The 144,179-nt window shown below is 47.9% G+C and overlaps 1 protein-coding gene across 1 annotated transcript; it reads right to left on the bottom strand.

The window, feature by feature from the left end:
• Window positions 1–60,397: 60,397 nt before the first annotated feature.
• MYL3 (myosin light chain 3) lies at window positions 60,398–118,599 on the bottom strand. Its single transcript, XM_060247937.1, has 6 exons — window positions 118,367–118,599; window positions 89,093–89,120; window positions 68,578–68,727; window positions 63,449–63,622; window positions 62,365–62,442; window positions 60,398–60,442 (listed from the first exon to the last, which is right to left on the bottom strand). Exons 1-6 carry the CDS (start codon window positions 118,496–118,498, stop codon window positions 60,414–60,416), a joined length of 591 nt encoding a protein of 196 aa, XP_060103920.1. The 5' UTR covers window positions 118,499–118,599; the 3' UTR covers window positions 60,398–60,413.
• Window positions 118,600–144,179: the final 25,580 nt, after the last annotated feature.

Raw genomic sequence — 144,179 nt, 5'->3', positions numbered from 1 at the left:
TGAAACAATAGTTCTTTCATTCAAGGTACAAAATCAATCACACATTCACACAGGTCTAAGAAATATAGAGAGATCGATAGGGGAACATAAAAGGATGGACATACAGGGTAATACTACCTCTCGCAGACTCCAGGGAAGGCTCCGATGGCGACGAATGAGGAAATGGGGGAAAGGTCCCAAAACTGATCAGGAATCGGGGGTGTAACTACACAGCGGGAATGGGGGTTACTGAGTAGAAGGCACACCTGTGGGTAGCTAGTCCACAGGTTATATAGAGTCACCTTAGTCCTGAGGGGATGGGAGGTGACTGGGAGTGGTAATGGGAGGTTCTGCTGATGACCAAGAAGGCTGGACATCGGCTGGACCAATGGCGAGTCCATGGCGACACCTGATTGGGTGTATGCTTCAACCAATGAACATCACCTTCATCCTGGGCATCCTGGAAACTTCCAAGTTGCGACAGGGCCTGGGGCGGCTCCAATGATATCAGTATGTAGATAGTTGGGTGATTGGGATGAGATGGGATTAACTGGGAATGTGACAATAGAGAATCAGATATGGACCTAGGTATCCCGGTGTAGACAAAAGGGCTAGGATGTATCAGGAGAGATCCTTCCTCTTTCTCATCACCTCCTGGGCGAAGCCTGTTGTTCAGGATATATCTTGGCAATCAGGATTAATAGCGGAGCCATTAATCCATTTATAAACTAGTTAGGTTGCTTGCGGGCTAGGAATGACTCAAGGTGTGTACGTGAGGTTCCCACTTAGAAGGAATGAAACCCCACCAGGCAGGAAGATGGCTACATGTGGTGTAAGCGAAACACAGTGGTTTCCATGCTTAGCGCTTCAACACCGTTCGCCTGGACAGCTCCGTTGCGGCGTAGCCTCCTCCTCGCCATGGCGGATTCCACGCGGTAGCGGGGAAATGTTTGTGTGCGGCTGCAGACACTCTGTGCCCGTCTCAAGCACTTGTATACTTATTAATAGGTACACGGGAGTCTTACACAGTCCCTGGATAGCTTGGCTCGCATTCACTGGCCAGGCGGATGCAAGCTTACTTCTCCAGGCGCCCTGGCAACCATGTTTGTGACAGAGGGGTCATTTTCTCACAAAATCTCCATAGGGAATAATAGAGTTCCCAGCAGACATTTCCCTCCCCTCCCCCCGCTTTCTGAGGACCCTGAAGCGGGGGGAGGGCCTCCAAACCGGGGGATCCCCTGCCCCCACCTGGAGATTGGCAACCCTATCATCAAGGAATCCCTCAGCCTTCATTTTGCAAGTCCTGAGCAAAGCTGTGAATGAGAGGACAGGATGCTTGGGAGAACATGAATTCATAGGGCACGGGGTGTCCAAACTTGCTTAATGTGAGAGCCACATAGAATAAATGTCAGATGTTTGAGAGAAGGGAGGGAGGGAAGGAGGAAGGAAGGAAGGGCATCCCATCTCTCTGCTCAAACTGAACGGAAGGAAGGAAGGAAGAACATAAGAACATAAGAGAAGCCATGTTGGATCAGGCCAACGGCCCATCCAGTCCAACACTCTGTGTCACATAAGAACATAAGAGAAGCCATGTTGGATCAGGCCAATGGCCCATCCAGTCCAACACTCTGTGTCACATAAGAACATAAGAGAAGCCATGTTGGATCAGGCCAATGGCCCATCCAGTCCAACACTCTGTGTCACACAGTGGCAAAAAATTTTATATATACACACACACTGTGGCTAATAGCCACTGATGGACCTGTGCTCCATATTTTTATCTAAACCCCTCTTGAAGGTGGCTATGCTTGTGGCCGCCACCACCTCCTGTGGCAGTGAATTCCACATGTTAATCACCCTTTGGGTGAAGAAGTACTTCCTTTTATCCGTTTTAACTCAACTGCTCAGCAATTTCATCGAATGCCCACGAGTTATTGTATTGTGAGAAAGGGAGAAAAGGACATCTTTCTCTACTTTCTCCATCCCATGCATAATCTTGTCAACCTCTATCATGTCACCCCGCAGTCGACGTTTCTCCAAGCTAAAGAGTCCCAAGCGTTTCAACCTTTCTTCATAGGGGAAGTGCTCCAGCCCAGTGCTCCAGGAAGGAAGGAAGGAAGGAAGGAAGGAAAGAAGGAAGGAAAGAAGGAAGGAAGGGATGGGGGTGGGGGGAGGAATGGAAAAGAAAGCAACTTTAACTTTAAATGCATTCTCCAAGCCGGCGGCTGGCTTTACTTGGATAAGTGATTTAAAGAGAGTTGCCTTCTCCAAGCTTCGAGAGCCGCACAATATTTGCGAAAGAGCCACATGTGGTTCCTGAGCCACAGCGTGACCACTCCTGCCACACGGTCACCATAGGTTAGAAGCAATTTAGCGGCACTCAAGACACACAACTCAAAGTGCAGCAGCATTGCTATACCATAAGCAACACAAGAGAGTAAATCTCCACCCCATCCCACTAGACTCCTCTCTGTCCTCAGAGTCTCCACCCCATCCCACTAGACTCCACCTCAACCTCAGAGTCTCCACCCCTGGATTGAGACCCTTCACATTTTGCCAACCCCTCTGTCGCCTTATGAGCCCCGTGACACAGAGCGTTAAAGCCGCAGTACTGCTGCAGTCCTAAGCCCTGCTCACGACCTGAGTTCTATCTCAGCGAAAGTTGGTTCAGGTAGCCGGCCCAAGGTTGACTCAGCCTTCCATCCTTCTGAGGTCCTTCAAATGAGTACCCAGCTTGCTGGGGGGAAAGGGTAGATGACTGGGAAAGGCAATGGCAAACCAACCCATAAAAAGTCTGCCGTGAAAACATTGTGAAAGCTACGTCACCCCAGAGTTGGAAGTGACTGATGCTTGCACAGGGGACCTTTCCTTTCTTGTTGCCTTACCTTGTTGTCTATCTCTGTTCCTGCCCAGGATTGCCTGTTTGTCATGGAATGAAGAATTCGCAATCTACTTAGGCGCCCATTTCTATAATCCAAAAAACTTACCGCAGGTGTCTTTTGTCTTTCTGTCTCCAGGCATTTCTTTGCAGGTTGCTGCCTCTTTGTTCTCTCGCTTGCCTGAATGAAAGGATATTGCTTTTCAAATAACAATGCGGGATCCAAAGCGAGAGAGAGAAAAAAAAAGACAGAGACTTGCTTCTGGAGGGCTACCGCTTTCATCTGTTTAATTTGAAACTCAGTTTTCAAACACTTCTAGGAGAGAAGTCTATGAGTCCACCTCCTTTTTTGCCAATTGGGGGTCTCCTTCATCTCCTGCTTGTTTCCTATTTTTCTTCCATGTGGCTCCTTAAAAGGAACCCAGTGTGTGATGTTCTTTATCTGAAGTTTGCACATACCAAAGGGACAAAGAAAAGTCATTAGGATTCTACTCGGCCCCTTGTCTAATCCCGCTCATGCAGGCTAGCCTGAAACACGGACTCCGTTTGAGCTCCAAGCAGAGGCCAGGGACTTGTATTTTTTTTTAATTCCTCATTACCCTGTCCAAATATCCTCTGCAAATTAGCTCTTCAGATGGGGAACTAATAAGCAGCAAATCTGCAAGGGATTGATTGTGAATGAAGAGAAACAGTGGCCGGATGCCCAATTGTGAATTTTCCTAACTGCAATGAAGAAGTTTTACGACCAAAAAAAAAAAAAAGTTAAGCTCTTGCACTGCCAGATCTCAAGGTCTGATCTGAAGACAGGGTTTTGGCCTCCTCCTTGCACTCCTTGCACTACCCACAGGAAAACTAAGAAAGGGGGGGTATTGTCTTCATGGTTTGAGAGCCTTGGTGCTAGATCCTGAGAAACCAGACACAGTCAAGCTCCGCTCCTTGGCATACAAGTTTCATCTTCATGTATCCTATTCTCTGAGAATCCACCCCATCCTGCTAGGCACCACCTTTGACCTCAAGGTCTCCACCCCCATCCCACTAGACTCCACCCCGACCTCAGAGTCTCCACCCCATCCCACTAGACTCCACCCCGACCTCAGAGTCTCCACCCCATCCCACTAGACTCCACCCCGACCTCAGAGTCTCCACCCCATCCCACTAGACTCCACCCTGACCTCAGAGTCTCCACCCCATCCCACTAGACTCCACCCTGACCTCAGAGTCTCCACCCCATCACACTAGACTCCACCCCGACTTCAGAGTCTCCACCCCATCTCACTAGACTCCACCTCAACCTCAGAGTTTCCACCCCATTACACTAGACTCCGCCCTGAATTCAGAGTCTCCACCCCATCCCACTAGACTCCACCGCGACCTCAGAGTCTCCACCCCATCCCACTAGACCCCTCTCTGTCCTCAGAGTCTCCACCCCATCCCACTAGACTCCACCTCAACCTCAGAGTCCACCCCATCACACTAGACTCCACCCCGACCTCAGAGTCTCCACCCCATCCCGCTAGACTCCACCCTGACCTCAGAGTCTCCACCCCATCCCACTAGACTCCGCCCTGACCTCAGAGTCTCCACCCCATCCCATTAGACTCCACCTCAACCTCAGAGTTTCCACCCCATCACACTAGACTCCGCCCTGACCTCAGAGTCTCCACCCCATCCCACTAGACTCCACCTCAACCTCAGAGTTTCCACCCCATCACACTAGACTCCGCCCTGACCTCAGAGTCTCCACCCCATCCCACTAGACTCCACCCCGACCTCAGAGTCTCCACCCCATCCCACTAGATCCCTCTCTGTCCTCAGAGTCTCCACCCCATCCCACTAGACTCCACCTCAACCTCAGAGTCCACCCCATCCCACTAGACTCCACCCTGACCTCAGAGTCTCCACCCCATCCCACTAGACTCCACCCTGACCTCACAGTCTCCACCCCATCCCACTAGACTCCACCCCGACCTCAGAGTCTCCACCCCATCCCACTAGACTCCACCACATTCTGGTAGAGTCCATCCTAACCTCTGAGACCCAGTTTGGTGTAGTGGTGGACTCTAATCTGGAGAACCAGGTTTGATTTCCTACTCCTTCTCCACATGCAGCCAGCTGGTGTGACCTTGGGTCAGTCACAGTTCTCTCAGAGCTGTTCCCTCAAGATCAGTCCTCTCAGATCTCTCTCAGCTCCACCTACTTCACAGGGTGCCTGCTGTGAGGCGATAGATCCGGAGGAGTTAGCCGTGTTAGTCTGCTGCTGCAAAATAGCAGAGTCCAGTGGGACCTTTAAGACGAACAGATCTGATTGTAGCATAAGCTTTTGAGAAACACAGCTCTCTTTGTCAGATGCATGGAGGTTATGCATCGGAAAAACAGAGCTGTGCTACAATAAAATGTGTTAGTCTTAAAGGTGCCACTGAACTCTTTACCATGTTGTGAGGAGATGACATGAAGGAGATTGTAAGCCACTCTGAGTGAAGGGTGGTGTCTAAATCCAACCACCACCACCACCACCTCCTCCTCTAAGGCTCCACCCCATCCCAGTGGACACCACTCCTGACTTCAGAGGCTCCACCTCATCTCACTAGACATCACCCCTGACTTCAGAAGCTCCACCTCATCTCACCAGTCACCACCCCTGACTTCAGTGGCTCCACCTCATCTCACCAGACACCACCCCTGACTTCAGAGGCTCCACCTCATCTCACCAGACACCACCCCTGACTTCAGAGGCTCCACCTCATCTCACCAGACACCACCCCTGACTTCACCAGACACCACCCCTGACTTCAGAGGCTCCACCTCATCTCAACAGACACCACCCCTGACTTCAGAGGCTCCACCTCATCTCACCAGACACCACCCCTGACTTCAGAGGCTCCACCTCATCTCACCAGACACCACCCCTGACTTCAGAGGCTCCATCTCATCTCACTAGACACCACCCCTGACTTCAGAGGCTCCACCTCATCTCACCAGAAACCACCCCTGACTTCAAAGACTCCACCTCATCTTACCAGACACCACCCCTGACTTCAAAGGCTCCACCTCATCTCACTAGGCTCTAACTTGACCTCTGAGGCTCTGAGGAATGGTGGGGTAGGATGACCAGATCTAGGTGGTGAAGCACCTAGAGATTTGGAGACAGAACCTGGGAGGATAGTGACCTCAGTGGGATACAATCCCATAAAGCTCTCCCTCCAAAGCATGCATTTTCTCCAAGGAGGCTGACTTCCGTCGTGTGGAAATCAGTCGCAATTCCAGGAGGTCCCCAGGTCCCACCTGGAGGCTGGCATCCCTGCCGAACCAGCGTGGAAGCAATTCACATGGGTTTGGCAGCAGGGAGAGAGCCGTCTGTCATTTTAATGCGCTGCTGCATAGCAGTCAAGACAGGCGAGCGCTTCAGGAACAGATGGCTTCTGAAGCGATGTGCATACACACTATCTCTCCTTTTTTTTTCCTTTGCAAAAATTAGTTACTGGATTTTAAGGCTCCCCCCGCCCTTCTTGTCCTCCCCTTCCCCTGTTCTTCGGAAGACGCTTTTAAAAAAAATCTGAACTGAAGTGTGCTACAAACACGGCACCAGCAACCTTAACCTTTTGTCGAGTGGATCCTCTCCTGTGTTCGTTCCACTCAGCATCCACTCCAGCGCTGAGAGCAGCTGACGCATCAAGCAGGAGTAAAAAAAAACAACAACAACTAGGAAGCTCTGGCTAAAATCTCACCTCTGCCGCTCTCAGGATTCTCTCAGCCCAGCTCTCACATAAAACGGCCTTATCGGAAGAAGAAGAAGAAGAAGAAGAAGAAGAAGAAGAAGAAGAAGAAGAAGAAGAAGAAGAAGAAGAAGAAGAAATTGGATTTATATCCCGCCCTCCACTCCGAAGAGTCTCAGAGCGGCTCACAATCTCCTTTCCCTTCCTCCCCCACAACAGACACCCTGTGAGGTAGATGAAGATATTGGATTTATATCCCGCCCTCCACTCCCAAGCGTCTCAGAGCAGCTCACAATCTCCTTTCCCTTCCTCCCCCTCCACAACAGACACCCTGTGAGGTAGATGAAGATATTGGATTCATATCCCGCCCTCCGAAGAGACTCAAAGGGGCTAACAATCTCCTTTCCCTTTCTCCCCCACAACAGACACCCTGTGAGGTGGGTGGGGCTGGAGAGGGCTCTCACAGCAGCTGCCCTTTCAAGGACAACCTCTGCCAGAGCTATGGCTGACCCAAGGCCATGCTAGCAGGTGCAAGTGGAGGAGTGGGGAATCAAACCCAGTTCTCCCAGATAAGAGTCCGCACACTTAACCACTACACCAAACCGGCTCTCCAGGAAGAGAGAGAGAAGAAGAAGAGAAGAGATTGGATTTATACCCCGCCCTTCGCTACCCAAAGTAGCCTCAGAGCGGCTTACAAATCTCCTTTCCCTTCCCCTCCCTACAACAGACACCCTGTGAAGTAGGTGGGTCTGAGAGAGCTCTGACAGAAATTGCCCTTGAGCAGAACAGCCTTGAGAGAACTTGCGGCTGACCCAAGCTCACATCAGCAGGCATAGGTGATGGAGTGGGGAATCAAACCCAGTCCTCCCAGATAAAAGTCTGCACACTTAACCACTACACCACCCCTGGTACATCAAAGTCAGTCTTGCATCCTCAGACTTACAGCAGTTCTTTAAAGGTCCCAGGCCTTTAAAGATAAAGGTCATCAGTCTTTCACATCATCTACTTCCAGATTTTTTTTAAAACTGGAGATGCCAGGGATTGAACCTGGGACCTTCTGGATACCAAACATGCTCTACCGCTGTGCCACAGCCCCTCCAAAAATATTTAGCATTGCACAATAAATTGACCTTACACTCAATCAGACCCTTGGTCCTTCAAGGCCAATAATGTCTACTCTGACTGGTAGCATCTCTCCAGGTTCTCAAGCAGAGGAAGTCTTTCCCATCACCTCCTACCTGGTCCTTTTAACTGGAGATGTTGGGATTGAACCTGGGACCTTCTGCATGGCAAGCAGAGGTTCTTCCCCTGAGCCATGGCTCCTCCTCCTGGCTCTCCAGGGTCTCAGGCTGAGGTCTTTCCCATCACCTCCTGCCTGGTCCTTTTCACTAGAGATAGCAGGGATTGAACCTGGGACCTTCTGCATGCCAAGCAGAGGTTTGCCCCTGAGCCATGGCTCCTCCTCCTGGCTCTCCAGGGTCTCAGGCTGAGGTCTTTCCCATCACCTCCTGCCTGGTCCTTTTCACTGGAGATAGCAGGGCTTGAACCTGGGACCTTCTGCATGCCAAGCAGAGGTTCTTCCCCTGAGCCATGGCTCCTCCTCCTGGCTCTCCAGGGTCTCAGGCTGAGGTCTTCCCCATCACCTCCTGCCTGGTCCTTTTCACTGGAGATAGCAGGGCTTGAACCTGGGACCTTCTGCATGCCAAGCAGAGGTTTTTCCCCTGAGCCATGGCTCCTCCTCCTGGCTCTCCAGGGTCTCAGGCTGAGGTCTTTCCCATCACCTCCTGCCTGGTCCTTTTCACTGGAGATAGCAGGGCTTGAACCTGGGACCTTCTGCATGCCAAGCAGAGGTTCTTCCCCTGAGCCATGGCTCCTCCTCCCGGCTCTCCAGGGTCTCAGGCCGAGGTCTTCCCCATCACCTCCTGCCTGGTCCTTTTCACTGGAGATAGCAGGGATTGAACCTGGGACCTTCTGCATGCCAAGCAGAGGTTCTTCCCCTGAGCCATGGCTCCTCCTCCTGGCTCTCCAAGGTCTCAGGGTGAGGTCTTTCCCATCACCTCCTGCCTGGTCCTTTTCACTGGAGATAGCAGGGCTTGAACCTGGGACCTTCTGCATGCCAAGCAGAGGTTCTTCCCCTGAGCCATGGCTCCTCCTCCTGGCTCTCCAAGGTCTCAGGGTGAGGTCTTCCCTGCCTGGTTTTTTTTTAAACTGGAGATGCTGGGGATTGAACCTGGGTCCTTCTGCACGCCAAGCAGAAACTGTTCCACTGAGCCATGGCTCCCTTCCCTCTTAGCCTCATTGGAGAGAAAACGGCTGGATTCCATGGGTCTGTTTCTCTCTAGGACTGCCAACTCTGGGTTGGGAAATTTCTGAATATTTAGAAGTGGACTCTGGAAAGGTAGGGATTGGCGAGTGGGGAGACCTCATAGGTGTAATGAGTCTCCAAATCTGCCATTTCCTTCAGGGGAACTGAGATCGGTTGTAATTCTGAATGATCTCCCAGCTCCACCTGGAGGCTGAAATCCCTTACCTTCCCCTTCTTCTAGAACAGGGGTAGGGAACGTTGGCTCTCCAGATGTTTTTTTGCCTACAACTCCCATCAGCCCCAGCCATTGGCCGTGCTGACTGGGGCTGATGGGAGTTGTAGGCAAAAAAAAAAATCTGGAGAGCCAACGTTCCCTACCCCTGAACTAGAAGAACAACCTCTTTTGTTCGGGGAAGGCATCTTGCCTTGGATGCAGTTGCCAGCTTTAGTGGAATTTGGTAGAAATTTGGTAGTCATTTGGTAGAATTTGGTAGTCATTTGGTAGAAAATAGGTGGGGGAGCTCATCCAGGGATTGTTATGCAGCTGCACCTACTCTTCAATGGTCAAGGAGGTGGAACTCTCAGAAAGGTTCAGGAGCTGTGGTCCTGTGAGCTCCCACTGAATCCGAGGCCTGAGTGGAATGGATCCTGACCAATTATTATGGTTGCCAACTCTGAGTTGGGAAATCCCTGGAGATTTTGGGAGTAGAGTCTGTGGAAGGAGGGGCTTGGGGAGGCAGGACCTCAGTGGGGTACAATCCCATCGAGTCCGCTTTCCAAAGCTTTAAACTCGTTTGTTTTGAGGGCTGGATCTGACATAAATGAAACCTTGTTGGGCCGAGCCATGTTGGGCCGGGCCGTGTACGTACCTACGGTATTTAAGATTAGGTAACTTTATAAAAGACACAGACAAACGCAATTAAAGATTTTTTTAAATGTAATAAATGTTGGAAATGCCGAGAAGTTGAAGGATCGTTGTTCCATATATGGTGGCAATGCAAAGAAGCCAGGAAATATTGGGCTCAAGTTAATATTTGGGTTCAAAAAATCTTGAAAATACAAGTTAAGCATGTGCCAGAATTGTATCTTCTGAATATCTGTAGGCAAAATTTGCCTACGACCAAACTGAAAGTGTTACTGTATATAGTTACCATTGCTAGAACTTTGTATGCCAAGTATTGGAAAAATGATAGAATCCCGAACAGAGACGAATTCATTAATAAGCTGTTGGAAGTCGCTGAATCTGATCTAATGTCCACAAGATTAAGAGAGGGTAATGTGCAAAAATGTCAGGAGGAATGGGACCCCATTTATAAATGGGTCAAAAGTAGAGGCTTCGACATGGAGTAGCTAGAATTTTTTTTTTCCTTTCAAATCCTCTCCATCCCCCAGTGTGTATGATTGGGATGTAGTGGTAGACGTTAGACATAGATGTGTTTTTGACTGTATGGCGCGCCCAAGCGTCTAAGGTGTTTGGAATGTATCTTTTTCGTATGATTAATGTTGATTGTATTTGTTCGTTCTTTATTCTTTCTTTTCTTTGTATGTCCATCTTTTCTTAATAAAAATTTCATAAAAAAAATAATAATAAAGATTTTTTTTTTAAACTTAAAATAAAATATGCTGAAAACATCAGCACTCGTTGGTCGTAAAGATGCTTTCTTTGTGTTTCTCCCACGGGATCCAGGGAACTGGGCCAAGGAAGCTCTGGCTCTTTCCTTCCTTCCCCAGGGGACCAGGAGGGAGAGGAGCCTCAGCCAATAGGAGGAAGAGAGGCTTGGTTCAGTAGCTCTGCTGTGCAATTGAGAGAGCCTGGCAAAGCAAGCTCTCCCTTCCCCCTTCCTCCCCAAGGGAGGAGCCTCAGCCAATGGAGCAAATAGAGGCTTTGCTCTGCAACTCCTGTGCGATTGAGCAAGCCTGGCAAAGCAAGCTGTGATGCAGAAGGAAGCAAGATATAGGAAGAAGGAAGCAGGCGACAGACAGTTGTTTGGGAGCCTGATAGGAGCCCTCTGGGGGCCTGACTTGGCCCCCGGGCTGCAAGTTTAACACCCCTGCTTTAAAGGCACAGGGTGGCTGTTGGGGCAGGGCTTTCTCTCCACCGGCCAGCTGATTGGCCGCTGGGAACTGGGATCCCGCTGGGATCTGGGGACTGGCAAGCCTAATCTGGGGGCTGTGGCTTCCTTGGCTGAGCCAATCCATTTTATCTTGTGTCTTCCTATTCCCCGTTGCCTTCGACCTTCCCTCGTATGATTGTCTTTTCCAGGAACTCCTCATAATGTATGAGAGCCTCCGTTGAGTTATTTCAGCTTCTAGGAAGAGATCAGGCTCGATTAGTTCTAGAACCCACTGATGTGTCTTTTTGGCAGTCCCCAGTATCTGTAAAACTCCCCACCCAGCACCACGGTTCAAACAAATCAACTTTCTTCCTGTGAGCTTTCTTCCCTGTCCAACTTTCACACCCGCAAACAGTAATGGGAAAGAACTGCAGTATGAATTAGCTAGATCTTGGTCGCCAGCAACACATCCTTAAAGAATCTTTTCTAGCTCCTTTACAGCTGTCTTGCCAAGGTTTCTTCTGATTTTTTGGGGTGCAGTCCCCCTTTTGGTTGATGATGCAGCCAAGGAAGTGAAAAAACAGGAACAATTTGGGTGTCTTTTCATTGTCAATCATAATGTAGTAATGTTGGGTCTGGTCTAGGATGGCTGGACTGGTCAAGCAGCTGTCTTTATCTTCTCTTAGCAGAGTGCCCCTTCTGAGCTTCAGTACAACAGCATGGCCTAGTCTAATGGTTACCACACTCTCTCACAAACTCCACAGAGAGCCTTTGCTTTAAGTTAAGAAACCAATAATGCTGGATTCCTTTAAAGAAAACATAACATATTAGTATTGAGGAGATAAAGAGTGGCTAAACTATTCTAACTAACTGGATGGCTTTGGATTATAGAAGGCCATCTGCTCAGTTCAGAGCAGGAGGAGACAGCACGCTGCTCCTCCTGATGCATGCAGGGAAGAAAAAGGAAGAAGACAACAAACAGGAAGAAGGAAGTTCCCTGAGATTACATTCTATTGGTTAGAGAGGGTGAGTGAAAGCAGAACAAGAAGGATACTGATATTGTCCAATCTATCTAGCTTGCTCTATGGTGTTTGTAGTCTTGGAGGACTGAACAAGGAACATCACCAGTCTGTTCTTCTAACAGCATAATTCTGCAGTAGTCATTACTTTTGTCTTCATGATGTTCTGCCGTAATCACGCTTTGACGCTTTCTGCTTTAATCTTAGGCAGCCGTCCTACGAGGTCTTTGCTATCTATTTTCTGCCAGTCTGTGCATCTCTAATTGTTAATGTTCCTTTCACCGATTTTCACTCCGCCTTTAAAATCTAATCTAGCTTTCCTTATGATATATTCTGCATTAGGGTTGCCAAGTCCAATTCAAGAAATAGCTGGGGACTTTGGGGGTGGAGCCAGGAGACTTTGGGGGTGGAGCCAGGAGTAAGAGTGTGGCAAGCATAATTGAACTCCACAAGGAGTTCTGGCTATCACATTTAAAGGGACCGCACACCTTTTAAATCCTTCCATAGGAAATAATGAAGGATAGGGGCACCTTCTTTGGGGGCTCATAGAATTGGACCCCCTGGTCCAATCTTTTTGAAACTTGGGGGTATTTAGGGGAGAGACACTGGATGCTATATCAAAAATTTGGTGCCTCTACCTCAAAAAACGGTCCCCCCAGAGTCCCAGATACCCTCGGATCAATTCTCCATTATTTTCTATGGGAATAAGTCTCCATAGAGAATAATAGAGTTCCCAGCAGACATTTCCCTCCCCTCCCCGCTTTCTGATGAGCCTGAAGCGGGGGGAGGGCCTCCAAACCGGGGGATCCCCTGCCCCCACCTGGGGATTGGCAACCCTATTCTGCATATAGAATGATGTCCACAATCACCATAGATATTTATGGGAGACCAGATTTTTTTAAAAAATGCGCTGAAATACAAAAGTTTGACAAGTGGATGGCTATATCGAATAAACGGAGGGAAGTTTGCCTCCCTCCTTGGCCAAATGAACCCAGAGAGGGGCGGGAGAGAAGAAAGCAAGAATTTGTATTTGGTTTTTTTGCTTGGCAAATTAACAGAACATCATTTTAGGCAAGAGTCTATGTAAACACCAAGGCAAAGCAAACAATTTCCTTCATAAAAATATAGTTTAATTAAAGGAGATTGAGCAACAGTACGTAGACAGTTTTTTCTTTATAAAAGAAAAAAAAAGCTCGAAAATTCCATCGCTAGGTCAGGAGGAATGAGGGAAAGTCAGAAATAGCCAGAGAGCTGCGTATTGGTCCCAGCAGTCAAAAGTGAAGGACACTTTGCACTGAATGCCTTACCAGTTTGATGTAGTGGATAAGTGCGCGGACTCTTATCTGGGAGAACCGGGTTTGATTCCCCACTCCTCCACTTGCAGCTGCTGGAATGGCCTTGGGTCAGCCATAGCTCTGGCAGAGAGTTGTCCTTGAAAGGGCAGCTGCTGTGAGAGCCCTCTCAGCCCCACCCACCTCACAGGGTGTCTGTTGTGGGGGAGGAAGGGAAAGGAGATTGTGAGCCGCTCTGATACTCTTTGGAGTGGAGGGCGGGATATAAATCCAATATCTTCATCTACCTCACAGGGTGTCTGTTGTGGGGGGAGGAAGGTACAATGCCACTGAGTCCATCCTTCCAAGTAGCCGTTTTCTCCGGAGATATGTAACTTTTGAACACTCCATGAGAGTTTTAACTAACACATATATTGAAAAACAAAATATGAGCCGCAGTACTTTTTCACATAGTAATTTAGAAATATTTTACAGTCCATTTTAAAAAGACTTTTTTTAAAAAATGTTTTATTTTATTTCATTCGATTTATATCCCGCCCTACCCCACCGAAGCGGGCTCAGGGCATATGCAATGTCCTTTGTTTGTTTGTAGGACTTCCTGAAGTTCAATAATTCCCAGCCGGGCGTGACTGCAATTCCCAAACAGATGTAGACCCAACTGCGCCACTGCTTTCATCCACTTTCAGTACTATCGTTTCCTCCCAGACTGCTAGAGTATCCCCATGCAAAACCATAGAGTCTCCTGTGAATTCCTAGGGTGTCAACCACACAATGTGCCCAGCATAATACGTCACTTCCAGGTGATGTCATCACGCCGTCCCACTCTGGCAGTTGCAACGGACTTGTCAACTCTAACTGATCCAGTATAAGAAATACATGTCCTTTTGTTTTACCTTGCAGCAACACCAATTGACAGGCAACTTTTATTACCTTTTATGGCTATCCAGTGTAATTTGTAATACTTTGTCATGTGATCCTAGCTTAAGAACATAAGAGAAGCCCTGTTGGATCAGGCCAGTGGCCCATCCAGTCCAACACTCTGTGTCACATAAGAGAAGCCATGTTGGATCAGGCCAATGGCCCATCCAGTCCAACACTCTGTGTCACATAAGAGCATAAGAGAAGCCATGTTGGATCAGGCCAATGGCCCATCCAGTCCAACACTCTGTGTCACATAAGAGCATAAGAGAAGCCATGCTGGATCAGGCCAGTGGCCCATCCAGTCCAACACTCTGTGTCACATAAGAACATAAGAGAAGCCATGTTGGATCAGGCCAGTGGCCCATCCAGTCCAACTCTCTGTGTCACATAAGAACATAAGAGAAGCCCTGTTGGATCAGGCCAATGGCCCATCCAGTCCAACACTCTGTGTCACACAGTGGCCATACACACACACACACACACACACACACTGTGGCTAATAGCCACTGATGGACCTCTGCTCCATATTTTTATCTAACCCTCTCTTCAAGCTGGCTATGCTTGTAGCTGCTACCACCTCTTGTGGCAGTGAATTCCACATGTTAATCACCCTTTGGGTGAAGAAGGACTTCCTTTTATCTGTTCTTTTTTTTTTCAATTTTAAATAAATTTATTAATATTAATATTACAATAACAATCCAACACATACAACTATTACAATATCTATAACTTTAGCCATCCCATTATGATTACAATATTATGTAGAGAGACTTAATAGAATACAAAGTCTATATATTTTTCTGGCAGTTGACAGGAAACATTTTGTTCTTGTACAAACTTAAAGAAATACCATTTTTCCACAAACGTGTTATTGTCTTTTCCGCTTTCTAAACTTTTATCCGTTCTAACCCGACTGCTCAGCAATTTCATCGAATGCCCATGAGTTCTTGTATTGTGAGAAAAGGAGAAAAGGACTTCTTCCTCTACTTTCTCCATCCCATGCATAATCTTGCAAACCTCTATCATGTCCCCTCGCAGTCCACGTTTCTCCAAGCTAAAGAGTCCCAAGCGTTTCAACCTTTCTTCATAGGGAAAGTGTTCCAAACCTTTAATCATTCTAGATGCCCTTTTCTGCACTTTTTGTATCAGTTTGCCCTCGAAACCCACCGAAGGCATGTATTTCAGACCGCTGTACCTTATCCCCTCATCTGAAGAAGTGTGCTTTTAGCACATCAAAGCTTACGTTCTGAATAAAACTAGGTTGGCCTTAAAGGGGCTACTTTGACTCCTGCTTTGTTCTACTGCTTCAGACCAACACGGCTGCATACTTGGATTGACCCAGTACAAGGCAGCCGTATGTGTGTATCCAGCCTGTGTTTCCTTGAATGCCTTGGAGAGCTTCATTTTAGGCAAGCTGTCTTAATTTGGCCATAGAATTGTGTTAGTCTTGACGCTTCTCCTGGACTCTTGCTCTTTTCTACTGCTACGGACCGATCAACACAGCTACCCATCTTAATTTGGCCGCGTTGCTCTTACCGTGTGAAAACAGGGAAAATGGACTTGCCCCCCCCCCAAAACCCACCCAGAACTGCTCTGCCATTAACGCTTTTCAGATTGATTTGCAACCTGTTCCACCCATTGGACCCAACTCCTGCTCTTGGGAGGGCCTCTTCCGATCCTTACCAGGCTCAGAGCTGCTGCCCTTGCTCCGATGTCCTTGAACGCCTCCTTCCCCCACCTGTTATGCATTAAAAAAGAGAGACGTGGCCTTTGCAGGGCAGACGTGAGAAAGTCGGAAAACTTTTGCTCTCAAATGAACTTCCCGCCTCATTAGGTTTTATGAGGGGGCGGTGTCCTTGGTATGGAAGGAAAAGACGGGCTGTCCGGTGGATGGATCCCCAGCTGGTGCCCCCCATCATAAGCCCAGAGGAAGGCTTTCTGTGGCCAGACAGCACTACTGTTGAAAACAACTGTTCTTTTTAATTGATTTGGGTTGGGTCAATGGGGGGGGGGGAATGAAAGAGCTACTCAGTAACCAAGGAGAGGAAAACATAAAAGACGTGGTTAGGGCCAAGGATATCATTAACGTAGCAAAGAAACGATCTTCTACAAACCTTTTCCACAAAACTCCCAGTTTGGTTTTAACTAAGCATTAAAAACAGCAGGGGTCTTTTTTTTTTGTAGAAAAATAGGTGGTGGAGCTCATCCAGGGGTTGTTATGCAGCTTCACCTACTCTTCAATGGACAAGGAGGTGGAGCTCTCAGAAGGAGGAGGTGGAACTCTCAGAAAGGTTCAGGAGCTGTACTCCTGTGAGCTCCCACTGAATCCGAGGCCTGAAAAACAGTATCACTCTGTTGTGTGGCCATGCTAAAAGTCATGGAGGCGCAGTTTTGAAAAGGAGCTGCGGCTAGGGACAGAGCATCTGCCCGGTGTGCAGAAAGTCCCAGGTTCAATTCCCGGCATCTCCAGTTAAAAGGATTATGTGAAAGTTGTGATGTGAAAGACCTAAGACCTCGGAGAGCGGCTTATATTGACTTTGATGAAACAAGGGGTCTGATTCAGTCTAAGGCAGATCCCTGTGTTACGAAGATGGAAGAAATTGGCACCATTTGTGTACAGCCGAAGACATGGTTAAATGCAAAACTTCCAAACTTGTGAGACTTATTTGTGCTTCAGAATTGTCAGATGCAGATTCCCGGGTTGGGAAATTCCTGGAGATTTGGGGCTGGAGCCTGGGTGGGGCAGGGAATGGGGATAGACTTCAGTGAGGACCAAGTCCTATGAGCAGAGGTGGAAGGAGCTGGGTATGTTCAGCCTGGAGAGGAGACATCTATCATCGCCATCTTCAAGTTCTTGAAGGGCTGTCATATGGAGGATGGTGTGGAATTGTTTTCTGTTGCCCCAGGAGGTCAGATCAGAACCAACGGGTTGAACTTAAATCAAACATTAGGAAGAGCTTCCTGACATAACAGGCTTCCTCAGGAGGTGGCGGTCTCTCCTTCCTTGGAGGTTTTTAAACAGAGGCTAGATGGCCATCTGACAGCAATGCTGATTCTGTGAATTAGGCAAATCATGAAAAGGAGGGCAGGAAGGGTTGCGTCAGTGCTTAGTTCTCATAGCCCTTTCTTACATGCCCAGGTAAATGCTGATGGACACTTTGGGATAAGTCAGAATTTTTTTTCCAGGCCAGTTTGGCAAGGGATCATGGAGGTTTTTGCCATCTTCTGGGCATGAAGCAGGGGTTACTAGCAGACAACCAGTTTGGTGTAGTGGTTAAGTGTGCAGACTCTTATCTGGGAGAACCAGGTTTGATTCCCCACTCCTGCACTTGCACCTGCTGGAATGGCCTTGGGTCAGCTATAGTGGTTAAGTGCCTGGACTCTTATCTGGGAGAACCAGGTTTGATTCCCCACCCCTCCACTTGCAGCTGCTGGAATGGCCTTGGGTCAGCCATAGTGGTTAAGTGCGTGGACTCCTATCTGGGAGAACAGGGTTTGATTCCCCACTCCTCCTCTTGCAGCTGCTGGAATGGCCTTGGGTCAGCCATAGTGGTTAAGTGAGCGGACTCTTATCTGGGAGAACCAGGTGTGATTCCCCACTCCTCCCCTTGCAGCTTCTGGAATGGACTTGGGTCAGCCATAGTGGTTAAGTGAGCGGACTCTTATCTGGGAGAACCAGGTTTGATTCCCCACTCCTCCACTTGCAGCTGCTGGAATGGCCTTGGGTCAGCCATAGCTCTCACATAGTTGTTCTTGAAATGGCAGCTTCTGGGAGAGCTCTACCTACCTCATAGGGTGCCTGTTGTGGGGGGCAGGGGGAGAAGATAAAGGAGATTGAAAACCACTCTGAGACTCTGATTCAGAGAGAAGGGCAGGTATAAATCTATGGTTGTCTTGTTCTTCTTCACTGGGGATAAATGTGTGTGTGGGGAAAGGTATTTGCAAAGTTCCCGCATTGTGCAGGAAGTTGGACTAGATGACCCTGGAGATCCCTTCCATCTCCATGATTCTATGAGGTATAATGCTCTACAGCCTGACCTTCAAAGCTGCCCTTTCCTTCAGGGGAACTGATTCCCATAATCTGGTGATCAGAGGTAACTCTGGAAGACCACGTTCTGGCCCCTCCTGAAGGTTGGGAAGCCTGCTCTTTATAATGAAGCCACCCCAGGTGGTCATGGTGGAAAATGCTTTCAGGTTCTCACTGACTTCCGATGTCCCCATAGGGTTTTCAAGGCGAGAGACATCCAGAGGTGGTCTGCCATTACCTTAGGGTTGCCAAGAACAATTCAAGAAATATCTGGGGACTTTGGGGGTGGAGCCAGGAGACATTGGGGCGGAGCCAGGAACAAGGGTGTGACAAGCATAATTGAACTCCAAGGGAGTTCATCACATTTAAAGGGACAGCACACCTTTTTAAATGCCTTCCTTCCATAGGAAATAATGAAGGATAGGGGCTCATAGAATTGGACCCCTGGTCCAATCGTTTTGAAACTTGGGGGGTACTTTAGGGAGAGGCACTAGATACTATACTGAAAATTTGGTGCCTCTACCTCAAAAAACAGCTCCCCCAGAGCCCCCAAAACCTCCAGATCAATTCCCCATTATACCCTATGAGAATCGATCTCCGCACAGGGAATGATGAAGTGCCCAGCAGACGTTTCCCCCCCCCCCACCCCCGTTTCTGGCGACTCTGAAGCGAGGGATTGGCCTCTCCACTCATGAGTTGCTGCCAACTTCTTCACAGCAACACAGACACCCCATCCCAAGAGGAAGCCTTTCAATCGGAGACTGAAGATTCCGGAGGTGCAAAGGCACATGGTCCTCTGAGGGCGGAGCTTCCCCCTGCGGCCAGCTGACTGGGGGCGGGAAGGAGTCTGGGAAAGCGGAAGAACCCCCGCTGGGACCTGAGGACTGGCAAGCCTACATTACCTGCCTCTGCGTAGTGACCTTAGCGTAGTGATTCCTGTCTGTTGTTCTTTAAGATCAAGGCTTTTTTTTGTAGCAGGAACTAGGCCACAGTGCCCTGATGTAGCCAATCCTTCAGGAGCTCACAGGGCTCTTCGTACAGGGCCTACTGTAAGCTCTTGGAGGATTGGCTGCATCAGGGAGGCGTAGCCTAATATGCAAAGGAATTTCTGCTACCAAAGAACTCCTGTTTAGGATGCAGATTGAAAGCCAGATTTGCAAACTCATCCTTTTTTATCCGTTTTAACCTGGATAAGAACATAAGAGAAGCCATGTTGGATCAGGCCAATGGCCCATCCAGTCCAACACTCTGTGTCACACAGTGGCAAAATTTTTTATACATACACATACACTGTGGCTAATAGCCACTGATGGACCTCTGCTCCATATTTTTATCTAAACTCCTCTTGAAGGTGGCTATGCTTGTGGCCACCACCACCTCCTGTGGCAGTGAATTCCACATGTTAATCACCCGTTGGGTGAAGAAGTACTTCCTTTTATCCAAGTCTGACTCTAAATCTCCTATTTTCTCTCCTATTTTCTCACAGCCTGCTGTCCTTGACCTGGGTTGCGTTTGGGGGCAATTTTCTTGGTTTCGTTTCAGTTTCTTCATTTGGACTTCTGGATGGTTTCTCAACTGTCCTCCTGATATATCTTTCTAAAATTTGTTTGGTGGAGAGATTTGGGTGTTTGTTAAAGCAAGGAAGTCAGGTCAGCCACAGAGAACAGGGCAATGTCCTTGAAGTCAAAGCAACAACCTTGAAGCCCCAGCTAATGCGCCAGAATTCCATTTCCCAGGATTCTGGGGTTTGATTTTAAAGCTACAGTAAACAAAGACTACAACATACTCAAGCAGAACTTTACATGCAGCTGAACAAAGCAGGAGTCGAGCGCACCTTTAAGACCAACAAACTTATATTCAGAATGTAAGCTTTCATGCGCATGCACACTTCTTCAGATGAGTCTCAGAGCGGCTCACAATCTCCTTTCCCTTCCTCCCCCCACAACAGACACCCTGTGAGGTAGATGAAGATATTGGATTGATATCCCGCCCTCCACTCCGAAGAGTCTCAGAGTGGCTCACAATCTCCTTTACCTTCCTCCCCCACAACAGACACCCTGTGAGGTAGATGAAGATATTGGATTTATATCCCGTCCTCCACTCCGAAGAGTCTCAGAGCGGCTCACAATCTCCTTTCCCTTCCTCCCCCACAACAGACACCCTGTGAGGTAGATGAAGATATTGGATTTATATCCCGTCCTCCACTCCGAAGAGTCTCAGAGCGGCTCACAATCTCCTTTCCCTTCCTCCCCCACAACAGACACCCTGTGAGGTAGATGAAAATATTGGATTTATATCCTGCCCTCCACTCCGAAGAGTCTCAGAGCGGCTCACAATCTCCTTTGCCTTCCTCCCCCACAACAGACACCCTGTGAGGTGGGTGGAGCTGGAGAGGGCTCTCACAGCAGCTGCCCTTTCAAGGACAACCTCTGCCAGAGCTATGGCTGACCCAAGGCCATGCTAGCAGGTGCAAGTAGAGGAGTGGAGAATAAAACCCGGTTCTCCCAGATAAGAGTCTGCACACTTAACCATTACATCAAACTGGAAAGGGAAATGAGGTATAAATTTCAAAACTGTATATCAAAAAGGTGCATCGCAATCATTACTGACAGCTGTAATGAGCCATATTTTTCTGCCATTAAAAAACCCCTTACGGCGTCTCTTCAATTCTGTTTTTGAAGGAGGAAAACTAAAATCTCAGGCTGCAGACTACATTTGCTTTGCTGCTGATCGTTTTTAGAAAACAGCTTTGAAATATTTCCGCCCCTCTGATGCTTTCGGTGGGCACTGCACTGTTTGCGACAGACAAGTTGCCTTGCCAAAACTGGGGACTGAACATGACATGCGTTGACATGTGCTGAGTTGGAGTGCCTGACACAGAGAATGCCCCGCGATATTCGTGAAGAGAACAGAAGGAGAAATCACCCATGGGAGAGCGACCCAAGAGCATTCTAGTTGTGTGGCTGCTGCTCAGGTCATGGAAGTGGGATATGCAAATAGTGGCCAGCCAGTTCCTCCAGAGGGCCAACAACAAGGCAGAGAGGCCAAGGCCTTCCCCTGAGAAGAACGTCAGAAGAGCCCTGCTGGATCACACCATTGAAGGTCCATCTACTCCAGCATTTTGTCTCACACAGTGGCCAGTCAGTTCCTCTGGAGGGCCAACAACAAGGCAGAGAGGCCAAAGCCTGCCTTGACGGGGAGGGCAGGATATAAATAAAAATTTATTATTATTATTATTATTATTAAAGCCTTCCCTTGATAAGAACAGCAGAAGAACCTGCTGAGGGTCCATCTAGTCCAGCCTCCTGTCTCACACAGGGGCCAACCAGTTCCTCTGGACGGCCAACAACAAGGTACAGAGGCTGAGGACTTCCCCTGAGAAGAACATAAGATAAGCCCTGCTGGATCGGACCAGTGATGGTCCATCTAGCCCATCATCCTGTCTCACCCAGTGGCCAACCAGTTCCTCTGGAGGGCCAAGAACAGGGTACAGAGGCTGAGAACTTCTCCTGAGAAGAATATCAGAAGAGCCCTGCTGGATCAGACCAGTGAGGGTCCATCTAATCCAGCATCCCATCCCACATCGTGGTTAACCAGTTCCTATGGAGGGCCAACAACAGGGCACAGAGGCCAAGGCCTTCTCCTGAGAAGAACATCAGAAGAGCCCTGCTGGATCAGGCCAGTGAGGGTCCATCTACTCCAGCATCCTGTCTCACACAGTGGCCAACCAGTTTCTCTGGAGATCCAGCAACAGTCCTGAGAAGCTGAGACCTTCCTTTGATAAGAGCATCAGAAGAGCCCTGCTATATCAGACCAGAGGTCCATCTAGCCTAGCATCCTGGCTCACACAGCAGCCAACCAGTTCCTCTGGAAAGCCAACAACAGGGCAGAGGCTAAGGCCATGTTGCCTCCTGGCTCCAGGCTTCAGAGTCTTCGTGCCTCTGAATGCAGAGGTTTCCTTCAGTCACTATGACTAGTAGGTGTTGATAGGCTATCCTCCAAGAATTTATCTAATTCCCCTTTAACGCTCTCTGTGTCCATGGCCACCACAACACCCTCTGGCTGCAAATTCCACATTTTAATGATTTGTTTTGTTTTTGTTTTTTTGTCTGACCTGTCCTGAACTATTTTGTGAAGTCTGGAGATCAGCAGGAATGCCAGGAGATCTCCAGGCCCCACCTGGAGGCTGGCAGCGCTGTGACTTACAGCCTTTCCCAGAATGTTCCAGGCAGAATCTTCCAGTTTGCAAACAGTTCTGGGATTGCATTCCAAAGCCCTTTTGAGAAGCAATGCCGTCCCCGCCACAATGGCCCCAGTAATTAGACTCAAATATGTGTTTAGTTAAGGAAATGTCTAGGGAACACAGCAGTAAAGTTAATTGCTTGCAAAGGTTTTAATGGTGATCCCGTTGCATTAGATTTTCAGCCGTTGCTGATTTTGGCAGCTTCGTCCACATTGCGTTGAATTCATGCCATCGTCTGCCTCCTGGTCCTTAAAGCTGCTGTGGATGAGTATGACTTTTTAAAAAGTGTGCCTTGGTCTATTTTTAGATTCAAATGCTTGATATCAATAATGTTAGGAAATAAAGCAAGAGCTGCTTCATTCCAAATATTTAAAATGCACGAATTTGCTTAATTGTGACAAAGTGCTAGAGTTTCCAGTTCCTGAAGATTTGGGAGCATAGCCGGGAGAAGTCAGAATTTGGGGAAGAGGAGTTCAGCTGGGATGTAGGGCCATAGAATCCACCCTCTAGAAAAGCCATTTTCGTCTTCAAAAGTTTTATTAGTTTCGGGAGGGGGGAAAAGGATAGGAAGTAAGAGAGATAAAAAGCACAATACATTCTGACCTTATTTTGCATAGAAATACCTTCAAAGAATACAAGGTTAATTCTACAATATTTTCTTTACATAAATTGTCCCATATTATTTTGTCTAAACTGTACATAATCCATTTTAAAATTGTATAATATAAGTCTTTTGTTTTAATCTAATAATTCTGACAATTCCAGTAAAGGTAATAGTATAAAATACAGGAAGATAGAGAAAAAAATCAGATCACACCAAAGAATCTTAAGAGTCTTGAATGTCCAACCAGGCATAAAATTTCATCCCATGTTTTCTTGCTTCTTCTTTAGATTTCCCAGCCATCAGCTGGGACAGAAAGTCCAGCTCTGCTGTCTCTAGAACTTTTCCCACCACGTCCATTTTTGTGGGAATTTCCTGAGATTTCCATCTCTGCACCAAATGGATCCAAGCTGCTGTGTTAAAGTATGCCAACAAACATCTCATCTCCTTAGAATAGCCCTCAGGAAATACGTTCAATAAAAGTAGTTCTGGTTTGAAATGAATCTGAGTCTTCATAATCTTCTGTAACATTTCATGCACCATTTTCTTAAGGTTCTCAACTGTTAGGTGGTGGCTGGAGTGACTGCCAACCTTTTTGGCACCAGGGCCCAGCCCCTGTGCCAGCCCGCCCACCGTTGCCCCAGAGCCGGCAGGGCGGGGGCACCAAATTTGGCCTCCCCCCTGCCTTGCCACCCATGGTGCCTCCTCCCCCCTCTGTTTTCACAATGTTAAGGCCCAGGAAGGGGGGGTGAAGTGCCTCCCCAGCTCTTTAAAGGTATTCCCCACCAATCAGCTGATGTTGCTGGGTCCACTGATGGTGTTGCTGGGATCTCTAAGAGAGCAAAGTTGGCATCTTGGTTTGTTGCAGGACTTGGTATTAGAGTCCACGTTACTGTTAAGCTTGCTGGGGGGGAAGTGTAAAAGACTGGGGAAGGCTTATTTATCACTGGATCCCAATCACAGTACTGCAGTACTGTGATCTGAACTCTCTGCTCACGACCTGAGTTCTATCCCAGCGAAAGCTGGTTCAGGTAGCCGGCCCAAGGTTGACTCAGCCTTCCATCCTTCCGAGGTGGATAAAATGAGTCCCCAGCTTGCTGGGGGGAAAGTGTAGATGACTGGGGAAGGCAATGGCAAACCACCCCGTAAAAAGTCTGCCATGAAAACGTTGTGAAAACAACGTCACTCCAGAGTCGGAAACGACTGGTGCTTGCACAGGGGACCTTTCTTTCCCCTTCCTACTGTTAAGTTTTTAATTACAGGTGGGAAGTTGTTTGAGGTTAATAGGCTGTCTGCAAGCAAGAAAAGGACATGTCATGAGCCTGGGTTTAGTGAGGCCTGTAGGCTCCACAGAAGCCTGTCTGGGAGTCGCTGCAGAAATTTATTTATTATTATTATTTATTACATTTGATTTATATCCCACCCTCTCCGCAAGCGGACTCAGGGCGGCTCACAGTATCTAGACAATTAAACAAATAAAATATATAAAACCATAATTTACATTTTCAGTTTAAAAACGTATTACAATTCGAGATTATTAAAACCATTATATAGTGCTGAATACATTATAGCGGCATTAGAATTCCAAGCCGTGAACACCGGCTTACATCTCTCAGGATTCTCTCTGTCCCTCTGATTGGGTGGCAAGCTTTTGGAGGGAAACTAGCCCAGAGAGGGGTGGGACCTGGGAGGAGAGCATAAAAAGGGCCAAGCACAGACAGGGCGTGTCCTTTCCTGGAGAAACTGCAGGCGGAGAGGTTCTCTGTCTGAGATAGGGTTGCCAAGTCCAATTCAAGAAATATCTGGGGACTTTGGGGGTGGAGCCAGGAGACATTAGGGGTGGAGCCAAGATCAAGGCTGTGACAAGCATAATTGAACTCCAAAGGGAGTTCTGGCCATCATATTTAAAGGGACCTCACACCTTTTCAATTCCTTCCTTCCATAGGAAATAATGAAGGATAGGGGCACCTTCTTTTGGGGCTCATAGAATTGGACCCCCTGGTCCAATCTTTTTGAAACCTGGGGGGGAATTGTGGGGAGAGGCACTAGATGCTATACTGAAAATTTGGTGCCTCTACCCCCAAAAACAGCCCTCCCAGAGCCCCAGATACCCATGGGTCAATTCTCCATGATTTTCTATGGGAATAAATCTCCATACGGAAAAATAGAGTTCCCAGCAGACATTTCCCTCCCCTCCCCCCCACTTTCTGATGACCCTGAAGCGCGGGGGGATGACCTCCAAACCAGGGGATCCCCTGCCTCCACCTGGGGATTGGCAACCCTAGCCTGAGAGGTTGCAGACCGAGAAAGACTGCTCTCTGATTTGATTTATTAGATTTCTATCACACCCTCCCCACCTAAGAAGCCTCAGGGCAGCTCACCAGAATAAAATCACAATAAATATTAATTATGCATTTTAAAATAGTACAATATTCAATAATATAGCAGTTAAAAACAGTTTGGTACTAAGATTATTAATTCCCTATGGCGTTCACTGGAGTAGAAACAGGCAGTAGGAAAAGATCCCTCACCCAAGAGAGGTGGTGAGTTTGCTATTAGAGCACGGACTGTCTAGCTCAGGGGTGTCCAACATGCAGCCCAAGGGCTGAATCAGGCCCCTGGAGGGCTCCTATCAGCCCCCACCCCCCCAAGCAACTGGCTCTTGTCTACTTCCTTCTCCCTCTCTCTTGCTTCCGTCTGCATCTCAGCTTAATTTGCCAGGCTCGTTCAATCGCACAGGAGCTACAGAGCAAAACCTCGATTTTCTCCATTGGTTGAGGCTCCTCCGCTTCCTGTTCCCCTGGGAAGGGAGGGAAAGAGCCAGAGCTTCCTTTGTCCAGTTCCCCGGATCCCGTGGGAGAGACACAAAGAAAACACTTTGAAGACCAACAAGTGCTAATATTTGAAGCATGTTTTATTTTAAGTTTTTTTTTTTAAATCGTTAATCGTGTTTGCCTGTGTCCTTTAAAAAGTTCATATCTCTGCTACCTAATCTCAAATAGGTACACACATGGCCCGGCCCAACACTACCCGGGCCGACAAGATCTCATTTATGTCAGATCCGGCCCTCATAAATAAGTTTATGGATCTCAGCTTTTACCAGGAAAGTGGAGGGCATTCAAGCCTCATTCTTTAGACAAATTCTTGGTTTGCCAAAATGTGTGTCCTACTTTGCTCTCTGCTCTGAAGTGGGTCAGTCTTTGGTGGAGACAAAAGCCTGGATTTCCGTGTTTAAATTCTGGCTCAAAATTCACTTTAGAACAGATCCCAACAGCCTTCTTGATTATATGAAAAGAGACCCATATATTTCATCCTGGACAGCAGTGCTTCTGTCTAAACTCAATCAATTGGGGTTAGAGGTAGATGATTTTTCTACCTCTGATGAGTCATACATCTTCAGATGTATTAAACTGAGACTGTGGGAATCGGAGGAAATGAAATTATGGCCAACTGACCCTTATATTTGCTCTCCAGCTTCCTTAGGTCTTTATGCTTTTGTGGCAAAATGCCCAATTATCTATCAGATAACTGGGCATTTTGCCACAAAAAATACCTAACCAGATAAAAAATACCAGATAATTACCACAAAATACCAGATAATTGCCACAAAAAATACCTAACCAGATAAAAAATACCAGATAATTACCTAACCACTCCAAGTCATCGCAGGGCATTTATGTTGGCTAGACTAAACGCATTTCCCTCCAAAGCTTTACAAGGGAGATATCAGCGAGTCCCTTTAGCCGACAGACTTTGCTCCTGTGGAGCGAATACCCCTGACTCAATCCAGCATATATTGCTTGATTGTTCTTTTTACCATAACCTCCGCAAAGATTTATTTAGCAAGCTTTCTTTTTCTCCAGATTTGTCTATTCTGCCACCCTGTTATTATTTATTGAGTGATACCGAGGGGGTGGTTAGTGAGGCTGTGGCAAAATTTCTGGCTGACATCCTTAAATTTAATTCTGACCATGTCTGAATGGCATCTGTAAGCTCGGTTTTGTTTTGATTTTCTCTCCAATGTTTAAATGTTTATATTCTGTGTATTTTTATCGGACTCTATTATGCCATTAAAGGTTTGGTATGGTATGGTCATAAGTTTATGGCACTTAATTTTACTGTTTTAGAACTTTAATAGAATTTTAATTAAACTGTTATGTATATATGGACCGGTTATGTATATATGGACCTGTGCTGTTAGCCGCCCTGAGCCTGCCTTGGCGGGGAGGGCGGGATATAAATAAAATTGATGATGATGATGAGGAGGAGGAGGAGGAAGAAGTTTGACACCTCTGGTCTAGCTAAACACATCCGGCCTTTTGTTTATTTGCACCAACCTTTGCTGTTTCATAGCGGCCCCGTGACGCAGAGTGGTAAAGCAGCAGTACTGTGGTCTGAACTCTCAGCTCATGACCTGAGTTCGATTCCAGCGGAAGCTGGGTTCAGGTAGCTGGCCCGAGGTGACTCAGCCTTCCATCCTTTCGAGGATGGTCAAATGAATCCCCAGCTTGCCGGGGGGAAAGCGTAGAGGACTGGGGAAGACAATGGCAAACCACCCTGTAAAAAGTCTGCCGTGAAAACGTTGTGAAAGCGACGTCACCCCAGAGTCAGAACTGACTGGTGCTTGCGCAGGGGATCTTTCCTTTCCTTACTGTTTGATATTCACTATAGCACTAAATCTTTATCGCCCACATATTGTCTTAGAGCACTAATAATGAACTTCTTTTGGTTGTTATACTGCCTGGGTTCTCACGTCTCCTTGATCGCAGTTAAGAGGTATTTATTAATAAGGAAGGCAAAGATGGTTGAGCACCCATGCAGACCCTTACCGGAGTGGTGGCAGCCAGTAGAAGGCCCTCCTAGGCCCCTGCTGTGTGACAGGACATCTCCACAGTGCCTGTGTGAAGAAAACGCACAATCCAGCATGAGTTGTAGGTCATTAATAATATGTTGAAATTAGGGCTGCCAGATCCAGCTCAAGAAATATCTGGGGAGTTTGGGTGTGGAGCCAGGAGACTTTGGGGGTGAAGCCAGGAGACTTTGGGTGTGGAGCCAGGAGACTTTGGGGGTGAAGCCAGAAACAAGAGTGTGACAAGCATGACTGAACCTGAAAGGGAGTTCTGGCAATCACACTGAAACGGACTGCACACCTTTTAAATGTTTTCCCTCCATTTGGAAATAATTAGGGGAGGGACGGTGGCTCAGTGGTAGAGCATCTGCTTGGTAAGCAGGAGGTCCCAGGTTCGATCTCCGGCATCTCCAACTAAAAAGGGTCCAGGCAAGTAGGCGTGAAAAACCTCAGCTTGAGACCCTGGAGAGCCGCTGCCTGTCTGAGTAGACAAGACTGACTTTAAAGAGAGACGGTGGCTCAGTGGTAGAGCATCTGCTTGGTAAGCAGAAGGTCCCAGGTTCAATCCCCGGCATCTCCAACTCAAAAGGGTCCAGGCAAGTAGGTGTGAAAAACCTCAGCTTGAGGCTCTGGAGAGCTGCTGCCAGTCTGAGTAGACAAGACTGACTTTGATGGACCGAGGGTTTGATTCAGTAGAAGGCAGCTTCATATGTTCATATGTTCAATGAAGGACAGGGGCCCCTTCTTTTGGGTCTCGTAGAATTGGACCCCCAAAGTGAAGTTTGCAAACTGGAAAAAAAAAACCCCAGCAACAAACTTCCACAAATTTTGACCCACTACATGGTGGCCTGTGGTGATTCCTCACAAGAAACAGCTGAGCAGCCAGGAACTCCTTGCTGCTCAGCTGTTTGGTTCAAATGGCCCTTCTTTCTGCTCCCTGCAAAAAGCCGCCGGGACTCCCAGCAGCTCTTGCTACTGTACCTGGTACGCATGATCCAACCAAAGCAACAGTGGGAAGTGGAGACTCAGAATCCCTCACAAAAATAGAAAGGAAAGGAAAAAGAAAGAAACGTGGAGTATTTATTTAGGATATTTTTAGATTACTTTTCCAGCCAAAGGTCTTCCAGGGAACGTGCACTCCTCCTTCCCTGCAAGCTTCCTTAGATCAGTAAGTAGTCTGGATGCCAACCCAGGGTTGGGAAATTCTTGGAGATTTTCAGGGTGGATCCTGGGAATGGCAGGGACCTCAGGGCATATAAAATCATACGAGTCCACCTTACAAAGCAGCTAGGGTTGCCAAGTCCAACTCTGGAAATATCTGGAGACTTTGGGGGTGGAGCCAGGAGACTTTGGGTGTGGAGCTGGGAGCAAGGGTGTTACAAGCACAATTGAGCTCCAAAAGGGGTTCTGGCAATCACATTTAAAGGGACCGCACTCCTTTTAAACGCCTTCCCTCCATTCGGAAATAATGGAGGATAGGAGCACCTTCTTTTGGGGCTCATAGAATTGGACCCCCTGGTTCAATCTTTTTGAAACTTGGGGAGGGGTTTGAAAAGAGGCACCGCATACTCTGCTGAAAATTTGGTGCCTCTACCTTAAAAACAGGCCCCTCAGTGCCCCAGATACCCACAGATCAATCTTCCATTATACTCTATGGGAATCGGTCTCCAGAGGGAATAATGAAGTGCCCAGCAGACATTTTCTTCCCCCCCTCCACTTTCTGATGATGCTGAAGTGGGGGGAGGGCCTTCAAAGCAGGGGATCCCCTGCCCAAAACTGGGGATTGGCAACCCTAAAAGCATCCATTTCCCCCAGAAAAGCTGATCTCGGCAGTCTGAAGATGAGCTGGAATTCCTGGAGCTTTTCAGGCCCCACCTGGAGATTGGCAACGCTAAATGGACATCAAGAACTCTGGCACATAAGTACGTCCTAAGGTTGCCAGGTCCCCCCTGGTCACTGGCAGAGGGGTGATGGGAGGTAAGGTTGTCAGATCCAGTCTGAGAAACTCCTGGAGATTTGGGAAGGAAGGAAGAAGAAGAAGATATTGGATTTATATCCCGCCCTCCACTCCGAAGAGTCTCTGAGCGGCTCACAATCTCCTTTACCTTCCTCCCCCACAACAGACACCCTGTGAGCTAGATGAAGATATTGGATTTATATCCCACCCTCCACTCCAAAGAGTCTTAGAGCGGCTCACAATCTCCTTTCCCTTCCTCCCCCACAACAGACACCCTGTGAGGTGGGTGGGGCTGGAGAGAGCACTCCCAGAAGCTGCACTTTCAAGGACAACCTCTGCCAGAGCTATGGCTGACCCAAGGCCATTCCAGCAGGTGCAAGTGGAGAAGTGGAGAATCAAACCCGGTTCTTCCAGATAAGAGTCTGCCCACTTAACCACTACACCAAACTGGCTCTTCCTTCCAAACTGGAAGGAAGGAAGGAAGGAAGGAAGGAAGGAAGGAAGGAAGGAAGGAAGGAAGGAAGGAAGGAAGGAAGGAAGGAAGCAATTTTTAACTTAAATGCATTCTCCAAGCTGCTGGCTTGGCTTTGGATCACTGATTTAAAGAGAGAAATGCCTTCTCCAAGCCAGCCAATGGGGTCGTGGTGGCTCCAAGAGCCACACAATTTTTGTGAAAGAGCCACATGTGGTTCCCAAGTCACAGTTTGGCCACCCCTGGCATATACTGTCCTAGCAGTAGCCGGAGAACTGGTTGTACATCAAAACAATCTGATGTAGTGGCACACCATTTCTTCAAAACCAACCGTAGCCTTTTCATGATCCACATGGTCAAAAGATTGGTGGCAGTCAATGCAACACAAGCTGATTTTCTTCTGAAATTTTCTCATACGGTCTAGTAGCCAAAGTAAATCTCAAGTCCCTCTTTTCTGAACGCAGCTTGAATATCTGGCATTTCTAGGGTTGCCAAGTCCAATTCAAGAAGCCAGGAGACATTAGGGGAGGAGCCAAGATCAAGGCTGTGACAAGCATCATTGAACTTCAAAGGGAGTTCTGGCCGTCACATTTAAAGGGACGGCACACCTTTTCAATGCCTTCCTTCCATAGGAAATAATGAAGGATAGGGGCACCTTCTTTTGGGGCTCATAGAACTGGACCCTCTAGTCCAATCTTTTTGAAACTCAGGGGGTATTTTGGGGAGAGGCACTAGATGCTATACTGAAAATACGGTGCCTCTATCCCGAACAACAGCCCCCCCAGAGCCCCAGATACCCACGGATCAATTCTCTATGATTTTCTATGGGAATAAATCTCCACAGGGAATAACAGAGTTCCCAGCAGACATTTCCCTCCCCTCCCCCCCACTTTCTCATGACCCTGAAGCGGGGGGAGGGCCTCCAAACCGGGAGATCCCCTGCCCCCACCTGGAGATTGGCAACCCTAGGCATTTCTCATTCCATTTATAGTAACAATCTCTGTTGTAAGGCATCCCTCAAAACAGCCGTTTTCTCTAGGGGAACTGATCTCTGGAGATCCGCTGTAATTCTGGGGATCCCCTGGTCCCACCTGGAGGCTGGCATCCTTAGCTGTTCCCTCTTAATTCTGGAAGGCCTGCCCTTCAGATACCCCTGGCAGACAACCCCTCTCCTGCTCCCCATCTGGACCCATTAAACCAAACTGGCTGAGTCAGCAAGTGTTTGTGGCCTATTGGAACGCCCTCTTCTGTTTTTTTTTTTTTTTTTAAAGACAGGATGTTTGGTTTCCAGTCCAATATTAAATTCTCCAGCCTCTCGCACCTCTGAATGGTTTCTTGCTCAGGGCAAAAAATGAAATTACCCCTTCAATAAATTATTATAGACCCGGAGAATAATTTTAGAATGCCTGGCTTTTGAAAGGTCCGTTGTTTTTGGTCGGGAGCCAAGCGCGTCTGGAAAAAGCAGCCGCGGCTACACGTTCGGAGAGCTGCTGCAGAGAGCAAGGAGGGAAAGGGGACCAAAAAGCCATTCGGACTGGAAGATGGGGGTGAGGAATATCGAAGTCGATTGGTGTAGTTTCTCTCTGGCCCCCATTCCGAGGGCCCAGGGCCATGACACTAAAAAAGGACAAAACGTTTAGGTGGAAATAGTAACCTTCCTGTGCAAACATCAGTTCTCCAACATGCAGTCACACTCCGCTGTGACCAAGAGATAGCATCCAATATGTAATGCTTTTTTTGTAGCAGGAACTCCTTTGCATATTAGGCCACACACCCCTGATGTAGCCATTCCTCCAAGAGCTTACAGTAGGCCCTGTAAGAAGAGCCCTGCCAGGTCCTGGAGGATTGGCTGAATCAGGGAGGTGTGGCCCAATATGCAAAGGATTTCCCGCTGAGTTCTACAGGCGTTCCATACACCCCTGATGTAGCCGATCCTCCTGGAGCTTACAGGAGGCCCTGTAAGAAGAGCCCTGTAAGCTCTTGGAGGATTGGCTGCATCAGGGAGGTGTGGCCTAATATGCAAAGGATTTCCCGCTGAGTTCCACAGGAGTTCCATACACCCCTGATGTAGCCAATCCTCCTGGAGCTTACAGTAGGCCCTGTAAGAAGGATTGGCTACATCAGGGAGGCGTGGCCTAATATGCAAAGGATTTCCCGCTGAGTTCCACAGGAGTTCCACACACCCCTGATGTAGCCGATCCTCCTGGAGTTTACATTAGGACCTGTAAGAGCTCTGTAAGGATTGGCTACATGAGGAAGGTGTAGCCTAATATGCAAAGGAGTTTCTGCTACAGAAAAAGCCTTGAATATGGGGATCTGTTAGGGTTGCTAACCTCCAAGTGTCATCACACTGGGGATGCTCTGGTTTGCGGGCAAAACTCTATGGTTTGAAGGTGAATTTACCGTAGAGTTTCGCCCCCAAACCAGAGCATCACCCCTAGCATTGCACTGATGTCACTTCTGGGTGATATCAACATGTTGTGCAATGTTGCACGACATCCCTGCCCACCCCTAGAATGCCCCTCAAATCCCCACACTGGAACAAGGAGGGGTCCGGCAACCCTATCTGGAATTCAGACATTTCAGGCTCTACCCCACAAATCTCCAGGATTTCCCAGCCCAGAGATAGCAACCCGGCAATCTGTACATAGGAGGACTTTCCCACTTTTATTTCCTCTATGGTCTAGTTTTTCCACCAAGACTCAAAGTGGATTGCATTTATGTATTTATTCAGTAGGCTTATATTCCGCCGAAGGGAGTTCTGGCCATCACAGTTAAAGGGACAGCACACTTTTTAAAATGTCTTCCTTCCATAGGAAATAATGAAGGATAGGGACACCTTCTTTTGAGGCTCATAGAATTAGACTCCTGGTCCAATCTTTTTGAAACTTGGGGGGTATTTTGGGGAGCGGCACTAGATGCTATACTGAAAATTTGGTGCCTCTACCTCAAAAAACAGCTCCCCCAGAGCCCCCAAAACCTCCAGATCAATTCCCCATTATACCCTATGAGAATCGATCTCCACATAGGGAATAATGAAGTGCTCAGCAGACATTTCCCTCTCCCCACTTTCTAGCGACTCTGAAGTGAGGGATTGGCCTCTGTACTCATGAGTTGCTGCCAACTTCTTCCAAGTAACACAGACACCCCATCCCAAGAGGAAGCCTTTCAATCGGAGACTGAAGCCTCCGGAGGTGGAAAGGCACATGGTCCTCTGGGGACGGGGCTTCCCCCCCGCCGGCCAGCTGACTGGGGGCGGGAAGGAGCCTGGGAAAGCGGAAGAACCCCCGCTGGAATCTGGGGATTGGCAAGCCTGGGGGGTGGGGTGGAATCAGAGGAAGAGGGAGAAAACTCCAGGATCCCTGCACCACCATCCTAGCACAGCGCATTACTCAGTTTTCTACTTGTGTGTGAGAAAAAAAAAAACCTCTACGCAAATCTTTCTCTTCTCCATCTGCATTCCAGTCCTTGCAAGAAGCGGCTGACAGATGCACGGTCGACCATCTCCCCGCGGGGATCTCTTCCCTGAGGAAGCACAGTTGTTAATCATACTGCAGGAACAGAGGACCATATGGCAAAGAAACTCTTGGGAACCCAATGTTTCCAGTGTTTACAGATAGCTAGAGGCAAACAGGCTTTTCGGTGGGTGGGCAAACACAGAGAAGCTATTCTGTACTTCTTTGACTGATGAGAACGGTTGCCAGGTCCAATTCAAGAAATATCTGGGGATTTTGAGGGTGGAGCCAGGAGACTTTGGGGTGGAGCCATGAGACATTGGGGGTGGAGCCATGAGCAAGGTTGTGACAAGCACAATTGAACTCCAAAGGGCCATCACCATGTTTAAAGGGACAACACACCTTTTAAATGCCTTCCCTCCATTGAGAGCCAGTTTGGTGTAGTGGTTAAGTGCATGGACCCTTATCTGGGAGAACCGGGTTTGATTCCCCACTCCTCCACTTGCAGCTGCTGGAATGGTCTTGGGTCAGCCATAGCTCTCGCAGAGTTGTCCTTGAAAGGGCAGCTGCTATGAGAGCCCTCTCAGCCCCACCCACCTCACAGGGTGTCTGTCGTGGGGGAGGAAGGGATTGTGATCTGCTCTGAGATTTGGAGTGGAGGGCGGAATACAAATCCAATATCATCATCATCATCATTAGAAATCATGAAGGATGGGGCACCTTTTGGGTCTCCCAGATAAGAGTCCGCGCACTTATCCGCTACACCAAACTGGTTTTCTATTAGACCTATGGCTGACCCAAGGCCATCTCAGCAGGTGCAGGTGGAGGACTGGGGAATCAAACCTGGTTCTCCCAGATAAGAGTCTGCACACTTAACCACTACACCAATCTGACTCTCTATTAGAGCTCGGGCTGACCCAAGGCCATTCCAGCAGGTACGAGTGGGGAATCAAACCCGGTTCTCCCAGATAAGAGTCCGTGCACTTAACCACTGCACCAAACTGGCTCTAGAGATTGTTATTTGGAATAGTACTAGAATATTTGGAATAAAACTATTTGGAATAAAAATATTTGGCATAAAATTAGAGATTGGTATTTGGAATAATATTATGTAAAACAGATTTCTAGTAGGAGTTTTGTTTCTTAACTGCTGTTTCAGCTTTAAGAATTTGTGAACGATATCATGTGTACTTTTCTTTATCAAAAGGGTTTTTTGTTAATATTCCACAGTTTCTTGATTGTTCTTACCACCCGGAGGTTAGCAGCCCTGGTCCCATCACACAATACTTTCGCACTAAGCTACCAAAATGATTCTCCTGACATAACCCCCAAATTTCCATTGGAAACAAAGGGCTTGGTGTAGTGAGATCCAGTTTGGTGAGAGCTGGTTTGGTGTAGTAGTGAAGTGTGCGAACTCTTATCTGGGAGAACCGGGTTTGATTCCCCACTCCTCCACTTGCAGCAGCTGGAATGGCCTTGGGTCAGCCAGAGCTCTCTTATCTGGGAGAACCGGGTTTGATTCCCCACTCCTCCACTTGCAGCAGCTGGAATGGCCTTGGGTCAGCCGTAGCTCTAATAGAGAGCCAGTTGGGTGTAGTGGTTAAGTGTGCAGACTCTTATCTGGGAGAAACAGGTTTGATTCCTCACTCCTCCACTTGCAGCTGCTGGAATGGCCTAGGGTCAGCCATAGCTCTAATAGAGAGCCAGTTTGGTGTAGTGGTTAAGTGCGTAGACTCTTATCTGGGAGAACCGGGTTTGATTCCCCACTCCTCCACTTGCAGCTGCTGGAATGGCCTTGGGTCAGCCATAGCTCTCGCAGAGTTGTCCTTGAAAGGGCAGCTTCTAGGAGAGCTCTCTCAGCCCTGCCTACCTAACAGGATGTTTGTTGCGGGGGAGCAAGGTAAAAGAGATTGTAAACCATGCTGAGGCTCTGAGATTCAGAGTGAAGGATGGGATATAAATCCTGCTCCTCCTCCTTCTTCTTCCCGAAGGCTGAATAGCACGAAAGTAACCCTGAAGCCTAATTTTGTAGCAAGTACCAAACATTGTGTGGGAAGTGTTTAGTTCCACTTGACTTTGCCTTGACCTGAGAAATTACCTGTCAGACTCTACAGTTAAGCTCCACTTCCCACATACTTCAGGTGACCTTCAGACAAAGGGATATATTCTACCACGCAAACAAAGACCAGACCCAAATCTATAGCCTTTAAATATGCCAACCATACCCTGAAATTCCTGATCTCCTATAATCTTTGGCTTTATTGTCATTCAAGAGCTTATGTAGGAGGAAGGTGATTCTCTGATTCTAAGTAGCAGTTTGGAGAAGGAAAAGCCAAGGCTGTTTGGTGTAGTGGTTAAGTGTGCGGACTCTTATCTGGGAGAACCGGGTTTGATTCCCCACTCCCCCACTTGCACCTGCTAGCATGGCCTTGGGTCCGCCATAGCTCTGGCAGAGGTTGTCCTTGAAAGGGCAGCTGCTGTGAGAGCCCTCTCCAGCCCCACCCACCTCACAGGGTGTCTGTTGTGAGGGAGGAAGGGAAAGGAGATTGTGAGCCGCTCTGAGACTCTTCGGAGTGAAGGGTGAGATATAAATCCAATATCTTCATCTACCCCACAGGGTGTCTGTTGTGGGGGAGGAAGGTAGAAGAGATTGTGAGCCGCTCTGAGACTCTTCGGAATGGAGGGCGGGATATAAATCCAGTATCTTCATCTACCTCACAGGGTGTCTGTTGTGAGGGAGGAAGGGAAAGGAGATTGTGAGCCGCTCTGAGACTCTTCGGAGTGGAGGGTGAGATATAAATCCAATATCTTCATCTACCTCACAGGGTGTCTGTTGTGGGGGAGGAAGGTAGAGGAGATTGTGAGCCGCTCTGAGACTCTTCGGAGTGGAGGGCAGGATATAAATCCAGTATCTTCATCTACCTCACAGGGTGTCTGTTGTGGGGGAGGAAGGTAGAGGAGATTGTGAGCCGCTCTGAGACTCTTCGGAGTGGAGGGCGGGATATAAATCCAATATCTTCATCTACCTCACAGGGTGTCTGTTGTGGGGGAGGAAGGTAGAGGAGATTGTGAGCCGCTCTGAGACTCTTCGGAGTGGAGGGCGGGATATAAATCCAATATCTTCATCTACCTCACAGGGTGTCTGTTGTGGGGGAGGAAGGTAGAGGAGATTGTGAGCCGCTCTGAGACTCTTCGGAGTGGAGGGTGAGATATAAATCCAATATCTTCATCTACCTCACAGGGTGTCTGTTGTGGGGGAGGAAGGTAGAGGAGATTGTGAGCCGCTCTGAGACTCTTCGGAGTGGAGGGCGGGATATAAATCCAATATCTTCATCTTCTTAATAAATATTGAGATAATCACTCAACTTCTTCTAACGGCGTGTCTTGCCTTGGGAATAATTGGACAGACGGCACTCTCTCAGCAACATGGGAACGTGAAATGGGGATAATGGGTCATGCCGGACTGCTTCGGGGGCGCCATGGCCCCCCAAATACTGGAACGAGGTCGTCCAATGAAGACGATGGATAGTAGATTCGTGATGGACAAAAGTTCTTTACACAGCGAGTGATTAAAAGGTGGAATTCACTGTTAGAAGATGAATTGATGGCCACAGTGGACCTTGAAAGAGGATTCTACAGATTCATGACGGAGGGGACTATCAGTGGCTACTAGGCATGAGGGAAGCTCCATATTCAATGAGAGGCAAACACTGAATCCCAGTGCCAGGAGGCAACATCAGGGGAAGGCCTCAGCCTCCCTGCCCTGTTGTTGGCCCTGCCAGAGGAAATGGCTGGCCACTGTGTGAGGCAGAAGGCTGGACTAGATGGACCCTCACTGGTCTGATCCAGCAGGGCCCTTCTGATGTTCTTCTCAGGGGAAGGCCTCGGTCTCTCAGTTCTGTTGGCCCTCCAGAGGAACTGGATGGCCACTGTGTGAGGCAGGAGGCTGGACTAGATGGACCCTCACTGGTCTGATCCAGCAGGGCTCTTCTGATGCTCTTCTCAGGGGAAGGCCTCGGCTTCTCTGCCCTGTTGCTGGCCCTCCAGAGGAACTGGATGGCCACTGTGTGAGGCAGGAGGCTGGACTAGATGGACTCTCACTGGTCTGATCCAGCAGGGCTCTCCTGATGTTCTTCTCAGGGGAAGGCCTCAGCCTCTCTGCCCTGTTGTTGGCTGCCCAGAGGACCTGGCTGGCCACTGTGTGTGGCAGGATGCTGAACTAGATGAACCACTGGTATGATCCAACCTTCCGCTGTTGTTCTTATGACTGTCACTGTGTCCTTGGTCAACGGCCTGAGACATCACTAAATAAGACACAACTTTATCTCATCATGAGTTTGGGCTATGGTGTATTTGTCTTGTGTAAGAGTGTGAAGGAGTTCTCTCAAAAGGAGTAGAACTGGCATGGGAAGTGTGGAGTCATTTATGATACGCGGCGTTTATACCGAGGTCTTTTTACAGCACAAGGTATTCATAGAAGCAATAAAAATGGGAAAGTGAGGTTTTCTAAAACCAACCCTTGCTGATGGGCTAAAGACTGCATGGCTCCAACCCAGCTGAGATGAACTGCTTTAGCTCAGCAGCAGATAATCCATTTTGAAACCTTCACACAGCGAAGTTATGCCTCTGCGATTTAGGGGTAAGTTCCCACTGAGCCCTGTTACTTTAGAAAGGAAATTGGTGTCCTTTATTGTTAAGGAACTCAATATGGAACAGGAAAGACAAAGTGAGAGTTTCTTCCAGCTATTCGTCTAAGCCAGGATGGAGAAAAAGAGAGAGAGACACAGAGAGAGAGAGAGACAGAGGGACAAACAGACAGGCACAAAGAGAGAGAGAAACAGACAGAGACAGACAGAGACAGAATAGGTACAGCTTCTACCATGGAAGCTGTGTTTGCTAATCTACAGGTGGGGACTGGAACTCTCCTGGAATGAAGATAGATCTCCAGACGACATAAATCATTTATTTAAGACATTTATTCCGCTTCTTCTTGAGAAACCGGCTGCTTTGGAAGGAGGACTGCTTAGTATCATATCTTTCCCCAAGCTCCACCCCCAAATCTCCAATGATTTCCCAACTTTGAGTTGGCGACCTTTGCTGACAGCCCCCACCCACCTATGATACAAACTAGGTTTCCTTTGCCCTCCTTCGTATCATTTAGGCCAGTCGGGGGTTGCCAGGCCCCTACCAATGTCATCAAGATGTGCACCAACAGGGCCAGAACTCCAGAAGCTCTCCCACTGTTGCCACCAAACACCAATAATAGAAAGCATCACTGGCCCAAACAGAGTGTTTCATCTGTGCCTTGTGGCTAATGGCCAGTGATGGACCTCTGCTCTTAAGAACATAAGAGAAGCCATGTTGGATCAGGCCAGTGGCCCATCCAGTCCAGCACTCTGCATCACACAGTGGCCAAAACCCAGGTGCCATCAGGAGGTCCATCAGTGGGGCCAGAACGCCAGAAGCCTTCCTACTGTTGCTTCCCAAGCATCAAGAATACAAAGCATCACTGTCCTCACACATCAGAACATAAGAGAAGCCATGTTGGATCAGGCCAACAACCCATCAAGTCCAACCCTCTGTGTCTCATAGTGACCAAAACCCAGGAGATCCACCGATAGGGCCAGAACTCCAGAAGCCCTCCCACTGTTGCCCCCCCCCCCCCGCCCCAAGCACCAAGAAGACAGAGCATTAGTCCATACCTTGTGACTAATAGCTATTGATGGACCTCTGCTTCATATGTTCATCCAATCCCCTCTTTAGGCCCTTGGCCTATGCTTGTAGCTGCCACCACCTCCTGTGGCAGTGAATTCCATGAGTTAATCAATCTTTGGGCGAAGAAGGACTTCCTTTTTCTGTTCTAAGCCTACTGCTTCTTAATATCATTGAGTGCCTACTAGTTCTCATATCGTGAGAAAAGGAGGGGGAAAAGTATGTCTTTCTCTACCTTCACTACCCCATACATAATTTTGTAAACCTTTATCATGTCACTCCTCAATCATCACTTCTCCAAGCTAAAGAGCTCTGACTCCTTTAACCCTTCTTCATAGTGAAGGTGTTCCATCCGCTTAATCGGTTTAGTTGCCCTTTTCTGCAACTTTTCCAGTGCTACAATATATATATATATTTAAGGTGTGGTGACCAGAAGTGTACACAGTTTTCCAAATGATACTATGGATTTATTCAGAGGCATCACGGTACTGACAATGTTCCCTCTAAGTTGCAGCGTCTTGTGAGGAAAAATAATACCGGCATTAAAGTTGGGAGCTGCTGGCATTAAAGTTGGGAGCGACTGCATAAATGATTGTGCTCTGGGGTCATCTTTCCTGAGCTAAAACAAAAACCTGTGAGCTGGAGGCTAAAAATGGACATATGAAGCTGCCTTATACAGAATCAGGCCCTTGGTCCATCAAAGTCAGTATTGTCTACTCAGCCTGGCAGCGGCTCTCCAGGGTCACAAGCTGAGGTTTTTCACACCTAGAAGAAGAAGAAGATATTGGATTTATATCCCGCCCTCCACTCCGAAGAGTCTCAGAGCGGCTCACAATCTCCTTTACCTCCCCCCCCCCCCACAACAGACACCCTGTGAGGTGGATGATGATATTGAATTTATATCCCACCCTCCACTCTGAAGGGTCTCAGAGCGGCTCACAATCTCCTTTCCCTTCCTCCCCCACAACAGACACCCTGTGAGGTGGGTGGGGCTGGAGAGGGCTCTCACAGCAGCTGCCCTTTCAAGGACAACTTCTGCCAGGGCTATGGCTAACCCAAGGCCATTCCAGCAGGTGCAAGTGGAGGAGTGGAGAAAAAAACCCGGTTCTCCCAGATAAGAGTCCGCACACTTAACCACTACACCAAACTGGCTCTCTATTTGCCTGGACCCTTTTTTGGAGATGCCAGGGATTGAACTTGGGACCTTCTGCTTCCCAAGCAGATGCTCTACCACTGAGCCACCCTCCCTCCCCAAAATCTTGTCAGGAGTGGGATGGTTTGTGAGCTAGCTCATATTAACTCAGAGGGAACACTGGATACTGGCTGATTTATTTTCAGACCCCTTTCGAAATAATGCCCAGCATAACATTTGCCCTTTTATTTATTGCAGTCACACATTGAGTTGGCATCTTCAGTCAGTTATCTACCAAGACTCCAAAGTCTCTCCTGGTCAACTACCGCCAGTTCGGGCCCCATCAATGTATATTTATAGATAGGATTTTTGGCTCTAATGTGCATTACTTTGCACTTGCCCACACTAGGGTTGCCAAGTCCAATTTAAGAAATATCTGGGGACTTTGGGGGTGGAGCCAGGAGACTTTGGGGGTTGAGCCAGGAGACATTAGGGGTGGAGCCAGGAGACATTAGGGGTGGAGCCAAGATCAAGGCTGTGACAAGCATCATTGAACTCTGAAGGGAGTTCTGGCCATCACATTTAAAGGGACAGCACACCTTTTCAATGGCTTCCTTCCATAGGAAATAATGAAGGATGGGGGCACCTTCTTTTGGGGCTCATAAAATTGGACCCCCTGGTCCAATCGTTTTGAAACTTGGGAGATATTTTGGGGAGAGGCACTAGATGCTGTACTGAAAATTTGGTGCCTCTACCTCAAAAAACAGCCCCCCAGAGCCCCAGATACCCGTGGATCAATTCTCCATTATTTTCTATGGGAATAAATCTCCATAGGGAATAACAGAGTTCCCAGCAGACATTTCCCTCCCTTCCCCCCCGCTTTCTGATGACCCTGAAGCGGGGGGAGGGCCCCCAAACCAGGGGATCCCCTGCCCCCACCTGGGGATTGGCAACCCTAGCCCACACTGAACCTCATTTGCCACATGGACGCCCACTCACCCAGCCTCAACAGATCCCTTCAGAGCGCCTCACAATCCTCTCTGCTTCTCACCACCCTGAACAACTTTGTGACATCTGCCAACACGGTAGCTTTGCTGCTTACTCCCAACTCCGAATCAGTAATGAGCTCGTTAAAAACAGTGGCCCTCACCCCTGTATTACCCCACTGCTGGTCACCTTCTACTGTGAAAACAACCCCCTTCTACTCACACTCCGTTTCCTGTTCATTAACCATTTCTGAATCCCTAAGAGGGCTTGTCCCATGACCACTGAGTTGACATAGGAGCCTTTTATGAGGAACTTTTATCAAAAGCTTTCTGGAAGCCTAGATAAACAACATCCACCAAGTCACCCTTGTCCGCATGTTTGTTCACCCCTCGAAAGAACTTCCAGTGTTCCAGTCCATAGAAGGCTATTCCTCCCCTCTGGGGCCTCTTGGAGAAGCCAGAAGACAAGTCAGGAAGCTGTTCCAAAGGAGCAGATGGGACCCTTCAACGCTATGACGCTTGCCCCATAAACTTTTCCTAAACTGCTTGCATAATCTCTGGGCTCAAGTTTTCTCCCGCCACCTCCTTTCCAGCAAAGGGACACAGCTGGACTAGGAATGCTCTCGCTTGAAGAGAGCAAGCATGGTAAATTGTTAGGAGTGTCAAACTAAATCTGGGATACCCAAGTTCGAATCCTTGCTCTGCCATGAAAGTTTACTGGGGGACCCCAAAGTGGCAAATAGGATTTACAATAGAGGTTGACAAGATAATGCCTGGGATGGAGAAAGTAGAGAAAGAGGTACTTTTCTCCCTTTCTCACAATACAAGAACTCGTGGGCATTCGATGAAATTGCTGAGTAGTCAGGTTAGAACGGATAAAAGGAAGTCCTTCTTCACCCAAAGGGTGATTAACATGTCGAATTCACTGCTACAGGAGGTGGCGGCGGCCACAAGCATAGCCACCTTCAAGAGGGGGTTATATAAAAATATGGAGCAGAGGTCCATCAGTGGCTATTAGCCACAGTGTGTGTGTGTGTGTGTGTGTGTGTGTGTGTGTATTTGGCCGCTGTGTGACACAGAGTGTTGGACTGGATGGGCCATTGGCCTGATCTAACATGGCTTCTCTTATGTTCTTATGCTCCATGGGTGTATAAGAAAGGGCCATGAGAACTAGGCACTAATGCAACACTTCCTGCCCTCCTTCCCACAATCTGCCTTATTCACAGGATCCACATTGCTGTCAGAGGGCCATCTAGCCTCTGTTTCAAAACCTCCAAGGAAGGAGAGCCCACCACCTCCCAAGGAAGCCTGTGGGAATGTAGAATCCTAGAGTTGGAAGGGACCTCCAGGGTCATCTAGTCCAACTCCCTGCACAAAGCAGGAAATTCACAAACACCTCCCCCTAAATTCACAGGATCCACATTGCTGTCAGAGGGCCATCTAGCCTCTGTTTCAAAACCTCCAAGGAAGGAGAGCCCACCACCTCCCGAGGAAGTCTGTTCCACTGAGGAACCGCTCTGACTGTCAGGAAGTTCTTCCTAATGTTGAGCCAGAAATTCTTTTAATTTCAACCCATTGGTTCTGGTCCTACCTTCTGGGGCTGCAGAAAACAACCCTGTACCATCCTCTATATGACGCCTGTTCGTCTTTAAAAAAAAAAAAAAATTATTACAGACACACAATAATATAGTGAAGATACTTGTGCTGTGGTGGCATCTCTTGCTGAAGCGACTTTTACAACCTCTGCACAACTAAGTAGGTCTCTAGTGCTGGGCAAAAGCCCCACCTAGCCTCACCAACTTTCTAAAAATGCTGGGTGGGTGTAGGCACTCCTATTATAAAGGTAAAAGTAGTCCCCTGTGCAAACACTGAGTCATTACTGACCCATGGGGTGACGTCACATCAGGACGTTTTCTTGGCAGACTTTTTATGGGGTGGCTTGCCACTGCTTTCCCCAGTCATCTAAACTTTCCCCCCAGCAAGCTGGGTACTCATTTGACCAACTTCGGAAAGATGGAAGGCTGAGTCAACCTCGAGCCAGTGCCCTGAACCCAGCTTCCGTTGGGATCGAACTCAGGTCACGAGCAGAGCTTACACTGCAGTACTGTAGCTTTCTGCTCTGCACCATGGGACTCCTTACCCCTATTATAGCCCCTTTTAAAAAACCAGAGCCCTGTTGATTAGGTGGAAATTTTTGCCTAAAGTCTATATCAGGGATGGCCAAACTTGCCTGACAGAAGAGCTACATACAATAAATGTCAGATGTTTGAGAGCCACAAGACAGGAATGTCAGATGTTTGAGAGAAGGAAGGAAGGAAGGGAAATAGATTAGGGAAGAGAGAAGTGGAAAGAAAGCAACTTTATTTTTTTTTAAATGCTAAAGAGTGCAGATAACATATTTTTTTGTATAGTAGTTGTACCTACAGTATGCTTATTTAATGAAATTGCTCGTACTGATGTAAGAGCTGGAGTAACAGTTGAAAAGGCAGATAGCATAATTGTTTTGTAACTTGGTAGATTTGGTAACATGGTAGATTTGTTTCTAATGTGCTGCTTTGGAGAAACGGTTTAGACTGTGATAGACAAACTATTACGTTGCATCTTATGTAATTTGTTAAGGATAAAGATACGATTTTTATGTGCTTGTTTTAATAAGGATTTTGTTAATCCAGCAATCTAATTTGTGCCTATAATAGGGTTAAGTCAAATTAGACAAAATTGGTGTTGAGATAGTTTTAAATTTTTTTTTTAACTTGCTATACTTATTTGTGTTTAAGAAGAATTGTATTCATATTGTTATTACTAGTTTATTAAAAATGTTTTTTGGTAATGAAAGGAAGGTAAAATATATGGAGATTTTTATACTTGCAGGTAGAATGATTTGAGTATTTTATTGGGAGGAAGAATTATAATTGATATATTTGTACTGCTTTCTGTTTCTGTTTTCCCCATTCTGTCAATGCCCCTTTCCCCCTTTTTTATGCATTCTCTGCATTGCTTTTCTCTTTTGTAGTTTAAATCAATAAAAAATTATATAAGTCAAAAAGAAAGAAAGAAAGAAAGAAGAAAGAAAGAAAGAAAGAAAGAAAGAAAGAAAGAAAGAAAGAAAGAAAGAAAGAAAGAAAGAAAGAAAGAAAGAAAGAAACTTTAAATGTATTTTCCAAGCCCATATCTGACTTGGAGAAGTCCTTTAAACAGATATGTGCCTTATCCAAGTCAGCTAATGGGGTGATGGGGGCTTTGAGAGCCACACAATAGGTGTGAGAGAGCCACATCTGGCTCTGGAGCCGCAGTTTGGTCACCCCTGGTCTTTACACATGTGGCCCCAGCAAGCCACATAGTGTGGATCTGCCTGCAGAATTCCCTATCCAGCTCAGTACAGCCTTCAAGAAGCTAGCCGAAGAAAGGAATATGCCAGTCCAGCAATCTGGATCACAGGTTCCCATTCAGAACATATGGAGCTTTCAGATTCCACCCATCTCCAATCAATGAAGTTCATTGGTATTTGGATTGCCAGATAAGAAAAAAATTCCTTCCCAACAGTTTCTCCAGAGTTGCCAGGTAGCTGAACCTGACAGACACCCCCTGCCCATCCGGAGGCCAGAAGGGCCCTGCGGGATCTCTCTACTTTCCGCAGCGCCTGTAAGACCGAACTGTTTCGACAGGCCTTTGAGATCTAACTGGGAGAGAGCTGCCGCCCGACATCATTAGAGAGCACTATATGATCACCGCTTATATTATATTGTAGAGATAGGAAATGTTTTAAATAATTTTAAATTGAAATTTTTATTGGTTTTAATCTGTAAAAATGAATGTGGTTAGCCGCCCTGAGTCCGCTTGCGGAGAGGGCAAGGTAGAAATTTAAAGTAATAAATAAATAAATCAACCAGGGGGATAGAACCTGGGAATACCGTGGGCATTGAACTTGGGACCTTTGGCACATTACAGGCTCATGGCCGCTCAACCATAATCCTTTCAGGTTCTTGAGCCGATCCACTTTTGCGAACACACACAGATTTGCCAACGACGGGGGCCTAACAGAGAGACAGGCATTCACCCGATTGAGAAAAGAATCCGTTTAATGAGAACTTAATGCAATAAATACAGCTTGGATTCATCATACACATCTGGGCAAAGACTACGACACACTTCAGACTGAACTGTTGGTTCTTCTAGATACCCTTCTACCTTGCTAGACTAGGAAAAAATGCACAGGGGAGTCGCATCTAAGTTCCTCCTGAAACAAGACAGTGCAAAGGGGTGTCCCTGCTGAACGCAGCTTCTTTTACTCCTTTCCCTCTCAGTTCTAGTTTGGAACAACTCCCCTCTCCCCCAGAGGAAGGATTGCAAACCTCCAGGATGGAGATCTTCCAGTGTTACAACCAGAAGTCATTTTGTTAAAAAAAAAAGGTGCCAGAGCTCATTAGCACAACTCAGACTTTCAGCTGAGGCAGTAGACGTCACTTGTTACCGACCTCCCCCCTTCATTCCATCCCAGCGCTATAAGATCTGCTGGACTTGGACAATAGGCCACGTCTGTGAGGCAGAACCCGCCATTTTAGTCTCTATTGTCACTCTGTAGTTTTAGAAGATATTGGATTTATATCCTGCCCTCCACTCTGAAGAGTCTCAGAACGGCTCACAATCTCCTTTACCTCCCCCCCACCCAACAACAGACACCCTGTGAGGTGGGTGGGGCTGGAGAGGGCTCTCCCACCAGCTGCCCTTTCAAGGACAACCTCTGCCAGAGCTATGGCTGACCCAAGGCCATGCCAGCAGCTGCAAGTGGAGGAGTGGGGAATCAAACCCGGCTCTCCCAGATATGAGTCCACACACTTAACCACTACACCAAACTGGCTCTTTTAGATTTTATCTATTTTAAATTGGTCTTTTATTGTTTTTACTGTCGATTGTTTTAATGATGTAACTTGCCCTGGGCCTGTCCTACGGGAAGAGTGGGCTAAAAATTGAATAAAATAAAATAATAAATACATTTGTGTAACTTATTTGTATACGCCAGGGGTGGCCAACAGTAGATCTCCAGACGACTTTTGCCTACAACTCCCATCAGCCACAGCCATTGGCCACGCTGGCTGGGGCTGATGGGTGTTGATGGAAAAAAAACATCTGGTGAGCTACCATTGGCAACCCCTATCCTATTCTACCTGCTTAGGGCTCCCTTGCTGTGATACTATCTCATTATCCCTATCTCATTATCATTATCTCATTATCCCTTGCTGTGATACTATCTCATTATCGCTATCCTATTATTGTATTCTTGGGCCATAGCTGTATCAATCTGTAGAATGTGCCTAACTGAAATTGCAACGCAAACTGCATATCAGGGGTGGCCAACGGTAGCTCTCCAGATGTTCTTTGCCTACAACTCCCACCAGCCCCAGCCATTGGCCATGCTGGCTGGGGCTGATTGGAGTTGTAGGCAAAAAAACATCTGGAGAGCTACCGTTGGCCACCCCGGCACACCCCTGATATCACCTGAAGGTGTACTAAACTCTATCAGCTCAGCATCTGCTTTGCATAGCTCATTTTACTTTAAAATGCTTCTTGAATTATAATTGTCACAATAAAACTTGACGCCCGTCGTTCTTTTTAAATCACTTTCTCCCGTGTGGCACAATGAGGATTTCGATCTGTCCGCTTGATATGTTTTGGTTATTTCCCCATTTTTTTGGGGGGGGGGGTAGGGAAAATATTAGAAAGTTTGTCAAATCTTAGAGTTCCACAAAATTCTCGCTGGGGGGAGGGGGAGGGTTGAACAATGGAGCACAATAAAATGTAGAGGTTCTGGAGTTTGCTCCTGGGAGCTCCTGCCCAAAATGAGGCCTGGTTGTAACTGATCTTCACTTCCCCTGAAATGATCACTTCCCACTTGGGCAGGTGGATTATGTGGCATTATACCACACTGAAGACTCTCCCCTCTTCGAACCCCACTCTCCTCAGGCTGCCCCTTTGGCAAATTAAGCAGGGATACAGAGTGTTTAGCCTACAGTCCCTGGAAATTCTGAAGCCAGCAAATCCCAAAGTGAGATTCAGCTCCAAACCTAAACTCTTTAGACGTTGCCTCTTTGGAAAAAAAGACCTAGATTCTGAGAGTCCAGAAAAAATAAAACCCATTCTAGCATAGCTTCATGAGCAGAACATTAATATTTTTGTCTCTTGAGTACATGTCCAGCTATTAGACATGGTTAATAGTAAGAGTAGACTACTACAATGTTACTAATAGTAGTGATCTACTACTACGACATTACTAATAATAGTAACTATCAGGATTTCAGTTTGCATGCAGACAGGGTTCTCTAGAGAATGCTGACGTCACAATATGCAGCTCAGAGGGCGAGGCTGGCAAGGAGGAAGAGGGTGAGGGCTCCCAAACGAATGAGGGTGGAATGGAGTCCGATGCGCAGATGTCAGATGAGGTTTGGATGGTTCGCAAGAGGCTGTTTGAGGCAGCAGGAGGAGCGCAGCAGAAGGCACAGGGATCCGGATGCAAGACGGAGAGAAGCAAGGAGGAATCCCCGTTCCAGAATGAGAGCGAGAGAAAACCGCAAAGCATTCGTAGGACTTTCGAGTATCCATCCTGGATCGATTCTGCCGTCGTCGAAAGCCAAGCCTTTTGCCCAGCTCCATCCTGTCGTGGCACGGCACCTCCTAAAAACATGATTGAAGCGTTAGAAACAAGCACAGGTGAACAAACCAACTGGGTGGGAGGGGGACGCAGCTGGTCATGGTCAGCAGGCTGCCTGAAAAAACATTTTGCTAGGTTTCCACTGAGATGACTTCCTACTGAGAACCTGTTATTTTTAAGCAAAATATATGGAATAGCTTTGGAGTGTTGTATCTGTGAACCGCAAGGTGTGTATTTCATGGTGTTCCTGCCTGGCTCATTGGAGCCTGTAGGACCGAGCTTGGGGTCCCGGGGACAATGGCTAGGAGGATTCAAATCCCTGCTGCCCTGCTCCAATTACGGCCCCCCTGCTGGTTTGAATGGTCCAATGGCGTGCTTGTGTGGCAACCCTGTTGTGTATATAGCTGGCCCAGTTCTGCAGTCTTCGCGTGCAGCCCTATGCTATGCTATACAGAAATAAAGAGCCTGATCACTACCACCTCTCCTCTTATTTGTATTGAATAAGCAATGCAGGGGTGGCCAACGGTAGCTCTCCAGAGGTTTTTTTTGCCTACAACTCCCATCAGCCCCAGCCATTGGCCATGCTGGCTGGGGCTGGTGGGAGTTGAACGCAAAAAACATCTGGAGAGCTACCGTTGGCCACCCTGCACTATATTATAGGACCCGACTGATCTCAGAGATAGTGTTGCACACCTCCAGGTGCGGCACGGAGATCTCCTGCTATTTCAACTGAGCTCCGGATGATAGAAGGCAGTTCAACTGGAGGAAATGGCTGCTTTAGAGGGTGGAGTCTAGGGCACTCTACCCTGAGCAGGCCCCTCCCCTCCCAAAGCTCCGCCCTCCCCAAGCCTCCAGCTGTATCTTCACCCAGAGCTGGCCAACCTAGCTAGGGAACGAGGAAGAAGAAGACTGTAGATTTATACCCTGCCCTGCTCTCTGAATCAGGGACTCAGAGCGGCTTACAATCGCCTATATCTTCTCCCCCCACAACAGACACCCTGTGAGGTGGGTGGGGCTGAGAGAGCTCTGACAGAAGCTGCCCTTTCAAGGACAACTCCTGCAATCGCTATGGCTAACCCAAGGCCATTCCAGCAGCTGGAAGTAGAGGAGCGGGGAATCAAACCTGGTTCTCCCGGATAAGAGTCCACACACTTACCCACTACACCAAACTGGAACACAACCCCTTTTGTTGTTGTTTTTTTGTATTCATCTGTTTATTGCATGCCATTCCACCTTCCCCCCTCCCCCTGTGGGTGTTCCTGCATTTCCCCCTGTCTTTTGTGCTATATTTACACCATTCATATGGCCAGAATATTATATGTTTTAAAAAAAAGTAACATCAACACATGTGGATCTAATGGGAAAATTCAACATGGGAACAGAACATAATGCAAACATTAAAACAAAACATATGGTCTTGATTCCCCGAAGGGAGAAATAAAATGTATCTAAACAGAAACGGAGTCCTAAATCGAACCAACAGCGATGAGAATTCTGAAATTCTCCAAAGAGAATCCACAGGATTCTCCAAAAAGAGAATCCACAGGAACGATCGTGTCTCTCTACAACTAGCTGCAGCAAAATGCATGATTAATTTTTATGCCAATAAAGGCCAACTCGACTCGACTCATTATTAATTATGCCAATTTGCTGTGTCCCTCAAATCATAGAATTTGATGTTGCTTGGATCAGGTTGCCAACGTCCAGGTGTTGAGGAAGAAAAAAGGGCAAAGCCACTGCGTATAGATGTCCAAAACAATCTTGAGAAAACTCACAACACTCATTACACTCACAATGTAACACTAAGCAAAAGCAAGCAAAGCAAATTTTATTTTTATATCCCGCCCTCCCCCGCCAGAAGGCGGGCTCAGGGCGGCTCACAGACATGACAAGCATGATTTGGTTAAAATAGACAGCAATAGTTTAAATAATACAATTACATGAATTAATAAAGTTTAAAAATATAAAAATAAGAGAATAGGAGATTAAAAGATATAAAAATATAAAGTAGGTAGAAATAGGTGCTATATTTCTGTCGGTCATAGTTTACATATTATCATACATCAGTTCCAATTTCACTAATATACTTTACAACACTCCAAAATCCATAGTGGACTCCAGTTAGCAGTGCTGGAACAGAAGATGTTCTACAAAAGATACTGATGATTGCATCACTTTCCTGAACCCTACCAGTTGGACCTTTGACTTGGTCTGCCCATACAGCGCTGCACTGTTTCTGAGCTTGCTTGTGATTTATATTGCATTTTTGTAAAGTATATTAGCATTGTATTGTGAGTGTAACTATTGTGAACATATGAACATATGAAGCTGCCTTCTACTGAATCAGACCCTCGGTCCATCAAAGTCAGTCTTGTCTTCTCAGACTGGCAGTGGCTCTCCAGGGTCTCAAGCTGAGGTTTTTTATGCCTACTTGCCTGGACCCTTTTTAGTTGGAGATGCCGGGGATTGAACCTGGGACCTTCTGCTTACCAAGCAGATGCTTTACCACTGAGCTACCATCCCTCCCTTAAAGTTGCCTTCATTCCTTGTGAACATATGAAGCTGCCTTCTACTGAATCAGACCCTCGGTCCATCAAAGTCAGTCTTGTCTACTCAGACTGGCAGCGGCTCTCCAGAGTCTCAAGCTGAGGTTTTTCACACCTACTTGCCTGGACCCTTTTTAGCTGGAGATGCTGGGGACTGAACCTGGGACCTTCCGCTTACCAAGCAGATGCTCTACCACTGAGCCACAGTCCCTCCACAATTATGATTTTTCTCAAGATTGTTTTGGACATTTGGCTTTGCCCTTTTTTCTTCCCTACCCCTGTGTATCTCACTTTTGATCTCCCCGGATTACAACTGATCTCCAGGCAACGGAGATCAGTTCCCTTGGAGAAAATGGCCGTGTTGGAAGGTGGGGCCCCTCCCCTCTCCAAACCCTGCCCACCTCAGGCTCCACCCCAAAAATCTCCAGGTAATTCCCAACTTGGAGCTGGCAACTCTACGCCCAGCAATGTCATTTGAACCGCACTGAAAACCAATTTAGGCATGGGACTAATAGTGGGAAGAATGCTTGTACTGATGGGGAAAGTTATATAACCAGACGGGGGCCAAGATTCACAGAGGGACCAGTCTGGGAAGGATGCTTGTACTGATGGGGAAAGTTATATATCCCCATGCAAAAGATGGGGCTTTTCCTCAACAGTCCAGCATCTGCTTTGGTTGTAGGAAGCACCAGGTTCAGTCTTGGGGATCTGCCATTCAAGGTTTGCAAGTAGCCCTTCTGTGCCTGAAATGCTGGACTCTCAAAGGGTGAGGCCATAGCTCAGGCGTGGAGCCCCTGTTTTGCTTTCTTATGAGAAGTCGGGTAAGAATGGATAAAAGGAAGTCCTTCTTCACCCAAAGGGTGATTAATACGTGGAATTCGCTGCCACAGGAGCTGGGGGCGGCTACAAGCACAGACACCTTCAAGAGGGGATTGGCTCAACTTATGGAGCAGAGGCCCATCAGCGGCTATTAGCCGCAGCGAATTGATGGAGCTCTCTGTCTGGGGCAAGTGATGCTCTGTATTCTTGGTGCTTGGGGGGCAACAGTGGGAGGGCTTCTAGTGTCCTGGTCCCACTGATGGATCTTCTGATGGCACCTGGGGTTTTTTGGCCACTGTGTGAGGCAGAGTGTTGGACTGGATGGGCCATTGGCCTGATCCAACATGGCTTCTTTTATGTTCTTATCTTCTTATGGACCTCCTGATGGCACCTGGTGTTTTTTGGCCACCATGTGACACAGAATGTTGGACTGGATGGGCCATTGGCCTGATCCAACATGGCTTCTCTTATGTTCTTATGTCTGGGTCAGTGATGCTCTGTATTCTTGGTGCTTGGGAGGGGCACAGTGGGAGGGCTTCCAATGTCCTGGCCACACTGGTGGACCTCCTGATGGCACCTCGTTTTTTTTGGTCAGTGTGTGACCCAGAGTGTTGGACTGGATGGGCCTTTGACCAGATCTAACATGGCTTCTCTGATGTTCTTATGTCTGGGGCAGTGATGCTCTGTATTCTAGGTGCTTGTGAGGGGCACCAGTGTGAGGACTTCTAGGTTCCTGGCCCCACTGATGGACCTCCTGATGGCACCTGGGTTTTTGGGCCACTGTATGACACAGAGTATTGGACTGGATGGGCCATTGGCTTGATCCAAGAAGGCTTCTTTTCTATTCTTATGTATGGGGCAGTGATGCTCTGTATTCTTGGTGCTTGCGGTGGGGCACAGAAGAAGAAGAAGAAGATGAAGAAGAAGAAGAAGAAGATATTGGATTTATATCCCGCCCTCCACTCCGAAGAGTCTCAGAGCGGCTCACAATCTCCTTTACCTTCCTCCCCCACAACAGACACCCTGTGAGGTGGGTGGGGCTGGAGAGGGCTCTCCCAGCAGCTGCCCTTTCAAGGACAACCTCTGCCAGAGCTATGGCTGACCCAAGGCCATATCAGCAGGTGTGAGTGGAGGAGTGGGGAATCAAACCCGGTTCTCCCAGATAAGAGTCCGCACACTTAACCACTACACCAAACTGGCCTCTCTTATGTTCTTATGTGACACAGAGTGTTGGACTGGATGGGCCATTGGCCTGATCCAACATGGCCTCTCTTATGTTCTTATGTCTGGGGCAGTGATGCTCTATATTCTTGGTGCTTGGGAGGGGGGAACAGTGGGAGGGCTTCTAGTGTCCTGGCCCCACTGATGGACCTTCTGATGGCACCTGTGTTTTTTGGCCACTGTGTGACACAGTGTTGGACTGGATGGACCATTGGCCATTGGCCTGATCCAACATGGCTTCTCTTATGTCCTTATGTCTGGGGCAGTGATGCTCTGTATTCTTGGTGCTTGGGAGGGGGGAACAGTGGGAGGGCTTCTAGTGTCCTGGCCCCACTAGTAGACCTCCTGATGGCACCTGGATTTTTGGTCATGGTGTGACAGAGTGTAGAACTGGATGGATCGCTGGCCTGATCCATCATGGTTGCTCCTATGTTCTTATGTTCAATATATTTTTGAAGTGACTCAGGTTCAAATGTCCATAGACGTTTATACAATCCAAACTTGAAAGGCAGAAAGTACTGGTAGAAGGAAGTGCTTGTAATCCTCACATCTCCACTCTTCTTAAGGGTAAAGAACAATATAGGAGGATGGAATGGGAAGAATGGAAACGTGAGCACTACCAGCACTTTCTACTACCAGCACTTTCTAACCAACTGGGAATTGGAACGGAAGCCCTATCTCAGTGTGTTTTAGTCTTTTAAAAAATGGACAGTTGGTGGCCTTTTTGTTTTTTCCTAAATTTGTTGGTACGTTCCTGAACTCCTGTCACTTCTCCAAAACCTTCCGGACATGCTCTGAATGAATACACTATCATGAAGAGCCTAATAAATCATTTCAGCTGGAAACAGAATGGCAGGAGATGAGACCAGGGTCAATGCCTGCAGTTTGTATCTTCTCCAAATCGCTGGGGGCCAAGAGTCACAGAGGACCCAGTCTGAGAAGGATGCTTGTACTGATGGGGAAAGTTATATAACCAGAACAGCATGTGAACAAGAGGAACATTTGACCCTGTAAGAAGGGTCAAGCTATACACTATGCAGAGAATGTGGCAAATCATTCATATTATTAGGATCTTGGGACTTCTGGGAGGAGAGCCAAGAAAGGAAGCTGTGTGCATGGGCTAAGAATGAATGCACAACCACCAAAACATAGGGCTGGCAGGGACCCCAAAGGTCCTCTATTCCAACCTCTTGCGCAATGAAAATTTGGGCTATATTAACAGAAGTATAGTATCCAGATCACGTGAAGTGATGGTATTACTTTACTCTGCTCTGGTAAGACCTCACCTGGAGTATTGTGTTCAGTTTGGGGCACCACATTTTAAGAGGGATATAGACAAGCTGAAACGGGTCCAGAGGAGGGTGACGAAGATGGTGAGGGGTCCGGAGACCAAGTCCTATGAGGAAAGGTTGAAGGAGCTGGGCATGTATAGCCTGGAGAGGAGGCAGCTGAGAGGTGATAGGATCACCATCTTCAAGTCCTTGAAGGGCCGTCATATTGAGGATGGTGCAGAATTGTTTTCTGGGGCCCCAAAGGTCAGACCAGAACCAACGGGTTGAGATTAAAAGAGTTTCCAACTAAACATTAGGAAGAACTTCCTGACAGTGGTTCCTCAGGAGGTGGCAGGCTCTCCTTCCTTGGAGGCTTTTAAACGGAGGCTAGATGGTCATCTGACAGCAATGCTGATCATGCGAATTTAGGGGGAGGTATTTGTGAATTTCCTGCATTGCGGAGGGGGTTGAACTAGATGACCATGTAGGTCCCTTCCAACTCTATGATTCTAATGAAGGAAATCCACAGCTTTGTCCCCCCATACATACAGTGACTCCTGTTCTGTACCCAGAATTGTCCCAAAATTGGGTTCAGAAGAGATGGAGAGGGGTACACCTCGAATTCGAGGAGGCAAGGGTCCTTAGCTCAGCTGAAGAGGCTGTGGCTTGCATGCAGAAGGTGCTGGTGGGTTCAGACCTTAGCATCTCCGGAGCAAAAGATCTCAAAAAGGAGGACTGGGGAAAACATCTGCCTTTAAAGACTCTGAGAACTGCTGCTAATCAGAGTGCCTAATAAAAGTGCTCTCTAGGGCTAAGGGGAAATTGGTGCAGTTCTAGTAACTTGGTGCAGTTCTAGTATCTAGTAATGGCCCCTTTCACATTACTGTTCGAAACTAGACATTATCCATTGTTGGCCCAGTTTTGGGTAAAGTGATACAGGGCTGGAGGCTTCACACAGCAAATTTCATTCTGAGCCCTCTCTGAAGCAAACTGGCCATTTCAAATATAAGAGCATCAGAATGGAAGAGAAGCCATGTTGGATCAGGCCAATGGCCCATCCAGTCCAACACTCTGTGTCACACAGTGGCCCAAAACCAAGAGCCATTAGGAGGTCCATAAGAACATAAGAAAAGCCATGTTGGATCAGGCCAATGGCCCATCCAGTCCAACACTCTGTGTAACACAGTGGCCAAAAAAGCCCAGGTGCCATCAGGAGGTCCATCATTGGGTCAGGCACTAGAAGCCCTCCCACTGTTCCCCCCTCCCAAGCACCAAGAATACAGAGCATCACTGCCCCAGACATAAGGACATAAGAGAAGCCATGTTGGATCAGGCCAATGGCCAATGGTCCATCCAGTCCAACACTGTGTCACACAGTGGCCAAAAAACACAGGTGCCATCAGAAGGTCCATCAGTGGGGCCAGGACACTAGAAGCCCTCCCACTGTTCCCCCCTCCCAAGCACCAAGAATATAGAGCATCACTGCCCCAGACATAAGAACATAAGAGAGGCCATGTTGGATCAGGCCAATGGCCCATCCAGTCCAACACTCTGTGTCACATAAGAACATAAGAGAGGCCATGTTGGATCAGACCAATGGCCCATCCAGTCCAACACTCTGTGTCACATAAGAACATAAGAGAAGCCATGTTGGATCAGGCCAATGGCCCATCCAGTCCAACACTCTGTGTCACATAAGAACATAAGAGAAGCCATGTTGGATCAGGCCAATGGACCATCCAGTCCAACACTCTGTGTCACACAGTGGCCAAAAAAACCAGGTGCCATCAGGAGGTCCATCAGTGGGGCCAGGACACCAGAAGCCTTCCCACTGTTACCCTCCGAAGCACCAGGAATACAGAGCATCACTGCCCCAATCAGAGTTCCAACAATACAGACCCAGACAGTACAATACTGCCCTGGACAGAGAGTTCCAACAGTGTCGCCCTGAGAGCCAGTTTTGTGTAGTGGTTAAGTGCGCGGACTCTTATCTGGGAGAACCCACTCCTTCTCTTGCAGCTGTTGGAATGGCCTTGGGTTAGCCATAGCTCTGGCAATGGTTGTCCTTGAAAGGGCAGCTTCTGTTAGAGTCCTCTCAGCCCCACCCCTTTTCCATTGTGTGATCTTCCTCGAAGATTCTTTTGAATGTCTTCTTGGAGCTTGGGAGGCCAGAGAGGGTGGGCTTCTGGAGTTCTAGCCTTACCGATGAACCTTCTAAAGGCACCTAGGTTTTGGCCACTGTGTGACACAGAGGGTTGGACTGGACGGACCATTGACCGGATACAACATGTCTTCTCTTAATTTCTTACATTCTCTTAATTTTTTTTTTTAAAATAAGTCCTAAAAAACGCTGTAGCTGCACACCCGTTGTCAGAAGAGAAGCCACAAGATGATCCAAAGAGGTGGCGACTTGCTACGAGGAAAAGAAAGCTGGAGTGGAAAGACGGCCTTTGTGTGGACAGCATTAGATCTTGTGGGACAAAAGTCTCAGCGGGTTGGAATTATCTCCTGCTCTCTGGGGCTTTGGCAGACAGCTAAAACAATAAAAACAAACCCTTCTCTCCGGACAGCCTGTTGCCACAGCTCTGATCATTTCGAATCTAGGCAAATAAACAAGATCAGGATGCGAGAGAAGATAAAATGAATCGGAGGAGAGAAAAACAGGAACTAGTACGACAGAGTTCAAACTGTTTTTCTTCATTTATCTAAGACTGACCACCCCCCCACCTTGCTCACAAGATGGATGGATTGCTTGGTCCTTAGGTCAAGTTTTTCCCAAGAGCTCAAAAGATATACATTCAGCTTCATCATTCAACATCGACTGGCCGCAGTCTTGTTTTTTTAAACCCTCTCAATGGGAGAAATATGAAGCTTATCTGGGTCGTAGTAGCAAAGCGTGAGTTGAGATGGCGAAGCTGGGGTTTTGCTCAACAGACCTAAGTTTCCGAACGTCGGGGTGGTCAGAATGCTCGGGGCTAGAAGGATGATGATGAAGAAGAAGATATTGGATTTATATCCCACCCTCCACTCCAAAGAGTCTCAGAGCAGCTCACAATCTCCTTTACCTTCCTCCCCCACAACAGACACCCTGTGAGGTAGATGAAGATATTGGATTAATACCCCGCCCTCCACTCCGAAGAGTCTCAGAGCAGCTCACAATCTCCTTTATCTTCCTCCTTCGCAACAGACATCCTGTGAGATAGATGAAGTCCTCCGAAGTCTGCTCAAATTTGTGTTAGCTACATCAGTAACGTTGTCCAACCATCTCATCTTTTGCCCTCTGTCTTTCCCAGCATCAGGGTTTTCTCCAGGGAGTGCTCCCTTCTCATTGGGTGGCCAAAGTATTGGAGCTTCAGCTTCAGCATCTGACCTTCCAGGGAACAGTCAGGGTTGATTTCCCTTCGGACTGACTGATTTGTTCTTCTTGCAGTCCAAGGGACTCTAGTTGTTCAGTTGCACAGTTGAGTCCGACTCTTTGTGACCCCATGGACCAAGTCACGCCAGGCCCTCCTGTCTTCCACCATCCTCCGAAGTCTGCTCAAATTTGTGTTAGTTGCATCAGTAATGCTGTCCAGCCATCTCATCTTTTGCCCTCCCCTTCTTCTTTGGCCTTCTGTCTTTCCCAGCATCAGGATCTTCTCCAGGGAGTGCTCCCTTCTCATTGGGTGGCCAAAGTATTGGAGCTTCAGCATCTGACCTTCCTGGGAAAAGTCAGGGTTGATTTCCCTTAGGACTGACTTATTTGTTCTACTTGCAGTCCAAGGGACTCTAGTTGTTGTTCAGTTGCACAGTTGAGTCCGACTCTTTGCCACCCCATGGACCAAGTCACGCCAGGCCCTCCTGCCTTCACCATCCTCCAAAGTCTGCTCAAATTCGTTTTTGTTACATCTGTAACGCTGTCCAGCCATCTCATCTTTTGCCGTCCCTTTCTTCTTTGGCCTTCTGCCTTTCCCAGCATCAGGGTCTTCTTCTCCAGGGAGTGCTCCCTTCTCATTGGGTGGCCAAAATGTGCATAGAAGCATTCATATATGTATTTGCGTCACAGTGGCTCGCAGCAAGAGCCAGATACAACATATACTATTATGAAACAAAAACATATATGAATGCTTGAATGTTTTGAATAATTGTTTGACGGTTGTACTCCCCAGTGGTGCTTCTTTTCTGACTGGTATTCACACTGGGGGATCCCTTTATTTGGTTTGTCAAGCCTCAATCCTGCCAAGGCTTTCACCACAGTTTCATGTTTTCTAGCTACCTGGAACATAGAATTGCCAACTCCAGGTTTCTGGAGATTCGGGGGAGGGCAGGAATTGGGAAGAGGAGGACCCTCAGGAGGGTATAATGCCCTAGAGCAGACCTCCAGAAGGCTCCTGTCAGGCCCCGAAGCAACTGGCTGTTGTCTACTTAAGAACATAAGAGAAGCCATGTTAGATCAGGCCAATGGCCCATCCAGTCCAACACTCTGGGTCACATAAGAGAAGCCATGTTGGATCAGGCCAATGGCCCCTCCAGTCCAACACTCTGTGTCACATAAGAACATCAGAGAAGCCATGTTGGATCAGGCCAGTGGCCCATCCAGTCCAACACTCTGTGTCACATAAGAACATCAGAGAAGCCATGTTGGATCAGGCCAGTGGCCCATCCAGCCCAACACTCTGAGTCACATAATAACATAAGAGAAGCCATGTTGGAGCAGGCCAATGGCCCCTCCACTCCAACACTCTGTGTCACATAAGAGAGGCCATGTTGGATCAGGCCAATGGCCCATCCAGTCCAACACTCTATGTCACATAAGAAGAAGAAGAAGAAGATATTGGATTTATATCCCGCCCTCCACTCCGAAGAGTCTCAGAGCGGCTCACAATCTCCTTTACCTTCCTCCCCCACAACAGACACCCTGTGAGGTGGGTGGGGCTGGAGAGGGCTCTCACAGCAGCTGCCCTTTCAAGGACAACCTCTGCCAGAGCTATGGCTGACCCAAGGCCATGCTAGCAGGTGCAAGTGGAGGAGTGGGGAATCAAACCCGGTTCTCCCAGATAAGAGTCCGCACACTTAACCACTACACCAAACTGGCACTCCATAAGAACATAAGAGAGGCCATGTTGGATCAGGCCAATGGCCCATCCAGTCAAACAGTGGCCAAAAATACACACTCACACTGTGGCTAATAGCCACTGATGGACCTCTGCTCCATATTTTCATCCAATCCCCTCCTGAAGCTGGCTATGCTTGTAGCCACCACCACCTCCTGTGGCAGTGAATTCCACATGTTAATCACCCTTTGGGTGAAGAAGGACTTCCTTTTATCCGTTTTAACCCGACTGCTCAGCAATTTCATTGAATGCCCACGAGTTCTTGTATTGTGAGAAAGGGAGAAAAGTACTTCTTTCTCTACTTTCTCCATCCCATGCATAATCTTGTAAACCTCTATCATGTCACCCTGCTTCCTTCTCCCTATATCTTGCTTCCTTCTGCATCACAGCTTGCTTTGCAAAGCTTGCCCAATTGCCTAGGAACTACAGAGCAAAAGCTCTGTTTTCTCCATTGGCTGAGGCTCCTCCCTTTGGGAGGAGGGGGGGGGAAGGCAGAGCTTGCTTCGACAGCCTCTCTCAATCGCACAGCAGAGCTACTGAGCCAAGCCTCTCTTCTTTCTATTGGCTGAGGCTCCTTCCCTTTCCTGGTTCCCTGGGGGGGAAGGAAGGAAAGAGCCAGAGCTTCCTTTGCCCAGTTCCCTGGATCCCATGGGAGAAATACAAGAAAGCACCTTTAAGTCCAACAAATGCTAATGTTTTAAGCATATTTTATTTATAGATTTTTTTAAAAAAAGATCTTTAATTGTGTTTGTCTGTGTCCTTTATACAGTTTATATCTCTGCTACTTAATCTTAAATAGGTACACACACGGCTCTAAAGTCCATCCTCAAAATCTGCCATTTTCTCCAGAGGAGCTGATCTCTGCATTCTGGAGATCAGCAATAATTGGTGGCGGGGGGAGGGGTGGGCGTTCTCCAGGGCCCACCTGGAGGCTGGCAAACCTACTGGCCCAGGATGTGATGTGGGCAGCTTTTTGTCAGCCGACAAAAAGCACTGGAGACTGAGAAGTGGATGATTATTACAGTGAGCCTTTCCTTGAGGGAGATTCCATTCATCTAAATCTGAAAGACTTTTGTTCACTAGATCCGCAATACCCAGCAAGCTCACATCCTATAGCTGCCAGTCAATTGACTGACATCCGCACACAGGATGGGTTAACCGTGTTAGGCAGGATCCCGCCAGGAAAATAGCAGTGCGACGGTTCTGTCAGCCTACCTGGCGTTCAGATGGCCATGATGTGCTTCACAAAAGCTGAAAGGAAAAAGGAAAAAAGCATCATAGGAGAGCCAGTTTGGTGTGGGGGTTAAGTGCGCGGACTCTTATCTGGGAGAACCGGGTTTGATTCCCCCACTCCTCCACTTGCAGCTGCTGGAATGGCCTTGGGTCAGCCATAGCTCTGGCAGAGGTTGTCCTTGAAAGGGCAGCTGCTGTGAGAGCTCTCTCAGCCCCACCCACCTCACAGGCTATCTGTTGTGGGGGGGAGAAAGGTAAAGCAGATTGTGAGCCGCTCTGAGACTCTTCGGAGTGGAGGGTGGGATATAAATCCAATATCTTCATCTACCTCACAGGGTGTCTGTTGTGGGGGGGGGGAAGGGAAAGGAGATTGTGAGCCGCTCTGAGACTCTTCGGAGTGGAGGGCGGGATATAAATCCAATATCTTCATCTACCTCACAGGGTGTCTGTTGTGAGGGGGGGAGGGAAAGGAGATTGTGAGCTGCTCTGAGACTCTTCGGAGTGGAGGGCGGGATATAAATCCAATATCTTCATCTTCCTCACAGGGTGTCTGTTGTGGGGGAGGAAGGGAAAGGAGATTGTGAGCCGCTCTGAGACTCTTCGGAGTGGAGGGCGGGATATAAATCCAATATCTACATCTACCTCACAGGGTGTCTGTTGTGGGGGGGGGGAGGTAAAGGAGATTGTGAGCCGCTCTGAGACTCTTCGGAGTGGAGGGCGGGATATAAATCCAATATCTTCATCTACCTCACAGGGTGTCTGTTGTGGGGGGGGGGGGAAGGTAAAGGAGATTGTGAGCCGCTCGGAGACTCTTTGGAGTGGAGGGCGGGATATAAATCCAACATCTTCATTTACCTCACAGTGTGTCTGTTGTGGGGGGGAGGAAGGGAAAGGAGATTGTGAGCCGCTCTGAGACTCTTCAGAGTGGAGGGCGGGATATAAATCCAATATCTTCATCTTCTAAAAAATCATTTGTACCCCAGTGGCTTATCATTCCAAGAAGGAGGCAGAGCTGCTCGGGATAGGGTTGCCACCTCTGGGTTTGGAAATTCTTGGAGATTTGTGGGTGGAGCCTTGGGGAGGGCAGGATTTGAGGAGGAGAGGGACCTCAGCGGGATACAATTCTATAGATTTCCACCTCCAAAGTGACCATACTTCCAGGGGAATTTATCTCTGTCATCCGGGGATCAGCTGTAATTCTAGATCTCCAGGCCCCACCTGGAAGTTGGCAAACCTAGTAGAGATGGGCCAGAATCTCTCCCCAAGACTTAAACAGATCAGAAGAATCCTGCAGTGTTCTGAGTCCCTCTCCCCATCTTTAAGGGCTGACCATTTTTAACTCAACCGTCCATACCTCAAAGTCCTGATCGGCCATAATCTCTTTACTGAGGGGCCCGCCTGATAAGAACCCTAAGACAGGATCATCCACCCCAGAGGTTATGAGGGCCCCAAATTTACCGTATTCCCAGCCCAACTGCATGTTTTACAGTCCTTACAGGCTGACTAAGTGTACCTGACCTAAGCAAGCTGCATGTCAGAAGGGGGATTCTGTTATGTATTGTGCTGTACTGGGGTCTTGTTGCTTGAGCTTGAGACAGGCACTCCTTGCAAACCAGGATCCTGAAACCTGGAAGAACTAGCCAATCAGGATGCTAAGCATGGAACAACTTGCAACAAAGAGATGCAGATGAAGGAGTCCAGGTCCACCATGAGGAATTTCTATCAGAGGTACATCAAAAATTCCCCACTGGAAACTCTTATCTAAAAAATGCAAGGACCTCAGCAGGATATAAGGCCATAGATTCTGCTTTCTAGAGCAGCCATTTTCTCCAGGGGAGCTGATCTCTGTCATATGGAGATAGACTGAAATTCCAGGGGATCTCCCCATTTGGAGGTTGGCAACCCCACCACCCCACGGTCTTTTGTTTCTAGGTCGAGACCTTCATAGTTGATGCAGCCGTTTGAATCTTCCTGACCAGCCATGAGCTTGTCGACTTCCTCTTCAGTCAGCCGCTCCCCTGGAATGTAAAAGCGGACACATAGAAACATGTCTTCCCCATCTTCCACTATACTTTAATGTATTTTTCTTCTAATGGCAAACTATATGTATGTTACATGTCAAAAGGTAAATTAGTTGGATGGGAAAAACTTCTTAGAAAGAAATGCCCTCTCTTTGGCTCAGGCTTATACAATACAGCAGGGGTGACCAACAGTAGCTCTCCAGATGTGTTTTTTGCCTTCAACTCCCATCAGCCCCAGCCATTGGCCATGCTGGCTGGGGCTGATGGGAGCTGTAGGCAAAAAACATGTCAATCACTCTATTCTAGGGGAGGCCAACGGTAGCTCTCCAGATGGTTTTTGCCTACAACTTCCATCAGCCCCAGCCATTGGCCATGCGGGCTGGGGCTGATGGGAGTTGTAGGCAAAGAACATGTCAATCACTCTATTGCAGGGGTGGCCAACGATAGCTCTCCAGATGTTGTTTGCCTACAACTTCCCATCAGCCCCAGCCATTGGCCATACTGGCTGGGGCTGATGGGAGTTGTAGGCAAAAAAACATGTCAATCACTCTATTGCAGGGATGGCCAATGGTAGCTCTCCAGATCTGGAGCTGGCTGGGGCTGATGGGAGTTGTAGGCAAAAAACATCTGGAGAGCTACCGTTGGCTACCCCTGCCATAGAGTGATTAACAGACATTCTCACATTTTGACATATTACTGTTTTATTGCTTTCTCATGCTCATGCTATCCAATGACAGAATAGTAAAATTAACAAACTGAGCAATCCTTTGGTTTGCTCAGTTTGTTAATTTTACTATTCCGTCATTGGATTTTAAATCTGTACCATTTTGCATTCTAAACCACTGCCTACCAGCTCTATGTAGCCCTGCTCACTGTACCTGATTTCTTGTCTGATGAAGCGCGCTTGGAGCACACGAAAGCTTACGTTCTGAATAAAACTTTGTTGGTTTTAAAGATGCACTTGACTCCTACTTTGCTCTTCCCCGAGTCTGTGTCTGCTTACCGAGAGTGGCCAAAACATGGCGGAGTTCAGCCCCCATGACAGTGCCATTCCCCTCCTTGTCGAAAACCCGCAGGCCTTCCACGAAATCTTCATAGGTCCCCGTGTCTTTGGTCGTGGCGACGTGCTGGAGCATCGGCAGGAAGGTTTCGAAGTCAATCATTTTGCTGTTCATTTCTGCTCAATTCACAGTTGGCAAACGAGAAGGAGGCAAAGAGGCGATCAGTCTGAGGCATTTTAAACTCAGGTTGACAAGATTATGCATGGGATGGAGAAAGTAGAGGAAGAAGTCCTTTTCTCCCTTTCTCACAATACAAGAACTCGTGGGCATTCGATGAAATTGCTGAGCAGTCAGGTTAGAATGGATAAAAGGATGTACTTCTTCACCTGAAGGGTGAATAACATGTGGAATTCACTGCCACAGGAGGTGGTGGCAGCTACAAGCATAGCCAGCTTCAAGAGGGGTTTGGATAAAAATATGGAACAGAGGTCCATCAGTGGCTATTAGCCACAGCATATTATTGGAACTATCTGGGGCAGTGATGCTCTGTATTCTTGGTGCTTGGGGTGGGGTGGGGAGTGGAAGGGCTTCCAGCCCCACTTGCGAACCTCCTTTCTTTTTTTGGTCACTGTGTGACACAGAGTGTTGGACTGGGTGTGCCATTGGCCTGATCCAACAGGGCTTTTCTTATGTTCTTCTGTGACACAGAGTGTTGGACTGGGTGTGCCATGGGCCTGATCCAACATGGCTTCTCTTATGTGACACAGAGTGTTGGACTGGGTGTGCCATTGGCCTGATCCAACATGGCTTCTCTTATGTTCTCACTTGGCATCCTACTTTATCTTGGCATTGAGGATCACAGCAGAGACTTGCCAATAGGTGGCAGAGAAGCAGCAGCAAAAGAGTTGGTTTATATGCCCTGTTTTTCTCTGCCTTAAGGAGTCTCAAAGCAGCTTATGATCACCTTCCCTTCCTCTCCCTACAACAGGCTCCTTGTGAGGCTCTGAGTGAACTGCGACTGGCCCAAGGTCACCCAGAAAACTTCATGCGAAGGAAAAGTGGGGAATCAAACACAGTTCTCCAGCTTAGAGTTTGTCACTATGCCATCCTGAGGATTGGGTGTTTGCCAGTGCTGCTCCCTTCTGGATAAACTGAAAAGAGGAGATGTTTCTGCCCCTCTTTGGAGCCCAGGGTGACATACCGCAAGCAGACAAGGCAATTACCAGTGGTGAAAGGGTTATTGTATGGCCTCAGATTCAGTGGGAACTCACAGGAGCACAGCTCCTGAACCTTTCCGAGAGTTCCACCTGCTCCTGAGAGTTCCACCTCCTTGTCCATTTAGAGGGGTAGGGAACAGTGGCTCTCCAGATGTTTTTTGCCTACAATTCCCATCAGCCCCAGCCATTGGCCAAGCTGGCTGGGGCTGATGGGAGTTGTAGGCAAAAAACATCTGGAGAGCCACTGTTCCCTACCCCTGGAATAGTAGGTGCAGCTGCATAACAATCCCTGGATGAGCTCCACCACCTGTTTTTCTACCAAATGACCCCTGATTCCACTAAAGCCGGCAACTGCCTCCAAGGCAAGATGCCTTCTCCCAACAAAAGAGGTTGTTCTTCTAGAACAGGGGTAGGGAACCTTTAACCCTCAAAGAGCCATCAGGACCCATTTCTCACAGAAAAGAAAACCCTTGGAGCCGCAAAACCCTTTTGACATCTAAAATGAAGATAACAATGCATATATTGTTTTTTACCTTTATGATAGTGTGTCCCCAAATAAAGGGCAGGGTATAAGTCCAATCTTCTCCTCCTCTTCTTCTCTTCTCTTTCTTCTTCTTCTACTACTATTACTGCTACTACTACAATAACAACTACTGCTACCAGGCCTCGGATTCAGTGGGAGCTCACAGGAGCTCAGGTTCTGAACCTTTCTGAGAGTTCCTCCTCCTCCTTCTGAGAGTTCCACCTCCTCCTTCTGAGAGTTCCTCCTCCTTCTGAGAGTTCCTCCTCCTCCTCCTGAGAGTTCCACCTCCTTGTCCATTGAAGAGTAGGTGCAGCTGCATAACAGTCCCTGGATGAGCTCCACCACCTATTTTTCTACAAAATGACCCCTGCACTATACTGTGTTATTTGTCTAACACATAGGCTTTCATCACTTCTTTACAAAGAGAAGAAAACAGTTCAGTCCTCCTCTGTTGCATTCCATACCTGCATAATTGCACCAGAGGTGGACTTGCACATGCCAATTCCTCCTCAGGGAGCGGTAGAAAGGCCAATTGACTACATGCGTCTCAGGCTATTAATAAAATGCATGTGTTTCGGTAGCAATCTTCGTCTGGTCGCCTTCTTATATTCAGAACCACCGCTCTTCCATATTCAATATGGCAGGGGGTGGCCCACGGTAGCTCTTCAGATGTTTTTTTTTTTTTTGCCTAAAACTCCCATCAGCCCCAGCCACATGGCCAATGGCTGGGGCTGATGGGAGTTGTAGGCAAAAAACATCGGGAGAGCCACCATTGGCCACCCCTGCAATACGGCGCAAAAAGGCACAGAATTCTTCCCTTGTGGCACAGATAGGGGTAACCGATGTGCTCCCTGAGGTGTCTGAAGGCGAAGAGAAGTGTTCACCTGATCCTTGGCTGTGCAGTTGGGATGCCGACGAATGGAGACTGTTCAGCCAATTCCTTATTACCTTCTTGGCATGGATAAGGAGGAGCAGGCCTCAGATTCAGCAGGAGCTCAGAGGAGCCCAGCTCCTGAACCTTTCTGACGGTTTCCCCTCCTCCTCCCCACCTCCCTTGTCCGTTGAGTAGTAGGTGTAGCTGCAGAACAATCCCTGGAATGGGAGACTGGGCAGCCAGCCAGACACCAGGGGCTTTGTCACACCCCCAGCCCTCATGAACCCCTGGAGAAACTCACACCGCCCTTTCTCCACTTCTTATGTGATTTTGGGCAGTGGGTAGCTTGCTGGCCTTTTGATTGGGGGGGGGGGGCGGACCAGGAGAGCCCCAGGCGAGCGAGGCCTGCTTGGACTGGCTGGATCTCTAGCCAGCCCAAGCAGGCCTTGCTCACCTGGGGCTCTCCTTTCTTGAATCAGGTTGCTTTTGGCTGGTGTGTGGGGGTGGCATATGCTAATGAGCTCCACCACCTATTTTTCTACGAAATGACCCCTGGGGAGGAGATATGACTGGGCATCTTTTGGCACAGTATTCTGTACAGATAAAGGAAGCCAGAAACAAGTCAGCTGTGTTGACAGCCAGAGATGGTGTTATCTCAAAATCCTGGCATAACACACGCTAAATGTAAATGTGAAATAATATACAGTCCAGCCTGTTAATAAACCTAGTTTTAACTCATATTTAACTCTTCATTTCAGGTCTGTGGGGGCAATTCAAAAAGAATCTGTTGAATCAACTGAGTCTGTTGACTCAGAAAAGCAACAAGGCTGCAGTTTTGATTCATTGTAGACTAGGAAGAAGCAGCTTTGAGTCCAAGAATACATTGGAGACCAGCAATTTCCAGGATACAAGGGTTTGAGAGTCCAAACTGGTCGTCAAAGTGCTACTGGACTTGAATCTAGCCCAGGGATGGCCAAACTGTGGCTCGGGAGCCACATGTGACTCTTTCATACATAATGTGTAGCTCTCCAAGCCCCCACCGCCCTGTTGGCTGGCTTGCAGAATGTATTTAAAGTTTAAGTTGCTTTCTTTCCACCTCTCTCTCCTTCCTTCACCTATCTTCCTTCCTTCCTTCCTTCCTTCCTTCCTTCCTTCCTTCCTTCCTTCCTTCCTTCCTTCCTTCCTTCCTTCCTTCCTTCCTTCCTTCCTCCCTCCCTCCCTTTCCTCCCTCCCTCCATCTCTCCCTCCCTTTCCTCCTTCCTTCCTTCCTCCCTCCCTCTCTCCCTCCCTTTCCTCCTTCCTCCCTTTCCTCCTTCCTCTCCTTCCTTCCTTCTTTCCCTCCCTCCCTTTCCTCCTTCCTTCCTTCCTTCCTTCCTTCCTTCCTTCCTTCCTTCCTTCCTTCCTTCCTTCCTCCCTCCCTCCCTCCTTTCCTTCTTGCAGTTCTGACATTCGTCATCTGACATTTATTCTATGTGGCTCTTACATTAAGCAAGTTTGGCCACTCCTGATCTAGCCCTTCTAGGGCACCATGGCTACCATCTTGAACCTAGGAAACCACACTGGCCTATAGTGCCCAACACTGCTTCACAGTTCCGAATGAAATTTACCAGCCGAACTGTCCAACTGGCAGGTTATGTGTCACCTTACTGTTCAGGCACACCTGCCCATGCTCATGGGCAGTAACACGGTAGAGCTACATTCTACTGGGAGAAATTCTAGAGCCCTGGGGGACGGAGGCATGGCACATTGGCAGAGCATCGCTCTAAATGCAGAAGGTCCCCAGTTCCATCCCCAATATCTTTCACATCACCTACAGCTTGATCCTTATCTGGAGATATTGAGGATGGAACCTTCTGCAGAAGGTTTCCGGTTCCATCCTCAATATCTCCAGGATCCATCCTCAATATCCATCCTCAATATCTCCGGTACCATCCTCAATATCTCCAGGAGATAAGGATCAGGCTGTAGGCGATGTGAAAGTCCTCGGCTTGAAAACCTGGGGAAGTGCTGCCAGTCTGAGAAGACAATTCTAACCTTGATGGACTGATGGTCTGATTCAGTAGAAGGCAGAGGGTCAGTGGCTCAGTAACAGAGTATCTGCTTTGCACATAGAAGGTCCCAAGTTCAACTCCCAGCATCTCCAGTTCAAAACATCTGGGTGACGTGACCTCAGCCTGAGACCTGGAGACCATCTGCCCATCTGAGTAGACAACACAGACTTTGACGGGCCAAAGTTCTGATTCAATAGAAGGCAGCTTCATATGTTCACCACCATACCTCACAAAGAGACAAACTAGAGGGACAAACAGCAATCAAGGTTCATCCAGACCAGGAGATTAGGGAGGATGGTTTCATTTTTTAAAATATTTTTATCAACACTTTTAGTTAACCATTTTCACAGTTGGTTTTGTAAATCTGTTTGCATTGTGTCCACACAACATATGCTTTTTTTCCGTATGTTTTTTATACACCAGTCAAGATCTGCTTTGTGGATTCGTTATTGGGAAAGGATCTCACCTTCTGGTTTCGGCCGGCCAAGAACCTTCAGAACTTCTGCCTGGGTGGGATTCTGCCCACAAGCCCGCAAGACATCACCACACTGCGCATAGCTGATTTTCATCTCGTTCTTTGGAGTCCTGTCAAAGACCTGGAAGACCTCCCTAAAATCTGGGAGGGGGGAGTGAAGAAGAACAAGACCATCTTTAAAATGCTTAGATGATGTGTGATCTGATCAATGTATACCAGTTGCAAACTGTTTCTAGCGGGAGGGACTCAGTTCTAAACTTATTCTACATGTTGGGGATTCATTCACAAAGTGACTTCAAGTTGTGTTCTCCTTCTCCAACATAAAACACAAGAATCTCACACCAGTCAACACTTCCGTATTCAGAAGTAGTCAACTTCCATATTCAAAAGTAGAGTTAGAGGCAACATTGTGGTTGTTTTCACACTCACCTTAATCAGCAGCGACGACCCTCTTCACCGCGCAGGATCTGCGCGGATTTCGCACTAATTGCCGCGGAGCACCCAGAAGAGCCGGAAAGTCCCGGCGCTTTTGCGGCGCAAACGGAAACTGGTTTTTGGCGGTTTCCGTTTGCGCCGCAAAAGCGCCGGGACTTTCCGGCTCTTCTGGGTGCTCCGCGGCAATTAGTGCGAAATCCGTGCAGATCCTGCGCGGTGAAGAGGGTCGTCGCTGCTGATTAAGGTGAGTGCGAAAATGACCCATGAGAAGGATTCAGCTTTTCTGCCCTGTTGTTGGCCCTCCAGAGGAACTGGTTGGCCACTGTGTGAGGCAGGATACTGGACCAGATGGACCACTGGTCTGATCCAGCAGAGCTTATCTGATATTCTTATCAGGGGAAGGCCTTGGCCTCTGAGCTCTGTTGTTGGCTCTCCAGTGGAACTGGTTGGCTGGACTAGGTGGACACTGGACTAGATGGACCACTGGTCTGATCCAGCAGGGCTCTTCTTATGTTCTTATCTGTGCCCTGTTGTTGGCCCTGCAGGGGAATGGGTTGGCCAATATGTGAGACAGAATACTGTACTAGACAGAGAGCCGCTCTGATTCAGCAGGGCTATTGTTGCGTTTTTAGAACAGGGTTCTATTTTACATATCAATTTTAATATTACTAAGTATATTGCAACCTTGCTACGTATTCCTAGATGCAACAGATATCCCTCCAAAGACATCTGTGAATCCCTGCTCAGGTTGATGTATGGCAGAAACCATGGTAACTACAACAACACATCAGGCTTCTCAAGTAGGTTCAATATTGTTCTACAAGACATCTGGGACAAATGGGATGCTGCGGTTGCCATGGCATCTGGAGCACCTCAGCGTCTTCTGGGGAGTTAATTAATCAGGAGATCACATCCCAACTTGGTGCGTTCAAGGGCACAGTTGAGTCTTTGACTCCAGTGTCGCGACCGCAATCCACACAGCATATGCCCCTGTGACAAGTCTGTAAATAACTTGGGTGCGGTCACACGTACCATTAGTGACGACACAGCTCCGTCTGGCTGACGGATTAAATGTGTTCGTTCAGACATGCACATCTGGCAATCGAGTGTCATCCGGGGTCATTCCGACTTGCCGCGGATCAGTGCCGCGTTAATGTGACAGCACATAAAGTCCGGCCCTTTTTCAAAACAGCTGTCATGGGTGCTGGGGACCCTGCAGAAGAAGCTGAGCCTGCAGAAGAAACTGTGCCCCTGCCACCTGCACCAGTGCCCCTGCCTCCTGCTGGAGAAGATCCAAGCCCCCCTGCCTCGCCCTCTCGGGTGGCTCGTGTGCGTGACCGCCTTCGTCAGGACCTCAGGGATTGGAGGAGGATGGCACGCTCACGAGCAAGATGCTCCCTGAGCCCTGAGTTTGGCAAGGATTCTGGCCCTTCTGGAGTGAGGATGCTTGAGTCTCAGCAGGATCCTGGCTGCCTCTCTGAGCCAGCAATTAGCCCAAATGGGCAACAGACAGCAGAGGGCTATATAGCTGTGGGCTTTGGGAGGAGGCTTTGTGGAAGCAACTAGTCACTTACCTGACGTTCTAGCATCTACTTCGGCTTTTGACTTTGGCTTCTGGACCCCCTGACTTCGGCTTTGACTTCTGGACCCCCTGACTTCGGCTTCTGAACCTCTGACCTGCGATACCTGGACTGTGATTTGGTTTTGGCGCCTTGGACCCTCTTTGCTCACCAGCTACAGACCTTGGACTGCCCCTGGACTTTGCCTGACCCGGCCCCAGCCCGTGACAACAGCGGCACAAGATCGGCTTTTTGTTGTTTGGACAGCTCATGCGCGATACTGCCTCTCACCTTTAAAAAAAAAAAAAAAAGCCCCAGCAGACATGCGCATTGCCAGATCATCCGGGAATCTGAGGTGACGCTTCTGCTTCTCCAATCAACACAGGATCGGAGGGGGGGCGGAACATTATCCCACTATTCAGAACAGGAAAAAATTCTTTTTTTTCCAATGTGGAGGATTTCAAGATATCATTATCACTGCCAATTTCTAGGAAAATAATTCCTGGCAGTTCCGTGGTTTGGATCGGCAACGTTAATTCTGGAAACCTTCGCCCTTCCCCCCGCCTCTGAAGAAAGTTTTGATTTCCCAGCTCCAAACAGTTGGGTGCATGTTCAATGGACCCCCTCCCCTCCCAGAAATCACCATCTGATTACACATGCTCCAAGAAATGAGCGTGATAGTATTGGATGTCTGATCGTGCACAACAGAATGAATCGCATTCTTGGATGCTCGTCTGAACTGCCCTGCATCGAATCAATATTCAGCAGTTCAGATTTGAGCGCTACGCACATGCTTTTAATGGTACGTGTGACCCCTTGTGAACCACAGTTTGAGAGCCACTGGTGTATATCCTACTTTAGAGCAGGAATCCCCGGTCTTTTTAACCTTACAGGCACCTTTGGAATTCTAACACTGCATGATGGACACAGCAAAAAAAAAAAAAAAGGCTTCCAGAAATTGGCTACTCAATCGGCTACAAAATGGCTGCTGTAGCTCATTGGCCAATCAGAAGCCTTGCTGGGAAAGAGCCCCACTTGTCTTTCCCCGTTTTCTAAAAACACTTTGGCAGAAGTAGGAAAAATGTTGGTGGGCACTATGGCACTTACGGGCAGCCTATCAGGAAACCCTGGTTTAGACAGCAATATGAGCAAAATGGAGAAACAGATGGATCCCTGACTGCAGGAGCTCACCACTGTTAACACAGGGAGAGAAGGAAGAACATATGGAGGAAAGGGAAACATGAGAAGGAGGAATGCCAGTTAATACAGTCACTTGTGTTTATAAAAAAGCCAAACACAAAGCCTTTATTTTTGAACAAAAATCCAAATTGTTCCCAACCAGCTTCTAACCCTTCTGTTTTGTTCTGGCTTTCAAAGTCTGATGAACTCGTTATCAGATATGCTTGCATTCCCGCTCCTCTGTTCTTCCTGGAAGGGGGTAGGGCAGAATGGCCACTATTCGGTCAAAGAGGTTGTCGTGTCATTTTTTGTAACCCATCGACAATCAGGAGTTACCAGAAAGCCCCTCTCCTTGTTGGCCTTGGAGGTTCTCCAGATCAGAGAGACAACCCTATGAGTGAAAAGGAAATGCATTAAGCCCTACTAATTAAATTACTTTGGGGTCCTGAGGGTCAGATGAAGCAACTCCATGGTTCCCACTGTGTGGTTTGTGTGTCATGGAGTTGACTTATTTATTTGTATAGTTGAATAGTTAGCCGTTGTCCGGTGGGGCATTGCCTACCAATGAAAATTACCTTGAGTACAGGTTCCAGAAGAATGTTAATGGGAATAATCATTATAATACAGTCTCAAGCAGTTTCTCAAGGCCACAATGATGATCATTGAGAAAAATGTGGGGCACTTTCCTTCAAGAAATGCTGCCAACTACCAAATTAAAATCCAGGACCTTCTTCAACCCGGAGTCACACTGTGGTGGGTATTGTCTGTTTGCTTTGGGTTGGAAAATCCCTGGTGTTTTGGGGGTGGAACCTGTGGACGGTGGGGTTTAGGGAGGGGAGAGGAAAGTCCACAGCAGGATATGGTGCCATAGAATCCATCCATCAGGGAATCCATTTTCTCCAGAGGAACTGATCTTGGTTGGCTAGAGAGCAACTGTAACAGCAGGAGATCTCCAGGTACCAGGTGCAATCCTGATTTGTGGGTTTAGGCTTGCCAGGTCCAATTCAAGAAATATCTGGGGACTTTGGGGCTGGAGCCAGGAGACTCTGGGGGTGGATCCAGAAGCAAGGTTGTGGCAAGCATCATTGAACTCTGGCTATCACATTTAACATGACTGCACACCTTTTAAATGCCTCCCCCCATTGGAAATAATGAAGTATTGGGACATAAGAACATAAGAGAAGCCATGATGGATCAGGCCGATGGTCCATCCAGTCCAACACTCTGTGTCAAACAGAGGTCAAAAAAACAAGGTGACATCAGGAGGTCCATCAGTGGGGCCAGGAGACTAGGAGTCCTTCCACTGTGCCGCCCCCCAAGCACCAAGAATACAGAGCACCACTGCCCCAGACAGAGTTCCAACAGTATGCTGCGGCTAATAGCCTCTGATGGACCTCTGCTCCATATGTTTATCCAGTCCCCTCTTAAAGCTGGCAATGCTTGTAGCCGCTGCCACCTCCTGTGGCAGTGAATTCTAGGTGTTAATCGCCCTTTGGGCGAAGAAGCACTTCCTTTTATCCATTCTAACCCAACTGCTCAGCAATCTTCGTTTGGGGCTCATAGAACTGGACCTCCTGGTCCCATCATTTTGAAACCTGGAGACTCTTTTGAGGAGAGGCATCGATGCTGTGCTGCGAATTTGGCGCCTCTACCTCAAAAAACAGCGCCCCCCCTCCAGAGCCCAGATACCGATGAATCAATTCTCCATTATACCCTATGGGAATTGGTCTCCACAGGGAATAATGAAGTGCCCAGCAGACATTTCCATTCCCCCACCCCACTTTCTGATGACCCTGAGGGGGGGGGGCTCAAAAAGGGGGTATCCCCTGCCCCCACCTGGGGATTGGCAACCCTATGCGGGGTGAATCCAGAAGGGACACTTTGCTAAATTAGACTTAAAGGATTTTGTCTAACAACCGTCTCACTGGAGCAATTCAGGCAGACCCGTGCCTCTTACTTAGTGGCACCTATTCTAAAAACCCAGAACTGGGTGGTCCAGGCTCCTCAGATTTCACGAAATCTCCAAAGCTAAGCAGGGTAAGCCCTGATTAGTGTTCGGATGGGAGACCGCCAGGGAAGCCCAGCCACACAGAGGCAAGCAGTGGCAAGCCACCTTTGAAAGTCTCTTGCCTTGACATGGATGGTCCAGGCTAACCCGATCTCATAAGATCTCAGAAGCGAAGCAAGGTTGACCTGGTGGGTACTTGGATGGGAGACCACCAAGGAAGTCCAGGGAAGTCCAGCCACCCAGAGGCAAGCAGTGGCAAGCCACCTTTGAAAGTCTCTTGCTTTGACGTGGATGGTCCAGGCTAACCTGATCTCGTAAGATCTCAGAAGTGAAGCAAGGTTGACCTGGTGGGTACTTGGATGGGGGACCACCAGGGAAGTCCAGCCACCCAGAGGCAAGCAGTGGCAAGCCACCTTTGAAAGTCTCTTGCTTTGACGTGGATGGTCCAGGCTAACCCGATCTCGTAAGATCTCAGAAGCGAAGCAAGGTTGACCTGGTGGGTACTTGGATGGGAGACCACCAAGGAAGTCCAGGGAAGTCCAGCCACCCAGAGGCAAGCAGTGGCAAGCCACCTTTGAAAGTCTCTTGCCTTGACGTGGACGGTCCAAGCTAACCCGATCTCATAAGATCTCAGAAGCGAAGCAAGGTTGACCTGGTGGGTACTTGGATGGGAACCCACCAAAGAAGTCCAGAGTTGCTGTTCAAGGCAGGCAAAAGCAAACTACTTTTTGTCTCTTAGTATGAGAGTTCTGTTGGATCACCATAAATTAGCTGTGAGTCCAGGGCTTTTTTTTTTTTGTAGCAGGAACTCCTTTGCACAATAGGCCACATCCCCTTGATGTAGCCAATCCTCCAAGAGCTGACAGTAGCCTCGGTAAGAAGAGCCCTGTAAGCTCTTGGAGGATTGGCCACATTGGGGTGTGTGGCTTAATATGCAAAGGAGTTCCTGTTACAAAAAAAAAGCCCTGTGACTTTATAGCGCTTTATACCCACTCTTTCTTCTAACAAATGAAAGACATTTGTGATGTCAGAGCTGATTCCTAGCACAAAGAAACTACGGCTGTAAGCTTATTCGAAGTATGAGCTCTCGTGCGCATGCGCATTTCTTCAGCTCATACCTTCGATACACCTTTCTTGGTCTTAAAGGTGCCACTGGACTCAAAATAAGAACATAAGAGAAGCCCTGTTGGATCAGGCCGGTGGCCCCTCCAGTCCAGCACTCTGTGTCACATAAGAACATAAGAGAAGCCCTGTTGGATCAGGCCAGTGGCCCCTCCAGTCCAACACTCTGTGTCACCTAAGAACATAAGAGAAGCCCTGTTGGATCAGGCCAGTGGCCCATCCAGTCCAACACTCTGTGTCACATAAGGACATAAGAGAAGCCCTGCTGGATCAGGCCAGTGGCCCCTCCAGTCCAGCACTCTGTGTCACATAAGAACATAAGAGAAGCCCTGTTGGATCAGGCCAGTGGCCCATCCAGTCCAACACTCTGTGTCACATAAGAACATAAGAGAAGCCCTGTTGGATCAGGCCAGTGGCCCATCCAGTCCAGCACTCTGTGTCACATAAGAACATAAGAGAAGCCCTGTTGGATCAGGCCAGTGGCCCATCCAGTCCAACACTCTGTGTCACATAAGGACATAAGAGAAGCCCTGTTGGATCAGGCCAGTGGCCCCTCCAGTCCAGCACTCTGTGTCACATAAGAACATAAGAGAAGCCCTGTTGGATCAGGCCAGTGGCCCATCCAGTCCAACACTCTGTGTCACATAAGAACATAAGAGAAGCCCTGTTGGATCAGGCCAGTGGCCCATCCAGTCCAACACTCTGTGTCACATAAGGACATAAGAGAAGCCCTGTTGGATCAGGCCAGTGGCCCCTCCAGTCCAGCACTCTGTGTCACATAAGAACATAAGAGAAGCCCTGTTGGATCAGGCCAGTGGCCCATCCAGTCCAACACTCTGTGTCACCTAAGAACATAAGAGAAGCCATGTTGGATCAGGCCAATGGCCCATCCAGTCCAACACTCTGTGTCACAGAAGAACATAAGAGAATCCATGTTGGATCAGGCCAGTGGCCCCTCCAGTCCAACACTCTGTGTCACACAGTATACACACAAACACACTCTGTGGCTAATAGCCACTGATGGACCTCTGCTCCATATGTTTATCCAATCCCCTCTTAAAGCTGGCTATGCTTGTAGGTGCCACCACCTCCTGTGGCAGTGAATTCCACATGTTAATCACCCTTTGGGTGAAGAAGGACTTCCTTTTATCCATTTTAACCTGACTGCTCAGCAATTTCAATGAATGCCCACGAGTTTTTGTATTGTGAGAAAGGAAGAAAAGGACTTCTTCCTCTACTTTCTCCATCCCAGGCATAATCTTATCAACCTCCATCATGTCACCCCACAGTCGACGTTTCTCCGAGTGAAAGAGCCCCAAGCGTTTCAACCTTTCTTCATAGGGAAAGTGCTCCAGCCCTTTAATCATTCTAGTTGCCCTTCTCTGGACTTTCTCCAATGCTATAATATCCTTTTTGAGGTGCGGCGACCAGAACTGCACACAGTACTCCAAATGAGACCGCACCATCGATTTCTACAGAGGTGTTATGATACTGGCTGATTTGTTTCCAGTTCCCTTCCTAATCATTCCCAGCGTGGCGTTGGCCTTTTTAAAATCTGTTCTACTGCTTCATCCTGGGCTGCCCACCTGGATTTATGGCTCTGAGCAATTTCAAAACGTGGAAAGAGTCCTGCAGCCAGAATACCCTGGGGAAATATTTCGGGTGGTGGTGGAAAGCATCGTCAAGTTGCAGCCAGTTGGCGGTGAACCCCCTGCGGCTTTCAACGTAAGAGATGAGCAGAGATGGTTCCTCGTTGCCTGCCTCTTCCTAGTGACTCTGGCCTTCCTTGGTGGCCAAACATTGACCAGGCGAACCCTACTTAGTTTCCAAGATCTGAAAAGATCAAGCTAGCAGGGCTTAGTGTTGCCAAGTCCAATTTAAGAAATATCTGAGGAATTTGGGGGGTGGAGCCTGGAGACATTGGGGTGGAGCCAAGATCAAGGGTGTGACAAGCATCATTGAACTCCAAAGGGCGTTCTGGCCCTCACATTTAAAGGGACGGCACACCTTTTCAATGCCTTCCTTCCGTAGGAAATAATGAAGGATAGGGGCACCTTCTTTTGGGGCTCATAGAATTGGACCCCCTGGTCCAATCGTTTTGAAACTTGGGGGATATTTTGGGGAGAGGCACTAGATGCTGTACTGAAAATTGGGGGCCTCTACCTCAAACAATAGCCCCCACAGAACCCCAGATACTTGTGGATCCATTCTCTATTATTTTCTATGGGAATACATCTCCATAGGGAATAATAAAGTTCCCAGCAGAAATTTCCCTCCCCTCCCCATGCTTTCTGACGACCCTGAAGCGGGGGGAGGGTCTCCAAACCGGGGGATCCCCTGCCCCCACCTGGGGATTGGCAACCCTACTGGGGCTGTCTAGAGATTAGGCTTCCCAATCCCCAGGTCCCAAAGGGGGATCCCCCAGTTTTACAGGCTTCCCCCCTCCCCCAGCCAGCTGGCCGGCAGGGCAAGCCCCGCCCCCACAGCCATCATGCACCTCCATGAACGATTTCCATAGGGAATGATGGGGAATTGACCTGCTGGTATCAGGGGCTCTGGGGAGAGCTGTTTTTTGAGATAGAGGCACCAAATTTTCAGTATAGCATCTAGTGCCTCTCCCCAAAATACCTCCCAAGTTTCAAAAAGATTGGACCAGGGGATCCAATTCTATGAGCCCCAAAAGAAGGTGCCCCTATCCTTCATTATTTCCTATGGAAGGAAGGCATTTAAAAAGATGCGCAGTCCCTTGAAATGTGATGGCCAGAACTCCCTTGGAGTTCAATCATGCTTGCCACACCCTTGCTCTTGGCTCCGCCCCAATGTCTCCTGGCTCCACCCCCAAAGTCCCCAGATATTTCTTGAATGGGACTTGGCAACCCTACTAGAGATATTTCTACCCCCCACCCCACCCCACCCCGAATCTTTGATCTTCCCATGAAAACCAGGAATTATCTGGGGCCTCCCAGCTGCTTGCCTAACCTCTGTTGCCCCCTTTTATTTCCCCTCCATTGTCCGCAAAGCAACCCATGAACTCGAGGTCTGTTATTTTGCAACTGGGAACGTGATGACCAAGACAGAAGCAGCTTCCAGGACAGCAGCTGAACAAACAGGGGGGGCCTTTGGCTTTCCTCTGGCCTATCATTATCGAAAAACCTCGTCAGCAGGATCCACGTTGCCGTTGGGTTTTTGGTGGCAGCTGTCAGGACGAGGCCTGGCTTCATTCTTCTGCCGCAGACAGTGGGCTGATGTTGTGGTGAGAGCGGCTTGGAAGGCGAGAGGAGTCAAAAAGGGCTCTGTGACTCTGAAGGCAATTTGCCTGCATCCAATTCCGCAGAGGCCCGGTTTGGGGACTCTGCCTTAAACATAATCGTTGTAAGTTTAGTGCCATAATGCAGTGTACCAAGCAGTGGAGAACAACATCAAACTAACTAAATGTTGGGAAACTCTTGAGAAAGCTGTCCATGCTTGGAGGGCTTTTTTTCCCCTTGCGTTCCTCAGCCTTTCTTGGGTCTCGAATGCAAAATTTGAGCCTGAAATTTCATCTGAGACAATATTCAGGAAACCCCTGAGAAAATTGACCACACTGGAGGACTTCTTTTTTCTTTTTGCATTCCACAGCCTTTCTTGGATCTTGCATGCAAAATTCGAGCTCAAAATTTCATCTGAGACAATATTCAGGGTAACTCTAGCACTAGGTCTCACTTCGTTGCCAGCTTCGAGGTGGGGAATTGCTGAACATTTGGCGGTGAGAGGCAGCGTTTGGGGAGGGGAGCACACTCAGCGAGGTATAATGCAGGGTTGCTAACCTCCAGGTGTAAACTGGTGATCTTCTGGGATTACAGTGGATTTCTAGATTACATAAATCACCTCTTTCTTCCTCTCTCTCTCTCTCTCTCTTTCTCTCTCTCTTTCTCTCTCTCTTTCTCTCTCTCTTTCTCTCTTCCTTCCTTCCTTCCTTCCTTCCTTCCTTCCTTCCTTCCTTCCTTCCTTCCTTCCTTCCTTCCTTCCTTCCTTCCTTCCTTCCTTCCTTCCTTCCTTCCTTCCTTCCACTTCTCTTCGAAGAAATGGCTGCTTTGGAAGGTTGATTGCATGGTGTTATACCCAACCAAGCTCTCTCCCCTTTCTAAACTTCCAGGCTCCACCCTCAAATCTTCTGGTATTTCCTACTGTGTTCAATGTCAAAATATATATAATTTGCCTTGGAAGCGCAGAAGCTTTTTCACAGTATCCTCAGTCCTCCTCATTTCCTGGTTAAGGAAAAAATGCTGTTCAAACAAAATTACAAAGATGACCTGATTCCAATGGTAACAAGACAAAGAGTTTTTACTTACAAAAATAGAAGCAGATTTTACATGATATATTCCCATAGGTACATTTAACTTCCTGCAAACAGAATTAACCTCGAAAAGGTTAACTCGCTGCAGCATTAAACGCAGGTAAGAGAGAAGAGCTGCATCCCATATAAGATAAAGCAGAAGGCAAGTGGGGGCCAAAGAGGTCCATCATCTAGCCAACTGCCAATTGGACTTGGGGCAAGATGGAGAATTCTTTACCCCTTTCCCTTCCAGATCCTCTTACAATAGACAACATTTCTGAACCTGAAGGTGGCAACCTTAGAAGGCCGTAGAGTCCACCCTCCATAGCAACGATTTTCTGTTTTCTAGGGGAACTGATCCCTGCCACCTGGAGATTAGCTGTCATTCGGCGGGGGTGTGTGTGTGTGGTCTGTAGGCCCTACTTGGAGGTTGGCAACTTTAGGTCTTGTCAATGTTGCCCTAAGCATGGAGTATCTGTTCTAGGGTGGGGATCTCATTCAACTGTTGTGTGTCAAGCCCACACAACAGATCCGCCACATGCTGCGCTCGGCCAAAGATATGAGAGATCCACTTTCAACCCCTGGAGTCTACAAAATACCCTGCTCCTGTGGTGCAGTCTACATTGGCACTCTCTCTCTCTCTCGGCTTGGCTTCGCGAACGAAGATTTAAGAAGGGTGCAATAATCCACGTCTGCTGCAGGCTTGCTACCCAATGCAGTATCAACGCCCGTCTCACCGAACACAAGACACACTGTCGCTTGTTTCAGCCAGAAAAATCAGCTGTAGCTGAACATGCACTTCAAGGAGACCACGTCATCCACTTTGAAAGAACTGAAGTCCTTTCTACGGTCTCACATTATCATACCCGCCTGAACAGAGAAGCTATTGAGATTTACAAACACCAGCACAATTTTAACAGAAAGGAAGAAGGCATTTTCATCCACCAATCTTGGTACCCAGCTCTGCAAAACACCCTACAGACTATAAATTGCAAAAAGTCTCAGAACAACCAGCAAATTCCACAGAACAATCAGCACAGTCAACAACCATCTTCCTTATCTTCAAACCCCTTCCAACCCTCCCAGCAATTAACACAGAACAATGGTCACATTCAACAGCCAGTTTCCTTATCACTACCCTTCCAGGAAGCCCCACCAAACAATGGGCACATCCACAAACCAATTGCCCTTTCATCACACCCCCTCCAGCCTAGAAATAGCAGCTCTCCAGCAGCCCTGGCCCCACTCAATGCACAGCAGCCAAGAAGGTCAGAGCGCCTGCTCCGGCTGCAATGCCACTGCGGATGTTCTCCGCAGCTGAGAACGAAACATCTGGAAGGAAAACTTTCTCCAGTAGAACACGGCACTTGATCCCGAAAGATTCTACAAACCCTAATCATCCAACTCTGTTTTCACTGGTTGAAGTGGGGTGAGGTGGATTTCTGAATCTTGAACTACGCGGTTGGCACTGAAGAGAACCTGAAAATACTCTGACCACTGGTTCAGTATGGATGCCTTGTCTGTGAGGAGCACTTGGCCGCCTGCACTACGCAAGGGACTCTGAGCCTGATATGATGGGCCATATACTGCCTTCAGGGCTTCGTAGAACCCTCTTAAATCACCAGTGTCTGCACACAGCTGGGTTCTCTCTGCAAGCTTGGTCCACCACTCGTTCTGAATGTCTCGAAGCTTGCGCTGGAGGTTGCTACATGCAGCGCGAAAGATTGCTTTTTTCCCGGGACAGGAGGGCTGAGCAAGATGTGCTTGGTAGGCAAATCTCTTTTTCGCTAGTAATTCTTGGATCTCTTGATTGTTCTCGTCAAACCAGTCCTTGTTCTTCCTTGTGGAGAACCCGAGGACTTCTTCAGAGATCAACAGGATGGTAGTTTTTAGGTGTTCCCAGAGTGCTTCTGGAGAAGGGTCTTTGGGGCAACTGGGTCCTCAATTCTTGACTGGAGTTTTGCCTGGAAGGCAGCTTTAACTTCGGCTGACTGAAGGCTGCCAACCTGAAGCTTCCTCCGAGGGATACCTCCTCTCCTGGGTGTGGTTTTAAAGTGAAGACGGAGATTGCAGCGTACAAGACGAAGATCCATATGACATTCCGCACTGGGCATTACTCGGGTGTGTAAGACATCTCGAAGGTCTCTCTGGCGCACCAGAATGTAGTCGATAAGGTGTCAGTGCTTGGACCGTGGGTGCATCCAGGTTGTCTTCAGGCTGTTCTTCTGCTGAAAGATAGTGTTGGTGATGGTGAGCTGGTGCTCCGTGCAGAATTCTAGCAGGAGGCGCCCGTTCTCATTGCAGTTGCCAATGCCGTGTTTGCCAAGTACTCCTTTCCAGGCTTCCGAGTCTTTACCTACTCTGGCATTGAAGTCACCAAGGATGATCACCTTGTCCTCTGTAGGGGTCTTCCGTACGAGGTTGCGTAGATCAGCATAGAACTTGTTCTTTTCTGCAGGATCTGCTTGAAGGGTTGGGGCATACACACTGAAGAGTGTTGCATGCTGCTTGTTTTGAAGTGGGAGAAACCTATGCCCTCAAATAACAGACTCTTATTTATTGCACTTCACACCCAAGATACTTAAGGACATGGACGTCAATCTGCTATTCTTCATTGTTGTTTCAACCCAGCCAGCGCAAACTAACAATCACCAGACCGCAAATTGTGATTCTTTTAATCTGCTAAAAAAAAACATTTCCATGGTTTTGCAGACTAACTCACTGCTCGCTTTCTCTATATTTAGGACTGCTCGCCATTCCATACTATTTTCTGGCAAAGTGTGCTTCTAGCACATGAAAACTTTCATTCAGAACAAAACTTGGTTGGTCTTAAAGGTGCCACTTGACTCTTGCTTTGCTCTACTGCTTCAAACCAACAAGGGGTCACGGGCTGGGGCCGGGTCAGGCAAAGTCCAGGGGCAGTCCAAGTTCTGTAGCTGGTGAGCAAAGAGGGTCCAAGGCGCCAAAACCAAATCACAGTCCAGGTATCGCAGGTCAGAGGTTCAGAAGCCGAAGTCAGGGGGTCCAGAAGCCAAAGTCAAAAGCCGAAGTGGATGCTAGAACATCAGGTAAGTGACTAGTTGCTTCCACAAAGCCTCCTCCCAAAGCCCACAGCTATATAGCCCTCTGCTGTCTGTTGCCCATTTGGGCTAATTGCTGGCTCAGAGAGGCAGCCAGGATCCTGCTGAGACTCAAGCATCCTCACTCCTAGAAGGGCCAGAATCCTTTCAAAACTCAGGGCTCAGGGAGCGTCTTGCTTGTGAGCGTGCCGCCCTCCTCCGATCCCTGAGGTCCTGCCGGAGGCGGTCACGCACACGAGCCACCCGAGAGGGTGAGGCAGGGGGGCTTGGATCTTCTCCAGCAGGAGGCAGGGGCACTGGTGCAGGTGGCAGGGGCACAGTTTCTTCTGCAGGCTCAGCTTCTTCTGCAGGGTCCCCAGTACCCATGACACAAGGCTGCCCGCCTGGATGTACTCACTGAAGTGTGTTGAATGTAGCTTGAAAGTGCGCTGTTTGGCATGTAGGAAAGTGTGGTGAAGTATCAATTAGTTTGGTCCTCAGACACCTAGCTTCAAGAATGCTACAGGGAGCTCTCTCACATCCACTTGTGTGTCCCAATGACATGTATGTCATGGCCAGGATTTTTTGTTGTGTCGGATCACATGCTCCACAGGAACATGAGCAGGTAAACGGTGTTTGGGGTTCCTGTAGCTCAGAACTGTAGCAACTCGAGCTGCGTTCCAACCTGCTTTTTGTTCTGGCTCCCCCTTCTAGGAGAACATGCATGCTGGATTTCGATACCGTATTGAAGAAATTAAATCAAAAGAGTTTCTGGCTCAACATGAGGAAGAACTTTCTGACCGTTAGAGCGGTTCCTCAGTGGAACAGGCTTCCTCCTCGGGAGGTGGTGGGCTCTCCTTCCTTGGAGGTTTTTTAACAGAGGCTAGATGGCCATCTGACAGCAATGAAGATCCTGTGAATTTAGGGGGTGGTATTTGTGAATTTACTGCATTGTGCAGGAGGTTGGACTAGATGACCCTGGGGATCCCTTCCAACTCAGGAGGCGGTGGGCTCTCCTTCCTTGGAGGTTTTTAAACAGAGGCTAGATGGCCATCTGACAGCAATGAAGAGCCTGTGAATTTAGGGGGAGGTGTTTGTGAGTTTCCTGCATTGTGCAGAGGGTTGGATTAGATGACCCTGGAGGTCCCTTTCAACTCTAGGATTCTATGATATGATCACCATCTTCAAGTACTTGAAGGGCTGTCCTAGAGAGGATGTGGAATTGTTTTCTGTGGCCCCAGAAGGCAGGACCAGAACCAATGGGTTGAAATTAAATCAAAAGAGTTTCTGGCTCAACATTGGGATGAACTTCCTGATGGTTAGAGCGATTTCTCAGTGGAACAGGCTTCCTCGGGAGGTGGTGGGCTCTCCTTCCTTGGAGGTTTTTCAACAGAGGCTAGATGGCCCTCTGACAGCAATGAAGATTCTGTGAATTTAGGGGGAGGTGTTTGTGAGTTTCCTGCATTGTGCAGGGGGTTGGACTAGATGACCCTAGGGGTCCCTTCCAACTCTACGATTCTAGGATTCTATGAAATGACAAGCTCTGCCTTTAGCACTGGAGACCTCGAAGGGGCACATGAACAGCCATGAGCACAAGTGGCAGAAAGGAGGCCCACTTGGGAAACTGACTGTGCAACATGAAATGGGCTCCTTGGTGTTAGTTTCTCTGCCAAGTAAAAACATTGGTCCTGATGTCTGCTTCTGTGGGGGTTGGAGGCGAGCCAGAGAGCGGAATCTTTCCCGGGAGGAATTCTGTATCTGCAATAGATCAGTTCCTAATTTTACTACAGGGGAAAGAAAAAAAAATTCCCAAGCCGAATGTTTGCAATATAAGGAAAGAACATATGGAAAAGCGAAGTCTTATTATTTTGGCTGTCGCATGTGGGCGAGGGCAGCTGTGCGGAACGAGGGAGGGGGAGTCGGCGGTGCAATTGCGTGGCAAATGTGCCCTACGTGCACCCGGTGTGACTATGAAAACATTGCGGCTTCTTGCGACGCCACTCAAATTTGAAAATCACTCATGTTGGGAGGAGCCTGTGGCATAATCCCCGCCAGCTCAATCCCTCTGTTATTTTGGGTGCTCACGCCACCTCCTCTCTTTACTGTGGAGGGCTGCCAGCCTGCAGGTGGGACCTGGGGATCCCCTGGAATTATCGAGAGCCAGTTTGGTGTAATGGTTAAGTGTGCAGACTCTTATCTAGGAGAACCGGGTTTGATTCCCCACTCCTCCACTTGCACCTGCTAGCATGGCCTTGGGTCAGCCATAGCTCTGGCAGAGGTTGTCCTTGAAAGAGCAGCTGCTGTGAGAGCCCTCTCAGCCCCATCCACCTCACAGGGTGTCTGTTGTGGCAGAGGAAGGGAAAGGAGATTGTGAGCCCCTCTGAGACTCTTCGAAGTGGAGGGCGGGATATAAATCCAATAACTTCATCTACCTCACAGGGTGTCTGTTGTGGGGGGGAGGAAGGTAAAGGAGATTGTGAGCCGCTCTGAAACTCTTCGGAGTGGAGGGCGGGATATAAATCCAGTATCTTCTCCTACCTCACAGGGTATCTGTTGTGTGGGGGGAGGAAGGTAAAGGAGATTGTGAGCCGCTCTGAGACTCTTTGGAGTGGAGGGCGGGATATAAATCCAATATCTTCATCTACCTCATAGGGTGTCTATTGTGGGGGAGGAAGGTAAAGGAGATTGTGAGCCGCTCTGAGACTCTTCGGAGTGGAGGGCGGGATATAAATCCAATATCTTCATCTACCTCACAGGGTGTCTGTTGTGGGGGGAGGAAGGGAAAGGAGATTGTGAGCCGCTCTGAGACTCTTCGGAGTGGAGGGCGGGATATAAATCCAATATCTTCATCTACCTCACAGGGTGTCTGTTGTGGGGGGGAGGAAGGTAAAGGAAATTGTGAGCCGCTCTGAAACTCTTCAGAGTGGAGGGCAGGATATCAATCCAATATATTCTCCTACCTCACAGGGTATCTGTTATGTGGGGGGAGGAAGGGAAAGGAGATTGTGAGCCACTCTGAGACTCTTTGGAGTGGAGGGAGGGATATAAATCCTATATCTTCATCTACCTCACAGGATGTCTATTGTGGGGGAGGAAGGTAAAGGAGATTGTGAGCCGCTCTGAGACTCTTCGGAGTGGAGGGCGGGATATAAATCCAATATCTTCATCTACCTCACAGGATGCCTGTTGCGGGGGAGGAAGGGAAAGGAGATTGTGAGCCGCTCTGAGACTCTTTGGAGTGGAGGGTGGGATATAAAAACAATATCTTCATCTACCTCACATGGTGTCTATTGTGGGGGAGGAAGGTAAAGGAGATTGTGAGCTGCTCTGAGACTCTTCGGAGTGGAGGGCGGGATATAAATCCAATATCTTCATCTACCTCACAGGGTGTCTGTTGTGGGGGGAGGAAGGGAAAGGATATTGTGAGCCGCTCTGAGACTCTTCGGAGTGGAGGGCAGGATATAAATCCAATATCTTCATCTACCTCACAGGGTGCCTGTTGCGGGGGAGGAAGGGAAAGGAGATTGTGAGCCCCTCTGAGACTCTTCGGAGTGGAGGGAGGGATATAACTCCAATATCTTCATCTACCTCAAAGGGTGTCTGTTGTGGGGGAGGAAGGTAAAGGAGATTGTGAGCCGCTCTGACACTCTTCGGAGTGGAGGGCGGGATATAAATCCAATATCTTCATCTACCTCACAGGGTGTCTGTTGTGGGGGAGGAAGGGAAAGGAGATTGTGAGCCGCTCTGGGACTCTTTGGAGTGGAGGGCGGAATATAAATCCAATATCTTCATCTACCTCACAGGGTATCTGTTCTGGGGGAGGAAGGGAAAGGAGATTGTGAGCTGCTCTGAGACTCTGAAGAGTGGAGGGCGGGATATAAATCCAATATCTTCATCTACCTCACAGGGTGTCTGTTGTGGGGGAGGAAGGTAAAGGAGCCGCTCTGACACTCTTCGAAGTGGAGGGCGGGATATAAATCCAATATCTTCATCTACCTCACAGGGTATCTGTTCTGGGGGAGGAAGGGAAAGGAGATTGTGAGCTGCTCTGAGACTCTGAAGAGTGGAGGGCGGGATATAAATCCAACATCTTCATCTACCTCACAGGGTGTCTGTTGTGGGGGAGGAAGGTAAAGGAAATTGTGAGCCGCTCTGAGACTCTTTGGAGTGGAGGGCGGGATATAAATCCAATTTCTTCATCTACCTCACAGGGTGTCTGTTGTGGGGGAGGAAGGGAAAGGAGATTGTGAGCCGCTCTGAGACTCTTCGGAGTGGAGGGCGGGATATAAATCCAACATCTTCATCTACCTCACAGGGTGTCTGTTGTGGGGGAGGAAGGGAAAGGAGATTGTTGTGAGCCCCTCTGAGACTCTTCGGAGTGGAGGGCGGGATATAAATCCAATATCTTCATCTACCTCACAGGGTGTCTGTTGTGGGGGAGGAAGGGAAAGGAGATTGTGAGCTGCTCTGAGACTCTTCGGAGTGGAGGGCGGGATATAAACGCTGTGATGTATTCTTTAGGCCCCACCTGGAGGGTGACAACTTCTCTGCACTTCAATTTCCTTTTCATCTTCCTGGCTTCCATTTTTCTTTTCTGTTGCCCTTCTTTTGCGCTTAAGCCATTGAGTACATAAACCAACTCTGGTGTGTGAAAAAACTGGAGGTTTTGGGGGTGGAGTCAGGGGAGGGAAGAGTTTGGCGAGGTGGCATATGACGTCCTAGAGTCCACCCTCCAAAGCAGCTATTTTTCTCTGGAGGAACTGGGTCTTTGTTGCCTGGAGATCAGTTCTAGTTCCAAGAGATCTCCAAGACCCTACGTGGAGAATCAAAATACAAAAGAAAGACTGGGGCCAAATAACTAGTAGACTTCAAATTTTCTTAAAGGTATACACGCTACAGTCAATATATGCAAAATGTATTCTTTTCCATAATATACATATATACGAGTGCAGTCCAAAGAAGAAAGAGCCCTGTTGCGCAGAGAGGTAAAGCTGCAGTATTGCAGTTCAAGCTTTCTGCTCACAACCTGAGTTCGATCCCGGTGAAAGCTGGGTTCAGGTAGCCAATTCAAGGCTGACTCAGCCTTCCATCCTTCCGAGGTTGGTAAAATGAGTACCCAGCATGCTGCGGGGGAAGTGTAGGTGACTGGGGAAGGCAATGGCAAACCACTCCATAAAAAGTCTGCCGTGAAAACGTCATGTTGCGACATCACCCCAGAGTCAGAAACGACTGATGCTTGCAAAGGGGACTACCTTTATCTTTTTAGTCTTGCGGAAAGAAGGAACTCATGCAGGACTCTCCAGAAGCCTCCTGGAGGTCGGTAACCCTGCCCTACCTGGGGGCTGGCAGCCCTATTCAAAAAGATCTGCCTTGAAAGACAGTCAGTTTGGTGTAGTGGTTAAGTGTGCAGACTCTTATCTGGGAGAACCGGGTTTGATTCCCCACTCATCCCCTTGCAGCAGCTGGAATGGTCTTGGGTCAGCCATAGCTCTCACAGAGGTTGTCCTTGAAAGGGCAGCTGCTGCTAGAGCCCTCTCAGCCCCACCCACCTCACAGGGGGTCTGTTGTGGGGGAGGAAGGGAAAGGAGATTGTGAGCCCCTCTGAGACTCTTCGGAGTGGAGGGCAAGATATAAATCCAATATCTTCATCTACCTCACAGGGTGTCTGTTGGGTGGGGGGGAGGTAAAGGAGATTGCCAGCCGCTCTGAGACTCTTCGGAGTGGAGGGAGGGATATAAATCCAATATCTTCTTCTTCTTGCATATTAGGCCACACCCCCTGATGCTGAGCCAGCTGGAACTGTGTTGCTGTGCATCCCTGCTCAAAACCCCCCCTGATTCTACCCTCCCTTCCTGAGACTCCACTCCCAAATCTCCAAGAATTTCCATTTAATATATATTTTTTAAAAAATTTTGAAGTAAACAAGTAGATGTGAACATTAATATGTGTACACAATTAATTAACCTTATGGAAACAAGTTATAAACAAGCACAAATATATAGATACATATCATAAAATATCAAGGAAGGATTTTAAGCTGTATAGATATATCTAGACATGCAAACAATTTTCTATTCAAGGAGAGAGGTCAGGATGGACACAAAATTAAAATTAAGGCAATAATTCCTGTATCAAGACACAGTCAATCCAAATCTATATTATTATGAAAAATATTAATAAGGCATTGATATGGATTCCTAACTGCCTAAATATTGAGAGCCAGTTGGGTGTAGTGATTAAGTGCATGGACTCTTATCTGGGAGAACCGGGTTTGATTCCCCACTCCTCCACTTGCACCTGCTGGAATGGCCTTGGGTCAGCCAGAGCTCTAATAGAGTGCCAGTTTGGTGTAGTGGTTAAGTGCATGGACTCTTATCTGGGAGAACCGGGTTTGATTCCCCACTCCTTCACTTACAGCTGCTGGAATGGCCTTGGGTCAGCCATAGCTCTAATAGAGAGCCAGTTGGGTGTAGTGGTTAAGTGCATGGACTCTTTTCTGGGAGAACCGGGATTGATTCCCCACTCCTCCACTTGCACCTGCTGGAATGGCCTTGGGTCAGCCATAGCTCTCGCAGAGGTTGTCCTTGAAAGGGCAGCTGCTGCGAGAGCCCACCTCACAGCGTGTCTGTTGTGGGGGAGGAAGATATAGGAGATTGTCAGCCGCTCTGAGTCTCTGATTCAGAGAGAAGGGTGGGGTATAAATCTGCAGTCTTCTTCTTTTTGAGCTTGCACCACATTTCGTACCACTCTGGGCACTTAATACATGGAGAGAAATCACAGTTAAGCATTCATGTGGGGGGGGGATGGACAAGATGCCAACATGGCTTACCTTGAATCTGCTCGTTGTTGAATTCAAGCTGGAAAAGAATACAGTAAAACAGGTAGTTAACTTTCTGGAGGACACTGGGTGACTGTTGTGATCCAACAGGTGATCTATTTATTTAACTGTAGGAAAGAGCAAGAGTCCAGAAGCACCTTTCAGACTAACTGTCAAGTCCCCAGCAGTTCAACGATCAGAAACAGTCCATTACTAGAATAGCTGTTTATTGATACATGACAGGTCAGAGCAAGACGGTCCTTGTGAAAACTGGCTTTGGTGGGCTTTTGCCCCTTACTTATAGATCAGGCTTAGACCATTACAGAATCAAACTCAGGGCGGGAAGCAAACAGTTCCTCCCCCCATAGTTCTTTCCCAGGCCCCTTGCAGGTGCGAGCATAATCAGGCAGGAACGACCTTGGCCATCACTGAGACTAGGCAGAAGGAATGCTTCACTTGCTACGTAGAGATAGCAGCGGTGGAAAGCAGCAACAGTGTAAAGTGAATGTACTCCCGGCTAATGGCAAGTCCTCTTGACACTAACAACATTTATGGCAAGGTAGGGGCTTTTGAGAGTTATTGCTCACTTCCTGAAGAAGCAAGCAGCGATTCACGAAAGCGCATTCCAACCCCAAATTTTGTTAGTCTAAAAGGAGCTACTGGACTCTTGATGTTTTCTATGACTACAGACTAACACGGCTACCCATCTGGATCTATGCATTTAACCGTTATTTCAAAAGGCGTCTCAGAAAAATTTTCTCCTGCCAATGCTGATTTTCTTCCCCCCCCTCAGCATTTCCCTTCTGCTGTAATCCAGCTGATTCTGATGTGCCTTGCAGCTTTGAATCCTGAGTTCCTTTTTTTGTAACACCCAGTGTGGCAAAATGGTTAGAGTGTCGAACTCTAGGACAGAGGTGGCTAAAGTTGCTTAACATAAAAGCCGCATACAATAAACGTCAGATGTTTGAGAGCTGCAAGACATGAATGTCAGATATTTGAGGAAGGAAGGAAGGAAGGAAGGAAGGAAGGAAGGAAGGAAGGAAGGAAGGAAGGAAGGAAGGAAGGAAGGAAGGAAGGAAGGAAGGAAGGAAGGAAGGCAAATAGATGAAGGGGAGGGAGGAGGGGAGGGAGAGGTGGGAAGAAAGCAACTTTAAATGCATTCTTCAAGCTACTGGCTGACTTAAAGAACATAAGAGAAGCCATGTTGGATCAGGCCAATAGTCCATCCATTCCAACACTCTGTGTAACATAAGAACATAAGAGAAGCCCTGTTGGATCAGGCCAATGGCCCCTCCAGTCCAACACTCTGTGTCACATAAGAACATAAGAGAAGCCATGTTGGATCAGGGCAATGGTCCATCCAGTCCAACACTCTGTGTCACACAGTGGCCAAAAAATTTATATATATACACACTTGAAGCTGTCTATGCTTGTAGCTGCCACCACCTACTGTGGCAGTGAATTCCACGTGTTAATCACCCTTTGAGTGAAGAAGTACTTCCTTTTATCCGTTTTAACTTGACTGCTCAGCAATTTCATCGAATGCCCACGAGTTCTTGTATTGCGAGAAAGGGAGAAAAGGACTTCTTCCTCTACTTTCTCCATCCCATGCATCATCTGTCAACCTCTATCATGTCACCCCGCAGTCGACGTTTCTCCAAGCTAAAGAGCCTCAAGCGTTTTAACCTTTCTTCATAGGGGAAGGGTTCCCACCCTTTAATCATTCTAGTTGCCCTTTCCTGCACTTTTTCCAATGCTTTCGGGAAGCATCCAATACTTGGGAACAATGAACAGCAGGATTCAAATCCCTGCTTCCCTGCACCAATCAAGTGCCCCTGCCGGCTTGAATGCTGCAATAACGTGCTTGTGTGGGAACCCTGAAGTGTACATAGTCGGCCCTGTTGACCCAGTTCTCCAGTCTTTGTAGAACAGCCACCTCCCACACTGTTTCTAATTAAGAGCTGATTATCACTACCACCTTGCCTCTTCTACGCGCGGAACCCACTATGTTATAATCCCCCTCCCAAAAAAGTCCTGCAAGGGCTGAAGTTACAAAAGGGCCCACAGAGGTGCAACAGGAAGCCACAAAGAGAAATCAAAGAGGAAAACAGGAAGGAAGAGCATAAGAGGAATCAAAGGCTATGTCCGGCAGGAACTCGTTTGCATATTAGGCCACACCCCTGTCGTCACCATGGTTTCACACGGTGCTTTTGGCAGAAAAAGCTCAGCAGGAACTCGTCTGCATATTAGGCCACACCCTCTGATGGCACCATTGCTTCACGCAGGGCTTTTTTTGGTAGGAAAAGCCCCGCAGGGACGCCTTTGCATATTAGGCCACACCCTCTGATGGCACCATTGCTTCACGCAGGGCCTTTTTTGGTAGGAAAAGCCCCGCAGGGACTCCTTTGCATATTAGGCCACACCCTCTGATGGCACCATTGCTTCACGCAGGGCCTTTTTTGGTAGGAAAAGCCCCGCAGGGACTCCTTTGCATATTAGGCCACACCCTCTGATGGCACCATTGCTTCACGCAGGGCCTTTTTTGGTAGGAAAAGCCCCGCAGGGACTCCTTAGCATATTAGGCCACACCTTCTGATGGCACCGTTGCTTCACGCAGGGCCTTTTTTGGTAGGAAAAGCCCCGCAGGGACTCCTTTGCATATTAGGCCACACCCTCTGATGGCACCATTGCTTCACGCAGGGCCTTTTTTGGTAGGAAAAGCCCCGCAGGGACGCCTTTGCATATTAGGCCACACCCTCTGATGGCACCATTGCTTCACGCAGGGCCTTTTTTGGTAGGAAAAGCCCCGCAGGGACTCCTTTGCATATTAGGCCACACCTTCTGATGGCACCGTTGCTTCACGCAGGGCCTTTTTTGGTAGGAAAAGCCCCGCAGGGACTCCTTTGCATATTAGGCCACACCCTCTGATGGCACCATTGCTTCACGCAGGGCCTTTTTTGGTAGGAAAAGCCCCGCAATTTCTCCTTTGCATATTAGGCCACACCCTCTGATGGCACCGTTGCTTCACGCAGGGCCTTTTTTGGTAGGAAAAGCCCCACAAGGACTCCTTTGCATATTAGGCCACACCCTCTGATGCCAAGCCAGCCAGAACTGCGCTCCTGTGCATTCCTGCTCAAAAAAAGCCCTGGCTATGTCTTTTAGAAAAGGCCATTTCACTCCCCATGACCGACGCATACACAACAGGGCACGGCACTATACTTCAGCCTAACAATGCGGTTGTACTCCTTTCCATTGGAACTCATATCCAGGTTTGCCAAGTCCAATTCAAGAAATATCTGGGGGCTTTGGGGGTGGAGCCAGGAGACATTGGGGGTGGAGCCAAGATCAAGGCTGTAACAAGCATCATTAAACTCCAAAGGGAGTTCTGGCCATCACATTTAAAGAGACTGCACACCTTTTCAATGCCTTCCCTCCATTGGAAATAATGAAGGATAGGGGCACCCTTTTTGGGGCTCATAGAATTAGAACCCCCGGTCCACTCTTTTCGAAACTTGGGGGGGGGTATTTTGGGGAGAGGCTAGGGTTGCCAATCCCCAGGTGGAGGCAGGGGTTCCCCCGGTTTGGAGGCCCTCCCCCCACTTCAGGGTCGTCAGAAAGTGGGGGGAGGGGAGGGAAGTGTCTGCTGGGAACTCTATTATTCCCTATGGAGATTTATTCCCATAGAAAATCATGGAGAATTGATCCAAGAGTATATGGGGCTCTGGGGGGGGCTGTTTTTTGGGGTAGAGGCACCAAATTTTCAGCATAGCATCTAGTGCCTCTTCCCAAAATACCCCCCAAGTTTCAAAAAGATTGGACCAGAGGGTCCAATTCTATGAGCCCCAAAAGAAGGTGCCCCTATCCTTCATTATTTCCTATGGAAGGAAGGCATTGAAAAGGTGTGCCGTCCCTTTAAATGTGATGGCCAGAACTCCCTTTGTAGTTCAATGATGCTTGTCACAGCCTTGATCTTGGCTCCACCTCTAATGTCTCCTGGCTCCACCCCCAAAGTCTCCTGGCTCCACCCCCAAAGCCCCCAGATATTTCTTGAATTGGACTTGGCAACCCTAGGAGAGGCACTGGATGCTGTTCTGCAAATTTGGTGCCTCCACCTCAAAAAACAGCCCCCCCCCAGAGCCCCAGATACCCGGGGATCAATTCTCCATTATTTTCTCTGGGTTTAAGTCTCCATAGGGAATAATAGACGTTTCCCTCACCTCCTCTTGCTTTCTGTTGATCCTGACTGGGGGATCCCCTGCCTCCACCTGGGGATTGGCAACCCTACTCATACCCCACACAAGGCCAAATCTAACGATTGCCTTCGATTGAGAACATCACTCCCCACCCCCAGTCCTGTTCCACAGCCCGGGGGGAATCAGTCCAAAGCACCAGGGGAGGAGAGCGACAGCCGTTTGGGAGGAACGAGATGAATTTTCGGCAAGCTGCGCCAAAAGAAATGTAAAACATTTTTACCGACAGGCTGTTCCCCTGCTAATGACCTTCAGAAACATGAGCCTGGATTCTCAGCACGGCAGCCGCTGGAAATCTGGCTGCCTAGTCTCTTCCCCAGTGCCAAAAAATCAGGAAAAAATAAAATAAAACCACGCTGGCCAAGACGGCTTCCTTCTGGGCCTAGTTGCCCAACAAGCAAGCACTAAGCTGGAATCCACCACCACCACCACCCCCGCACACCTAGGGTTGCCAATCCTCAGGTGGGGGCAGGAGATCCCTCGGTTTGGAGGCCCTCATCCCGCTTCAGGGTCATCAGAAAGCGGGGGGGGGGGGGGGAGAAGGAAATGTCTTCTGGGCACTCCATTATTCCCTATGGAGACCGATTCTCATAGGGTATAATGGAGAATTGATCTGCAGGACTCTGGGACTCTGGAGGGCTGTTTTGTGAGGTAGACGCTCCATATTTGCTGCATGGCATCCAACGCCTCTCCTCAAAACACCCTATAAGTTTCAAAAGGATTGGACCAGCGGGTCTAATTCGATGAGCCCCAAAAGAAGGTGCCGCTATCCTGGGAGAGCCAGTTTGGTGTACTGCTTAAGTGCACGGACTCATATCTGGTGGTTAAAACAATTTTATTTGGTAACATATTTTAACAAATTATATTTCTTGCATCATTAATAACTTATTTTATCTATCCCATATATTGCTTTCTATCCACCCCTTCCCCAGTTACTTGACCCCCGCTAGTGATATTTACTTAAAGTACTAATGTTTAAAGGTACCCTTAACTAATAAAGACAAAAATTAATATTCTTCTTTTTTCTAAGACTTAATCATTATCAAAAATTGTCCAATGTCCTTTTATTTTCCACTCTTTTTCTACGTATCTTCTGAACTTTTCCCACTCCATCTTAAAAACTTCTAAATCATAGTCTCTTAAATTTCTTATTAATTTGTCCATTTCACTCCATGTCATAACTTTTACAATCCAATCCCATTTCTCTGGTATTTTTTCTTGCTTCTACAACTGCACATATAATGTCCTAGCAGCTGAAAGCAAGTACTAAATTATAGCTCTATTTTCTTTTGGAAATTTTTCCATTTGTAATCCCAACAGAAAAGTCTTTGCAACTTTCTTAAATTCATATCCCAAGATCCTAGAAATTTCTTGTTGAATCATCTGCCAATACTTTTTTGCTCTTTCACAAGTCCACCACATATGGTAGAAAGAACCTTCATGTTTTTTACATTTCCAACATCTGTCTGGCATCTTATTATTCATCTTTGCCAATTTTTTAGGAGTCATATACCATCTATACATCATTATTTAGCAATGAAATTGGTCTATAATTTTTTACTTTTGTAACATCTCTACCTTTGGAATCAACGAAATAACAGCTTCCTTCCACGTATTTCGTATTTTCCCTTTTGTTTTATCATATTCATCAATTTCTGAAGTTTCGGGATTAACTCCTCTTTGAGGGTTTTAAAAAATCTAGCTGTATATCTATCTGACCCAGGTGCTTTTCCATTTTCCATTGCAGTGATTGCTGCTTCAATTTCTATTTTTTCAATTGGATCGTTCAAAACTTTTTGCATATTTTCTGCTAAGGGTGCTATTTTTATCTTTTGTAAGTACTCATCCATCTTTCCTTTCCTTATTTTAACACCTTGGCATAATACTTAAAGAATTGTCTTTTTATTCCTTCTTGATCTACCACCTCTCTTCCATCCACCACAATTTTATTAATAATTTTTCTTTCTCTCTTTTTCTTCAGTTGCCAGGCCAAATATTTTCCGGGTTTTTTGCTCCCTCAAAAGATTTCTGCTGCAATCTTTTCAGATTCCATTCCAGTTCTTTATTTAACAAATGTCTCATTTGAGTTTGTAATATTGTAATCTCCCTTATAATTTTGCTCGGACTCATATCTGGGAGAACCGGGTTTGATTCCCCACTCCTCCACTTGCACCTGCTAGAATGGCCTTGGGTCAGCCATAGCTCTGGCAGAGGTTGTCCTTGAAAGGGCAACTGCTGTGAGAGCCTTCTCCAGCCCCACCCAACTCACAGGGTGTCTGTTGTGGGGGAGGAAGGGAAAGGAAATTGTGAGCCCCTCTGAGACTCTTCGGAGTGGAGGGTGGGATATAAATCCAGTATCTTTTTCTACATCACAGGGTGTCTGTTGTGGGGGGGGGGGGGGAGGTAAAGGAGATTGTGAGCCGCTCTGAGACTCTTCAGAGTGGAGGGCAGGATATAAATCCAATATCATCATCATCATCATCATCATCATCATCATCATCATCATCATCATCATCATCATCATTATTTCTAATGGAGGGAAGGCATTTAAAAGGTGTGTGATCCCTTTTAAATATGATGGCCAGAACTAACACCCTTGCTCCTGGCTCCACCCCCAAAGTCTCCTGGCTCCACACCCAAAGTCCCCAGATATTTCTTGAATTGGGACTTAGTCAACCCTACCGCCACACTTACCCAGCTACTCAGCTCTTTTATTTCAATTATTAAGAGCTGCCAACCCCCAGGTGGTGCCTGGACATCTCCTGAAATTACAATTGGCTTCCAGACAGAGAGGATTTGCCCTGGATAACATGGTTGCTTTGGAAGATGGTCTCTGTGGCATTATACTTTAAGAACATAAGAGAAGCCATGTTGGATCAGACCAGTGGCCCATCCAGTCCAACACTCTGTTTCACATAAGAACATAAGAGAAGCCCTGTTGGATCAGGCCAATGGCCCATCCAGTCCAGCACTCTGTGTCACATAAGAACATAAGAGAAGCCCTGTTGGATCAGGTTCAGGGTGGTGAGAACCAGAGAGGATTGTGAGGCACTCAAAAGGGATCTGTTGAGGCTGGGTGAGTGGGCGTCAACATGGCAGATGAGGTTCAATGTGTCCAAGTGCAAAGTAATGCACATTGGGGCCAAGAATCCCAGCTACAAATACAAGTTGATGGGTTGTGAACTGGCAGAGACTGACCAAGAGAGAGATCTTGGGGTCATGGTAGATAACTCACTGAAAATGTCAAGACAGTGTGCGATTGCAATAAATAAAAGGCCAACACCATGCTGGGAATTATTAGGAAGGGAATTGAAAACAAATCAGCCAGTATCATAATGCCCCTGTATGAATCGATGGTGCGGTCTCATTTAGAATACTGTGTACAATTCTGGTCACCACACCTCAAAAAGGATATTATAGCATTGGAAAAAGTCCAGAAAAGGGTAACTAGAATGATTACATGTTTGGAACACTTTCCCTATGAAGCAAGGTTAAAACGCTTGGGGCTCTTTAGCTTGGAGAAATGCCGACTGCGGGGTGACATGATAGAGGTTTACAAGATTATGCATGGGATGGAGAAAGTAGAGAAAGAAGTCCTTTTCTCCCTTTCTCACAATACAAGAACTCATGGGCATTCAATGAAATTGCTGAGCAGTCAGGTTAAAACGGATAAAAGGGAGTACTTCTTCACCCAAAGTTTGATTAACATGTGGAATTCACTGCCACATGAGGTGGTGGCGGCTACAAGCATAGCCAACTTCAGGAGGGGATTGGATGAAAATATGGAGCAGAGGTCCAGCAGTGGCTATTAGCCACAGTGTGTGTGTGTGTGTGTATTTTGGCCACTGTGTGATACAGAGTGTTGGACTGGATGGGCCATTGGCCTGATCCAACATGGCTGCTCTTATGTTCTTATCTGACAGAGAGTATTGGACTGCATGGGCCATTGGCCTGATCCAACACGGCTTCTCTTATGTTCTTATCTGACACAGAGTGTTGGACTGGAGGGGCCATTGGCCTGATCCAACACGGCTTCTCTTATGTTCTTATCTGACACAGAGTGTTGGACTGGAGGGGCCATTGGCCTGATCCAACACGGCTTCTCTTATGTTCTTATCTGACACAGAGTGTTGGACTGGAGGGGCCATTGGCCTGATCCAACATGGCTTCTCTTATGTTCTTACTTATTTAACTCCATTTTCTGCATTGCTTAGGTTATCATGTCTAACATATTTGCTCTGCTTCACATTTCTGTAATCCTAGTCTGATAGATGTCACATTCTCTTGATGGCATTGATTTACACTGAATGATCTACCTTGGCCCTTCCTCATTAGATTGTGGAAGCTCATCCGAGGCTCGGGGTTGCCAATCCCCAGGGGAGTGACTGGAGAAAAACCCAAGGTTTCCGTGAATACCAGCCTCAAAAATGAAGAAGTTATAATCAATAAGGCAAAATTACAATATATCCGTGCACTCTCATTACAAAACACTCTTACAAACATACCCTGACATCTGGAACAAAATACAATTACACAATGTGAGGGACTGACGTATGTCAATATAAAATCCCAGTTAATTTCCGTTTATCAGCAGACAGTCCTCCAATTTCTTAGGAATCTTAACAAAATGCAATTACACAATTGGTTGCACACAATCCTCAGGTGGGGGCAGGGGAATCTCCTGGTTTGGAGACCCTCCCCCACTTCAGGGTCATCAGAAAGCAGCAGGGGGGCAGGGAAGTGTCTGCTGGGCACTCCGTTATTCCCTATGGAGACAGATTCCTGTAGGGAATAGAGAATTGATCTGCAAGTATCTGGGCTTGGGGTGGGGCTGTGTTTTGAGGTAGAGGCACCAAATTTGCGGCATAGCATCTAATGCCTCTCCTCAAAAGACCCTCCAAGTGTCAGAAAGATTGGACCAGGGGGTCCAATTTTATGAGCGACAAAATAAGGTGCCCCTGTCCATTATTTCCAATGGAGGGAAGGCATTTGAAAGGTGTGCGGTCCCTTTCATTGTGATGGCCAGAACTCCCTTTGGAGCTCAATTATACTTGTCACAACCTCGCTCCTGGTTCCACCCCCAGTGTCTCCTGGCTCCACCCCCAAAGTCTCCTGGCTCCATCCCCAAAATTCCCAGATGTTTCTCAAATTGGACTTGGCAACCCTAGCAAAGGCAGTCTTGGCTGGTATTTGCATGGAAGACTCCAAGTACCAGAGTTATCTTGGAGCTGAGATATATGGCAAACCCCTTCCGAACATCTCCTGTCTCGAAAACACTATGGCAGGGGTGGCCAACGATAGCTCTCCAGATGTTTTTTGCCTACAACTCCCATCAGCCCCAGCCATTGGACATGCTGGCTGGGGCTGATGGGAGTTGTAGGCAAAAACATCTGGAGAGCTACCGTTGGCCACCCCTGCACTAAGGGGTCACCATGAATCTGTGACTCGACAACCCTTTCCTCCACCAATATGCCTTGATTCTCAGTGAGAACCGGGGACTATAAAATTAATAAAGAAATATATATATATTATTCTATTTATATCCCGTCCTCCCCGCCGAAGCAGGCTCAGGGCGGCTTACAACATAAAATCCCAAGAACGATAGATTAATAGTATTGAAATACACATTCAATATTAAATAACAATAATTAAAACAGTTAAAACTTAAGAACATAAGAGAAGCCATGTTGGATCAGGCCAATGGCCCATCCAGTCCAACACTCTGTGTCACATAAGAACATAAGAGAAGCCATGTTGAATCAGGCCAGTGGCCCATCCAGTCCAACACTCTGTGTCACATAAGAGAAACCATGTTGGATCAGGCCAATGGTCCATCCAGTCCGATACTCTGTGTCACACAGTGGCCAAAAAAATTATATATTATATATATACACACACACACACACACACTGTGGCTAATAGCCACTGATAGACCTCTGCTCCATATTTTTATCTGCTGGCCTTTTGAAGCTGGCTATGCTTGTAGCCGCCACAGAAAACAGATTATTAAATTGGTGTTCATGTATTCATTTTTGTTTCAAATGACCCCTTTCCCATGGGTTCTTGGTGAGCTGCAAACATCTGATTTTAGTTTTCCAGAAAGAATAAAATTGACCAGAGAGGGGACTTTGTTTAACCCAAAATACTGTTTTTTTCAGAACGGAAGCTTTCGTGTGCTCTCTAAGCACAGTTCATCAGACAAAGGGATCAGGTATAGTGGGCTGAAATACATGAAATACAAACTGCATGTATTTCAGTCCACCGTACCTGATCCCCTCGTCTGAGGAAGTGTGCTTAGAGAGCACACGAAAGCTTGCGTTCTGAATAAAACTTGGTTGGTCTTAAAGGTGCCGCTTGACTCCTGCTTTGTTCAACTGCTTCAGACCAACACGGCTGCTGCCCGCTTGGATCCACCAAAATACTCTGCTTTAATTGCTCTGGTTAATAGCTGGTTAATGAGGGTATTCAGGGATAATTCAATCCATAGGATAAATGGAGCCTGAGTCCTCCAAATTATCATTAGAGGAGCCTCTAACTGAGCACGCAACTTGAGAAAACAAAGAAAGCGAGAACGCACGTTGACATGGAGGGAATGATGCAGTATAAATCACCCAGATGAAATGAGGTATGCAATTTAATACTGGAATGGAAGCACGCCCAGGAATGACTGTCGTGCCTTTCCCAGGGAGTCCTCCGTGCTTTGAACAAATTAAAATTTGCAGCCGAATAAGTTCTTAATTCTGCACTGTGGAAAGCTCAGCTCTGCAGCTCGTCTGGATGAACTGGCGTGAGCCCATTTGCAGGATAGCTCGATCTCATCAAATCTCAGAAGCCAAGTCCTACTTCAAATCGCAGTCCTACTTCATATTTGGATGGGAGACCTCCAAGGAATATCAGAGGAGCGCAGTGGTAAACGACCGTTGTATTTCCTTTGTCTAGACCTGGGCGGCTCAGACGAGACCAATCTCAGCAGATCCTGGAAGCTACGCCGGGCCGATCCTGGTTAGTGTTTGGATGAGAGACTGCAAAGGAAGTCCAGGATTGCTACGCAGAGGCAGGTAATGGCAAACCGCTCTGAATGTAACTTGCTTGAAAACCCTACAGGGTCACCACAACTTAACTGCAACCTGAGAACACTTTTCTCCACCACAGATTCTTTTCCAAAGGTTTCCGGCCTCCTGCCACAAGAGGTGGCGGCGGCTACAAGCATAGCCAGCTTCAAGAGGGGATTGGATAAAAATATGGAGCAGAGGTCCATCAGTACCTATTAGCCACAGTGTGTATATCTCTCTGTGTGTGTACACACACACACATATTACCCACTGTGTGACACAGAGTGTTGGACTGGATGGGCCATTGGCCTGAACCAACAGGGCTTCTCTTATGTTCTTATGTGACACAGAATGTTGGACTGGATGGGCCATTGGCCTGATCCAACATGGCTTCTCTTAAGTTCTTATGTAACACAGAGTGTTGGACTGGATGGGCCATTGGCCCGATCCAACATGGCTTCTCTTAAGTTCTTATGTAACACAGAGTGTTGGACTGGATGGGCCATTGGCCTGATCCAACATGGCTTCTCTTATGTTCTTATGTGATACAGAGTGTTGGACTGGAGGGGCCATTGGCCTGATCCAACATGGCTTCTCTTAAGTTCTTATGTAACACAGAGTGTTAGACTGGAGGGGCCATTGGCCTGATCCAACATGGCTTCTCTTATGTTCTTATGTGACACAGAGTGTTGGACTGGATGGGCCATTGGCCTGATCCAACAGGGTTTCTCTTATGTTCTTATGTGACTCAGAGTGTTGGACTGGATGGGCCATTGGCCTCATCCAACATGGCTTCTCTTATGTTCTTATGTGACACAGAGTGTTGGACTGGAGGGGCCATTGGCCTGCTCCAACATGGCTTCTCTTATGTTCTTATGTGACACAGAGTGTTGGACTGAATGGGCCATTGGCCTGATCCAACGGGGTTTCTCTTATGTTCTTACGTGACTCAGAGTGTTGGACTGGAGGGGCCATTGGCCTGATCCAACATGGCTTCTCTTAAGTTCTTATGTAACACAGAGTGTTGGACTGGAGGGCCCATTGGCCTGATCCAACATGGCTTCTCATGTTCTTATGTGACACAGAGTGTTGGACTGGATGGGCCATTGGCCTGATCCAACATGGCTTCTCTTATGTTCTTATGTTCTTTGTATTTCCCTGGTCCTGGGCCTAAGAGGGGGAAATGGATGAACATAGCAGGAATCAAGCTTCACCTTTAAGACCAACCAAGTTGTATTCAGAATATAAGCTTTCATGTGCTCTCTAAGCACACTTTATCAGATGAGGGGATCAGGTATTGTCCCTTGTCTGATGAAGTATTCTTAGAGAACGCATGAAAGCTTACATTCTGAATAAAACTTGGTTGGTCTTAAAGGTGCGACTTGACTCCTGCTTTGTTCAACTGCTTCAGACTAACATGGCTGCCCACTTGGATCTATTTAGGGAGAAATTGAGTTAGTGAAGGTTTTCCAAGCATGGAGTTGAGACCACAGGAAAAACTTCACCCATTCTGTTGTCCTGATACAGAGAAAGAAAATACCTGGCATCCCGACCTCCCGGGATATCCACAAATAAAGTGTTCTATTTCGGACAGTGACAAAGGCAGAGGGAAATGAACAGGAGTCAGGTAAACAGAAGAGGAGAGGGCCAGTTGTTCGGCTATTAAAAGACCAATTTCCTCCACCCCCTCACTGTCTCCCAAGGCAAAGAACAGACTGTTCCTCTGGAGATATACTAGGGGCAAAGCACAAAAGGAAAAGGAGCAAGCGAGAAGACCCCATGATGTCAACATTAACACGCGATGTCTCTGCAAATATTGGGCTAGAAGGATGAGACATTATTAGCAGGATGCATGTTTTCAGCTCTGCACCACTCACATGGGATACACAGCCAGGCCGAAAGCAGCTGGCACAGACACCAGTGATGAATAAGTAATGGGGTGTGAACTGGCGGAGACTGACCAAGAGAGAGATTTTGGGGTTGTGGTGGATAACTCACTGAAAATGTCAAGACAGTGTGCGAATGCAATACAAAAGGCCATGCTCGGAATTATTAGGAAGGGAATTGAAAACAAATCAGCCAGTATCATAATGCCCCTGTATAAATCGATGGTGCGGTCTCATTTGGAGTACTGTGTGCAATTCTGGTCACCGCCCCTCAAAAGGGATATTATAGCATTGGAAAAAGTTCAGAAAAGGGCAACTGGAATGATTCAAGGTTTGGAACACTTTCCCTATGAAGAAAGGTTGAAACGCTTGGGGCTCTTTAGCTTGGAGAAAAGTCGACTGCGGGGTGACATGACAGAGGTTTACAAAATTATGCATGGGATAGAGAAAATAGAGAAAGAAGTCCTTTTCTCCCTTTCTCACAATACAAGAACTCGTGGGCATTCAATGAAATTGTTGAGCATTCAGGTTAAAACGGATAAAAGGAAGTCCTTCATCACCCAAAGGGTGATTAACATGTGGAATTCACTGCCACAGGAGGTGGTGGCGGCTACAAGCACAGCCAGCTTTAAGAGGGGATTGGATAAAAATATGGAGCAGAGGTCCATCAGTGGCTATTAGCCACACTATATATGTGTGTGTGTGTGTATGTATGTATGTATATGTGTGTGTGTAAATATATATATATACACACACACATATATTGGCCACTGTGTGACACAGAGTGTTGCACTGGATGGGCCATTGGCCTGATCCAACATGGCTTCTCTTATGTTCCACATGCACCTGCTTGTATGATCTTGGGTCAGTTATAACACTCTCAGAGCTGTGCTGCTCAAAAGCAGTTCTTGGAGAGCTTCCTCAGCCCCACCTACCTCACAAGGTTTTCTGTTGGTGGGAGGGGAAGGGAAAGGAGATGGTAAGCCACTCTGAGATTTCTTCTGGTAGTGAAGGGTGGGGTATAAATCCAATCTCTTCCTCCTCCTTACAGCAGAGGTCTTTCACAACACCTCCTGCCTAGCCCTTTTTAACAGGAGATGCCAGGAATTGAAACTGGGACCTTCTATATGCCAAGCAAATGCTTTAACAACAATCCCTGCCCATCTCAGATTGAACATTAGCATGTGAGCATTAATTCATATAATCCAAGGGTGGCCAACGGTAGCTGTCCAGATGTTTTTGCCTACAACTCCCATCAGCCCTAGCCAGCATAGCCATGCTGGCTGGGGCTGATGGGAGTTGTAGAAGAAGAAGAAGATATTGGATTTATATCCCGCCCTCCACTCCGAAGAGTCTCAGAGCGGCTCACAATCTCTTTTACCTTCCTCCCCCACAACAGACACCCTGTGAGGTACATGAAGATATTGGATTTATATCCCGCCCTCCACTCCGAAGAGTCTCAGAGCAGCTCACAATCTCCTTTACCTTCCTCCCCCACAACAGAAACCCTGTGAGGTGGGTGGGGCTGGAGAGGGCTCTCACAGCAGCTGCCCTTTGAAGGACAACTCCTACCAGAGTAGGCAAAAAACATCTGTAGAGCTACCGTTGGCCACCCCTGGTATAATACATAAAAGATATGTGGCCAGGTATATATAGTTGAACATTTATTTGATGCATTTATTATTAATATTATTTAGAGCTGGAAGGGACCTCCATGGTCATCTACACAACAGAAAATTCGCAGCTACCCCCACTCCCCCCCAGTGACCCCTGCTCTGTGCAGGTTAAAAAAAACCCTCTAAAATCACGGGTCCAATCTGTCCTCAAGGAAAATTTGTTCCTGATCTCAAAGCAGAAATCAGGATTCCCCTGGGCATATAAGAAAGGTGTCAAGCAATTAGATCTCAAAGAAATCAGTCCTTGATTTGAAACAAAGTGTGATTTACTGATAATCCAAGATGCTTCCATTGAGCTAGGTTATTGGAACTGATACATAGTAACAGTGGAAGGCATACTTAAAGGTGGCACATCAAAGGTTTTCTAAACAAAGCTACATTCTCTAAACCATGCTGTATTCAGGTGTGAATCTTCACACGGCAACCCCTTATCTCCCCTGTGGTTTCCTTCCCTGGGATCAGGCCTGAGAACCTGTCCCTGGAGGCGCTTATCTTCAAAGAGCAAATTCCTGCATTTGTTAGTGAAAGCGAGAGAGGCAAAGAGGCGCAAACTACATTCTAGATATTTCCTGCTTTGATGTGCCTGGCTTGGTTCGTGGTTAGTAACGTTCATGGAGCTTTACAGATACATTCAGTCAGCATCATGCTATTAGCATCATATTATTGAAAGAAAGATTCACGTTGCTTGACAGGTCTGCTGAGCAGACAGGTTAAAACGGATAAAAGGAAGTACTTCTTCACCCAAAGGGTGATTGACATGTGGAATTCACTGCCACAGGAGGTGGTGGCGGCCACAAGTATGGCCACCTTCAAGAGGGGTTTAGATAAAAATATGGAGCACAGGTCCATCAGTGGCTATTAGCCACAGTGTGCGTATATATATAAAAAATTTTGCCACTGTGTGACACAGAGTGTTGGACTGGATGGGCCGTTGGCCTGATCCAACATGGCTTCTCTTATGTTCTTATGTTCTTATGACAAAAGGGCCACAAGAGCCAAACATTGGCTCATCCCTTCCTGCCTTCCCTCTGACTATCTGCCCAAATTCACAGATTTGAGTTGACATTGCTGTCCAATGGCCATCTAGCCTCTGCTTTAACACCCCCCCCCCCTTCACACACACACACATATACACACCTCCCAAAGAGGAAGCCTGTTCCACTGAGGAATTACTCTAACTGTCTGGAAATTCTTCTTGATGTTTTACTGAAAACTCGTTTAATTAAGTTTCAATCCGTTGGGCCTGGTCCAACCTTCTGGAGCAACAGGAAACAAATTGGTTCCATCCTCTACATGACAACCCTTCAAGCACTTGAAGAAGGCAATCATGTCACCGATCATCACTTTTTATCACCGTTCACGCACTGCTATGAAACTTGCTGCGTGACCTTGAGGTGGTCACAGGCCTTTAGTTATTGATTTCTTATTTATTAGTTCCAATCTTTTTTACCTCCCTTCCCTGTATACAGGGCTCAAGGTAGTGTTCAATGAACACTAAAACAACTACATTTGCACTATTTATTTAGTTAGAGCCAGTTTGGTGTAGTGGTTAAGCGTGTGAACTCTTATCTGGGAGAACCGGGTTTGATTCCCCACGCCTCCACTTGCAGCTGCTGGAATGGCCTTGGATCAGCCATAGCTCTAATAGAGAGCCAGTTGGGTGTAGTGGTTAAGTGCATGGACTCTTATCTGGGAGAACCAGGTTTGATTCCCCACTCCTCCACTTGCACCTGCTGGAATGGCCTTGGGTCAGCCAGAGCTCCAATAGAGAGCCAGTTTGGTGTAGTGGTGAAGTGTGAGGACTCTTATCTGGGAGAACTGGGTTTGATTCTTCACTCCTCCACTTGCATCTGCTAGCATGGCCTTGGGTCAGCCATAGCTCTGGCAGAGGTTGTCCTTGAAAGGGCAGCTGCTGTAAGAGTCCTCTCCAGCCCCACCCACCTCACAGGGTGTCTGTTGTGGGGGAGGAAGGTAAAGGAGATTGTGAGCCCCTCTGAGACTCTTCGGAGTGGAGGGCGGGATAGAAATCCAATATCTTCTTCTATTCCTGTGGGTGGGCTCAGGGCGGAGTACAACTACTTAAACAGGTAACAATAAAGCAACAGGCGATTAGAAGAAGAAGAAGACATTGGATTTATATTCCGCCCTCCACTCAAAAAGTCTCAGAGCGGCTCACAATCTCCTTTACCTTCCTCCCTCACAACAGACACCCTGTGAGGTAGATGAAGATATTGGATTTATATCCCGCCCTCCACTCCGAAGAGTCTCAGAGCGACTCACAATCTCCTTTATCTCCCTCCCCCAAAACAGACATCCTGTGAGGTGGGTGAGGTTGGAGAGGGCTCTCCCAGCAGCTGCCCTTTCAAGGACAACCTCTGCCAGAGCTATGGCTGACCCAAGGCCATTCCAGCAGCTGCAAGTGGAGGAGTGGGGAATCAAACTCGGTTCTCCCAGATAAGGGTCCGTGCACTTAACCACTACACCAAACTGGCAACAAATATAAGGTTAAAACACTAAATTACAGTAAAATCACAACGGTCAATGTAAGAGCCAGTTTGGCATAGTGGCTAAGAGTGTGGAATCTAATCAGGGAAAACTGGATTTGATTTCCCCTCTCCTCCCCATGCACCTTCTGGGTGACCTTGGGTCAGCCACAGTTCTCACAGAGCTGTTTTCTCAAGAGCAGTTCCTGAAAGAGCTCTCTCAGCTCCAATTGTCTCGCAAGGTGACTATTGTGAGGAAAGGAAGAGAAAGGGAATTATGAGCCGCTCTGAGACTCTAAGTGAGTGACAGGCTGTCAATCCAATTTCCTCTTTTTCTTCTTAATTAAATGGCAACCAGAAACTTCTGGTTGTCCCACCACATTCACAATTTAACCTACCCTATAGGGTTGTTGTGAGGATAAAAATGAGAAGGCGAGAAACATGAACCTGGAGCTCCTTGGGAAAAGGCTGGGATAGAAATGTATCAGCATAAATATCAGCTCCAGAAGCATTTTGAGGTAGGGAAGGGAGTTTGTAGGAGAGAACTGCCCTCTCTCTCGATATTCTAGGCCAGATTCTGGCATTCTTCAGTTGTGGGTCTTCAAGCTTCTTGTCTGATTCGCCTCTTCTTTACATTTTGCTAACTAGAGACACGCTTTGTTATCTCTCCAGTTTCCATTTTATTATCTCTCATAGCTAGCTTTGAGAATATGCATTTCCTTGGAAAGTCTTCCAGAAATCCCCAAAGAAGAAGAAAATTTTGGATTTATATCCCACCCTATACTCTGAATCTCAGCGTCTCAGAGTGGTCACAATCTCCTCTACCTTCCCACCCCCCCACAACAAACACCCTGTGAGGTAGGTGGGGCTGAGAATGCTTTTATAGCAGCTGTCCTTTCAAGGACAACTCCTGTGAGAGCTATGGCTGACCCAAGGCCATCTCAGCAGGTGCAAGTGGAGGAGTGGGGAATCAAACCCGGTTCTCCCAGATAAGAGTCCACTCACTTAACCACTATGGCTGACCTAAGGCCATTCCAGCAGCTGCAAGTGGAGGAGTGGGGAATCAAACCTGGTTCTCCCAGATAAGAGTCCTCTCAGTTAACCGCTATGGCTGACCCAAGGCCATTCCAGCGGTTGCAAGTGGAGGAGTGGGGAATCAAACCTGGTTCTCCCAGATAAGAGTCTGCACACTTCACCACTATGGCTGACCCAAGGCCATTCCAGCAGCTGCAAGTGGAGGAGTGGGGAATCAAACCCTGTTCTCCCAGATAAGAGTCCGCACACTTCACCGCTATGGCTGACCCAAGGCCATCCCAGGAGGTGCAAGTGGAGGAGTGGGGAATCAAACCCGGTTCTCCCAGTTAAGAGTCTATGCAATTAGCCACTACACCCAACTGGCTCTCTGTTAGAGCTATGGCTGACCCAAGGCCATTCCAACAGCTGCAAGTGGAGGAGTGGGGAATCAAACCCGGTTCTCCCAGTTAAGAGTCCGCACACTTAACCTATACACCAAACTGGCTCTCTATTAGAGCTCTGGTTGACCCAAGGCCATCTCAGCATCTGCAAGTGGAGGAGTGGGGAATCAAACCTGGTTCTCCCAGATAAGAGTCCAGGCACTTAACCACTACGCCAAACTGGCTTATCCACTGCACCAAACCGTGACGGGAAGAAAGAAATTTACCTAACAATGCTGGCTTCCATGTATGACTTCCAACATTCAATCAAATAGATGCAAGGGTGATCTGACCATGACATCTGTCACCCCTTCGATCGCCAGGGTTGATTCGGCTGATCTGGCTAGCTAGGTGGGTGTCTCCTTCCTTCCTCACCACTCCATGTGCGTCCTTCTCAAAGTTGCAGTCCCAGATAGAAGGAGTGTACCATTCTTTGGTCAAAGGTATACAACAGCTTTGCTCCCTTGCTAAAAACCTCCAAACAATTTAAAAACTTTGTTGCACCAGACACCAAGAGTACGACTGCAATCCCCTGAAACGGGGTGAATATCAAGATTTGCATTGGTGCTGACAAACCAGTGTTAATTCTGCAACTGCCAATGTGACGGAACGGCCCTGGTTTGCCTACCAGACCCCGTTCCCCTTTTTGGAGGGAGCTATTTCTCCTCCGGCCACTTGGGCTCGCTGCCACCGCCTGCTCAGTCTAGCGGTTCGGATTGAGAGGAACAGGACTCCCAATCCCCCTCTCCAGCTCTGAGGCCAGGCCTCAAGGTCCTCTGCCACCCTGTACTTGGGTATCACAGAGACCACAGCACTTCTTCAAGGAACCCCTGGAGGATTGGCACCCTATCCAACTACAGGCCTTCCCCCTTTCCCAGGCCGTTCCGTCACAGCCTTAAAGAGATGTATTCTAACACCTTTCTCCGTTTTTCAAGCACTTTAGATTCTTCTGACACCCTCTATGTGGTCTAACCCCAACTGTGCTTTTTCTGCAGGAACACCTGCTGAACGGGGTACAGCCATCTGTGTGGCCTGCAGAAGGTCTTGGGTTCAATCCCCGGCATCTTCAGTTTAAAAAGGGACCAGGCAGTAGGTGATGTGAAAGACCTCTGCCTGAGACCCTGGAGAGCTGCTGTCACTCTGAGTAGACCCTGGAGAAGGGCTGCCACCTGGAGAACTACTCACTTCTGAATTAATTGGATCCTATTCCCATACAAGGATTGCAGCATTGAGTGCCTTTTTGCCTAGGGAGGGCTGAAGAAGACAAAATGTTCCAGTTTTGGGAATAGAGATCCGGGGGAGGTTGCCTCTAAAAATCGGAAGCACGGGGGGGGGCCATCTGGACTGGGACTACAGGTCAATATGAGGTGGACGGGGCTTAAACCTTTCTTAGTGCCATTTTCTCAGCCTGGAATGGACACAGGGAATTGATATTTGTGTCTTTGAGCAAACATATTGGTATTGACATGTGATCCCACCGGGGCATATTGCACCTCTAGCTAAAAGTAGAGTGAAAAAACCGCCACCTGAGATCCTGCAGAGCTTCTGCCAATCTGAATAGACAGCACTGTTCTTGATAGATCAGGGGGTCTGACCGAGTAGAAGATAGCTTCGTATGCACGAGTTTGACATTGTTTCTCCAACTGGGGTCATTGGCCAACCACAAAACCCCCAAAGAATTTTCACACCATAGCTGAGACTCCTTTAAAGTGACACTGCCTTGTGTCCTTTACTGGAGAAACTCTAGTTGGAAACATCCCAAGTAAATATCTAATTCTCAACTGGAAAAAGGTTCCCTTGCCACCTGCTGGGGTCATAAATAATACTACTGGGGGTATTGTGGGAGAGAGAACGACACTCCTCAGTGTGGTAGCATGGAGGTAGCACTTGAATGGAAGGGATTACTTGGGGTTCCCATCTCTGGTCTGGGAAATACCTGAAGACCTGGGGGTGGAACCTGAGGAAGGCAGGGCTTGGGGGTTTTTGGGGACTCTGGAGGAAATGGCTGCATCAGAGTGTGAACTCTATGGTGACATATTCCACTGAGGTTCCTCCCCAGGCTCCAACCCCCAAATCTCCAGGTATTTCCTAACCTGGACCTGGCAACTCTATGCATATCCACAGCACTCTCCTTTCTCCTTCCCCAGACAAATGAGTGAGCTCAAAGTAGCTGAATGGCGAGGGAAATTGCTGAATTACAAATTATTATGAAACTTGGAACAAACACCTCCCCAGGACTGAACAGGGATATTGGTTTTTTTAATCTCATTACCAGAGGTGGAATTCCTGCAGGAGCTCCTTTGCATATTAGGCCACACACCCCTGATGTAGCCAATCCTCCAAGAGCTTTACAAGACTCTTTTTTGTAAGCTCTTGGAGGATTGGCTACCTCAGAGGTGTGTGGCCTAATATGCAAATGAGCTCCTGCTAGAATTCCACCCCTGCTCATTACATATGCTAAACCCATTCTCATCAAGTACAGCTATATATCCACAGTATTCCAGTGTATTTCTCTTTTAGAATAGTGTATCAGAATAGTGTTTTTTTTATACTGGCATACTCAAATAAGGGATATTGACTGTTTACTCATTACATATACTAAACCCATCTTCCACTATATTTTAATGCATTCTTTTTTTCTAACGGCAAACTAGAATGATGTTTGTAAGGTGTGTTACATGTTCAAAAGTAGTTTAGGTGGGCAGGAACACCTCTGGGAAAGACATGTCCTCGTTTAAACCCAGGCTTGCAAGCAAGAGAGCAATGAGCAGACAACATTTAATGGAAGTACCGGTACTTCTTCACCCAAAGGGTGATTAACATGTGGAATTCACTGCCACAGGAGGTGGTGGCGGCCACAAGCATGGCCACCTTCAAGAGGGGTTTAGATAAAAATATGGAGCAGAGGTCCATCAGTGGCTATTAGCCACAGTGTGTGTGTGTATATATAAAATTTTTTGCCACTGCGTGACACAGAGTTTTGGACTGGATGGGCCATTGGCCTGATCCAACATGGCTTCTCTTATGTTCTTATGTGACACAGAGTGTTGGAATGGATGGGCCATTGGCCTGATCCAACATGGCTTCTCTTATGTTCTTATGTGACACAGAGTGTTGGACTGGATGGGCCACTGGCCTGATCCAACAGGGCTTCTCTTACGTTCTTATGTGACACAGAGTGTTGGACTGGATGGGCCATTGGCCTGATCCAACATGGCTTCTCTTATGTTCTTATTCTCCTATTCTGACATTTACTGTTTCATTGGTTTCCCACGCGAATGCTATCCAGATCAAATGTTCTTTCAATGCGCTCATTTCACTCTCTTGCCATTGGATTCTAACTCGGTATCACTTTGCATTCTTAACCGCTGCCCACTAGCTATATGTAGTTCTGCTCACTGTACCTCATTCCTCGGCTGAAGAAGTGTGCATGCACACATGAAAGCTTACATTCTGAATCAAACTTTGTTGATCTTAAAGGTGCAAATGGACTCCTACTTTGTTCTACTGCTTCAGACCAACACGGCTGCCGCCTAGATCTATCTCCAAACACAGTGCAGCAACCCACCCATTTATAACAGAATGGCTTCAACTCTTGTTTTTTCATGCACAACTTCAGGACGCTCTACTAGCTGCATGTGACTTGTGGGACTGTGATTAAGGATGCCCCCAGGGCTTCTGGATAGGAGGCAGAGGTCGCACACATGGCAGCAATGATAGCTGTGAAGTAGGCGTGCCAAGTCCAGTTCAAGAAATATCTGGGGACTTTGGGGGTGGAGCCAGGAGACTTTGGGGGTGGAGCCAGGAGACATTAGGAGTGGAGCCAGGAGACATTAGGGGTGGAGCCAGGAGACATTAGGGGTGGAGCCAAGATCAAGGCTCTGACAAGCATCATTGAACTCCAACGGGAGTTCTGGCCATCACATTTAAAGGGACCGCACACATTTTTAAATGCCTTCCTTCCATAGGAAATAATGAAGGATAGGGGCACCTTCTTTGGGGGCTCATAGAATTGGACCCTCTGGTCCAATCTTTTTGAAACTTGGAGGGTAGTTTGGGGAGAGGCACTGGATGCTATACAGAAAAGTTGGTACCTCTACCTCAAAAAGCAGGTCCCCCCCCAAGAGCTTCAGATACCCACGGATCAATTCTCCATTCTTTCCTATGGGAATCCGTCTCCATAGGGAATAATAGAGTTCCCAGCAGATATTTCCCTCCCCTCCCCTCACTTTCTGATGATCCTGAAGCGGGGGGAGGGCCTCCAAACAGGAGGATCCCCTGCCCCCACCTGGGGATTGGCAACCCTACTGTGAAAGAATGGACTTGCAAAGTCTTCCCTGTTGCTTCCGGTTGGCCCATGGCTCTGCTTCCTGATGGTGACCCTTGCCCTGCCTTATCTACAGAAGCATAACAACCAGATCACCAGATGTCCTAGTTCCGCTGTACACTGCATTGGTCAGGCCACACCTGGAGTATTGTGTGACGTTCTGGAAGCCTCACTTCAAGAATATATATATCTGTGTGTGAATGTATATATTTGTATGTGTGTGTGTGTATACATACACACACATATTGGCCACTGTGTGACACAGAGTGTTGGACTGAATGGGCCATTGGCCTGATCCAACATGGCTTCTCTTATGTATGTTCTTGTGTCTGGGGCGGTGATGCTCTGTATTCTTGGTGCTTGGGAGGGACAACAGTGTGAGGACTTCTAGTGCCCTGGCCCCACTGATGGACCTCCTGATGGCACCTGGTTTTTTTGGCCCCTGTGTGACACAGAGTGCTGGGCTGGATAGGCCATTGGCCTGATCCAACATGGCTTCTCTTATGTTCTTATGTGACACAGAGTTTTGGACTGGATGGGCCATTGGCCTGATCCAACATGGCTTCTCTTAAGTTCTTATGTGACACAGAGTGTTGGACTGGATGGGCCATTGGCCTGATCCAACATGGCTTCTCTTAAGATCTTATGTTACACAGAGTGATGGACTGGATGGGCCATTGGCCTGATCCAACATGGCTTCTCTTACATTCTTATGTCTGGGGCAAGTGATGCTCTGTATTCTTGGTGCTTGGAAGGGGCAACAGTGGGAGGGCTTCTAGTGTCCTGGCCCCACTGATGGACCACCTGATGGCATCTGGGTTTTTTGACCACTGTGTGACACAGAGTGTTGGACTGGATGGGCCATTGGCCTGATCCAGCATGGCTTCTCTTATATTCTTATGTCTGAGGCAGTGATGCTCTGTCTTCTTGTGCTGGAGGGGGGCAACAGTGGGAGGACTTCTAGTGTCCTGGCCCCACTGATGGACCTCCTGATAGCACCTGGGTTTTTTGGCCACTGTGTGATAGAGTGTTGGACTGGATGGGCCATTGGCCTGATCCAACATGGCTTCTCTTATGTTCTTATGTGACATAGAGTGTTGGACTGTATGGGCCATTGGCCTGATCTAACATGGCTTCTCTTATGTTCTTATGTGACACAGAGCGTTGGACTGGATGGGCCATTGGCCTGATCCAACATGGCTTCTCTTATGTGACACAGAGTGTTGGACTGGATGGGCCACTGGCCTGATCCACCAGGGCTTCTCTTATGTTCTTATGTGACACAGAGTGTTGGACTGGATGGGCCATTGGCCTGATCCAACATGGCTTCTCTTATGTTCTTATGTGACACAGAGCGTTGGACTGGATGGGCCATTGGCCTGATCCAACATGGCTTCTCTTATGTGACACAGAGTGTTGGACTGGATGGGCCACTGGCCTGATCCAACAGGGCTTCTCTTATGTTCTTATGTGACACAGAGCGTTGGACTGGATGGGCCATTGGCCTGATCCAACATGGCTTCTCTTATGCTCTTAAGAAAGATGTGGACAGAATGGTGCGGGTGCAAAGGGGAGCGACAAGGATGATCAGGGGCTTGGAGGCCAAGAAGCCCTATGAAAAAAAGCTGAGGGACTTGGGAATGTTTAGTCTGGAGTCGAGGAGGTGGAAGGGGGGGAACAGGATTGTTCTCTTGAAGTCTTTGAAGGGCTGTCACTAACTTAGAGAAGGATGGCAGGGAGTTTTTCCTGTTGGCAGCGGAGGCCGTCTGCCTCTCAGTATGAGTCGTAGACAGACTCGGATGCCCCGCTGGTGGGCTTCTCAGAAGTATGCATCCTTTTGCAAACAGCTTTCTGGATTAAAGGGACCTTTGGACCAGTCCAGAAGGGTTGATTGGTTCTCAATGTTTTTCCTTGTCTGTACTCTGCCTCAAGCCCTGACCTGGATAGCCCAGGTTAGCTGGATCTTGTTGGATCTTGGAAACGAAGCAGCGTCGGCGGGGCTTTTTGCTTCTTCTTTGGAGGCAAACGCCTTTGCCTATTAGGCCACACCCCTGATGTAGCCAATCGAGGGTTGCCAAGTCCAATTCAAGAAATATCTGGGGACTTTGGGGATGGAGCCAGGAGAGTTTGGGGGTGGAGCCAGGAGACATTAGGGGTGGAGCCAAGATCAAGGTTGTGACAAGCATCATTGAACTCCAAGGGAGTTCTGGCCCTCACATTTAAAGGGACGGCACACCTTTTCAATTCCTTCCTTCCATAGGAAATAATGAAGGATAGGGACACCTTCCTTTGGGTCTCATAGAATTGGACCCCCTGGTCCAATCTTTTTGAAACTTGGGGGGTATTTTGGGAAGAGACACTGGATGCTATACTAAAAATGTGGTGCCTCTACCCCCAAAAACAGCCCCCCACAGAGCCCCAGATACCCGCGGATCAATTCTCTATGATTGTCTATGGGAATAAATCTCCTTAGGGAATAATAGAGTTCCCAGCAGACATTTCCCACCCCTCCCGCCGCTTTCTGACGACCTTGAAGTGGGGGGAGAACCTCTAAACCGGGGGATCCCCTGCCCCCACCTGGGGATTGGCAGCCCTAAGCCAATCCTCCTGGAGCTAACAGGTAGGGTTGCCAATCCCCAGGTGGGGGCAGGGGATCCCCCGGTCATTGGCCATGCTGGCTGGGGCTGATGGGAGTTGTATGCAAAAAAACAACAACTGGAGAGCTACTGGTCTCTACCCCTGTTCTAGGCAAATGCACTTCCTTGTAGATCAGAAAGTGAGAACTCCAGGTGTCATTTTTGTGTGTGTCTGTTTTATGAAGGTGCAGCACTTAAACAAGTAACCAGCCAGATGAGTTTTGTGCTCAGCTGAAGAGATAGTTAATTGGATAGCAGACAGATGTATTACAAGGAGGGCTTTTTTTTAAAGCAGGAACTCCTTTGCATATAGGACCACTCACCCTTGATGCAGCCAATCCTCCAAGAATTTACAGGGCTCTTCGTACAGGGCCTACTGTGAGCTCCAGGAGGATTGGCTACATCAGGGATGTATGGAACGCCTGTGGAACTCAGCGGGAAATCCTTTGCATATTAGGCCACGCCTCCCTGATGCAGCCAATCCTCCAAGAGCTGACAGGGCTCTTAGTACAGGGCCTACTGTAAGCTCCAGGAGGATTGGCTACATCAGGGGTGTATGGAACACCTGTGGAACTCAGCGGGAAATCCTTTGCATATTAGGCCACGCCTCCCTGATGCAGCCAATCCTCCAAGAGCTGACAGGGCTCTTAGTACAGGGCCTACTGTAAGCTCCAGGAGGATTGGCTACATCAGGGGTGTATGGAATTCCCGTGGAACTCAGCGGAAAATCCTTTGCATATTAGGCCACGCCTCCCTGATGTAGCCAATCCTCCAAGGGCTGACAGGGCCCTTCTTACAGGGCCTACTGTGAGCTCCAGGAGGATTGGCTACATCAGGGGTGTGTGGCCTAATATGCTACAAAAAAAGCCCTGAATGCAACCCCACACAAAAACCAGTCAGTGGAGGAGGAGGAGGAGGAGGAATCGCTAACTCATATGGTTAAGAACAACGCTCTCAAGTAGTGACGCCCACTGTGAGGTGGGTGTTCATTATCAAAACTGATTTCTCCCCTTCAGAATGATGGGTTGTGAACTGGCGGAGACTGACCAAGAGAGAGATCTTGGGGTCGTGGTAGATAACTCACTGAAAATGTCAAGACAGTGTGCGATTGCAATAAGAAAAGGCCAACGCCATGCTGGGAATTATTAGGAAAGGAACTGAAAACAAATCAGCCAGTATCATAATGCCCCTGTATAAATCGATGGTGCGGTCTCATTTGGAGTACTGTGTGCAGTTCTGGTCGCCGCACCTCAAAAAGGATATTATAGCATTGGAAAAAGTGCAGAAAAGGGCAACTAGAATGATTAAAGGTTTGGAATACTTTCCCTATGAAGAAAGGTTATAACGCTTGGGGCTCTTTAGCTTGGAGAAAAGTCGACTGCAGGGTGACATGATAGAGGTTTGCAAGACGATGCATGGGATGGAGAAAGTAGAGAAAGAAGTCCTTTTCTCCCTTTCTCACAATACAAGAACTCGTGGGCATTCAATGAAATTGCTGAGCAGCCAGGTTAAAACGGATAAAAGGAAGTCCTTATTCACCCAAAGGGTGATTAACATGTGGAATTCACTGCCATATATATATTTGGCCACTGTGTGATACAGGGTGTTGGACTGGATGGGCCATTGGCTTGAACCAACATGGCTTCTCTTATGTTCTTATGATAGCCGTCGTTCATCGGCAATTGCTTGCCGATTTCGTTACGAATGTCATCACTCAAAACTCCTGCAATTTATTCCCGTATATTCCATTAAACGGGCTGCCTTTCCCATTCTTTAGATTTATTTGAATATCCTTACAGCAAGCGAGGAAAGGGGAAACCGTATCCCTGAAAAAGAAATCTGCGCACAGGGAGAGAAAAACGAATGCAGAAAACTCAAGGCTGTTGCTCCTAAGTCACCATTGAGTTGACTTGAGATACATCAAGTTCTCAAAATTGGTTCAAGTAAGCTTGCCCCTTTGAACATTTAGCTAAGGCACAGCACCGAGCCAGAGAACCGCTGCTGTACAGTATCATCATCCTTATGTAACATTTCCCCGCTTTTAGGGGTGCCAGCCTCCAGGTGGGTGATGGAGATCTCCCGGAGTTACAATTAGTCTCCCAGATTGCATAAATCCCTGATTATTTATTGATTTAAAACACTTATCCCACTTCTCCGGGAGAATGTGGCTGCTTTGGAAGGTGGCATTATATATCACCAAGGCCCTTCCTCTCCCTGAATTTCACTCGCCCAAGCTTCCACCCTCAAATCTGCAGGAAATCCAAACCCAGAGTTGGTAACTCTACCCATGTTAAGAAGTACCCATCAGTTTGCCCATGCAGAATTTCGCCGTGTGCCCAACAGACAACGTCTGCTTTCCATGGGCACAATCCCAGCCAGAGCGGTCGGCTCATCACAACTGACTTACAGCAACCTCAGCAAGGAGATAGAACAAGCAGGAAAGGGGGGGGGGGATACAAAGAATTCAACCCAGAACAGACTAGATAACAAAACAGTTTGGGGAGGGGAGGGGGAGCAATAAAGAAAGAAATATATACCGAATGATCACTGTCAAAAATGCTGGAATCCAAAAACTTTAATCAAATTATAAATATGAATAACTGTTCACCAAAACATATTAATGGTTGATTACACGTCGGGCTACCTTCCCATACTATAAATAAAACCTTTTAAATAAAATTGTACTTGTGCACGTGGGGATAATTAATTTATTTTTTTTTCCAATTTATACCTCGCCCTATCCCACAAGCGGGCTCAAGTATAACGTACTTGAAAGCATCTTTCCTATGACCAGGTAGAATTATAAATCTCATAAAATGCATGGTTTGGTTTGCATGCATTTTAGGTTACTTATAACTGCACTGGCTTTTGTAAACTAGGGAAGGCACTTCTGTTTGCAACCAAAGATTGATATATCGTGATGCAAAGTTTTAAATATTTATGATTTGCTTAAAGATTTTTCAAAAAATGATAATTCCACATATATGAGATAGATGATAGATAGATAGATAGATAGATAGATAGATAGATAGATAGATAGATAGATAGATAGATGATAGATAGATAGATAGATAGATAGATAGATAGATAGATAGATAGATAGATAGATAGATAGATAGATAGATAGATAGATAGATAGAAAGAAATGTGATAATTCCACATATATGGGATTCCCCCCCTCTTTTCCCAAACTTTTTTGGTTACCCAGCAAGAGGCTTTAAAGGCAACTGAGAAGAGAAGATGGTTTTCCGCTGCCTTCCTCTACAGAGTCTTCCTTGGTGGTCTCCCATCCCAGACTTATGGGAGTCTCCAGTGAGGGGTTTTCAAGTCAAGTGAGAAGCAAAAGTGGTTGTGCCTTCGCCTTCCTCTGCGGAGTCTTCCTTGATGGTCTCCCATCCAAGTCTTGACCCTACTTAACTTCCAAGGTCAGACCAAGATAGGGCTATACCATGCTGCCTTCCCTCCCAGATCTTTCCTGTAGGATGCCCCCCCCAAAAAAATATCCTCCCCAAATATGCTTACCTTGATGTTAGCTGGGTTAAATTCAACTTCCTTGCGAGGTTCTGGCTCTGGTGGGGGAGCCGGCTTGGGGGCTGGCTTGGGCTCTTCCTTCTTGGGTTCTGCTTTTTTGGGTTCGGGCTTCTTGGGTGCCATTTTGCTCGGTGGCAGCGAAGGAGATGGCAGCAGCTCAGGAAGATCAAGCAGCGCCCAAGATGTTCCTCTCTCAACAAGGTCTTTATTCACCTCTCAGCTCCTGAACGTCACATGTTCGTTTCTTTGGCCCTCCCCCCCCCACCATCACACATACCACATCGCACAATAGGGCCGTTGCTATAAAAGGAGAAGACATTTGGCCCTGCTATTTTGGAGCGGCCGCTTATGGCATTGTTCTGAATTAGCATCGAAATAGGACAAGGGCTTGGGGATATAAGGGACAGAGCCTGGAGCTGCGTCAAAATATGTCTGTCTCTTGGAGGGGGGAGGGGCGTGTGGCTGGTCGCATGCTACCAAGAGATCAGTTTCATCCCTAGAGAAATGGAGGGGGGCTTGGGGGTCATTTGCTGGAATGGCAGGCCATGGAACAGGGAACATAAGAACACAAGAGAAGCCATGTTGGTTCAGGCCAACGGCCCATCCAGTCCAACACTCTGTGTCACACAGTGGCCAATATATGTGTGTATACACACACACACACACACATACATATGTATATATATATATATATATATACACACACACACACATACTGTGGCTAATAGCCACTGATGGACCTCTGCCCCATATTTTCATCAAATCCCCTATTGAAGCTGGCTATGCTTGTAGCCGCCGCCACCACCTCCTGTGGCAGTGAATTCCACATGTTAATCACCCTTTGGATGAAGAAGGACTTCCTTTTATCCGTTTTAACCCGACTGCTCAGCAATTTCATTGAATGCCCACGAGTTCTTGTATTGTGAGAAAGGGAGAAAAGGACTTCTTTCTCTACTTTCTCCATCCCATGCATAATCTTGTAACCCTCTATCATGTCACCCCGCAGTCGACGTTTCTCCAAGCTAAAGAGCCCCAAGCGTTTTAACCTTTCTTCATAGGGAAAGTGTCCCAAACCTTTAATCATTCTTGTTGCCCTTTTCTGCACTTTTTCCAGTGCTATAATATCCTTTTTTGAGGTGCGGTGACCAGAACTATACACAGTACTCCAAATAAGACCACACCATCAATTTAGACAGGGGCATCTGTATACTGGCTGATCTGTTTTTAATTCCCTTCCTAATAATACCCAGCATGGCATTGGCCTTTTTTTATTGCAAACGCACACTGTCTTGACATTTTCAGTGAGTTCTCTACCACGACCCCAAGATCTCTCTCTTGGTCAGTCTCTGCCAGTTCACAGCCCAGGAAGAGAACGCATTGCAGTTGTAACAACCGGATGGCGCATGAGCTGGCTTGTTACTAGAGATGATCAGCACAGGGCAAGTGGGACAAAGAGGATGCTACCAGGGGTAGGGCACTGTTGGCTGGGAGAAGGAGTGTGCCAATACACCATAGGAGCTCAATTCACTCCCAGCCAGAAGTGGCGTGGGTGTGATCGGTCTTCCCTCTTGACCCATGCCATGACAAGACGGAGCCAAACTTGATGCGAGGCCTTATTTTGGGCAAGAGTTCACAGGAGCAGAGCTCCAGAACCTCGTCATTTTATTGTCCTCTTTCTTTCCTACCCCCCTCACAAAATACTTGCTTTTGGGCTTCATCGTTCAACGCCCCCCCCCCCCCCCCGGTGAGAATTTTGCTGAACTCTTAAAGATTTGATAAGTAGTCTAATATTCCCCCCCCCCCAAAAAAAAATGGGGAAATAACCAAAACATATAAAGCAGATGGATGGAAATCTTCATCATGCCACCTAGGGGAAAGCAATTTAAAATGTTCCCTCTAAGCTGCAGAGTCTTGTGAGCAAACATTCTACGTTGTGAGCTGCTGTCATTAATGTTGTGAGCCGCCGCATAAATTATTAGGGGAGGGACGGTGGCTCAGTGGTAGAGCATCTGCTTGGGAAGCAGAAGGTCCCAGGTTCAATCCCCGGCATCTCCAAAAAAGGGTCCAGGCAAATAGGTGTGAAAAACCTCAGCTTGAGACCCTGGAGAGCCGCTTCTCAAATTGTCTTCTCAAATACTGACTTTGATGGACCAAAGGTCTGATTCAGTATAAGGCAGCTTCATATGTTCGTATGTTCATATTGTGCTCTGGGGTCAATTTACCTGAGCTGAGGCAAAACCGTGTGAGCTGGAGTCTACAAAACTGCGAGCTAACTCACCCTCACTCAGCTTAGAGGGAATACTGGACGGGAGTAAGATTTTTTTTAATGACAATTAATATTCAAGAAGCATTTTAAGGGAGATGCTGAGATTTAGCACCAGGATTGGCAACTCCCAGGCGGTAGCTAGGGATCTCCTGGGGTTACAACTGATCTCCAGGTGACAGAGACCAGTTTGCCTGGAGGAAATGGCCTCATTGGAAGGTGGGGCCTATGGCGTTACGCCCGTTGAAGTCCCTCCCCTTTCTAAACCCCGCCCTCTTCAGGCTCCACCCACAAAATCGCCAGGTGTTTCTCAGCCTGGAATTGGCAACCCTATTTAGTACACCTTCCCGTGATGTCAGAGTTGTGAGGCATATGCAAATGTGTTATGCGAATGAGTTGTGCTAATACGCACTGGCACCTCTTTTTCTACGAAATGACCCCCGCTTCATGCCATTGTTTCAAGGGCTTGGGCTTGGCTTGGACCTGATTAAGGACTGCGTGGTCCAGAAAGGGATGTACACCTTGTGTGGAGCAATAAATACCTTCAGCAGCACCTTTTAGAACCAATGGAGTGCAGCGCGTTGTCGGGCAGACCTTGAAGGTAGAGATCTAGAGATTCCATTTCGTTAACACTTATGGTTTACGCCTGTTAGAAATGGGAGGGTTATGCTGCAGACGACGCTACCATTTCGTCTGATTTCGATGCCCCTCCCAGGGCGTAACCCTAGCAACAGGCTTACATCATTAATTTATTAATGGAATAACCACTGTGCAGAGGGGCTTGTCTGTTCACCTTAATAAACCGTGTACAAAACTATTCAAATGAAAACAGGGCTTTTTTTGAGCAGGAACGCACAAGAATGCAGTTCCAGGGGTGTGGCCTAATATCCGAATGAGTTCCTGCTGGGATTTTTCTACAAAAAGGCCCTGTGTGAAACAATGGTGACATCAGGGGGTGTGATCTAATATGCAAATGATCCCTGCTGGGCTTTTTCCGCAAAAAGCCCCGCGCAAAACAATGGTGATGTCAGGGGTGTGTGGCTTAATATGCAAATTAGTTCCTGCTGGGCTTTCTCTGCCAAAAAAGCCAACATCTGGTAATTTTCAACCAACCGTCAGTTCGTCTTTTGAATTTAGTTTTGTTATTTTTTTTATTTCTCACTGCTAATGTTTCTTCTTGAACTAATCTTGCACAGTTTAATAATTTTTTGCAAATTATATTTTGGAGGGGTTTTGTTCTTCAGGCGGCTTCAGTCTAGTTCTAGTACCCAGGCCTAATTGCACACCTACCTAGTTAATTCTGTTGTGGAAACTCACTCTGCAGGTAGTCTGCTTCGTGGAAGTGACTTTCTTGTATGGTCTACGGATGGCTTCTGGCTGTTTGCGTAGTCTAAAGGGGCTGGTGGCAGCTACCAGACTGGCGTGTATGTGGATTCACACCTCAGAGTTTTTACATTTTTGTATTCTGCTTAGCCTTACCAAAAATCCCCTGGACTAAGGCAGGGGTGGTCAAACTTGCTTAATTTAAGAGCAACATAGAATAAACATCAGAAAGAAGAAGAAGAAGAAGAAGAAGAAGAAGAAGAAGAAGAAGAAGAAGAAGAAGAAGAAGAAGAAGAAGAAGAAGAAGAAGAGGAAGAAGAAGAGGAAGAAGAGGAAGAAGAGGAAGAAAAGGAAGAAGAAGAGGAGGAAGAAGAAGATATTGGATTTATATCCCACCCTTCACTCTGAATTTCAGAGCAGCTTACAATCTCCTTTTACATTCCGCCCCCACAACAGACACCGTGTGAAATCGGTGGGGTTGAGAGCACTCTTACAGCAGCTGTCTTTTCAAGGACAACTCCTACAAGAGCCATGGCTGACCCAAGGCCATTCCAGCAGGTGCAAGTGGAGGAGGGGGGAATCAAACCCGGTTCTCCCAGGTAAGAGTCCACGCACTTAACTACTACACCCAACTGGCTCTCTATTAGAGCTATGGCTGACCCAAGGCCATTCCAGCAGCTGCAAGTGGAGGAGTGGGGAATCAAACCTGGTCCTCTCAGATAAGAGTCCATGCACTTAACCACTACACCAAACTGGCTCTCTATTAGAGCCATGGCTGACCCAAGGCCATTCCAGCAGCTGCAAGTGGAGGAGGGGGGAATCAAACCCGGTTCTCCCAGGTAAGAGTCCATGCACTTAACCACTACACCAAACTGGCTCTCTATTAGAGCCATGGCTGACCCAAGGCCATTCCAGCAGCTGCAAGTGGAGGAGTGGGAAATCAAACCTGGTTCTCCCAGATAAGAGTCCATGCACTTAACCACTACACCAAACTGGCTCTCTATTGGAGCTATGGCTGACCCAAGGCCATTCCAGCAGCTGCAAGTGGAGGAGTGGGAAATCAAACCTGGTTCTCCCAGATAAGAGTCTACACACTTAACCACTACACCAAACTGGCTCTGAAAGCTGCAAGACATGAACGACAGATGTTTGAGAGCTACACGGCAGGGAGGGAGGGAGGGAAGGAGGAAGGAAGACAAATAGATGGGGAGAGAAGGGAGAGAGAGAGAGGTGGAAAGAAAGCAACTTTAACTTTTAAATACATTATCCAAGCCAGTGGCTGGCTTGGGTTGGAGAAGTCATTTAAAGACTGCAATGCCTTCTTCAAGTCAGCCAATGGAGTAGTGGGTGCTTTAAGAGCCACACCGTATGTATGAAAGAGCCACATTTGGCTCCTGAGCCACAGTTTGGCCACCTCCGGACTAGTTTTGTGTGTTTTTTTAACTTAGAGGTCTAGGTCTAAATCTCCATTGAATAAAAAAAAAACCTTGCTGAGTTTCTCTGGGTTGGATATAATCTCTACAGATGTTTGGACATTTCCCATTTCGTTTCCTCATATTCCTTTATATTTCATAACAATATCAAGTTCTAAATGTCACGTCTCCAATCGCCCCTTGGTTTTCTAGATGTGCTTTTTCACTCTGGGCACATGCCGTTTATACGATGCTCATGATTTAAAGCCCTACATGGCCGATTAAAGCCCTATATGGCCGAGGACCGGCCTACCTAAGGGGCCGTCTCTCCCCATATGAACCCCAGAGGGCACTGAGGACAGCCGGAAAAAATAAAATGACTATCCCTGGGCCAAAAGAGTTCAAGCTTCAGAATACCCGAGCACGGGCCTTTTCAATCGCAGCCCCCGCCCTATGGAATCAGCTTCCTGAGGAGGTGCGGGCCCTGCGGAACCTTGATCAGTTCCGCAGGGCCTGCAAGACTATCCTCTTTAAACAAGCATATATCGACTGCTGAACTGTTGTTAATTAAGGATCTGCCAACACGGTCCTGTCCAAGGACCTATGTCAACATGGAACTAATCAAATTGGTAGAAACTAGCGTCAGAATGCCACCATTGCTGCCAGATTAATTTAGATTAATTTAAATTACGAATTTTAAATACATTAACTGGTTATTAAACGATGTTAATTTAAGTCTTATTGTTAAATTTAAAGTTTTAAATTGATTATTGTATATGCATGAGATGTTGTTAGCTGCCCTGAGCCTGCCTAGGTGGGGAGGGCGGGATACAAATAAAATTTTACCTTACCTTTATGATTTCCGTCCACTGATAATAAAGCAGGCAGAAACTGCAATTTGTGTGTCTGAATAATAATAATAATAAATTTTTATTTCTATCCCGCCCTCCCCACCTTGGCAGGCTCAGGGCGGCTAACAACATTTTATGGGAACATACAATAATGGATAAAAGCCTTTAAATTTAACAATATAAAACATTAACAATAACTTAATAACATTAAAAAACCAATCTAATAAGTCTGAGACACAATGCACAAGGCTGATTTGTGGAGGCACCAGTTGTGTTCCAAAATGCCTTCATTCTCCAGGGGAAATTCTAGTGTGAGTGATGGAATGAAAATACAGAATCACAAGTTCAGTGCGTAGGGGGAGAAGAAATGGGGCAAAACAGCAGAGTCCAGCAGTGTGATACCTTGAGGTTGACAAGTCCAGAGAGAGACATTCCTGGAGATATTAAGGGGTGGACCCTAGGGGTCTGGGGAGTGGGACTCAAGAAGGAGTAGGGCTGCCAACCTCCATCTGGGACCTGGAGATTTGCCAGGATTACAGCTGACCTCCAGAGATTGTAGATCAGTTCCTTGCATCGGCCATAGCTCTGGCAGAGGTTGTCCTTGAAAGGGCAGCTGCTGTGAGAGCCCCCTCAGCCCCACCCACCTCACAGGGTGTCTGTTGTGGGGGGGGGAGGAAGGTAAAGGAGATTGTGAGCCGCTCTGAGACTCTTCGGAGTGGAGGGCGGGATATAAATCCAATATCTTCATCTACCTCACAGGGTGCCTGTTGTGGGGGAGGAAGGTAAAGGAGATTGTGAGCCGCTCTGAGACTCTTCGGAGTGGAGGGCGGGATATAAATCCAATATCTTCATCTACCTCACAGGGTGTCTGTTGTTGGGGAGGAAGGTAAAGGAGATTGTGAGCCGCTCTGAGACTCTTCAGTGGAGGGCAGGATATAAATCCAGTATTTTCATCTACCTCACAGATGTTCTTTGCATCATTGGACTGTTCTTTCACCATCAGACACAGCCGCAGCTGAACGTCCTTTTGGCTTTGGCCCAGCCGCTTCACTCTTTCTGTGGTTATTTGAACACCCTTCCCCAGTAGCATATTGGGCACCTTCTGACCTGAGGGGCTCATCTTCCAGCGCCATTTCTTTTAGCCTTTTGTTACTGTCCATGGGGTTTTCTTGACAAGGATACTGGAGTGGTTTGCTATTTCCTTCTCCAGTGGATCACATTTAGTCTGGGTTCTCAGCTGTGGCTTGTCCATCTTGGGTGGCCCTGAGTGGCATAGCCTCACTGAACCGCGCAAGCCCTCTCGCCATGACAAGGCAGCAATCCATGAGAGAGGAATAAAACTTACTTGGTCTTAGAGGCGCACTTGTCTACTGCTTTGTTCTAATCCATGCACTCACATGCCATTTGCAGTCATGATGGACAGTGCTCCATAGGGTTGCCAAGTCCAATTCAAGAAATATCTGGGGACTTTGGGGGCGGAGCCAGGAGACTTTGGGGTGGAGCCAGGAGACATTAGGGGTGGAGCCAAGATCAAGGCTGTGAGAAGCATAATTGAACTCCAAAGGGAGTTCTGGCCCTCACATTTAAAGGGACGGCACACCTTTTCAATGCCTTCCTTCCATAGGAAATAATGAAGGATGGGGCACCTTCTTTTGGGGCTCATAGAATTGGACCCCCTGGTCCAATCTTTTTGAAACTTGGGGGGTATTTTGGGGAGAGGGACTAGATGCTATACTGAAAATTTGGTGCCCCTACCCCAAAAAACAGCCCCCCCCAGAGCCCCAGATACCCGCAGATCAATTCTCCATGATTTTCTATGGGAATAAATCTCCATAGGGAATAACAGAGTTCCCAGCAGACATTTCCCTCCCCTCCCCCCGCTTTCTGATGACCCTGAAGCGGGGGGAGGGTCTCCAAACTGGGGGATCCCCTGCCCCCACCTGGGGATTGGCAACACTGCTCCATGACCAACCTTTGGATGAACACCAGACTTGTAATAGCAGAGGTGACATAAGCTTTGGAGGTTTTCAAATGCAAATGTGGGAAGTCATGTGCAGAAAAGTAGCCAAGGGGGTGTTGCAGAGGGAGGCGGGTGGAGACGGGAGAGACACAGTTTCCCCCTTGCGCCTTTCGTCCTGCAAATCCTCCCCATCCTTGCTTTGCAGAAGAGACTTTAAGAGATGTTAAGCTTATAAGATTGATATTTACAACTTCAATGGACTAATGAGTGTTAGCAGATGGTGCTTTGATGAAGAGTTTTGGAAACAGCTGAGAATTAGCAGCTGTCAACAGCATGGGACTTCCAAGACTGATAAGGACCTTAGAGTGTTACCGATTTGCTTATAAAGATATAATCTTGTACACCTAATACTTTGTATCAGGGATTTTCTTTTAGCTGGAACTCGTTTGCATATTAGGCCACACCTCCCTGATGCAGCCAATCCTCCAAGAGCTTACAGTAGGCCCTGTAAGAAGAGATCTGTAACGTCTTGGAGGATTGGTTACATCAGGAGGCTGTGGCTGAATATGCAAAGGGAGAATATGCAAAGGTTGGCCATTGCCTTCCTCTGCAGAGCTTTCCTTGGTGGCCTCCCTTCCAAGACTTATGGTGACCCCAGCAAGGGGCTTCCAAACCATATGAGAAGCAAAGATGGTTAGCATAGCCTTCCTCTGCAGAGTCTTCCTTGGTGGCTTCTCATCCAAGACTTATGGTGACTCCAGCAAAGGGCTTCCAAATCATGTGAGAAGCAGAGGTGGTTATAGCATAGCCTTCCTCTGCAGAGTCTTCCTTGGTGGTTTCTCATCCAAGACTTATGGTGACCCCAGCAAGGGGCTGTCAAGCCAAGGGAGAAGCAGAGGTGATTTTCCATTGCCTTCCTCTGCAGAGTCTTCCTTGGTGGTCTCCCTTCCAAATGCAGACCCTTCTCAGTTTCCAAGAGCCACCCAGAGAAGCACACAAGTCAAAGTTAGACAAGTCAAAATCAAAATGAAACGCTGGAGATTTGACCTCTTTGGATGATATCAGGATACAACTGGCTGAATTCTTCGGCAAGGCATTCTGTCAAAAACTGGCTGCTTTAAAATGATGCTGAATGTTTGATTAGTGCCATTTGGAGAGTGTGTCTGACAAGTATTTAAACATTTACACTGTTTACAGAAGAAGATGATGATGATATTGAATTTATATCCCACCCTCAACTCTAAATTTCAGAGTCTCAGAGAGGCTCACGATCTCCTCTATCTTCCTCCCCCATGACACCCTGTGAGGTGGGTGGGGCTGAGAGGCCTCTCACAGCAGCTGCCCTTTCAAGGACAAGTCTGCAAGAGCTATAGCTGACCCGAGGCCATTTCAGCAGCTGCAAGTGGAGGAGTGGGGAATCAAACCCAGTTCTCCCAGGTAAGAGTCCACACACTTAACCACTACACCAAACTGGCTCTCTATTAGAGCTCTGGCTGACCCAAGGCCATTCCAGCTGCTGCAAGTGGAGGAGTGGGGAATCAAACCTGGTTCTCCCAGATAAGAGTCTACTCACTTAACCACTACACCAAACTGGATCTCTAATAGAGCTCTGGCTGACCCAAGGCCATTCCAGCAGGTGCAAGTGGAGGAGAGGGGAAATCAAACCCGCTTCTCCCAGATAAGAATCCACGCACTTAACCACTACACCAAACTGGCTCTCTATTAGAGCTATGGCTGACCCAAGGCCATTTCAGCAGGTGCAAGTGGAGGAGTGGAGAATCAAACCTGGTTCTCCCAGATAAGAGTCCATGCACTTCACCACTACACCAAACTGGCTCCTTATGCTGCCTTACTTGTGCTTGGAGGCAGGGCTTTCTTTGTAGCAGGAACTCTTTTGCATATTAGGCCCTGGTGTAGCCAATCCTCCAAGAGCTTACAGGGCTCTTATTCCAGGGCCTACTGTAAGACCCCAGGGGGACTGGCTACATCAGGGATGTGTGGCATAATATGCAAAGGAAGATGAAGAAGAAGATTTTGGATTTATATCCCGCCCTCCACTCCGAATCTCAGGGTCTCAAAGTGGCTCACAATCTCCTTTATCTTCCTCCCCCACAACAGACACCCTGTGAGGTAGAAGAAGATATTGGATTTATATCACGCCCTCCACTCCAAAGAGTCTCAGAGCAGCTTACAATCTCCTTTATCTTCCTCCCCCACAACAGACACCCTGTGAGGTAGATGAAGATATTGGCTTTATATCCCGCCCTCCACTCTGAAGAGTCTCAGAGTGGCTCACAATCTCCTTTACGTTTCCCCTCACAACAGACACCCTGTGAGGCAGATGAAGATATTGGATTTATATCCCACCCTTCACTCCAAAGAGTCTCAGAGCGGCTCACAATCTCCTTTACCTTCCTCCCCCCCACAACAGACACTCTGTGAGGTAGATGAAGATATTGGATTTATATCCCGCCCTCCACTCCGAAGAGTCGCAGAGCAGCTCACAATCTCCTTTACCTTCCTCCCCCACAACAGACACCCTGTGAGGTAGAAGAAGATATTGGATTTATAGCATGCCCTCCACTCTGAAGAGTCTCAGAGCAGCTCACAATCTCCTTTCCCTTCCTCCCCCACAACAGACACCCTGTGAGGTGGGTGGGGCTGAGAGGGCTCTCACAGCAGCTGCCCTTTCAAGGACAACCTCTGGCAGAGCTATGGCTGACCCAAGGCCATTCCAGCAGCTGCAAGGGGAGGAGTGGGGAATCAAACCCGGTTCTCCCAGATAAGAGTCCATGCACTTAACCACTACACCAAATTGGCTCTCTATTAGAGCTCTGGCTGACCCAAGACCATTCCAGCAGCTGCAAGTGGAATTGGAGAATCAAACGTGGTTCTCCCTGATAAGAGTCCGCGCACTTCACCACTACACCAAACTGGCTCTCAAAGGAGTTCCTGTTATAAGGAAAGCCCTGCTTGGAGGTATATTTGTTCTCTGCCACTGGAGGAACAAATGGGGATGGGTGACATGGGTGCGGGTGATTGTTTTTATACGGTTTCCCATGTTTGTATGCAAATCTTCCCCTTGGTTCATTGAAACAAGCCTTCCTATGAAAACAGAACACTCTGTGTTTTGCTTAGCACGGTAACAAAGCATTTTTGTTCGGTTGGTTTGGTCTTGTACGGCTGTTACTCAAATTAGGTCAAAAATTAGAGTTGCCAGGTCTGACGCAAGAAATAGCTGGGGACTTTGGGGGTGGAGCCAGGAGACTTTGGGGGTGGAGACAGGAGCATAGGTGTGACAAGTATGATTGCAGGGATTCTGACGATCATTTTTAAAGGGGCAAAATGCCTTTTAAATGCCTCCCTGCTTCTTTTGGGGCTAATAGAATTGGACCCTGTGGTCCAATCCTTTTGAAACTTGGAAGGTGTTTTAAGAAAAAGCATTGGATGCTATGCTGAAAATTAGGTGCTTCTATCTCAAAAAATAGCCCCTGACCCCTGGATAACCCCAGACCAATTCTCCATTACACCCTCTGGGAACCAGTCCATAGAGTATAATGTGCCCAGCAGATATTCCCCCCACCCACACACTTGGGGATTAGCAATCCTATTAAAAATAGATTAGCAAATTTAAGGCCAGTTGCTACAAGAGGTAAAATATCCCTCAATATGTGGATTTAAAAGACCACATTCAAGACAGCCATAGTTATAATCTCCAAGGAACATGAAGAAGGTATTGGATTTATATCCCGCCTTATACTCTGAGTCTCAGAGCGGTCAGAATCTCCTCTATCTCCCTTCCCCCACCCCCCATATCCGACACCCTGTAAATTAGGTGAGATTGAGCGAGCTTTTTCCAGCAGCTGCCCTTTCAACAACAACTCCTACAAGAGCTATGGCTGACCCAAGGCCATTCCAGCAGGTGCAAGTGGAGGAGTGGGGAATCAAACCAGGTTCTCCCAGATAAGAGTCCGCGCACTTAACCACTACACCAAACTGGCTCACATTTAGATTACTGCAGATGGTGACCGTAGTCATGAAATTAAAAGACGTTTGCTCCTTGGGAGGACAGCTATGGCGAACCTGGGCAGTATAATAAAAGGTAGAGACATCACCCTGCCAACAAAAGTCCATTTAGTCAAAGTGATGGTATTCCCAGGAGTAATGTATGGCTGTGAGAGCTGGACCATAAGGAAGGCCGAGCGCAGAAGAATAGATGCTTTTGAGATGTGGTGCTGGAGAAGACTCTTGAGAGTCCCTTGGACTGCAAGAAGATCCAATCAGTCAGTCCTAAGGGAAATCAACCCAGACTGTTCCCTGGAAGGTCAGATGCTGAAGCTGAAGCTCAAACACTTTGGCCACCCAATGAGAAGGGAGCACTCCCTGGAGAAAACCCTGATGCTGGGAAAGACAGAAGGCAAAAGAAGAAGGGGACGGCAAAAGATGAGATGGCTGGACAGTGTGACTGATGTAACTAACACAAATTTGAGCAGACTTCAGAGGATGGTGGAAGACAGGAGGGCCTGGCATGACTTTGTCCATGGGGTCACATGAGTCAGACTCGACTGTGCGACTGAACAACAACACAACTAGAGTCCCTTGGACTGCAAGAGGAACAAATCAGTCAGTCCTAAGGGAAGTCAACCCTGACTGTTCTCTGGAAGGTCAGATGCTGAAGCTGAAGCTCAAATGCTTTGGCCACCCAATGAGAAGGGAGCACTCCCTGGAGACGATCCTGAAGCTAGGAAAGACAGAAGGTAAAAGAAGAAGGGGACGGCAAAAGATGAAATGGCTGGATAGCGTTATTGATGTAACTAGCACAAATTTGAGCAGACTTCGGAGGATGGTGGGAGGGCCTGGCGTGACTAGGTCCATGGGGTCGAAAAGAGTCGGACTCGACTGTGCAACTGAACAACAACAACATGGATCAGACAAATAAAAGCTCCTTGCCTTACCTCCCAAAGTAGTTAGCAGGACGACCCACGTTAGCCTACCGCAGAATCCTGCAGGTGGAAGGTGCTGTCGTTGCAAACTGCATTGATCTATGAGGAAAGGCGGGATCTGAATGTTTCAATCAGTCCATCAAATCCCATCCGATCCTTCGTTCAGTGCCGGCAATCCAAAGCTACACACATGCAGCTCTCCAGCCTCTACTTGAAAAAGAAGCTGATGGGCAGGAGGGTCAGTGTAGACAAAAGGAAATCCTTCTTTACACGGAATTTGCTGCCAGAGGATGCAGCAGCAGTCACAGGACTAAACAGCTTCCAGAGGGAATGAGATTAGATAGATTCATGGAGGACGTGTTTATCAGCGGCTACTAGCCATGGTGACTGAAGGGGACGTCCACATGAAGAGGCACTAAGCCTCTGAATCCCAAAGCAAGAAGGCAACATCAGGGGAAGGCCTCCATGCCCTGTTGTTGGATCTGCAGAGGACCTGGTTGGCCGCTGTGTGAGACAGGAGGCTGGACTTGATGGACCTTCACTGGTCTGATCCAGCAGGGCTCTTCTGATGTGCTTATCAGGGAGGGCCTCTGACACCATGCCCTGCTGTTGGACCTGCAGAAGAACTGGTTGGCCGCTGTGTGAGACAGGAGGGTGGACTTGATGGACCTTCACTGGTCTGATCCAGCAGGGCTCTTCTGAGGTTCTTCTAAGCAGAAGGCCTCGGCCTCTCTGCCCTGTTGTTGGCCCTCCACAGGGACTGGCTGGCCACTGTGTGAGACAGGAGGCTGGGCTAGATGGATCCGCACTGGTCTGACCCAGCAGGGCTCTTCTGATGTTCTTCTCAGGGGAAGGCCTTAGCCTCTGTGCCCTGTTGTTGGCCCTCCAGAGCAACTGGTTGGCCACTGTGTGAGACAGAAGACTGGACTAGATGGACCCTCCCTGGTCTGACCCAGCAGGGCTCTTTTGATAGTCTTCTCAGGGGAAGGTGACAGCCTCTCTGCCCTGCTGTTGGCTGTCCACAGAAACTGGTACGCTTGCCAGCCCCCAAGTCCCAGTGGGGGATTTCCTCTCAGTCGCCAGCCAGCTAACCAGTGGGAGGAAGCCCTGCCCCAAGAGCCATATTGGCAGGTTTAGAAACTTGCAAATTGCTTGTATTTCCGAAGGTGCGTTTGTGAGTAAGACTAAAGTTGTGGGGGGGAAGCAAGCTGGCAGAGCCATGTGACTAAACCTGGTGAGTGCGAGAGAAAGAGGAAGAGAGAGAGAGCCCAGTCCCTTTGTTTGTTTTGCATTCCTTTCAGAAGTCATTTGCATATAAAAGGGATAATAAAGGGTTAACTACAACCTAATATTGGGTGGAGGAAAACTCTATCCCCTTGACTGCTCTGCTCAGTATTTTCATTTTGCTGTGTTAGTCTGAAGAAGTTAGTTGAAATACAGCAGATTGCTACATCCAGCAACTCCTGTGAGTAAATTGTTACAGTGTGGGCCTGTAAGCTGTTTATTTTGGCTTCTTTTGGAGTATGTGTGTGTCCACTTTTGTTTAGTGGAAGTACAACTGCTGGGAAACCCTTTGAAGACTGAATTCAGGGGAACTGCACTGTTGTATTTTTATTATTTAGTTGGAATGAGAAAGTCTCCAGGCTTCACTCCTAAAGTCCCCAGATAACAAACTGGATAGGAGTTTGACCTGGCAGCCCTTAGGAACTGGCTGGTCACTTTGTGAGACCAGATGGTGGATTAGATGGACCTCTGATCTGATCTAACAAGGCTCTTCTTAAGTTCTGATCAGGGTAAGGCCTTGGCTTGTCTGCCCTGTTGCTGGCCATCCAGAGGAACTGTTTGGCCACTGTGTGAGACAGGATGCTGGACTAGATGGACCTTCGCTGTTCTGATCCAGCAGGGCTCTTCTGATGTTTTCAGGGGAAGGCCTCAGCCTCTCTGCCCTGTTGATGGCCCTCCAGAGGAACTGGCTGACCAGTGTGTGAGACAGAATGCTGAACTAGATATACCCTCACTGGTCTGATCCAGCAGAGCTCTTCTGATGTTCTTCTCAGGGGAAGGCCTCAGCCTCTCTGCCCTGTTGGTGGCCCTCCAGAGGAACTGGTTGGCCACTGTATGAGATGGGATGCTGGACTGGAAGACTTTTGGCCTAATCCAGCAGGGCTCCTCTTCTGATACCTGGGACCACCCACAAGAATGTTGCCTTAGTTTTCTCCAGACTAAACATGGACAGCGCACTCAAACTTTTTTTTCATGTCTTTCAAAGCACCGATCATTTTTAATGTATTTCCAGGAACCAATTCAAATTTTATCTCCATGGTAGGCAGGGCTTTTTTGTAGCAGGAACTCCTTTGCATCTTAGGCCACACACCCCTGATGCCGCCAATCCTCTAAGAATTTACAGAGCTCTTAGCACAGGGCCTACTGCAAGCTTCTGGACTGAGGATTGGCTACATCGGGGGGGTGGCCTACTATGCAAAGGAGTTCCTGCTGCAGAAAAAGCTCTGGCGATGGGCATGATGATGGTTGTTCGTTATTGACATCAAGATGTATTAAATTGAGACTGTGGGAATCGGAGGAAACGAAATTACGGCCAACTGACCCTTATATTTGCTCTCCAGCTTCCTTAGGTCTCTATGCTTTCTGTGGCAAAATGCCCCATTATCTATCAGACTTAACCATTCCAAGTCATCGCAGGGCATTTATGTTGGCTAGACTAAACGCGTTTCCCTCCCAAGTTTTACAAGGGAGATATCAGCGAGTCCCTTTAGCTGACAGACTTTGCTCCTGTGGAGCGAATACTCCTGACTCAATCCAGCATATATTGCTTGATTGTTCTTTTTTACCATAACCTCCGTAAAGATTTATTTGGCAAGCTTTCTTTCCCCCCAGATTTGTCTATTCTGCCACCCTGTTATTATTTATTGAGTGATACTGAGGGGGTGGTTAGAAGAAGAAGAAGAAGATATTGGATTTATATCCCGCCCTCCACTCCGAAGAGTCTCAGAGCGGCTCACAATCTCCTTTCCCTTCCACCCCCACAACAGACACCCTGTGAGGTGGGTGGGGCTGGAGAGGGCTCTCACAGCAGCTGCCCTTTCAAAGACAACCTCTGCCAGAGCTATGGCTGACCCAAGGCCATGCTAGCAGGTGCAAGTGGAGGAGTGGGGAATCAAACCCGGTTCTCCCAGATAAGAGTCCGCACACTTAACCACTACACCAAACTGGAAGAAGAAGACGACTGCAGATTTATACCCCATCCTTCTCTCTGAATCATAGAGCTGCTTACAATCTCCTATATCTTCTCCCCCCCACCCCACAACAGACACCCTGTGAGGTGAGTGGGGCTGAGAGAGCTCTCCCAGAAGCTGTCTCTGAGAGCTATGGCTGACCCAAGGCCATTCCAGCAGGTGCAAGTGGAAGAGTGAGGAATCAAAGCCAGTTCTCCCAGATAAGAGTCCGGCACTTAACCACTACACCAAACTGGCTCTCTATTAGAGCTCTGGCTGACCCAAGGCCATTCCAGCAGCTGCAAGGGGAGGAGTGGGGAATCAAACCCGGTTCTCCCAGATAAGAGTCCGCACACTTAACCACTACACCAAACTGGCTCTCCTGGTTAGTGAGGCTGTGGCAAAATTTCTGGCTGACATCCTTACATTTAATTCTGACCACGTTTGAATGGCATCTGTAAGCTCGGTTTCGTTTTGATTTTATCTCCAATGTTTAAATTTTTATATTCTGTGTATTTTTATCGGAATCTGTTATGCCATTAAAGGTTTGGTAGGACATCGAGAATGCAGAGGTAGACTGCTCCCGAACATGGAAGCACTATACCGAGCCGTCAGGACTAACAATTTGGCAACAGAAGCGGTCATTTCCCATCGCAGCGTTTATTACCGGCAAATATGCGGCAGCTGTTTCTGACGGACGACAGGATGGATGCATTTTATGCCTTTTTAAAGAGAGACTTTCCACCCCGAGTTGGCACGCTGCATTAGAATCCTCTCCCGTGATGTCATGCGTGTACAGTAATGCCGCGGGCCCAAAAATACACCTCCTTTCCCTTTCACATTGCGAGCGGTCCCAGAGCTGGCTGGGAAACTCAAGCTGGCTCGAAAGCTTGTAACGTAATCCTCCGGCGAGAGCTTAGAACAATAGTTGTGGAGTGAAGTGTCCTCCACACATGGCTCGTCCCATCCACCCCATTCAGCACGAGAATGTGGAGGGCTGCCAGTTTCGTCTCGCTCCAGGGAACAGCACAAACCCTTCCTAAGTCGGCAGATTCTGGTTTAACGGGGTTGATGATTGCCGACTTAAAGGCTAAGCTCAGACAGACATTCTCTCTGGCTTCCCCCCTAAGGTTTGCGCAGTTCCAAGGATGCTCGGTGAAATCCCTCCACCCTGACCGACTCTTCAAAAGAGGGAATCCTCAGCGTAAGGAAGGAATTGGAGGCTATTAGAAATGAGGACACTATTTATATGTTATTTGTGCAGGAGGGAGGGGGGTGTTTTTCGGTGTAGTTTGGTGTAGTGGTTAAGTGCATGGCCTCTTTTCTGGGAGAAATAGGTTTGGTTCCCCACTCCTCCACTTGCAGCTTCTGGAATGGCCTTGGGTCAGCCATGGCTCTAATAGAGAGCCAGTTTGGTGTAGAGGTTAAGTGTACAGACTCTTATCTGGGAGAACCGGGTTTGATTCCCCACTCCTCCACTTGCAGCTTCTGGAATGGCCTTGGGTCAGCCATAGCTCTAATAGAGAGCCAGTTTGGAGTAGAGGTTAAGTGTGCAGACTCTTATCTGGGAGAACCAGGTTTGATTCTGCACTCCTCCACTTGCAGCTTCTGGAATGGCCTTGGGTCAGCCATAGCTCTAATAGAGAGCCAGTTTGGTGTAGAGGTTAAGTGTGCAGACTCTTATCTGGGAGAACCAGGTTTGATTCCCCACTCCTCCACTTCCAGCTTCTGGAATGGCCTTGGGTCAGCCATAGCTCTAATAGAGAGCCAGTTTGGAGTAGAGGTTAAGTGTGCAGACTCTTATCTGGGAGAACCTGGTTTGATTCCCCACTCCTCCACTAGCAGCTGCTGGATTGGCCTCGGGTCAGTCATAGCTCTCACAGAGCTGTCCTTGAAAGGTCAACTTTTGGGAAAGCTCTCTCAGCCTCACCCACCTTACAGAGGGTGTCTGTTGCAGGGGGAGGAAAGAAAAGGAGATTGTAAGCCGTTCTGAGATTCCGAGAGAAAGGGTGGGGTGTAGATCCCAGATAAGAGTCTGCACACTTAACCACTGAACCAGACTGGCTCTCCTAGGTTCAATACCCAGCTGATGATGGGGGGGAAAAGCATCACTTGAGGCTTAAGGGAGGGCAGGATAGAAATCAAATTAGATGATAGATGATAGATAGATAGATAGATAGATAGATAGATAGATAGATAGATAGATAGATAGATAGATAGATAGATAGATAGATAGATAGATAGATAGATAGATAGATAGATAGATAGGTAGGTAGGTAGGTAGGTAGGTAGGTAGGTAGGTAGGTAGGTTGGAAACAACTTGACAGCACATAACACGCACAAAGAGATTGTGGGTTTTTTTTTTTTTAAATGTTGCTTTGTATTTTCCTATGAAGAAAGGTTAAAATGCTTGGGGCTCTTTAGCTTGGAGAAACGTCGACTGCGGGGTGACATAGAGGTTTACAAGATTATGCATGGGATGGAGAAAGCAGAGAAAGAAGTCCCTTTCTCACAATACAAGAACTCGTGGGCATTCAATGGAATTGCTCAGCAGTCAGGTTAAAACGGATAAAAGGAAGTCCTTCTTCACCCAAAGGGTGATTAACATGTGGAATTCACTGCCACAGGAGGTGGTGGCGGCTACAAGCATAGCCAGCTTCAAGAGGGGATTGGATAAAAATATGGAGCAGAGGTCCATCAGTGGCTATTAGCCATGGTATATATATATATGTGTGTGTGTGTGTGTGTGTGTGTGTGTGCGTGTGTGTGTATACACGCACATACATATTGGCCACTGTGTGACACAGAGTGTTGGACTGGATGAGCCATTGGCCTGATCCAACATGGCTTCTCTTATGTTCTTATGTGACACAGAGTGTTGGACTGGATGTGCCATTGGCCTGATCCAACATGGCTTCTCTTATGTTCTTATGTGACTCAGAGTGTTGGACTGGATGGGCCATTGGCCTGATCCAACATGGCTTGTCTTCTGTTCTTATGTGACTCAGAGTGTTGGACTGGATGGGCCATTGGCCTGATCCAACATGGCTTTTCTTATGTTCCTATGTGACACAGAGTGTTGGACTGGATGGGCCATTGGCCTGATCCAACATGACTTCTCTTACGTTCTTATTTTTATGTATCCTATTTTGCATATTTTATTTCTATTGCAAGCTGCCTGGAGCTCCATCAGGAAGAAAGGCAGCTAATAAGTGATTGAAATTAAGATAAAATTAACCAAACTCTGCATGGCCAACGTCAGAAAAGGGATGCTAGGTTAAAAGGTTCCAAAAGGCAACGCTCGTTTCTCTTCTGTCCCTCCCTTGAACGAGACATAACTCCAGTCACGGGTGGCCGTTTTCCCTTTTAATTACTCATCTGCCGAGAGAATCTTTTCTTTATTTAGAAGTTCCCTTTTTCAGTCACATCTGCTTTAAAGCAAAACAAGCAAAGAATGCCCACCAAGCTCTCTGTACAAATGGCTCCAGCTGGGTTTAATTAAAACATCATATACCCACACGTGCCTTCCAGTCATTGTTTTTGAATGCCGTGATTTCCTTGCTCTTTTTTTCTGCCTATTCTTGCCTTCTCTGCCTCCTCCCCTCCCTTTCCTTCCCTGAAATTAATTCATGCCCCGATGTGGCACGATCTAAATGCATTCCAGACATATTTAGTTCTGCTGACAACCAGATTTTGGAAGAGAGTGGGTTTTAATGAAGCCATCCGATACCCTGAGTGGATTCCCCCCCCCCCCCCCACCACCACCACCACCAAAAGAAACAGAACTCCAGTCGAATTCTATTGCAGCTCTGGGAATTGAAGCTGTAATGCAAAACAGAATACGGTTACGGAAAACCATGGTGACTCTCCTTGTGTGCCTGTGGGACGCAGAGATCGAATCCAGGGCAAGTCGCAATCCTGGGCAAAAGCGAATGGATTTCAAAATTGCTAAAATGGATTAAATTGAGGTAAGGCTGAAGTGCCATTTCTAAGCACAGAATCCATGTAATATCTTTCATTAGGACCAAACACAAGAGATGAAGAAGAAGATATTGGATTTATATCCCGCCCTCCACTCCGAAGAGTCTCAGAGCGGCTCACAATCTCCTTTACCTTCCTCCCCCACAACAGACACCCTGTGAGGTAGATGAAGATATTAGATTTATATCCCGCCCTCCACTCCGAAGAGTCTCAGAGCGGCTCACAATCTCCTTTCCCTTCCTCCCCCCCAAAACAGACACCCTGTGAGGTAGATGAAGATATTGGATTTATATCCCGCCCTCCACTCCGAAGAGTCTCAGAGCGGCTCACAATCTCCTTGCCCTTCCTCCCCCCCAAAACAGACACCCTGTGAGGTAGATGAAGATATTGGATTTGTATCCCGCCCTCCACTCCAAAGAGTCTCAGAGCAGCTCACAATCTCCTTTGCCATCCTCCCCCACAACAGACACCCTGTGAGGTAGATGAAGATATTGGATTTATATCCCACCCTCCACTCCGAAGAGTCTCAGAGCGGCTCACAATCTCCTTTCCCTTCCTCCCCTACAACAGACACCCTGTGAGGTGGGTGGGGCTGGAGAGGGCTCTCACAGCAGCTGCCCTTTCAAGGACAACCTCTGCCAGAGCCATGGCTGACCCAAGGCCATTCCAGCAGGTGCAAGTGGAGGAGTAGGGAATCAAACCCGGTTCTCCCAGATAAGAGTCCGCGCACTTAACCACTACACCAAACTGGCTCTCTATTAGAACTATGGCTGACCCAAGGCCATGCTAGCAGGTGCAAGTAGAGAAGTGGGGACTCAAACCTGGTTCTCCCAGATAAGAGTGCGCACACTTAACCACTACACCAAACTGGCTCTCCACGGAACATTGTGGATGCGTTGGAGCTGCTTTATGCTGAATCAAGGTCTGTATCATCTACAACTCAGACTGGCAGCAGCAATCCAGGGTCTCAGGCAGAGAGACGCCTTTCACATCACATACTGCTTGGTCCTTTTTAGCTGGAGATGCTGGGGATTGAACCTGGGACTTTCTGCTTACCAAGCAGATGCTCCACCAATGAGCCACTGAAATCTTCTACACCACCTCCTGCTCGGTCCTTTTAACTGGAGATGCCGGGGATTGAACCTGGGACCTTCTGCATGCCAAGCAGTTGCCAACAATGGAGCTATGCCTTATCTTAAACAGCATTGCGCATGAAGCTGTCTTCTACTGAATCAGACCACTGCTCCATCAGGTTCAGTACTGTGTGTTCAGACTGGCGGCAGATCTCCAGGGTCTCAGGCTGAGGTCTTTCACAACACATACTTCCTGGTCGTTTTAACTAGAGATACTGGGAATTGAATCTGGGACCATCTGCATGCCAAGCAGGTGCTCTGTCAGTAAGACACAAGCCCTCACATGAAGCTGCCTTACATAGGATTGGACCCTTGGTCCCTCAAAGTCAGTCTTGTCTACTCAGGCCGGCAGCAGCTCTCCTGGTCAATAGAAGGTTTTCACATGGCTTACTGCCTCGTTTTCACATGGCTTACTGCCTTTTAACCGGAGATGCTGGGGATTGAACCTGGGACCTTCTGCTTACCAAGCAGATGCTCTACCACTGAGCTACCATCCCTCCCCTTAGACATATGAACAAATGAAGCTGCCTTCTACTGAATCAGACCCTTGGTCCATCAGTCACAGTCTTGTCTACTCAGACTGGCAGCGGCTCTCCAGGGTCTCAAGACATCTTTTCTATCATCTGCTTCCTGGTCCTTTTAACCGGAGATGCTGGGGATTGAACCTAGGACCTTCTTCATGCCAAGCAGAGGTTCTTCCCCTGAGCCATGGCTCCTCCTCTTCCTGGCTCTCCCAGGTCTCAGGCTGAGGTTTTCCCATCACCTTTTGCCTGGTCCTTTTCACTGGAGATGCTGGAGATTGAACCTGGGACCTTCTGCATGCCAAGCAGAGGTTCTTCCCCTGAGCCATGGCTCCTCCTCCTGGCTCTCCCGGGTCTCAGGCTGAGGTCTTTTCCATCACCTACTGCTTGGTCCTTTTAACTGGGAAATGCTGGGGATTGAACCTGGGACCTTCTACATGCCGAGCGGAGGCTCTGCCGCTGAGCTATGGCCCCTCTCTATGGCTCTCCAGGGTCTCAGGCTGAGGTCTTTCCCATCACCTACTGCCTGATCCTTTTAACTGGGAGATGCTGGGGATTGAACCTGGGACCTTCTACATGCCGAGCGGAGGCTCTGCCGCTGAGCTATGGCCCCTCTCTATGGCTCTCCAGGGTCTCAGGCTGAGGTCTTTCCCATCACCTACTGCCTGATCCTTTTAACTGGGAGATGCTGGGGATTGAACCTGGGACCTTCTACATGCCGAGCGGAGGCTCTGCCGCTGAGCTATGGCCCCTCTCTATGGCTCTCCAGGGTCTCAGGCTGAGGTCTTTCCCATCACCTGCTGCCTGGTCCTTTTCACTGGCGATAGCAGGGATTGAACCTGGGACCTTCTGCATGCCAAGCAGAAGCTCTGCCACTCAGCCACAACTTCTCCCAAACAGCATAAGGCATGAACACCTGAAGCGACCTTCTCCTGAACCAGCTCCTCAGTAAATCACTGTCAGTCTTGACTACTCAGACCAGCAGTGGCCCTCCAGGGTCTCGGGCAGAGTCCTTTCACATCGCCTGCTGCCAGATTAATCTGAGATACTGGGGAATTGAACCAGAGACCTTCTGTATGCCAAGCAGATGTTCCACCACTGAGACACAGTCCCTCCCCAAGCTTTTAAGCTCAGCAGACTCCTTCATCAGCCTGGATGTTCCCAGATGGTAAATGACAGAAGGGTTGAAGCAAAGTTAGTAGGGAGAGCATATGCTTTGCAAATTATGATGCAGAGATCCTTATAAATAACACGTTCAAAGATACAGCCCTGCCTTGCTTGAAAAGCCCTGATTTCCCTCTTAATGTGTGCCTTTTTATGGTCATATTAAAGCTTTGCTCATAACGTTGAACAAGCAACATCTTGAATGCAATCGTGTTGGTGCCAACTTGGTGTAGCGGTGAAGCGTGCAGACTCTTATCTGGGAGAACCAGGTTTGATTCCCCCACTCCTCCACCTGCAGCTGCTGGAATGGCCTTGGGTCAGCCATAGTGGTTAAGTGAGTGGACTCTTATCTGGGAGAACCGGGTTTGATTCCCCACTCCGCCACTTGCAGCTGCTGGAATGGCCTTGGGTCAGCCATAGTGGTGAAGTGCTCGGACTCTTATCTGGGAGAACCGGGTTTGATTCCCCCACTCCTCCACTTGCAGCTGCTGGAATGGCCTTGGGTCAGCCATAGTGGTTAAGTGAGTGGACTCTTATCTGGGAGAACCGGGTTTGATTCCCCACTCCGCCACTTGCAGCTGCTGGAATGGCCTTGGGTCAGCCATAGTGGTTAAGTGAGTGGACTCTTATCTGGGAGAACCGGGTTTGATTCCCCACTCCTCCACTTGCAGCTGCTGGAGGCCTTGGGTCAGCCATAGTGGTTAAGTGAGTGGACTCTTATCTGGGAGAACCGGGTTTGATTCCCCACTCCGCCACTTGCAGCTGCTGGAATGGCCTTGGGTCAGCCATAGTGGTTAACTGAGGGGACTCTTATCTGGGAGAACCGGGTTTCATTCGAGAACCGGGCGGGATATAAACCCAGATGCCATCAGGAGATCCATCAGTGGGGCCAGGACACCAGAAGTCCTCCCACTGTGCCCCCCCCCCCCAAGCACATCCCCTCCTGTCCATTCCTTCTATCTGGAGATGCTGCTGGTTATTGAACCTAGGAGAGCAAGTTTGGTGTAGTGGTGAAGTGTGCAGACTCTTATCTGGGAGAACCGGGTTTGATTCCCACTCCTCCCCTTGCAGCTGCTGGAATGGCTTTGGGTTAGTCAGCTCTTGCAGAGTTGTCCTTGAAAGAGCAGCTTCTGGGAGAGCTCTCTCAAACCCCACCCACCTCACAGGGTGTCTGTTGTGGGGGGAGAAGATACAGGAGATTGCGAGCTGCTCTGAGACTCTGATTCAAAGAGAAGGGCGGGGTATAAATCTGCAGTCTTCTTCTTCTTCCAATTTGGGGTAGTGGTTAAGTGCGTGGGCTCTTATCTGGGAGAACTGGGTTTGATTCCCCACTCCTCCACTAGCAGCTGCTGGAATGGCCTTGGGTGGGTCATAGCTATTGCAGGAGTTGTCCTTGAAAGGGCAGCTGCTGTGAGAGCCCTCTCAGCCCCACCCATCTCACAGAGTGTCTGTTGTGGTGGGAGAAGATATAGGAGACTGTAAGCCGCTCTGAGTCTCAGATCCAGAGAGAAGGGCGGGCTATAAATCTGCAGTCTTCTTCCACTTCTTCTCAGCCCCATCCTCTTCACAGGGTGCCTGTTGTGGGGGGAGAAGATGAAGGAGATTGTAAGCCGCTTTGAGTCTTTGATTCAGAGAGAAGGGCGGGGTATAAATCTGCAGTCTTCTTCCACTTCTTCTCAGCCCCATCCTCTTCACAGGGTGTCTGTTGTGGGGGGAGAAGATATAGGAGATTTGTAAGCTGCTCTGAGTCTCTGATTCAGAGAGAAGGGCAGAGTATAAATCTGCAGTCTTCTTCCACTTCTTCTGCAATGGGTGGCATTCAGCCACCATAACATAGCTGCTGTTAAGTTGTCAACTGCAAGTGGAGATCTCATGGAATTACAGCTGATCTCCAGATCACAGAGATCGGTTCCTCTGGAGGAAATGGCAGCTTCAGAGGTGGGACTCTAGGGAAGGTAACAGCTAACTACCTCTGCTTCCCCCTTGCCTTGAAAGCCCCTTGCTGAGGTCACCATAAACCTTGGATGGAAGACCACCAAGGAAGAACAGAGCCTAGAAGCAAATAGGTAACTGGTGCAGTAGATAGAACTCTGGAGTTATGGGTTGTGAGCATCTGACCCCATGCAGGATTCTGGCTGCTGCATCTATTTGTACCAATTGCCGCTTCTCTGATGTATTTGAATGCTGCCCCACGTGTTACTTAGAGTAGGTGACAGCAGCGTGGATTGGCATGGCTCGATAGCAATGTCTAGCTTACAAATGAGATGTCATCAAAAGAAGGGGCTCCAGCAACAGCAAAGGTAAAGGTAGTCCCCAGCGCAAGTACCGAGTCATTACCAACCTATGGGGTGACGTCACATCGTGACATTTTCTTGGCAGAACTTTTTGTTATGGAACATAAGAGAAGCCATGTTGGATCAGGCCGATGGCCCATCCAGTCCAACACAGTGGCCAAAAAACCCAAGTGCCATCTGGAGGTCCATCGGTGGGACCAGGACATTAGAAGCCCTCCCACAGTTGCCGCCCCCCCAAGCACAAGAAGACAGAGCATCCCTGCCCCAGACATAAGAACATAAGAGAAGCCATGTTGGATCAGGCCAATGGCCCATCCAGTCCAACACTCTGTGTCACACAGTGGCCAAAACCCAAGTGCCATCTGGAGGTCCATCAGTGGGACCAGGACATTAGAAGCCCTCCCACAGTTGCCCCCCCCCCCAAGCACAAGAAGGCAGAGCAGCCCTGCCCCAGACATAAGAACATAAGAGAAGCCATGTTGGATCAGGCCAATGGCCCATCCAGTCCAACACTCTGTGTCACATAAGAACATAAGAGAAGCCCTGTTGGATCAGGCCAGTGGCCCATCCAGTCCAACACTCTGTGTCACATAAGAACATAAGAGTGGCCATGTTGGGTCAGGCCAATGGCCCATCCAGTCCAGCACTCTATGTCACACAGTGGCAAAAAAACCCAGGCGCAATCAGGAAGTCCATCAGTGGGGCCAGGACACCAGAAGCTCTCCC

This window comes from Heteronotia binoei, chromosome 10 (assembly GCF_032191835.1).
Source record: "Heteronotia binoei isolate CCM8104 ecotype False Entrance Well chromosome 10, APGP_CSIRO_Hbin_v1, whole genome shotgun sequence".
Lineage (NCBI taxonomy): Eukaryota > Metazoa > Chordata > Lepidosauria > Squamata > Gekkonidae > Heteronotia > Heteronotia binoei.
This window is presented reverse-complemented; position numbering and strand designations above follow the sequence as displayed.

What these genes read in the sequence shown, in the direction of transcription:
- MYL3 (XM_060247937.1), bottom strand. Translation starts at nt 118,498, where the DNA reads ATGGCACCCAAGAAGCCCGAACCCAAAAAAGCAGAACCCAAGAAGGAA. An exon ending in TTAACCCAGCTAACATCAAG is followed by an intron (nt 89,121 to 118,366) that starts GTAAGCATATTT and finishes ATTCTTTTCCAG; the next exon opens with CTTGAATTCAACAACGAGCA. An exon ending in TGGCCGGCCGAAACCAGAAG is followed by an intron (nt 63,623 to 68,577) that starts GTGAGATCCTTT and finishes TGAATTGAGCAG; the next exon opens with AAATGAACAGCAAAATGATT.